This window comes from Lithobates pipiens, unplaced genomic scaffold (genome assembly GCF_037356315.1).
Source record: "Lithobates pipiens isolate NorthernLeopardFrog02 unplaced genomic scaffold, aLitPip1_a1.2 Scaffold_30, whole genome shotgun sequence".
NCBI classification, from domain to species: domain Eukaryota; kingdom Metazoa; phylum Chordata; class Amphibia; order Anura; family Ranidae; genus Lithobates; species Lithobates pipiens.
Genome location: NW_027507791.1, coordinates 40,466,208 through 40,597,939, shown reverse-complemented (window position 1 = coordinate 40,597,939; position 131,732 = coordinate 40,466,208). Strand labels below are relative to the sequence as shown.

At 42.7% G+C, this 131,732-nt stretch overlaps 3 protein-coding genes across 3 annotated transcripts; all 3 read right to left on the bottom strand.

Moving 5' to 3' along the window:
- Positions 1 to 10,191: 10,191 nt before the first annotated feature.
- LOC143942687 (Fc receptor-like protein 3) lies at positions 10,192 to 51,668 on the bottom strand. The gene is made up of 15 exons (XM_077464063.1): positions 51,527 to 51,668; positions 48,290 to 48,571; positions 45,104 to 45,352; positions 42,919 to 43,173; positions 39,815 to 40,075; positions 31,779 to 32,060; positions 27,607 to 27,888; positions 25,768 to 26,043; positions 25,183 to 25,494; positions 23,716 to 23,856; positions 21,343 to 21,370; positions 17,275 to 17,351; positions 16,370 to 16,429; positions 13,204 to 13,220; positions 10,192 to 11,458 (listed from the first exon to the last, which is right to left on the bottom strand). Exons 2-15 carry the CDS (start codon positions 48,510 to 48,512, stop codon positions 11,336 to 11,338), a joined length of 2,586 nt encoding a protein of 861 aa, XP_077320189.1. The 5' UTR covers positions 48,513 to 48,571; positions 51,527 to 51,668; the 3' UTR covers positions 10,192 to 11,335.
- Positions 51,669 to 52,762: 1,094 nt separating this feature from the next.
- On the bottom strand, positions 52,763 to 76,855 carry LOC143942688 (low affinity immunoglobulin gamma Fc region receptor III-A-like). The gene is made up of 5 exons (XM_077464064.1): positions 76,735 to 76,855; positions 64,960 to 64,980; positions 59,459 to 59,725; positions 57,389 to 57,655; positions 52,763 to 53,062 (listed from the first exon to the last, which is right to left on the bottom strand). The coding sequence occupies exons 1-5, from the start codon at positions 76,763 to 76,765 to the stop codon at positions 52,773 to 52,775; spliced, it is 876 nt and encodes a 291-aa protein (XP_077320190.1). The 5' UTR covers positions 76,766 to 76,855; the 3' UTR covers positions 52,763 to 52,772.
- A 7,261-nt stretch (positions 76,856 to 84,116) lies between these two features.
- Positions 84,117 to 112,394, bottom strand: LOC143942187 (Fc receptor-like protein 2). The gene is made up of 11 exons (XM_077463442.1): positions 112,292 to 112,394; positions 104,353 to 104,634; positions 99,786 to 100,064; positions 96,753 to 97,019; positions 96,168 to 96,476; positions 91,599 to 91,727; positions 89,414 to 89,441; positions 87,982 to 88,058; positions 87,500 to 87,562; positions 86,197 to 86,213; positions 84,117 to 84,797 (listed from the first exon to the last, which is right to left on the bottom strand). Exons 1-11 carry the CDS (start codon positions 112,392 to 112,394, stop codon positions 84,660 to 84,662), a joined length of 1,692 nt encoding a protein of 563 aa, XP_077319568.1. The 3' UTR covers positions 84,117 to 84,659.
- Positions 112,395 to 131,732: the final 19,338 nt, after the last annotated feature.

Below are 131,732 nucleotides of genomic sequence, written 5' to 3'. Positions count from 1 at the left end.
AGGACTGGCAGACGGCACACAGGGGTGAACGAAGGCCGGCAAAATGCCGGCAGAATAGTTCCGTGTCCATCAGGCTCCAGTCTGTGAGAGACTGGAACTGTGCCAGTTTGGCGGCTGCTTTCGCTGAGAAGGAACGATGGTAGTCGTAGAATGCAAAGCCACCATATTTGTACCCCAGGTCCACCACCGTGTGGAGATACAAATCTAATTCAACCCTCCTGGCAGGAGAGGCTGAGCAAACGACATCTCTGAGCATGCCGAAGGCTAGGGTAAACTCGGGGATGGATAGCTTCCGGTTTAGCCTGGGGTCCTTAGCTTTGAGAACTACGGATACATCCCCCCAGGTGTAAGCCTTGTTCTCTGCCAGGTCATGCACCGAAATGAGCAAGGAGGCAAGGTTAACATCCTTGCCGTCCAAGATGTCCTTCCTAATGCTGGCCGGCACAAGATGTGCTGGACAGACCACGGGACATGTGCCTTCGGTACCTGTTGGTAGAAGAGACGGGACTGCATCCGGAACAGTGGTGGCTGTAGCTGGAGGTGTTTCTAAGAGGGTCACCCTGGTTTGAACATCCGTGACCGAGCTGGCCAGAGACGACACCATGGTATGTAGTTGACCTATGGCCGAAGAGATGGACTGCAGCGTAGCCTGAGGCGGGGTACTAGGCCCGGCGGTAGCTGGGGGGGCAGAGAGGAGCCTGAACAGCTCTGCCTTCCTAGCTGTGGCTGGGAAGGGAATGCCCCTGCGTCTGAGCTCCGCTGACAGCCTAGGGATAGTCCAGCCCCTGAAAGACTGAATGCTGTCGCCCACTGAAGGCGGGCGAGGTGACAGGGGGGCAGTAAGGTCTTCACTGCTGGTCTGGGACATGGTTCCTGATGGATCGAGCCCCGGGAGTGATGTCCTATCTCTTTTGGGGAAGATAGATGGACGACCGGAACCTATAGAGGATGACAAAGTCAAGACTGTTTCTCTATTTTCCAAGTGAGCCCACCTGTTGCTTGGGTACTAAGGCGGAAGCGAACGCGAATACACATATATACTGACGTTCCTTCGCCTACATACATATGTGTACCGGTCCGTCTTGCTGACGCCTTTTCCACTCCTAGCCCTTCTTTTTTTTTTCTTTTTTTTTTTTTACCTGGGAGACGATGTCCAAGCTGGTGCAGGGTGGACCTACTAAGCTTTGACTGACCTGGAGAGAGAAACAACAGATGACATTTGTTTGAAGGAGCCTAACAAGGAAAACTGGCATGTGACGTAAGTAGTTGGCTAACACAACTGAAGTGCACCGGTGAGTAGATATTTCTGCGCCATGATTCCTAAACCATCACGCCGTTATTCCCTCATTGTTTCTGTTATCCTTTTGAGATTCCGTTTTTTTTTTTTTTTTTTTTTTTTGGCCCAGCGCCAGACAACCTGTGGAAAAAATAAATGAAATGTGGCTGTTCCCTCTGGGGCACGCCGAACCGTATCGATGCATCATAGATGCTACTGGATTCGGATCGGAGCGCTATAAGTGACCATGAAATGAAGCACGATTTGCCGTGACAGAGGCACAAACTGGTCGTGTCGTTAGTACAACTGACAGCAGAACGGACTCTGGAGCACGTACTGAAATGAGGGCAACAACCTGGGGGCGAACCGGAACGAATCGGTGCATCCGATCGTGCGACTGGATTCGAACCGGAGCGCGGAATGTGACAGTGAAATGAATGAAGGACTACTGTCATGACAGAGGCCTGGAATGGCCGGCCCCAAACTGAGGCTGGAACCAACCCGGATTTCTGGAGCATGCACTGAAATGAGGCCGAAAAAGCTACAAAATGTGGGACCGTCCGGGCGAATCGATGCAACGAAATGCGACCGGATTCGACCCGGGCGAACTAGATGAGGATGAAATGTTTTCCCATGGTAGAGCTGCGACTCGGAGAGGGCGCGACTCGCAACCGTCAACGAACGGGCTCTAGCGCATGTACTGAAATGAGGCCAACGACAACTGGGACACGTCGACCAAACCTGTGCGTTTTTTTTTTTTTTTTTTTTAAACGACTGGTATTGGTTCGAACGTAGTGGTGACGTGAAATGAATCCCATGACAGGGCCCGGGTTGAAATGGTAACGCACGGGCTCTGGAGCATGTACCGAAATGAGGCCAAGCTATTTGGGACACGTTTAATCGAACCTGTGCGTTTTTTTTTTTTTTTTTGCAAACGACTGGTATCGATTCGAACGTAGTAGGTGACGTGAAATGAACCCATGACAGAGACCCGGACGGTTGGAACGAGCGGACTCTGGAGCATGTACCGAAATGAGGCCGAATACCTAGGGGCACCCCGGGACGAATCGGCGCATTTAGGTGATGCAACTGGATTCGAATCGGAGCGTAGTAAGTGACAGGTGAAATGAAGAAATGGCCTACGTGAGCCAGTTTGTGGCAGAGGCATGGGTCGTTGTGCCGCAAGATACGACTGACAACGATATGACTGCGGAACATGACGAACAAGATTATGCAACCGGTAGCTAACAAAGTATCACAGACAACCTACCGAACGACGCCCGTGAAATGAAGGGCGTGTGCGGGCAAGTGCGACATGAGTGATAACAACCCGGTATCAACCCGAACTATGTGACATTTTTTTAGGGTTTACGACACTCAAATAAAGTAGAAATGAATAGAAATGAAGGTCAATCGAGACCCCTACCTGCGGCAGTCGAGCCGGCGAGATTTGTACAAAACCGGACGGAACACGAAAACTACGAGACTTCCAAGAAGGGAGACGTTTGTCTGAATGGTAATCAAATGGTGATCAACACGAGCTGTCGGCCTAGTGACGTGGTATTGCGCACCGGAAACCGACAACCACCACAGGCGAACGGGCTGGTTAAATACCCCCCGGGCTCCTCCCATAAATTCAGGCCACCATACTGGCCTTCCTACATATATATATATATATATATATATATATATGTGTGTGTGTGTGTGTGTGTGTGTGTATAAAATATATACACACACACACACGCACAGACACACAGGAATACTTGTGAAACTCTAATCAAAATGTTCCCTAATTCAAACCATGTTTACATATATACTATATAGTATATTATTAATATATTATTATATATATTTATATTAATATATATATATATATATATATATATATATATATATATATATATATTATTATTTAATTATTAATATTATATATATATATATATATATATATATATATATATATATATATATAGTATATTATTAATTTATAGTTTTAAACTCCAACCTTTTTATATATGATCTAACTGTTTCCTAACACAATCCACACACACATACCTGAATCATATTTGCTTGTCAGATTCTATTTAAAAAAATTAACCTCTGTTTTAATGTTTTTTTTTTTTTTTTTACTTACTTGTTATATTTGCAGAAATTTTTAAATGAACCAAGAAAGCAAATTTAAAGGAAAAAAATACAAATATAAAGTTGTTAAAATCACTCTATGGTTTATTCAAACCTTGAAATTGTATAAAAATGAGGAATTTTAGATGTTAGATTCTAGATTTCTATCTACAAAAAAGATGTTGTGACAGAGAGAAGAAATTAATGGTAAATAATATTTTATATATATATATATATATATATATATATATATATATATATATATATATATATATATATATATATATTAAATCCCATGATTGATTTTCGATATTTGATGTATGATTGTAGTATAAACTATGGACCCCCTTTTTTTTTAATATGTTTCTGTCTGTAAAGAATTGTATTTTTTCATCAATAAAATGTTTGAAATAAGGGATTAGACTTAAAATAAGTTAAATACATGATCTTAAATATCTCAGTAATAATGCAATATCGAGTCTCTTTGACACTTGGAAGTGTGTGTGTGCGTGTGTGTATGTATATATATATATATATATATATATATATATATATATATATATATATATATATATAAATCAAAATGCTGGCTTTATTCTAATTAATTTATTATAATTTAATCTTTCATTTCCATTCTCAACTCATTTAAAATGCTCTACAAAAATATATTAAAAATACAGAAGTTTAATCTCTAAATAGGAAAAAAAAGAATTTATATATATATATATATATATATATATATATATATATATATATATATATATATATATATATATATATATATATATATATATATATATATATATATATACATATATACATATATATACATATATATATATATATATATATATATATATATATATATATATACACACATATATATATATATTTTATTTTTCTGTTTTTGTTTTTTTTATTTTTGTTTTTCTATATAGTATTAACAGCTATCTTGTTTGTAAGAACAGAAAAGGGAAATAATGGCACAAAGACTAACTATACATTATAGCACCAGTCAATTAAGATAAATTAAATGATAATATATAACATTCCCTGATGACCCCATCAGTGAACATGGACTCCTATACATGTATTACATGCTTGATTCTCGCTTCCAAGTTGTGAGCAGCCATGTTGGTCTACTTTTGGACTATGTTTTGATCATCACAGCAATTTTATATTATAATGAACTTTTTGTTTATTACCACCATTTTTTTTTTTTTTAGCACTGCACCTCTCACCCCCTATTTTGATTATTGTATCCAGCAATATTGTGTTAGCAGCTATTTTTTGTTTATATTTTCTTCTTCTTCATAAAGATCAATCATTGCCCGGTTTATATAGGCGGTGAGGAGGTGGAAAGGGTGGACACTATTACATTTTCAGGAGTGCATATTACAAGGGAGTTGTCGTGGTCTCAAAATACTTTTTTTCTAGTGAAAAAATTGCAACAGAGACTGTTTTTCCTGCGGAGACTGAAGCAGGCTGGATTGCCAATAAGTCTTTTGGTCAGTTTCCATCAGTATACCATTGAGAGTATTCTTCTCCTCCGGGGGGCGGTAGTGTGGTATGCCAGCTGCAGGGCGGAGGATAAGAAGTGCCAGTCTCGTGTGGTGAAAACAGCACAGCGGATCATAGAAGCAGAGCTACCGAATTTGGACACAGCATATGCCAGCCGGTTAAAAAAAAGCGGGCGAAAGCTATTGGTATTGATCCGACCCACCCAGGTTACAGTGTGTTTGTCCCATTGCCATCTGGGAAAAGATTAAAGGACCCCTTAAAACGCAAACTAATTGCTTAAAGCATAATTTTTTTTTCCCCCTAGGGCTGTATTGCCCATAATCCCATCAGGTACAGTGTTTTAGGAATTTTAAGTGGAATTCTAAAAAAAAAAATAACATTTTATATTTTGATATATTTAAATAGCAGACTTGTGCACAACGGAAATTTTGTTTAGTTTCGGTTCGTTGTCATTCGTAAAATACATCATTTCGTTCTGTTATATTCGTTATGTTATGTTAATACGTTTTAGAATAATTCGTTATTATTCATAGTGTCAAATTCATTTGTTCGTATTCGTTGAAATTCGCTATTTATGTATATATAGACATTCGTGATAATGATTCGTAGTTTGGAAAGTCGTTTGTTTATTGAATCTTTTAACACACACAATGACAATGTCTCTTCTCCTCGGCTCAAATACAATACAACACCCTTCTCACTCAGTTCTCAGGAATGCACTTTGCCAGTAATCCATCCTCCGGCACAAAATGAATTAGCTGATTGGACTATAAGATTTACTTTGAGCTGACCTTTTGTTTCATTAGATCTTTAAAGAATTACCAAATCATGTCGAATTCATTCGTTATATTTCTTTCGTATTCGTTGTTATTCGTTATTTTTTTATTCGGATATTCGGGTGCATCCGAATGTCCGAAAGATGCAAAATTCGGCCGAATTTCGATTCGTTACGAAACGAATTGCACAAACCTATTAAATATATAGGTGGACATGTCCTGGGAGTATGTATGTGTGGGTTTGTTGAGAATTGTTTTATTGCTGCTGTAAAGAGTACCCGGAAAAATTTTGTTGTATGTATACAATGACAATAAAGTATATCTAAAATATATAACAATTTATATTAATATAAATGTATTTAAAAAAAAACAAAAAAAAAAACAGAGATGTAATTTTTAAATAAGTAATAGTGGTGAGTATGTAGTGCTAAACCAAACATATAAACAGTGCAAACTTGTGAGTGAGATTAATCAAAGAAAAAATAAGTGAGAAAAAGTCCACATAGAGGGAAATGAAACACCAAATGTCCAACGAGTCAATCGAAATTAAATAGAATCCGGACAAAAAACAAAACAAAACAACAAATGTAAATGTGTATGTGGATTGAATTAGGAAACAGTTGGATTATATATATATATAAAACATTTGGAGTTTAATTAAACAATAAATAAATAATATATATAGTAAAAAACAGCTCTCTTGTTTGTAACAACTAGCACTGGGGTACCTGGTGGAGAACCTTACAAACTCTTTGCAGCTAATTTCCTAGGTTGCTTTTAAACTCAAGACCCAACCATTGCAAAATGTTAACCTTTTAGCTACCACGGTGCCGTAACAACCAACTCATGTACTTGAGTTCCATAGGTTAGGGTTAAAGAAGACACAAATCCATCTAGTTCAACCAATAGAAAAACATGATAGATAGAAAAGATAGATAGATAGATAGATAGATAGATAAGGTGGATAAGATAGATAGATAGATAGATAGATAGATAGATAGATAGATAGATAGATAGATAGATAGATAGATAGATAGATAGATAGATAGATAGAGTGGATAAGATAGATAGATAGATAGATAGATAGATAGATAGATAGATAGATAGATAGATAGATAGATAGATAGATAGATAGATAAGGTGGATAAGATAGATAGATAGATAGATAGATAGATAGATAGATAGATAGATAGATAGATAGATAGATAGATAGATAGATAAGGTGGATAAGGTGGATAAGATAGATAGATAGATAGATAGATAGATAGATAGATAGATAGATAGATAGATAGATAGATAGATAAGGTGGATAAGATAGATAGATAGATAGATAAGGTGGATAAGATAGATAGATAGATAGATACGTAGATAGATAAGGTGGATAAGATAGATAGATAGATAGATAAGGTGGATAAGATAGATAGATAGATAGATAGATAGATAGATAGATAGATAGATAGATAGATAGATAGATAAGGTGGATAAGATAGATGGATAGATAGATAGATAAGGTGGATAAGATAGATAGATAGATAGATAGATAGATAGATAGATAGATAGATAGATAGATAGATAGATAGATAGATAGATAGATAAGGTGGATAAGATAGATAGATAGATAGATAGATAGATAGATAGATAGATAGATAAGATAGATAAGATAGATAAGATAGATAGATAGATAGATAGATAGATAGATAGATAGATAGATAGATAGATAGATAAGGTGGATAAGATAGATAGATAGATAGATAGATAGATAGATAGATAGATAGATAGATAGATAGATAGATAGATAGATGGATAGATAGATAGATAGATAGATAGATAGATAGATAAGGTGGATAAGATAGATAGATAGATAGATAGATGGATAGATAGATAGATAGATAGATAGATAGATAGATAGATAGATAGATAGATAGATAGATAGATATATAGATAGATAGATAGATAGAATAAAGAGAAATAGAAAACCTCCATATTTGGAATTCTATACCCACAATTATTTAGGTTGATCCAGAAGAAGGCAAAAAAAAAAGAAAGCCTGGTCCTATTTGCCCCAGTCCCTACCACAGTGTGCAGTTTTCAGATAAAAAAAAAAAAAAAACATATTTCAAACAAACATATATCCTAACTCTGCTGCTTTAGAAAGCCATAATAATCATTTTTAAGAAACATTATTATTTATTGTTTCTCAGAAGAAAAAAGCTGAAAATCTTTACTTACAGAATAGGAAGGTGAATAGCAGAGGCGTCATGGTTTTACTCAAAAGGATTGCCTTAGCAGAATGACAAATTTCACTTCTTCGATGCAAAAAAAAAAAAAAACGATTCTCATTTCCCGTTTTGATAAATGACTGCACTAGTGAGCAAATCAGCAAGTCTGTTTATTGAATGGGCGTTGGCTTGGTGGTTATTTTTAAAAGAAAAAGAATCTTATAAAAAATATTTTAAGAAGATAACATTGTGGTCTAAAGCGAAGAGTTTTCTTTCCTGTGTTTTTGAGTTTATTTGTTCTGTTATATTTTTCTTTATTTTTAGACTTTAAAAAAATTCCCCATAGAAAACCTTTTCTCTTTCGGCTGGGAAATACTATTATACAGAGTAGGGATGCACCAATACCATTTTTTTTACAACAATACTTTTTTTTTAGTACTCGCCGAAACCCATTACCGATCCCTACCGCAACTGTTTTGTTTTCACTTTGGCTGTCAGCAACGGTACAAAGCATTGAAAAGTTATATACATATGAAATAAATTGATTTAATTTTTTTTAATTTTGCGCTTTTTCAATGTGAAATGTGTAAATATATGTTAATATACATGTGTAAAAATATTCACAAACAAAGCAAACAAAAAAAAAGTTTTAATTTGTTTATCGTTTATAAAATAGAGGTGAAAAAAAAAAAAGCAGGACAATAATTAAATGGAGAATAGGGAGTTAATTAAGGCTGATTAGAGTAAATTAACGGTTTATAAGGGGTTAAACAGAGGAACATTTTTTCATCCCTTTGATCTGCAGATGAAGAAACAGAAAGATTCAAAAAGAAACAATTTTTTTTATTTTAGTGTTTCAGCGGCTGAGCAATGTTGTTAATAAACATTGCCGGCTGCTTTTATTTTTACACCTCTAATTACCGGATTTCTTTAACACTTCAGCTGTCAACAGGGGAGACCCACCGACAGCTCAAAGAACTGGGCCTGAAAGTGTTGGTTTCAGGTATTGGTGCATTTGCACGAGTACAGATACTTGTGCAAATATTTGGTATTGGCACCGATGCCGATACTAGTATCGGTGCAACCCAATACAGAGTAAGCCCTTGTACACACGATCGGAGATTCCGACAACCAAATCCGTCGGATTTTGTCCGACGGATTTTGCCCGAAACTGTTGCATACACACGGTCGGGCGAAGTTGTCGGAAAATCCGATCGTTCACAACGTGATGACGTTATTTCGTTACGACGGGACTACATTCAGGCTAGTAGCCAAAAGCTTTGATGTAGGAATTTGATCTGAGCATGCGTGGCACTTTGTCCGATCGGAATTCTCTACACATGATTGGAGTATGTCCGATCGGAGCATTTTGTCTGACAATATTTCAGGCAAGTTGGAAAATTTGGTCCGACGGATATTCCGATGGAAACAGTCCGATGCAGACCACACACAGTCGGAATATCGGACAAAAAGCTCAGATCGGACACATTCTGTCGGAATCTCCGATCGTGTGTACAAGGGCTTACACTAACAGCTCAAAGAACCGAGCTTGAAATTATCGGTTTCAGGTATTGTGCATTTGCTCAAGTACCGATACTTGTGCAAATACTCGGTATCGGCACCGATGCCGATACTAGTATCGGTGCAACCCAATACAGAGTAACACTAACAGCTCAAAGAACCGAGCTTGAAAGTATCGGTTTTAGGTATCGGTGCATTTGCACAAGTACCGCTACTTGTGCAAATACTCAGTATCGACACCAATACCGATACTATTATCGGTGCAACCCAATACAGAGTAACTCTGACAGCTCAAAGAACCGAGCTTGAAAGTATCGGTTTCAGGTATCGGTGCATTTGCACAAGTACCGATACTTGTGCAAATACTCGGTATCGGCACCGATGCCGATACTAGTATCGGTGCAACCCAATACAGAGTAACGCTAACAGCTCAAAGAACCGAGCTTGAAAGTATCGGTTTCAGGTATCGGTGCATTTGCACAAGTACCGCTACTTGTGCAAATACTCGGTATCGGCACCGGTGCCGATACTAGTATCGGTGCAACCCAATACAGAGTAACACTAACAGCTCAAAGAACCGAGCTTGAAAGTAATGGTTTCAGGTATCAGTGCATTTGCACAAGTACCGATACTTGTGCAAATACTCGGTATCGACACCAATGCCGATACTAATATCGGTGCAACCCAATACAGAGTAACACAAAACAAGAGACCTCTCAAAGTAAAAAAAAAAACACAATTTACAACTGACGTCTCTTTATTGTGTACAGTAGCTAGTACATTCCAACATGCACTGATAGTAAAAATCCTATACAAAAAAAAAAACTATTAAAACCAAAAGTTATCCAAACAATTAAATATAAACTTAGCATTTATATGACTAAATATCTTCATTCTACTATATACAGTATACACCACTATAGGAACGGTCATTTGTAACTTACAATTTGTAAAACCCAAATGAACATTCAGTTTAGGTCAACTTAATACTCTACATTTCAAAGGCAGGAAAAAAGAAAGTGCTCAAAGTTTTTGTTTACTTTACAAATCAGTCACAGCACGAGTAATAAATACGACATTAAAGGCCCGTTCACACAGGGGAGACGCGACTTGCAGCGCGACTCACAGACGCGACCTGCACACGACTTCAGCAGCGACTTGCAAAATGACTACTGTATAGAAGTCAATGCAAGTCGCCTGAAGTCGCCCCAAAAATAGTACAGGAACCTTTTTCTAAGTCGGAGCGACTTGAGTCGCTCCTATTAGAACGGTTCCATAGTACAGAACGGAGCGCGACTTGTCAGGCGACTAAGTCGCCTGACAAGTCGCGGTAGTGTGAACGGGCACTAAAAACACACTCCTCGTTGGGATGTTTTGGTGTAGCATTAGTAGAAAAGCCTGTGCCCTGCCAGCATTCTGCAGAGAAGAATCTTAGTCATGTTGAAAAACAGGACCAAAAGCCCAAATGACCTCACATTAAATCAGCTATGCAACATTCCAGGTGGCATTAAAACAAAAAAAGGTTTCAGACTAGTTGGCTTTCATAGGAAAGTAGCCATAGCTTGAGTAGAGAAGTATTACCCCTTCCAGATGCTGCAAAGGAAGCAGTAAGAGGTTCAACCCGTCCCCTGCAGAGACTCAGCTATCTCCCTGCTCATTGGAAAGCTTTAGCTCTGAATCACAGAAGACATGTTGGATTCACACCAAAATGTTCTTGCACCACATGCTGTCAGTGGAGGTCAAGGATTTGGTTATTACAGGAAGTTTGAAGATTCTACACTAACTCCTGGCCCAGTGTCCATACATGTACCAATGGTAAAGGAATGACTCTCATTGATCTATGTAAAGAGGAACATTTTAGTCCATCCCACATCATCACACTCTTCTTAGAATTAGCCTTCCTAGTGTCTCTCAGCATTGAAATTCTGGTAGATGTTGGCAGAATCGTCTTTCTCTTGGGTGGCTTGAGACCCCGTTGAAGCTCCCGAATGTTGAATCACAGAATACACAACAGAGGGCTCATCCTGGACAGAATCCACAAAGGGGTTTGTTATAAAACAGATTTAAAAAATAAAAACATTTTCCTTTTTTTTTTTACTACAAATAAAGAACAAAATAGATCTATGATTTATAGACATCTAGGTAGACACTTGTAGTATTATAAGCATCATTCTATTTAAAAGAGCCTTGTATGATATATATATAACAAAACAAGACACAGTTACAAGACAGTAGATGTAAACTCGGTCATCAAAGTTCAATATAAGATTTAACATGCTAATGTCTTTGAAAAACGTTTTAATATTTTTAACCACTTGGGGACACCCCCCCTCCCGCCGACCTCCGGTGCTTGTACCGACTCACCACTTCCATCGGTGAGTCGGTCACAGGATCTGCCGGCCCCCGGATGATACCATAGAGATTTCCGGCGAACCAGATCATCCCCGGAGTCTCTATGATCGTTCTGAGGCCGGGCGCCTCTGCATTCAAATTAACAGCGCCGATTTGACTGGGAAACCAGGATCGTTTTTTTTATTCTTTTTATTTTAGGCTTCCCAGCCTAGAGGTGAGATGCGGTGGTCTTATTGACCCCATATATCACTGTAAATAGGTCCGATCGTGCCATATTCCTATTACAAGGGATGTTTACATTCCTTGTAATAGGAATAAAAGTAATCATATTTTTTTTTTAAAGTGTCAAACTAAAAAAATAAAAATAAAATTAACAACAATAAAAATTTTTTTTTTAAAAGCGCTCCTGTCCCCGTGGGCTCGTACGCAGAAGCGAACGCACACGTAAGTCCCGCCCACATATGAAAACGGTGTTCAAACCACACATGTGAGGTATCACCGCGAACGTTAGAGCGAGAGCAATAATTCTAGCCCTAGACCTCCTCTGTAACCCAAAACATGTAACCAGTAAAAAAATTTAAAGCGTCGCCTATGGGGATTTTTAAATGCCAACGTTTGGCGCCATTCCACGAGCGCTTACAATTTTGAAGCGTGACATGTTGGGTATCTATTTACTCGGCGTATCTTCCTCTTTCACATTATGCAAAAAAATTGGGCTAACTTTACTGTTTTTTTTTTTAAAAGCATGAAACTGTTTTTTTTCTGAAATCAAAGTGTTCGAAAAATTGCTGCGCAAATACCGTGCGAGATAAAAAGTTGCAACAACCGCCATTGTATTCTCTAGGGTCTCTGCTAAAAAAAACATATATAATGTTTGGGGGTTCTATGTAATTTTCTAGCAAAAAAAATATGAATTTTACATGTAGGAGAGAAATGTCAGAATTCGCCTGGATGCGAAGTGGTTAAATAATCATTTCATTCATTAATATAATCTCTGGCTATCATGTCATGGAGGTCCTTGGTCAGGCACTTCCTGTTATAGGGTAACAAGGTTTTGCCTCTGCCTACCAGCTGTAGTCCTGTGTCGTCCCCTGTTACATGTACCCCTGATGGAGACTACAAGTAATGTCGCACATTGCTCAGGCATGGTCCACCATTGTCAGGAAGAGGGTCCAGAGCAATGATGTGCAGCCAATATTAGAGCGAGTGAATGTAGACAGGAAAATAATAATAAAACAAAAAATAAAATGTCAGCTGTTGGATAACACATGCTTTGATGAAGTAGAAGTCACCTGGTTGGGGCTTAGATGGACTTTGGGTGTTGGGCTATGGGGGGTAGGAGAGTTCCTAGGGGTTCCATCACTAAAGTTGTTATACAAAGCCTATGCACTGTTATGTCTTATAAATAAACACTTACCTTTTTGTTGGTGGGGCCTGTAGAAGACGGATAAAGGAGGACATAAAATAAAATAAAAAAGTATCAGGTGTTATGTATGTAAGTGTAATTATAGAGCAACATATCACACCAAAGTATATTACATTAATTGGCCAAATAAATAGATTTCTGGGAAGATTTTGGAGGCATGCTGACCCCTTTTTCAGGCAGAAAAATCCAGCGTACCTCGAAGACTTCAACCTATATCAGTAGGGGCTAACTTTCTTGATATTGGAGGCCCCTGACATTTCAAAGGGACACACTTAATTTTCAATAAATGTAATATATCAAAAAACTGCCAGAGATGGTACAACTGGATATGGTCAGAGACTATGGGCATGCTACAAGAGAAGTTCAGGAGCTTTGGACATGCTGCAAGAGATGTACAGAGACTATGGGCATGCTACAAGAGATGATTAGAAACTATAGACAAGCTACAAGAGATGGATAGGGACTACAGGCATACTAGAAGAGCTGGTTAAGGACTATGAGCATGCTACAAGCACTGGTCAGAAACTACAGTCATGCTACAAGAGATGGTCAGAAGCTATGGACATGCTACAAGAGATGGCCAGAGACTACAGGCATGCTATAGGAGACAGTCAGACACTGTGAATTTGCAATAGGAGTCTGGGGAGACTGGGGATAGGATGTCAGAGATCACAAATATAAAACTTTAGATTGCTAGATGCTATAGGCATGCTACAAGAGGTGGTCAGAGATTATGGGCAAGCTACAGGAGATGGTCAGAGACTATGGGCATGCTACAAGAGATGGTCAGAAACTATGAGCATGCTACAAGAGATGGTCAGAGACTATGGACATGCTACAAGAGATGGTCAGAAACTATGAGCATGCTACAAGAGATGGTCAGAGACTATGGGCATACTACAAGAGATGGTCAGAGACTATGGGCATACTACAAGAGACGATCAGAGACTATGGGCATGCTACAAGAGATGGTCAGAGACTATGGACATGCTACAAGAGATGGTCAGAGACTATGGACATGCTACAAGAGATGGTCAGAAACTATGAGCATGCTACAAGAGATGGTCAGAGACTATGGGCATACTACAAGAGATGGTCAGAGACTATGGGCATACTACAAGAGATGGTCAGAGACTATGGACATGCTACAAGAGATGGTCAGAGACTATGGACATGCTACAAGAGATGGTCAGAGACTATGGACATGCTACAAGAGATGGTCAGAAACTATGAGCATGCTACAAGAGATGGTCAGAGACTATGGGCATACTATAAGAGATGGTCAGAGACTATGGGCATACTACAAGAGATGGTCAGAGACTATGGGCATACTACAAGAGATGGTCAGAGACTATGGGCATACTACAAGAGATGGTCAGAGACTATGGGCATACTACAAGAGATGGTCAGAGACTATGGGCGTGCTACAAGAGATGGTCAGAGACTATGGGCATACTACAAGAGATGGTCAGAGACTATGAGCATACTACAAGAGATGGTCAGAGACTATGGACATGCTACAAGAGATGGTCAGAGATTATGGGCAAGCTACAGGAGATGTCCAGAAACTATGAGCATGCTACAAGAGATGGTCAGAGACTATGGGCATACTACAAGAGATGGTCAGAGACTATGGGCATACTACAAGAGATGGTCAGAGACTATGGGCATACTACAAGAGATGATCAGAGACTATGGACATGCTACAAGAGATGGTCAGAGACTATGGACATGCTACAAGAGATGGTCAGAGACTATGGGCATGCTACAAGAGATGGTCAGAAACAATGTGCATGCTACAAGAGATGGTCAGAGACTATGGGCATACTACAAGAGATGGTCAGAGACTATGGGCATGCTGCAAGAGATGGTCAGAAACTATGAGCATGCTACAAGAGATGGTCAGAAACTATGAGCATGCTACAAGAGATGGTCAGAAACTATGAGCATACTACAAGAGATGGTCAGAGACTATGGGCATGCTACAAGAGATGGTCAGAGACAATCGGTATACTACGAGAGATGGTCAGAGACTATCCAGGTAATATTTGATTGCTTCTTGGGGGATCAGGAAGGAATTTGTTCCCCTGCTGAAACAAATTGGATTAGGCTTTGCTGGATTTTTTTGCCTTCCTCTGGATCAACTGTGGGTATAGGATTGTGTATATGGGATTGAATCATTTTTTTCCCCTTTTATTGGTTGAACTAGATGCTCTTTTTTTAAACCAGACTAACGATGTAACTATGGACATGCTATGAGAGATGGTCAGAGATTACAGACATGCAGCAAGAGATGGTCAGAGACTACAGGCATGCTCAGTGGCGTAACTAGAACCTTCAGGGCCCCGATGCAAGAAACCATGAAGGGCCCCCCTGAACCCCAGCCAGGGCCCTTCCCTCCTAGTCCGGTGGTGGAACTCCAGGGCGTGGTCACAGGTATGACCTTTGTGAGCCCTGTAGTTCCACCACTGGTATCAGTAGTTTTTATTTATTTATTTTTTTACATTTTTAGGTGCCCCATTGGAGGACTGTCCCTAGGCAGGATGGGGTCCCTGTCCCCAGAAAACATGAGGTCCTTTTCTCCAGGGCAGATGAAGTTACTGCCCCCAGGTGAGAAGGGGTCCCTGTCGCCAGGGGAGGTGGGGGTCCCTGTCCCCACGTGAGAAGGGGTCCCTGTCCCCAGGGGGATATGGAGGGGGTATGTAATAGTGTGTGCTAGCTGCCTATGCTTCTGCCGGCCATATGTAGAGGGGGCTGCATAGGTCCCCTGCATCACAGGGCCCAGTTGCGGTCGCAACTGCTGCACCCCCTATAGTTACGCCCCTGGGCATGCTACAAGAAATGATCAGAGACTATGGGCATGCTACGAGAGATGGTTAGAGACTATAGTCATGCTACAAGAGATAATCAGAAACAATGGGTATGCTACAAGAGATGATAAATATGCTGTAGGAGTTGTTGGAGACTGGGGACATGCTTCGGGACTCATAGACAGGAATCACTTTACATTCTATTACAGGCCAATGAGGAAACACAGACTACTGTTGGTGGGGGCCCCAATGGTTGCACAAAAAGCCCCAGAGGGCCACCCCCAAGTTGGGAACCACATTTATGAAGACACTGTAGCACAACACACAAGACATAAGCAGTTGCTGACCTTGTATCTTACTAATATCAATGTAAGTGTAGCAGATGTCATCTTCCTCTTGTGAAGACACTAAGGGGGACAAAACAAGCATGTACAAAAAGAGTCTTCCTATATAATTTTCAAAATCCTTTATTATTTTCAAGTACATAAAAAAAAACCACTATGGGGTCTATTTATAAAACATTTGTTGGAGGAATGTCACAGGCATTGGTCCAAACTGGATGAATTACAAATTATTACTATGATAGATTTTTCTGACGTGCCTCAGTCAGAGAATATATTGCCTATTGGTCACTAGAATGAGCACACATGATATCAAAGTATTAGAGCAAGTACAGGAAAAATGTGAGCAGCCTGGACGATTGCTTGTGATCTTTGCTCGAAGAATGTTTTAGCCCCTGTACACACGGTCGGAGATTTCCACAACCAAATCCGTCAGATTTTGCCTGTCGGATTTTGTCCGTTGGATCTTGTCCGAAACTGTTGCATACACACGGTCGGGCCAAGTTGGCGGAAAATCCGATCTTTCAGAACGTGATGACATAATTTCGTTACGATGGGACTACATTCAGGCTAGTAGCCAATAGCTTTGATGTAGGAATTTGATCTGAGCATGCGTGGCACTTGGTCCGATGAAAATGCTCTACACATGATCGGATTAGGTCCGTCCGGCCCAGTTGGTCGGGAAATATTTCCAACATGTTGGAAAATTGGGTCGGACGGAGATTCGGACAGAATCAGTCCGATGCATACCACACACAGTCGGATTATCCGACGACACGGTCCGATAGGACACATTCCGACGGATTCTCCGACCGTGTGTACAAGGGCTGAGAAAAAGAATATCATATAAGTATGATCATTGTAATCACTTTAACAGTGAAGGAGAAGAAGTAGCCGGTCATTCAACCCACCATTGCCATAGAGATGCTGATTCCTATCGGATTCATCTGGACCATTTTCACCCTCATTTGCTGATCTTCCATCATCCCTACATAAAGAAAAATGTCAGCCACCACACCACATTATAAAATACAAAATACATAAAAGTACATAAAGTTACTTAATGGTTTATGCAACAATGTAATAGAATCCTAAACCGTATCCACCCAAATGTTCTGAATTGCAAGATCACTCTGTTTTCATCTTCCAAATTGATAGTTATTATCAGCCAGAGACCTTCCATGGATCTCTTCCCCTCCACTGTGTAGGGATTCAAGTACAGTCTTACAAGGTCATATATTATAGAATTTACAAATATTATATATACAGTGGAACCTCAGATTGCGAGTAACGCGGTTAACGAGAGTTTTCGCAATACAAGCTATTATTTTTTTTTTAAATCCAGACTCAGTTTGCGATTGTCTCGCAAAACGAGCAGGATTCAAGAGTCTGTGGTATGTAGTATCGCATTCTGCCAGAGGTGCGGGGGCGCTGGTGACACTCAAGGCCCGTACACACTATCAGATTGTCTGCTGAGTTTTTCCTTCAGATTTACCAAAACCATGTAGTAGAAGGGCCTGCCTGATTGCATACACATTGAAACTCCTAAGGTTTGACCTCATATTATATGGTTTTGGTAAATCTGGAGGAAAAACTCAGCAGACAATCTGATAGTGTGTACGGGGCTTTAGAGCCATTCGGAGCCACTCGGTAATACTTAGAAACACTTGGAAATACTCCTTTCCCAAGTGTTTCCGAGCCTTTCCAAGGGTTTCTGAGTGCATTCGAGCTGTCTTCAAGTATTTCTGAGTCTCTCCTGCGCCCCCCCACCTCTGGCCACATGTGGTATTGCATGCAATAGAAGTCAATGTGGAATAAATGAACCTAGTTTCCTTCCCCTTACTTCTATGGGGAAACTTGCTTTCATATGCGAGTGCTTTGGATTACAAGCATTCTCCGGGAACGGATTATGCTCGTAATCCAAGGTTCCACTGTATCTTTAAAATAATTCTTGTGAAGCCTGTTCCTTTTTATCTGTTATTATTATTATTATTATTATTATTATTATTATTATTATTCAGGTTTTATATAGCACCAACAGTTTGCGCAGCACTTTACAACATGAGGGCAGACATTACAGTTACATTACAATTTGGTACAAGAGACCAAGTGAGTGTCTCAATAACAGATTTACTAAATTGTTTCAAAAAGCAGAACTCACAAATAAAAGCTCCAGATAACAATGAACATCCAATAAAAAGATAAAATAGTAAAACCGGCTTTTACTGCAATTTTTTTAGGGGGAATTTTTGAGCAGAAGGACCAGATCTTATGTGATTGCCCATTTATTCTTCTGTTGATGGAGATATGGCTTGTGTTCCTCCTTGTGTAGCTCCATAGTCCCCCATCATACCTGGTCTTTCCATTAGTGGTTTGATTGGCTGTTATATTATTTAGTATCCTAGGAATCCATATCTTGGTATCCATCTATCTGGACTTGGAGGCTCTACTATTTTTTTCTGAACCTCCCTGGTGTTGTGGGTCATGTTGTTCTTCATCCTCCAGGAAATATAATTATGATATAACCATTGGTCCTAACGCACCACTGATATAGGACATCCACCTGATGAAGATTCGTACCAAGAATTTAAACGTATTGGGTTATATTTGCATGACTATGCTTATGTTTGTATGCATTGTGGTTTGGTATATATGACTATGGAGCAAGTGTTGACTATGTTTTTTATATGTATGTTTTTCTTTTGCATTTTAAACTACTTATAATCAATGTTCTGGTTTTAATTTTGTCTGATTTCTTTTTTTCCTTTTTTTTTTTGGTGCCTTAAAAATCCCCTATTTTTTGCCATCTTCTATCTCAATATCTTTTTCAGCCACTAGGTGTCCTCAGTCTGATGATTATCCTAATTTGATTCATGAATGCATGTGGGATCTGTAGTCTGCCTTCCCTTTTATTTCCATCAATGCATAGTGGGATCTGTAGTTCACCATCTCTATCTCCCTCACCGCATGCTGGAATCTGTAGTCCGCCATCCCATTTTCTCCGTAATGTATTCTGGGATCGGAATTCCACCATCCTCTTTATCTTCCCTAATTCATTCTGGGATCTAGCCCATGGTGTATGTACCCCTGGAATGGCAGTCCAGGGGTGCCATAATTCTCACTGTGTGAGGGCACTTTGAGTTTTATTGGCACCTTGGTCACTGTTAGAAGGCAACATGGTTTAATATCATATTTCTGGTATTTCATTCCCTGGTAGATACAGGCAGATGGCCCCAAGTTTGAATGTAACCGACTGGCTGACTGTTATTATGATACACTGCAAGCAATCTTCAAAGAGAGCCTTGGCTGCCAGGATGATTGATGACGGTGGATGACAAAGATCAAAGGATCAACAGGCATTTAGAGATGATACATGGGCAATACTGCCCCTAGAGGCCAATACAGCAGGACGGACAGTAATATAATATATTAAAAAGACTACCTCTTGTCAATATCTCATTGGACAGGAGGCTAGTGGGGTGGTTTATGAATGGGTCTGAATGAATGTGTAAAAAGGGCACACAGGAGGGAATTCGTTCCTTATCGCTATTGGCTTGTGCCTGCGCCACATGGTTCTCTCTCTCCACCATTTTAAGCCCAGCCGAGGAGACATAGATAAGTATCTTCAATGTTCTTGTATTATATGTTCTGTTGGTATATGCTTTTTAATATCTTTCTTTAGTATTTTCATGTTAGCGTTTCCTATTTTCTTGGGTAATAAATAAGACTTTGTTTTATTAAGCAGTATGCTTGGTTTCATAGCTAACCTTGTATTATTGTGATATCAACAGTAACATGTGATCAGAGTTTTAACAGACTTGCTAACTAGAGGAATAGACAAGTTAAACCATAGGTGCAATAGATAGAGGGAATCCATAACCACCCTTGAATAATATTAATTGTGCCAATTACTTCAGTCACTACACCATACACACTTTTTTCGCACTTGCCTCTAGGGCCGAGCCTTTTGGCTGGGACCAGAGGAATTTTTGATTCTTGGCCGAAGGGCCGGCCATTGTATTGCGCAATGGCCACTTTCACTTGCTCTTCTCACTTCCTTCTCCCCACTTTCTTTTATTTATTTACCCCGTGTTTGTCATTTTTTTGTTTGATGTGTACACTGTTTGTGACTGGTAGGGTGTGGGTCCTCAGGCCTGCCCCGAAAGTCTTGGGGGGGTGGACATGGCCTTTTTGCTTGAATTGCCCTCTCTCATGGGGTCTCCCTTCGGGGAGCTCCACCTAGTACTTGGGTGGGTCTGTTTCAGCAGACCTCCCAGAGAACGGGTTCCGTCTGGTTTTGGCCAGATGGGCCATAGTGAGTAACTTACTCCCCATCTGGAGCCTAACCCCCCCAGGGGGGATCAGGGAAAGGTTCTTCTTTTGGAGGACCATAGTATACCCGTTGTACGTTTTGTGTTCACTCTTTATGTGTGTGGACTTTTTTGGGCACCGGGTGGAGTTTTTGGCTGCGTTTCACACGCCATTGGCTTTTCAATAAAAAAAAAAATGCATTCTGGGATCTGAAATCCACCATCCCCTTTATCTTCCCTAGTGCATACTTGGATCTGTAGTCCACCATCCCTGTTATCTTCATCAATACATGCTGGGATCTGTAGTCCACCCTTCTCTTAATCGCCCTCAATGCATGCTGGGATATGTAGTCCACCAACCCCTTTATCTCCCTCAATGCATTGTGGAATTTGTAGTTCATTAACGCTGTTAATTTCAGCAATGTTTGCTGGGATCTGTAGTCCACCATCCCTGCTATAGTCATCAATACATGTTGGGATCTGTAGCCAACCCTTCCCTTAATTTCCCTCAATGCATGCTGGGATCTGTAGTTTGCTTTCCCCTTTATCTCCCTCAGTGGTGGAGGTATTCCAGAAAAGGTGAATTAACTTTACATTTACCCATGAGGTAGATAGACTGTATAAACTGTTATCTAAGAATTCCAAGAAACAAACAGTATATCTACTCACCGAGGGCGATCTTTATCAGAGATGGATTCTAGAACAAAACACATTTCATCGTTAGGTAACATAAAAAAAAAAATGTGTATATATATATATATATATATCTTCGTATAATTATTTATAAACTTTTAAAACTTTTTTATTTTTTTAGCTTTGTTGTCAACCATTTATTTCTTAGAATACTGCAGCTTCTGTGCTTCTAGCGTTATCACTCCAATCTAAGCTTGCCAGCACTCCAATGTGATAAACACTCCCAAATTTATAAAAACAGTGCAGCGCCATATCTCCCAACTGTCCGTGACTTAGAGGGACTTTCCTCAAATGCCCCTCTTTCTAGTCTGAGATATAGACTTAAGAAAAAAACACTACATGGGTGTAGTTATGAAATATTTGCAGTGCTAATCATCCTTTGAAACTGCATGTAAATCCATTCTATGTGAATGGGAACAAAACTGATCTGATCCTGGGTCCTTTCCTCTAGTCCTATGCCCCTTCCTCTGATCCTGGCGCCTTTACCACTGGTTAAATGCTCCTTTCTCTGATCCTGGGGCGCTTTCCTCTGGTCCTAGGCCCTTTCTTCCTCCAGTCCTATGCCCCTTCCTCTGATCCTGGGACCTTCTCTCTGGTCCTCCGCCCCTTCCTCTAATCCTGAGCCCTTTCCCCTGGTCCTGGAGCCCTTTCCTTGGGTCCTGGGTCCTTTCCTCTGGTCTCGGGCCCCTTCCTCTGATCCTGGAGCCCTTTCCTCTAGTCCTATGCCCCTTCTTCTGATCCTGGGGCCCTCTCCTCTGGTCCTGGGCCCCTCCCTCTGGTCCTGGGGCCCTTTCCACTGGTCCTAGGCCCTTTCCTCTAGTCCTATGCCCCTTTCTCTGATCCTGGGGCCCTTTCCTCTAGTCCCAGGCCCCTTCCTCTGATCCTGGGACACGTTTCTCTGGTCCTATGCCCCTTCCTCTGATCCTGAGTCCTTTCCTCTGGTTCTGAAGCCCTTTCTTCTGGTCTTGGAGCCCTTTCCTCTGGTCCTGGAGCCCTTTCTCTGGTCCCAGGCCCCTTCCTCTGGTTCTTGGGCCCTTTTCTCTGGTCTTGGACCATTCCCTCTTGTACTAGGCCCCTTCCTCTGCTCCTGGGCACTTTCCTCTGGTCCCGGGCCCCTTCCTCTGATCCTGGGGCCCTTTCCTCTGGTCCTAGGCCCTTTCTCTTCCGGGCCCTTTCCTCTAGTCCTATGCCCCTTCCTCTGATCCTGGGGCCCTTTCCTCTGGTCCTATGCTCCTTCCTCTGATCCTCGGGCCCTTTCCTCTGGTCCTGGGTCCCTTCCTCTGATCCTGGGGTCCTTTTTTCTAGTCCTATGCCCCTTACTCTGATCCTGAGCCCTTACCCCTGGTCCTGTAGCCCTTTCCTCTGGTCTCGGGCCCCTTCCTCTGGTCCTGGGGCCCTTTCCTCTAGTCCTATGCCCCTTCCTCTGATCCTGTGGCCCTTTCCTCTGGTCCCGGGCCCCTTCTTCTGGTCTTGGGGCACTTTCCACTGGTCCTATGCCCCTTCTTCTGATCCTGGGACCTTTCCTCTGGTGCTACGCCCCTTCCTCTGATCCTGGGGCACTTTTCTCTGGTCCTACACCCCTTCTTTTGATCCTTTCCTCTGTTCCTGGGACACTTTCCTCTGATCCTATGCCCCTTCTTCTGATCCTGAGCCCTTTCCTCTGGTCCTGGAGCCCCTTCCCCTGGTTCTGGGGCCTTGTCCTCTGGTCTTGGACCATCCCTTCTTCTCCTAGGCCCCTTCCTCTGTTCCTGGGCCCTTTCCTCTGGTCCCAGACCCTTCCCTCTGGTCCCGGGCAGTTTCTTCTGGTCCCGTGCCCTTTCCTGTGGTCCTGGGGCCATTCCCTCTGGTCTTGGGCCATTCCCTCTGGTCCTAGGCTCCTTTCTCTCCCAGGCCCTTTGCTCTGGTCCCAGGCCCCTTTCTCTGGTCCTTTTCCCTTTCCTCTGGTTCTGGGGACCTTCTTGTGATCCCCGGCCTTTTTCTCTGGTCCTAGTACATTTTACTCTGGTTCTAGGCCCTTTCCTCTGGTTCTAGGCCCTTTCCTTTGGTCCTTCTTCTGATCCTGAGCCCTTTCCCCTGGTCCTGGGGCCCTTTCTTCTGGTCTTAGGCCATTTCCTCTAGTCCTAGGCCAATTAATTTACACCTATTTTTTTTTTTTACAAAAAATACATAGAAGAATATATATTGGCCTAAACTGATGAATAAATTTGTTTTTTTTAATATTTTTGGGGGGATATGTATTATAGCAAAAAGTAAAAAAGAAAATATCACATTGGAACTTTCCATTTTGAGTTTTATAATTATTTTTCCTATAAATATATTAAGATCAAATAAGCGAAAGGCTAAGACTACCTGAGTTTTGCTGATTTTGTTGGCGATGTAATGAAGGGAATAACAAAGAAAATTTTCTTCTCTTTACAAACATTAAGATGATGACAAACAACAGCATTAACAATAAAACTCCGAGTACCGGCCAAATGACATGCATGCTTCCTGGAAAAGAAGTTTGTTGAAACATAGTATCAATATTAGAAAGATAAATCACATAACATCAATGATCTCCGCAAAACCGTTATTTAAAATGTACCCACAGACAGACCTTTTTTTACTCCTCTGAATGAAATTTGACGAATCTGAACACTTTCTTACTACTCCACAACTGAACACATTCGGGTGTTATGAGATATAATTGTTACCATTGTTATCATTTGATAAAATAGTAGAAAATGATGTCCATACAAGGGATAAAAGGATTAAATGGCTAACGTGTTTCAAGGGGTTTCCTCTTCATCAGAGCCTTGGACAACCAAAACTGGTCTATATGTTGTAATATGTCTATATAGAGAGAGATGACTGGATGGGGTGGTATATCACTCGATAGACAGTACACTCTTACAGGTGGATTCTCCTTTACTGTAGTGGTAGTATTTCCTTCCACATCGCAGCGCTCTATATTAGATTTCTATATTTGTCTGATGTCTGTCTAATATAAAGCTCTGCAATGTGGAAGGAAATACTACTACTACATTAAAGGAGAATTACAACATACAGACCAGTTTTGGTTGTCCAAGGCTCTGATGAAGAGGAAACTCCTCGAAACGTGGTAGCTATTTATTAATTTTATCCCTTGGGCATCGTTTTCTACTATTTTATTAAATGATAACACTGTTATTTATTTACGAATACGTATGATTTTTCTCTGTATATACTAATTTGTATAAAATAAACTTCATCTCGATTCATGCATCAGGCCACGCGCTTCCCTCCTTCACCTTGGACTTCCCCTAGTCAGCCTAGGCAGCGGGTCATGCATGATCACCCTACATTTATATCACCGGGAAATACTACAATCTTTATTAAGGCCCCCCGCACTAGCGCAGGGAAATATTGTTTTTATTTAAACCTATATTTGCTACCAGTGTGGATTTTTTCGACCTAAATATCTGTTTTACAACATTGACATTTATCAAAAGACTTCTTCATTTGGAAATTTTTGCCAATTGCTTTCAAGGGGGGGGGGGGATTCCCTTAAAGCGTAAGCTCACCTTTCCAGAACATTTTTAAAGAATCCCCCTATGCCACGTGTGTCAAACACAAGGCCTGCAGGCCCAATCTGGCCCACCAGGCCATTTCAAATGGCCCTTGCACCTCTCTTGCAGTTGCGCCACCCCCTCCATCCTTGCTCCCACCATGTCTCTGCAGTCGGCAGCAGAGAGGAGGACAGAACTTCTCCACTAGATGGTGGTGAATGGCCAGCCTAACCTCCTATATTGCCTGGACTACACAACAACAACATGGACTTTTGGAATGTGGACTCACCAAGTGGTGGTTTTTCCGTAATCTGGCTGAAATGAAATGCCTCCACAACAAAGGAGGACTCACTGGCTGATAATTTGTTGCTGACTTGACACCTATAGGTCCCTGTGTGGTGACTTTGGGGGGATTGAATGTATAGAACCGTCCCATTGTCTTGTAGTTGGTAGAATTTAGAGTTCTGGTCTACCACCGTCTCATTGTGCAACCACAGGAATACCGGGGATGTTCCTTTCTCTATGGAGCAATTCAATCTCAAAGATTCTCCTTGTCCAAAATCGCCTTTATCCATGGTGATACTGACACCTGAAATTGGACCTGTAAAAACAGGAAAAAAATTGAAAAATTATACAAAAAAAAAAAAACAACCCCACAGAATTATTGTGTTGGTGGAAAGACAACTGCGATGTATTATTTTGCGATGTGTTATTTTGCGATGTGTTATTTTGCAGGAACGTTTAATATTTTTAGAACTGGTGCTAAATTTGGTTGTTTTTTGCATTGTTCCAAAATTATTTGCATTGGTGTTTTGGCTAAATTATTTTATACACAATGTTAAACAAGGAACGTAAGATAACAGCTTGCACTCACTTTGTACGAGTATGTCTACATGGGTGCTGTTTTTCCAGACTTTTCCATCCCAGGATTGCACAGAACACTGATAGCTTCCTGAGTTCTCTTCTCCGGCTTTACCAATCACATAATTGCTCTTCCTAGAAGTACTTCGGACACTTTGAGAGTCTTTATAAAATGTATATAAGAGGCTGGTACTTCTTTTACCATTGGTCACACACTCCAATGTCACCTGCTTTCCCTCTTCTACGAGGACTGATGGATCAACTCTGATTTCTGGTGATGTAAACAGCTCTAGAACACATTTCAACAATTAAAGAAGTTTAAAATAAACTTATATGACATTCTATAACTATGATTCATTCATTAATTTTAGCAACTAAGTGAAGGCCATTCCTATCCACTCTATGCTCCTAATTGGGAAAATAAAGAACCGATAAGCCAACCCAGAGATAGAAAAAAAACATTCTGTATGGGGAGAACCTCCTTCATTTTCCCGGTAATATGTGATTGAGAAGAGTCCTCAGTCCTGGGTTAACTTTGACTCAGAGAGTTCAAAGGTCTTCTTCTCACATCTGGTGACAAATGGACCAACAGAGGAGCAAAGGCAAGGCCAGGCCAATAAATAGGTAGATGTGGCAGCTACCTTGGGCATTTTAGCCTATAAGAGCCTATGCTTCTGAATAAGGATGAGGTTGGGTTTGAGCCAAAAAGGAAGTTACCAGTGCCAGGCCAATTAGCCTTGAACAGTGGATTCCCTGCCCCCAGAGCTACATGTTCACAAAGGGACAAGGGTGCTCATGACATCATTGACTTAGTATAACCACATGACCATATTAGGTCAATGTCATTGTATGTAGCAATACTAGGTCAATGACATTGGCTTAATATGGTCAGATGGCCATATTAGATCATGTGCTCCCAGTGAGTTTTACCACCATTCATGAGTAAGGGTCAACCACTTACCAAAAATTAGGACCCCAAATCATAGGAGGTCTACAGTGCATGTGGTACTTCATGGGTTAAAACTGCCACATTCAAGTCGCACCACTCAGAAAGGATCTGAGATGCAGATGAATAAATGGGAACCTCGGAGCTCACCAGCAGAAAATATGATTCAGCACCGGGAAGAAGAGCCCACAAGACCTTCATAGTGTAAACCACCAGAATAGTTTATTAATAAAAAGGTGTGTACTTGCATGTGCAATAAAACACTAGCAAACAGCACAGAACGCCGGCCAGTCAGCATAAACCCCACCGCGGACGCGTTTTGTCCACAGAGACGTTCTCATGGGGAATCGTGTTGCCTGACTGGCTGGAGGCATGGCTTCAAGCACATTGGATGTATTTGCTAATTATTTATGATGTATTGTGCACTTTATAATTCGTTTACACAGAGCAACATATGTGATTTATGTATTTTGATACACATTTTTTTTTTTAATGCAGTTGTGTAGGGTATCGATTTGTTACACTATTTGCACCAAGTTTTATAATAATTTTTGCAATGATCTCATGAGCATCCCCACCCCTTTGTACACATGCAGCTGCATAGGAAGGGAATTCCCTGCTCATGACAACTTACTTCCGAGTTGGGCAGAACATATAGTAGGTGTTCAGGCCAAACCCGAGCTCATCCATACTGCTGAATTAGCTCAAAGCTCATTGGAAGTTTGGCACTTTGGCCACTTTTCCTTGGGTGCTAAAGAATTTGTCCAGGCGTCGATCAACTGAGCCAAGGTGAGGATAAGATGGTGCGGGTTCTGGTTTCATGTAGACCTTCTCCTTTCACCTGCATGAGTGAAGCACAGGATCACGTTAATGAACAAACTTTCCAGGTCGGTTTCTCAGGCTCACCTTGGATCTGAACAGGAAATGTTTTGCTGTTCTTCCTTACAGTGTTGGACGCCGTCCTCACTTCACAGATATAATTCCCAGAATCCTCCAGTTGAGCTGATGGCACTCTGTATGTATTGGAAATACTGAATTTTTTCACAGTCTGTCCATCTCGGTAGAAAGCAAAGTGCAACTCTGTGCCGCCTCTGAGAGAGTTAAGCGCGGTGTGACATCTCAATGTCATCTCATCTCCTTCTTGTATGGAGGATGAAGAAGTTCGTATTTCAGGAGTAGGGAACAATTCTATAATGATAGGAAAAGATTACAATGTGTAAGATTTTTTTACTTGCATAGGATAAAATGTGACTCGACCTCTCTTATTTTCAACCATTTCCACCCAGCTGTAGAATAAAGTGTGAGCTTCTGTGGCCACCATATCATACATATCACTACAGGAAACCATCACAGCCATGATCATATTATTTGTACTTTGTTATTGGAAGAGGGTTTGATTCACTTCTGTTATATCCATACTAGGAAAACTGACAGACTTAATTTGACAAATCAAAGAAAAGGTTTTTTTTTATTATTATACTGGGGATACTGGAATGCATGGACTATTTTATAGCAAGGGTGAACTAACCCTTTAATTGTGATCCCTGCTTCCCCAATCAGTATTTGGAGCCATAGTAAATAAAAAATGGATATGGGACACCTACAGTATACCAGCCTCCACCCTATCACTGGCAACGCAGTGCTCAGCAATCCATTACCAGGCACGAGCTTTGTCACACTGGCATTTCTCTATGTAAGTATGGACAAGGTACGTGCTTTATACAGTCCCCAGTGGTGACTCTTAGGCATGACAACAGTCTTAGTCCCCAGGGTTCAATATTGAGTACGCCCACCCTTTGCAGCTACAACAGCTTCAACTCTTCTGGGAAAGGCCGTCCACAAGATTTAGGAGATGTGTCTGTGGGAATGTCTGACCAATCTTCCAGACACGCATCCAGATGCACACTGGAACTAAGGGGCCAAGCCCAACCCCTGAAAAGCAATCCCACACCATAATCCCCCCCCCCCACCAAATGGTTTGGGCCAGTGCCCCTTAGTTCTAGTGAAGGGATCTCTTAAGACATGAGGCATACCAAGACATTTTGGACAATTTCATGCTCCCAACTTTGTGGGAACAGTTTGGGGATGGCCCCTTCCTTTTCCAACATGACTGCCCACCAGTGCCCAAAGCAAGATCCATACAGACATAGATGAGTGAGTTTGGGGTGGAGGAACTTGACTCGCCTGCACAAAGTCCTGACCTCAACCCAATAGAACAAAAAAATGGATATGGGACACCTACAGTATACCAGCCTCCACCCTATCACTGGCAATGCAGTGCTCAGAAATCTATTACCAGGCATGAGCTCTGTCACACTGACATTTCTCTATGTAAGTATGGACAAGGTACGTGCTCTATACAGCCCCCAGTGGTGACTCTTAGGCATGACAACATTTACTTTTTTTAAAGGAGACTTTTCATAAGAAAATTTTAAAATTCCTTAGAAACCTCCACTTACCTTTCCCGCCACAGGGATTTCTGTGGTAAAACCAACAGATCCAATCTTCACCCCTTACGAGGGGGCTCCGGTACAAAACCTTCAGGAACCAGAACCCTTGGGGAACCCACACTCCTGGACCCGTAAAGCACCCCGCCAGTAAAAACATTATGGCTGAAAACACCAAAGATCTGGATCCCGGGGTTCAGCTCTCTAAAAAGAAAATCATTACGAGCTAAACCTTGTTTCTTCCACCACAAGGCCCGGGTACCATTCAATTCAGCCTGAAAAGACACTTTGAATGGATAGGATGGATGCATAGCTAGCCCTGGCAAGGATTGCTCCAGTGGAGCTCAGCACAGCACATCTTTACTCCGTGACCAACACCTAGACACTGGTAGAAAACTGAGCTACTCCCAGTGGTGGGAGGGGTTATATAGGGAGGCAATTTCCTGTTTAGGGTGTGCCAGTGTCCATCACCTGGAGGTGGCCTATAACCCACAAAGTAGTTACTATGGCTCTGTGTCCCGTGATGTAAGATTAAGAAAAATGGATATGGCACACCTACAGTATATACCAGCCTCCACCCTATCACTGACAATGCAGGGCTCAGCAACTTATTGGCAGGCATGAGCTCTGTCACACTGAAATTGTAAGTATGGACTTTGAGAAAACATGTATTTCCAGCGCTGCAGTATATGGAAAAAGGATCAGATTGTATTTCAGGAGTAGGGAATGTATGTCAGAGCTACATTATATTATAAAAGTATTGGGACGCCTGCCTTTACACGCACATGAACATTAATGGCATCCCAGTCTTAGTCTGCAGGGTTCAATTTTGAGTTGGCCCACCCTTTGCAGCTACAACAGCTTCAACTCTTCTGGGAAGACCGTCCACAAGGTTTAGGAGTGTGTCTATGGGAATGTTTGACCATTCTTCCAGATGCGCATCCAGATGCACACTGGAACTAAGGGGCCAAGCCCAATCCCTGAAAAACAATCCCACACCATAATCACCCCCCCTCCCCTACCAAATGGTTTGGGCCAGTTCTAGTGAAGGGATCTCTTAAGACATCAGCATACCAAGACATTTTGGACAATTTCATGCTCCCAACTTTGTGGGAACAGTTTGGGGACGGCCCCTTCCTTTTCCAACATGACTGCCCACCAGTGCCCAAAGCAAGATCCATACAGACATAGATGAGGGTGTTTGGGGTGGAGGAACTTGACTGGTCTGCACAAAGTCCTGACCTCAATCCAATAGAAAACCTTTGGGATGAATTAGAGTGGAGACTGCGAGCCAGGCCTTCTCTCCAACATCAGTGCCGGACCTCACAAATGCACTTCTGGAAGAATGATCAAACATTACTGTTAGGGTGCACCTGTGCCCTCCGGGGTGGGTCGTCCTCCTTTGGGCCTCTGGAAACCCTGCTTTCCTAATAGATGGACTACTGCTCCCAGTCAGCCCTCTTTAGGCCCTGCCAGCCCTCCTGGCTGCAGCTGCCCGACTTCACTGGCCGTGACATTGCAATCCTTACTGGCTCCACACCCACTTCTGACTGTTTCCTCCCAGTTCTCTCTGGCATCCCTCCCCAGTTCTCCCGATAGTACAAGTCACTCACCAGCCCTCCTGGCTGCAAACCGGTGATTCCCTCCTGAAGACTTGCCCATCAGTACTATCTTCTGATGTCCTCTCTGACTCCTCTCTGTGCCTCCTGTTCAGATCCTTCGTGTGTTCCTGAAAAGATCCGATCTGCACCCGAGTCCCAGGCCCAAGACCAGCCCCCCCCCCCCCCAGAATGTGGAGCTCCCTCAAAGTCCCCGACAGGCCACTCCATCTCCAGTTCTCCCACATGACAACTCCTTCCCAGCTGGGCTGACCCTGGGTATATCAAGGAGACCTGCTTCCTGCCAATTTTAGTTGGGGATTGGTCAGGGCTCCATGAGACACCTCATGCAGCTCCGTCTCTCTTCCTCTTCTTGAATGAAGAGGGAGGTGTCCCAGAAATGATGCAGCATGTGAGTCACTAGTCTACTCAGCCACTCCCAGCCCACACAGATCAACATAAACAGGCTTAGCTTCTAGCTAGGCCTGCTTAAATCTACCTGTAATCACCAAAAATATTACTTCTAGCACCTACCTAAGTAGAGGGTGCTACACCTTTAAAAATTAAAAGTCCTGGTTTGATTTGAACACCCCTCATACTAAAAAATTGCCATACCTAAACTTTCAGGCAATGCATAGCCCATTGATAATGTACTAACCACAACTGCCAATCAGGAATCATGTTTCATGGAGCAGCTTGGTCCATACTGAGCAAACACCCAGTTGTCTTTACACATTCCTTGTTAATCAAAGAAAGTCATTCTTTGAGGGTACTGTCTAGAAATATTAACCATACCAGTGTCTCCTATCTCCCGTCTATCTCCCACCGACCTCCATACCACTAATGGGTGTAGTGTGGATGTGGATATGGGAGAAGCCATTCTCGCTCTTAAGCATTGTTTTCCCAATAGACTTCAGGAGATAATTTCTCATCATTGGAGGTATTTATGTCTCTCGTTTGCAGGAAAATATTTTTGGAAAAGTAAATCTTTAGAACAGAGTCACAGTTTTCAAGGCCAGTCTTCCATGCTCACCTTGAATCAGAATGGATATCACATTGCTGTTCTTCCTCACAGTGTCAGATGCTGTCCTCACTTCACAAGTATAATTTCCAGAATCCTCCAGCTGAGCTTCCCAGGATCTGTATGTTTCATCTTTGCTGAAATCCTGAACAATCCGTCCATTTCTGTAGAAGGCAAACTTCAGATTTGTGTTCTCTCTTAGAGGGTTATGCCTGGTGCTACAGGTCAGGGTCATGTCACCACCTTCTTGTATTGGGTATGGAGGGTTATCTATTTTTGGAGTAGTGAAGTGATCTATAAAACATAATAAAATTACTGTGTGTGCTATTATTATACACATATTGCTATAGGTTAGGCTACAGATATGTGGGACACAGTGGCGTAGCTGGTGCTCAATATTATGGGGGGCGGTGGCAAATGAATGACACCCCCCTGCCCGCGAGAGATGGACGGGAAGGTGGCAATCAGAGTCCTGCTTACCTTAGGAGGCAGGGGGAAGAAAGATCTGGGCCAAACAGATCTGAAAGCAGTGCAGAGGAGGCAACGTTTGCCAGAGAAGAGTCCGGTCTCCAACTCACCTGCTTTATTCACCGCCATGGACAGAGGGGCCACCAATCACACTGGGATCACACCCACTTCCCTGTCCCAGTTCCTGGATGGAGAATTCTGGTGGATGAAAAAAGAGCTGCGGAGGCAGACCACGGAGAACCCCCTCTTCCAGGAAAGGGATGGAGAGGGCTAGGACTGCAATGCTTCTCCTCGCAGCTGAACAGGAAGTGGGTCCTGAGACTTCCTGGCCAATTGGATCTCAGGACCACCTTCCTGATTGGCCAGGAGCTGAATCAGCAAGACAATGGCAGATATTAATTCTCTATTGTCACACAACTGGGTGGGCTCAGGGCGCAGTCACCCCACCCTTATGAAGCCAATTAGAGCCTCTAGTTCTAATAATGGGCTTAAAAAAAAAAAAAAAAACATTGGAATCCATGCATCCGGTGCCCTGCATGTAGATAAGGGGGGGGGCGCCCCTGCGCCTTGCATGGATGGGATGCCACTGGCAAAACATCGCAAATATTGGGGCATGAATGAATATTGTCTCCAGTCTTCATCAACATTTAAAAGCCAATGTTGTAGTCTATTGAAGAATCCATTGCACATACCCATCCGTTTGGTGTTGCCGGCCCATAGGGGGCAGTGATTAAGTGGTGATATTCATGAGCAGCAATTAAATGGTCCCTTTTCGGAAGATGTATGGCCACTGAAATCTCTTCAACATCAGACACATTACTGGGGGTGCCAAACGCCCCCTCAACCACTGTGCTTCAATCCGCTAGCCCTTACATCAGTAGAGATCACAGTAATGGCATGGTGGCCAGCAGGGGAAACCACAGTCGCTGAAGAGTTTTTGGTGGCCCTAAATCTTCACACAGTGACCATCTGAGTCATTGTCCACTAAAAAGTAAAGTATGCATACTAATACTTTACAAGGGCCTGTTGTTTAATAAATCAGATAACCTCTCTTTAAAATGATCCACAAAACATTGCTACTATATAGGGATGGGCAAACGGTTCAGCCCGAGCATAAGTTCGGGCCGAACTTTGGTTGTTTGGATGTTCTGTGAACACACCGAACAATATGCGGTGTTCGGGGCAAATTTGAAAGCCACAAAACACTGTTAAAGTCTATGGGACAGTTATATAAGAACTGTTACAAGCACAGAAGCATCTGCAGGAGCCTCATATTGAGGCAGATCGTCCGGAGGACGAAACGGGGAAGAAGAAGCCGGAGGAGGATTGAGAAGACCGGAGAAAGAAGCAGAGGAGGATGGAGGAAGAAGCGGGGGAAGAAGAAGTAGGAGGAAGAAGGAGAAAACTGAAGGAAGACCAGAAGAAGATGGAGGAAGAAGTGGGGAAAAGAAGAAGACATTATTAATAAAGGAATTGTCAAAAATCGACTATTGTCTTTTTTACCATTTGACACTTTTTTTGTGAAAAGGTACGATTACCAGGATCTGGGGTTCCCCTTGTTAAAGGGGGCTTCCAGATTCCGATAAGCCCCCCACCTGCAAACCCCCACAACCACCGGGCAAGGGTTGTGGGGTTGAGGCCCTTGTCCCCATCCTTTTGGATCTATGAATTGAGGTGCTACTCCCCCTTTGGCATGAACACAGACTGGGACATTAACAGCTTCATTAATCAGGCATAATTTATTCAGCTTCAGATCTCCACAATCACACCCCAGTTTTGCTACGTTCCCCTATTCACATTTTTATTTTCATTTTTGATCCATTGTCCTGTTTACACATTAACTATGTATCCTTCTATGTTCACGGTACACACCTTATACCGTTCGGGTGCTGTCGTTTCTGCACGTCACTTATTTATTTCCAGTATTGTTCACTTTTACCTCCAATCCCTGTCCCATGTTCTAATTTAGACATGTGTGACTACATGGTTATTTTTCATAACTCTATGCGACCTGGGACAGATGTTTCTTGGTAAATGTACATACACATATTTTTTCAAGCCCCAGGAGTCCTAGGGTCTTTTCTGATAGCGGTGCGTAATTGGAACACACAGGATTTGATTATCTGATTCACCTTATTTTTTTATCTCTGACACCATTTCCCCATTAATAATTCCCAATGTGTCAGCTTTGAGGGGTGTCTAAGTCCCCCCCCTCCTTCGTTTTCTCCTTCTTCCCTTTGTAAGATTTGTTTTTTAACCTAAGGGGATGCGTTGTGGTTGCCATGGTCACATTGCTACTTGACGTTCGTTGCGGCGTGACGTGGCTATGTTTCCTCCTCTGCCTGTTCCGGGTGTAGCGAGGCTTCTATGGCGCATGACGCGACGTGACTACGTCTTGGGCTACGACGCATGCGCATTGCCGTCACGCCTCCGATCGTTCTGATTGGTTGTGATGCCGCTCGCCACGCTCTGTGGCGGGTGACGTACATCGTGCGGCAAATGGCGCCAAATTCTGACGCCCCTCCCCTCTTCCACATCCTACGTCCATGCGTGCACCTTCCTATCTCAAGGACGCACGTCCTTCTTAGCCCCTCCCATGTTTGGTCACGTGATGTACACGTTCGGTGATTGGTGGTGGTTTCTCAGTCGTATTGCACGTCACCACGTTTTCTAATCACCTGACCGGACTCTCGTACAATAGGACACCATGTAGTAATAGTTACCATGACTACACAGATACATCTTTTGGCTGTATACCGCCAGTAAATTAGTAACAAACATCCAACCTGCACAATGACCGATCGCCATTAGACATTACCACCTTTACCTGCTAAGATCCACTGTGATACAACACAAATGGGAACAAGTCTCTTCAGGTGATGTTTTTACAATACACTTTACACAGTAATAATATTACATGGTTGGTTATCCTACACGAGTGCTAGATGCAATCTTGCATAGGTTTTATCTGTTTACTGGCCCTCCCTGGAGGTCTGAGGAGGTCCAGATTAACATATGTGATCTATTTATGATTACGGCTGTTTATTCATTTTTTACTGTTATCAAACTCAATTTAACTGCTTTTATTAGTAGTAGGGTTATATTTTGGATGATATTTGCATTTGTTTACTATGTTTGAACATGTCTATCCTGATTTGATCAGACTGTTTATCTCATTTGTAAGGGGTTGTCCGAGACACGAGCCTCCGCCCCCTTGTAGGTGGAACTGTTTCAGACATCCTATATATTTGTTAGCAATGTGGTGGGCCCCAACATGCCCCTGTCGAAGACATATGTGTCGAAACGCGTCGGGCTAGCTGTTGGCACCCTACATTGCTTTTATCTTTACTTTTACCCTATTGCTTTGTGATCACTAAGTCATTAGTAATTTTTTTGACTTTTAATAAATTATCATTTTTTACCGTCTGACCCGCACCATGTGGAGCTCTTTCTTCCTTTTTTCTTTTTTGGTCTAAACCCCTAAAACACCTTCCCCTTCATCTTGGGGTATTTGGAGTATCGGTGTGCAATGGGCCATATCTGAGCTGGATTTCCAAACCATTCTGAAGTTCCATCGGTGAGATTCATCATTGGGCATACAGTCTTTTGGAGTTTCCCCACCAGGCTGACGGACCTCCCTCGATCCACTTCTTGGTCCCAGATTGTGACCCCAAGCTTTACTGACTCAACTGTCATACGACTGTGTGAGTCCAACAGATTTGGTAAGAAGTATCCATCTATTTTCCTTAATGTTTCCAGACAAGCTGATGTACATGGACATATTCGTTTAGTAGGATCTGCCTCTTACTTTGATACGGTCTGACCATCTTTGTGCCAGCTTTATCACGGAAGCTAGACATGTGCATTCGTTTTCGTCCGAATGCATTTTCGTCCGAATTTCAGCTATTTTCGTTTTCGTTTTGACAAACGATAACGAAAGCACAAAATCCGAAAAACGAAAGATCCGACATAAATAAATGCTTTATTTTCGTTTTCATTGTTACAACAGTTCGATATAGAATAGGAGATTCGACATGACTCTGACAACAATCTGTGTCTATAGAACCTGTGGTCGAATGTGCCTAACCTTACCTCTATTAGTCCAAGATTATATAGAGAAAATATTCGACAGAGAAAAAAGATTTGACAGAGAGAAAAGATTCTGCAAGTTACTGTCCTAAAAAGTGTTTGGGGACCCGGGTCCTGCCCCAGGGGACATGTATCAATGCAAAAAAAAGTTTTAAAAACGGCCGTTTTTTCGGGAGCAGTGATTTTAATAATGATTAAAGTGAAACAATAAAAGTGTAATATTCCTTTAAATTTCGTAGGGGGGGGTTGTCTATAGTATGCCTGTGAAGGGGCGCATGTTTCCCGTGCTTAGAATTGTCCCTGCACAAAGTGTCATTTATGCAGGAAAAAAAGTCCTTTAAAATCACTCGCAGCTATTATGAATTGTCGGCTCCCGTAATACAGAGAACACTCATTGAAAGTCATTGATAAAAAAATAAATAAATAAATAAAAAAAAAAGCGTGGGGGTCCCCCAAATTCAATTTCCAGGCCCTTCAGGTCTGGTATGGATATTAAGGGGAACCCTGCCTCAAATTTAAGAAAAAATTTGACGTGGGGTTCCCCCTAAATATCCATAACCAGACCCTTCAGGTCTGGTATGGATATTAAGGGGAACCCCGCATCAAATTTAAAAAAAATTTGACATGGGGTTCCCCCTAAAAATCCATACCAGACCCTTTATCCGAGCACGCAACCTGGCAGGCCGCAGGAAAAGAGGGGGGGACGAGAGAGCGGCCCCCCCTCCCTCCTGAACCGTACCAGGCCACATGCCCTCAACATTGGGAGGATGCTTTGGGGGTCCGTGACCCCTCAAAGCACCTTGTCCCCATGTTGATGAGGACAAGGGCCTCATCCCCACAACCCTGGCCGGTGGTTGTGGAGGTCTGCGGGCGGGGGGCTTATCAGAATCTGGAAGCCCCCTTTAACAAGGGGACCCCCAGATCCCGGCCCCCCCCCCTGTTTGAAATGGTAAGGGGGTACAAAAGTACCCCTACCATTTCACAAAGAAAGTGTAAAAAATGGTTAAATAAAACAAACACACTTTTGAAAAATTCCTTTATTAAAAATAAAAAAAAGATTCCAGCGGCGGTAATCCACTCTTGCTATCCAGCGACGGACGGTCAGCTCTCCATCGATGTCTAATGTCATCCAGCGCAGCGCAGCATCCTTCTTCTGTCTCCGTGGAGGAGACACTACAGACATTCCGGCGGCTTGACGTTTCTTATATAGGGTGGGCGGGGCCACCCGTCACCTGACCCCGCCCCCCTCTGACGCAAGGGGAAACCCGGGGTTCCCTGTGACGTAGGGGTGACCCGCACCCCTCTGATGTAACACAGGCAGGTTTCCGTTACATCAGAGGGGGGCGGGGTCACCCATACGTCACGGGGAACCCCGGGTTTCCCCTTGCGTCAGAGGGGGGCGGGGTCAGGTGACGGGTGGCCCCGCCCTCCGTATATAAGAAACGTCAGCGCCGGAATGCCTCCAGTGTCTCCGTGGAGGAGACAGAAGAAGGATGCTGCGCTGCGCTGGATGACATTAGACATCGATGGAGAGCTGACCGTCCGTCGCTGGATAGCAAGAGTGAATTACCACCGCTGGAATCTTTTTTTTATTTTTAATAAAGGAATTTTTTAAAAGTGTGTTTGTTTTATTTAAACATTTTTTACACTTTCTTTGTGAAATGGTAGGGGTACTTTTGTACCCCCTTACCATTTCAAACAGGGGGGGGGGCCGGGATCTGGGGGTCCCCTTGTTAAAGGGGGCTTCCAGATTCTGATAAGCCCCCCGCCCGCAGACCTCCACAACCACCGGCCAGGGTTGTGGGGATGAGGCCCTTGTCCTCATCAACATGGGGACAAGGTGCTTTGAGGGGTCCCGGACCCCCAAAGCATCCTCCCAATGTTGAGGGCATGTGGCCTGGTACGGTTCAGGAGGGAGGGGGGCCGCTCTCTCGTCCCCCCCTCTTTTCCTGCGGCCTGCCAGGTTGCGTGCTCGGATAAAGGGTCTGGTGTGGATTTTTAGGGGGAACCCCACGTCAATTTTTTTTTTAATTTGACGCGGGGTTCCCCTTAATATCCATACCAGACCTGAAGGGTCTGGTTATGGATATTTAGGGGGAACCCCACGTCAAATTTTTTCTTAAATTTGAGGCAGGGTTCTCCTTAATATCCATACCAGACCTGAAGGGCCTGGTAATTGAATTTGGGGGACCCCCACGCTTTTTTTTTTATTTATTTATTTTTTTATCAATGACTTTCAATGAGTGTTCTCTGTATTACGGGAGCCGACAATTCATTATAGCTGCGAGTGATTTTAAAGGACTTTTTTTCCTGCATAAATGACACTTTGTGCAGGGACAATTCTAAGCACGGGAAACATGCGCCCCTTCACAGGCATACTATAGACAACCCCCCCCTACGAAATTTAAAGGAATATTACACTTTTATTGTTTCACTTTAATCATTATTAAAATCACTGCTCCCGAAAAAACGGCCGTTTTTAAAACTTTTTTTTGCATTGATACATGTCCCCTGGGGCAGGACCCGGGTCCCCAAACACTTTTTAGGACAGTAACTTGCAAATTAGCCTTTAAAATTAGCACTTTAGATTTTGAACGTTGGAGTCCCATAGACTTTAATAGGGTTCTAAAGTATGCTATATAGTTAGCTCCGTCGAATCTTCTTTATACATTCGACAGACACCATAAGCCTTCCAAGACAGATTCGACCGTAATTCATGTGGATTTTCGGACGAATGCAATTTTTGAACGAAAAACGAAATAAATAAAAACGAATTTCGGGAGTAACTAAATAAATTAAGTTTTCAGACGAAAACGAAATTCCGAAACGAAATATTTTACTCTGCACATGTCTAACGGAAGCTTATACCCATTCTTTGGACTTTATTTTGCTCATTTATAATATTTATATGATCTTTGTTAGATGATCATTCTTTTAACACATGTTGATTACATTTATCACTTAAGAAGCGCTACACTATTTTTTACTTTTTGCTTGTTGAACTTTGCTTGTTTAGGTGTTGGCTGCTGTGCTTTTTATGTACATTTGATTCTAGCGCAGTGTTTTCCCCCTATCCCATCAACATGGGGACAAGGTGCTTTGGGGGGCTACCCCACAGCACCCTCTCCATGTTGAGGGCATGTGGCCTGGTACGGTTCAGGAGGGGAGGTTCTCTCTTGTCCCACCCTCTTTTTCTGCGGCCTGCCAGGTTGCACTCTCAGATAAGGGCCTGGTATGGATTTTGAAGGGGACCCTATGCCATTTTAAAAAAAAATTTAGCACATGGTTCCCCTTAATTTCCATATCAGACCCAAAGGGCCTGGTATGGATTTTAAGGGGACCCCCACGCATTTTTTTTAAATATTTCTGACAAATTTTTTGCCTGTTCGGTATATTCTGGTACAAACTGAACCGGGGGTTGTTCGGCCCACCCCTGCTACTATATACATATAGGAGTTAAAGGATCTAAAAAGAAAAATGAATAAAATTACCTTGTACAGAAATATAGGTTTCAGCCCATATCCATCCATCATTCCGAGGGTCAAATTCAATATGTTTTTTACATTTGTACATGCCGCTCATCGCCGTGCTTACATTTTGAATATGTAAGATATCATTTGTGGATTCTAATTGTTCATTATCCTTGTAAAATAAAGTCACTGCTTCATCTCTATAGCCTTGCAATCTGTGACATCTTAGATGGAAGGAATCACCTTCAAAAACATCAGGAGGTGCCTGCAGGATAAGATGGGCTGGAAATAGAAGAGTCAATATCAAAGTTAAAATTTAGAACAGAGAATGTAGGGTACAATGATAGACAGGAGAGAATGGATTTGATGAGTACAGACCTGATAGTTGTGTCTGATTCAGGGTTGGATGAGGCACGTCAGGGAGGAGAGAAATTAGCTTGAACCCCCAGTATGAAGAATGGAGAGGAATACAGTACCTAATGTAGATGCCATGTTTTAATAAATGGGAGATGGGTCTCATGTGGGTATGGAGAGAGTGTTGACTTTTAGCTAATTAAATGTGGTGAAGTTGTCCTCACTACTTTTATTAACACAAGAGGGATATTGGGAAAATGGAGAAGGGCAACCAGACTGAGGCACCAGAGGCATGGTGGAGCTCAGCTATGAGGAAGGATTAGAGGAACTGAATTTATTCTCTCTTCAGAAGAGGAGATTAAGGGGGATATGATCAACATGTACTGTATAAATACATAACCATGTGAAGATACAAAAGTAGGATATGATCACCATGTATTAGTGGTCCATATAGTGAACTTGGTGTTGAGTTATTCACCTGAAGTTCATCACAGAGGACAAGGAGGCACTCTTTACATCTTAGGTCCACAAAGGTCCTATTAAGGAGTGATATAGGTGTACAGTATAATATACTTTCTTTCAAATATAGAAAGCATATTATACTTGACTGCTGTGCTGCTGAGCTGAGTGCTGACCGATTCTGCAGCTGTCTTTTATCAGTGTAGGGACTGAGGGACAGTTTGGTGTTTGGAGCAGGGACAGTCTGCAAATCACTAGCTACTAGGTCCACAAAGGTCCTTTTAAGGACTGGTATAGGTGTATAGTATATAGGGTTGTACAGGTATAATATACTTTCTTGCAAAGATACAAAGTATATTCTGTATACTCTCTATCACGGTGCTGGTGTGGTGTCAGTGCTCTCTATCTCGGTGGTGGTCTCAGTGCTCTCTATCACGGTGCTGGTGTCAGTGCTCTCTATCACGGTGCTGGTGTCAGTGCTCTCTATCTCGGTGCTGGTGGGGTGTCAGTGCTCTCTATCATGGTGCTGTTGTCAGTGCTCTCTATCATGGTGCTGGTGTCAGTGCTCTCTATCACGGTGCTGGTGTCAGTGCTCTCTATTACGGTGCTGGTGTAAGTGCTCTCTATCACGGTGCTGGTGTCAGTGCTCTCTATCTCAGTGCTGGTGTCAGTGCTCTCTCTCTATCTCAGTGCTGGTGTCAGTGCTCTCTCTCTATCTCAGTGCTGGTGTCAGTGCTCTCTATCATGGTGCTGGTGTCAGTGCTCTCTATCTCGGTGCTGGTGTCAGTGCTCAGTCTCTATCGCGCTGCTGGTGTCAGTGTTCTATCTCAGTGCTGGTGTCAGTGAGGGAGATAGCAGTGGAGAAGCCAATCAGCAGGCAGTGCCAGTACCATGGCTGAGGATCAGCACTGGACTGGCACCTTCGGACCACCGAAGTGGAGCCCTGCATAGGTGGGGGTAAGGGCCGGGCAGAGGGAGGGGCTCAAGCACAGGTTGGCACACTGCGACACTGGCACAGGACTGTGCTGCCCCGACTGTGGCACTGATCATCTCCTGCACCCCCTTCATAGCCTACCCTGACCTTGCCTCTCCTCCATGGCCTTCATGCGCTCCTGAATTGTCAAAATTTCACAGATAAAAAAAGAATGCTTGTCGTTGTCGATCCCAGATTCACTTAATACTTTTGTTATGTCAGTGTCCATGTTGTGGGACTATGTGTGACAGCTAGTAAGTATTTTGTGCCTGAAAATATGACTTGTAGGTTTTTAAGTTTCGCCTGCCATTAAAGCCAATGGGGCCCGCCGCCGTCGGTTCGCGAACTTTTGCCCGTGTTCGCGAAATGTCCCGTTGGAAGTTCGTCCATCACTAATTAGAAACCTAGAAGATTGGTGGCAGATTTTTTTTTATTTAATTTAAATATGATCTAAGGTGGAGGCAGACCTTTTTTTAAACCAGGACAGGATTGTATCAAGACACAGATTTGGGGAAGGGCACAGAAAAATGTCTACAGCATTGAAGGTCCCAATGAGCATAGTGGCCTCCATCATCCATAAATCTGAATCTCAGTGAAGGTTTATATTCCAACAGGACAAAGACCCTAAGCACACAGCCAAGATAACAAAGGAGTGGCTATGGGACAACTCTGTGAATGTCCTTAAGTGGCCCAGCCAGAGCCCAGACTTGAACCCAACTAGACTTTTTAAGCATGTGATTAGAGCCAGAGGTTCTAATAGGCTTCAAAAAAGCCTACACCCGTCTCCTGCGGGGGGTGGTGGGTGTTGGTGTTAGTTTGTGCCACCACCCCCAAAATAGTGAGCACCAGCCGTCATTGGCCACTTCAATTCACACAGCTGAGACACTGTGACACACTGTTGCCTAAAGTAATTGTATTAACCTCTCTCTGCTCACTCAACAGTCCTCGGGTTGCAGCCACAACACTCTTCTTCTCTTCATGGCCTCCTCTCGACCCGTGACATCATGCCAGGTCTAGGAAGCTCCTGTTGGGTGGAGATCACTCTGCCTGACATGGAAATGACTGTGGTTATTACACTACTTGTGCTGGATGGGTGCAGGAGCGCACTCGGCACACTTGCGGCAATTTGCTACAGCTCTACAAGTAGCAGTGACTGGACTACCCTGGTAGGTCTACCACTGCCCGGAAGCCTATAGTGAGGAGGAGGAATAACCTGGAGGGGGGGGGGGGGATTGCCCCCCCCTTGCCCTCCTCACGCCACTGTGAGGAACATTTTGTAGTTGAAATGGCTTGATAGTTAAAGCAATTTGTCACTACCTACAAAGATGGGAAGACTTACCTTTACTAATTACTTCCAATCTTACAAAGGAGCTGAGATAATTTCCAGCGATACACTGGTAATCCCCACTGTCCTGTATTTTTGAAGATCTGATTTGGAGCTCTTCATTGAAGTTTCCATACATTTGCACTCCATCTTTTTTCCAGTAATAATACATTGCATTTTTAGCGGTGTTACAAGTCATAGTTATCATCTCATTCTCAAACACCGTTCCCCACGGAGGAGAGAGGGTCACAACGGGCCTGTTTGGGATTCCTGAAACATACAATTTAAATACATATATAGAGATTGTATGGGCTATGGGGGTACCTCATCCATGGAAAAATTTTTAGAAAAAAAAAATGGACAAACTGAGCGGACTTTACCGGTACCAGTGAAGGACTGTCAAACGTAATAGTACTAAATATCTTTATTACAAAATTCTTAAAAAATGTTGTATATTTTTTGTATATTCAATTACATTTTTGAGAACATTGGTCATTGGGTTGCTTCTGGATGACACCTGGCACACCATTTTTCGAGGGCTCTTCTTTACATGATCTACTGTCTAGGGAATAAGGTCCTGAGGAAGCATGAATGTGAAACGCGTCAACCTTATGGCCCAATAATAACAGAGATCTATTGTATAACTAACCAAGTGGTAAAATTGTTTTAGAGCCACTTAATTTTGATTTTGTTCTGAATGTGTAAACATTTTTTTAGAATTTTGTAATAAAGATATTTAGTACTATTACGTTTGACAGTCCGCTCAGTTTGTCCATTTTTTTTCTAGGCAATTTAAATACGTTAACAACAAGTAACTGTAAGTTGCTTAAAGTAGATATAAACCCAATCACTTAAAAGGGTAACTCCACTTTCATGAAAAACATATAGCAAAAAAAACAAACAAAATCATATACAATTGTTACAGCAGCCTATATATATATATATATATATATATATATATATATATATATATATATATTTAAAAGTATTGGGACACCTGCCTTTACACGCACATGAACTTTAGTGACATCCCAGTCTTAGTCCGTAGGGTTCAATATTGAGTTGGCCCGCCCTTTGCAGCTACAACAGCGGACTTTGTTTTATATTTTGCCCCGTGTGCTGAAGAAAGCCTTATTTTTTGATTTGTTTATAAATAAAAGTCTTTTGGTTTCAAGTTTAAACGGTTTATGCACTTAGTCCCGCGGAGCTATTGACCCCAAAGTTTGTAACCTGATATTACTGAAAGTATTGGGACACCTGCCTTTACATACACATGAACTTTAATGACATCCCAGTCTTAGTCCATAGGGTTCAATATTGAGTTTGCCCGCCCTTTGCAGCTATAACAGCTTGAACTCTTCTGGAAAGGCTGTCCACAAGGTTTAGGAGGGTGTCTATGGGAATGTTTGACCATTCTTCCAGAAGCGCATTTGTGAGGTCAGGCACTGATGTTGGACAAGAAAGTCTGCTTCGCCGTCTCCACTCTAATTCATCCCAAAGGTGTTCTATCAGGTTGAGGTCAGGCCAGTCAAGTTCCTCCACCCGAAACTCGCTCATCTGTGTCTTTATGGACCTTGCTTTGTGCGCTGGTGTGCAGTCATGTTGGAACAGGGAGGTGCCATCACCAAACTGTTCCCACAAACTGTTCCCACTCCTATGGATCACAGGAGTGCAATTCGTTTTTCACTCCTGTGACCCATTTTCAGCAGACAGTGAGCTGAAGTCCACTCTCTGCTGATGTCACAGAAGTCAGACCAGGCACCATGCCTTTGGGACAATGGAGTTGGGATCCACCCGGTGCCTGGACCAACACCCGGCTCAGCCTCTCTGCTCTGGTATCTCTGAAGAGCCGACCGCCCGCTCTAACAAAACGGTACCGGGATGATGCCTGCAGCTTCCTGGTATAACCCCTTAAAGCAGAGGCCGCATATGTGCATACGCTCGGTGGGAAGGTGTTATATTGCAACAGACCCTCCCATTTGGAATCAGTCGGGAAAGGTCATGGTGAAACAAACATAAAAAGGTAGTTAAAATCCCTGAAATGTACATTGATCACTTTTTTTTTCTTAACAATAAAAACCTTAGAAGGTTTGGGCTGGAGTTCTACCTTAAAAAAAGTGCACCCTAACAATAAAGAAGTGCTGGATATCATTTTTTGGATGGATATCATTTTTTGATGGAAGCAGTGAAGATAACTCACCATTATCAATCACACCCAGTCTCACTGGAGGGCTGTAAACTTTGTCGTCAACCGAGCACTTATACATTTCAGTGGTTGTCACAGTGATTTCATATTGTTTGCTCTGAGTCCAATACATTCTCTGTTCTCCTTTATACCAATATATGTACACTTCCGGTGATCCCACACTGCATGACAGAGTCACGGAATCACCCCAATAAAATTGGTTCCAATTAGGGGACAGGGTTATAACAGGTTTAACTGCAGCTCCTATAAAAAAAGAACAATGGGAACGTTACTTAGGAAAAAACTACCTGGAGAGCCAACTACTTATAAAAAGCATGTTCATCTCAGATATGGGGATGCCAGATAGACACTTGGAGCACTATCCTTTGAAGAGCCTCTTAGTAGATGGGGTTCTCTGTTCTTCTTACTCACCTCGGAGAACAACCTCAGCCTCTCTGACAGACCAGGTTAAGCAAATGATACTCCACTGCTACCGGGAGCACAAATATGGATATCCTGCACACAAGATTCTGCATCAAAAAGCCAATGTAAGACTAGTTATTGGTAAATGAACCCAATATATTTTTACAGGTAAATTAATCGACTCCCATGGTTTGGCGTGTAAATTGCCATCATCCTTTACAAATTCAAGAAGAAGAATCTCACTTGCCATTCTTCTCTCCTCACGCTTTTGTGGGAACCATTTTTTGGAAGCCTAATCTCTTTCTGTGGGGGGGGGGGGGCAGCCTTGGTCTATCATTCGGGACAGAAGCCATTGCAGATCTATGTCCTGGTTTGGAAATAGTTTTTGCCCAAATCCAGCTGGTGTTCCCCATTTTTTGTTTGGGACTATCTTCTTAGGGGCCACAGCCATACAAATTCGGCCTTTGGGCCTGGGATATGTTAAACTTCATTGTGCTTCCCCGATTCATTGGGCGTGTCCCTTTGGGATTTCCTTATGGAACGCCCTGGTTGGGTTATTTACCCCATGGCCTCTATGTTAGCTATTATAGCTGTTATCTATCTTGGTGCTGAGGGAGAACTTTTTCCAATATAATCAACTTGACATAGGTGGTTACAGTCCCTGATGAAGATTATATTGTATGCACTTTTTGAAATGCGTTGGACTTTTCCACTACATACCATTTTTTGTCATCTGTTTTGATGGTTTCATGATTGTAGTAGGGTTTTGCCTCTTCTATCAATCATTGTATAATATTATTCAAATATATGTATATATGCTTTGCTTGTGTTTTTTCCATAAGAACTTTATGAATTTTTGTGTAATAATAAAATCGTATATTTTTTATTAACTTTTTTCATATAATTTTTTGTCAAATTGCCTTAAAAATCCCATTTTGAGGTTCTTCTTGAATATATTGTTACATGTTGCAGTAAATAGCAGTATGCACCCAAATGAGTAAGTAAAGGATCACAGTCCATTAGACAATATGTTCACATAGGCTATAGAGGCATGGAATTCAGTTCTATGAAGCTAAATGAAAGAAAATCTGGTAATCCAAAAAATTATCTATTTAGAAAATAGTAACAATAATAAATATTGCACTAACTCCTCTGTAAACAATAGGCTATATCTACATTATAGTGCACTCTATATGAATGACAGTCATGAAATGTAAAACTCCCTAAAGAGTCAAGTATCTAAGTAAACAGCCTTCAGATCGAATTCTTCAGTCCACTAGCGTTGAGGCCCAGTCTTTACAGCATTGCACATAATTACAGCCCCAGTAAAGTCTGCATGCAGTAAATAATGTTGCTATTTTGATGGCTTGTTCCTATGTGATCGGTCTCTGGTAGTAACAGCAGGTGAATGGTATCAGTGTCCTTTCACCAATCCTAATGATACAGCAACAGGGGTCCCATTGTTCAGATGTCAGTTCCCTTCTGGATCTGCCTGGAATGACTCCAGTCCTAAGTACATGGCTGCAGGCTCTCAGCAGGTTCATGCGCACACACCAGTCTCCTCACAGAAAAGAGAAAATCGGTCACAATCAAGAGCAGGCTCAGAGACCAGTTGCTATAGCAGTAGCGGGGCACCCACCGATAAGCAAGATAGGTATGCAAGCAGGTCACTCTGGCAGATGACACAGGCTCATCTGAGGTGCAGAGTCTAAGCACTAGCCAGTGTTCACCAGAGCATATCAGCACAAGGCTGCAGTCCTCAGGATTACTCCACCTGCAGGTAAGGAAGCTGAAGTCCAGTAGCAGATGTAGCATGTAGGGATCAAGCAGAAGTAAAGTCGAAAAACAAGCCAAAAATCAGTAACAAGTGGTAACAAAGATACAGATGGCAGCAGGAATGACAAGAGCAACATATTGGCTGGACAGAGAGCACAATAATCTGGTAAACAGGAAGTGCAGCGACATGGCTTCAATCAGGAAGTTTATGGGAGGAGCAAAGAGTAGAATAAAAGGCACAAGGCAGGATTGTCCAATGGATCAGAGAGGGTGCAGTCTAGCATCTCAAGTAGCTCAGTGAGAAGAGTTACTACCAGGCACAGCAGAGGTCCCAGGTCCAGGCCCTGACAAAATCACTTAGTATTCAGCCTGTGAAAATTCTCTCTCTCTCTCTACACCTGGCTTGCATTTGTAATCCAAGAGCCCATTAACTGCTATAGTAAAGTTTCTTCCCTGAACTTCACCTCCCATGAGTCAAAGCTGCCAACCATCCATTGCCTTGAGCTCCTTCTAATTGTCAGGTCTTCCTAGTAGATGGAGGCCAAGTAGTGTGAACCCATTTAGCTAAAGTCTGTTGGGAACACAGAGAGAACTGCAGCACAGTGCTTGAAATCGCTCCCAGACAATCACCTGGCTGCACACATACATACACTTGTTATTGATCAATGACTCACTAAGATGGCTCCAGTGGTGATCTCCAGGACACCAAATCTTTCAATATATTCCTTGGTAGCCACAAAGAATACAAATTACACTTTGTGGGCACCAAATGTCTTTACAAACCCCAGATACTGCCTTGTGAAAGTAGCAGTGACATCATCACTGTGCTCTAACTAGCCCATGCAAAGAGAAGAGCTGTGGGAGGGGCCCAGGAGGCCAACCCACTACAGAAAACTACAGGAGGGGTGGAGACAAGACCAGACTCCCTGCACAAGGAGAGAGAGCAGCCGTGAATTGTCTGGATTAAAATAAACATTTGCAAAGTCAGTCAATTTTTCTTACTTTGGATCTGAATTGATAACTTTTTACTCATCTTCCTCACAGTGTCGGACGCCGTCCTAACTTCACAGGTATAATTCCCAGAATCCTCCTGCTGAGATGACCACACTCTGTATGTATCAGATACATTGTATCCCCGCACAGTCCGTCCATCTCTGTAGAAGGCAAAGTGTAGCTCTGTGCCGCCTCTGAGCGGGTTAAGTTTGGTGTCACATCTCACCGTCATGTTGTCACCTTCTCGTAGCGGGTCAGGATAATTTTTTATTTTTGGAGATGTGAACAGATCTATGAAAACCAAAGAAAATCTAATGTGTGTTTTTTTATTACTTGCATTAATGACTACAATGCCACCAATTTTTACCCCCCCCCCCACCCCTTCTCCCTGCATGACACGCAAATATTCCTCTGATTCACCAGAGACTGCATAGTTACCAGGTTGATCTGTACTTTTGACAGTTCTGATACTGTAACGCCGCGTACACACGATAGGATTTTCCAACAACAAAATAAATGTTTTTTTTTCCGACGGAATTTGGCTCAAACTTGTCTTGCATACACACCGTCACACAAATCTTGTTGTAAATTCCGAACGTCAAGAACGCAGTGGAGTACAACACGTATGACGAGCCGAGAAAAATTAAGTTCAATAGCCTGTGCTGCTCTTCTGCTTGATTCCGAGCATGCGTGGCACTTTGTGCGTCAGAATTGTCTACGCACGACTACGAGAACGACTTTTGTTGTTGGAAAATTTGACATCCAGATTTCAAATTTTGTGTGTCGCAAATTCCAATGGAAAATGTCCGATGGAGCCTACACATAGTCGGAATTTCCGACAACAAGCTCCCATCGAACATTTTCCGTCGGAAAATCCGACCGTGTGTACGGGGCATAAGACTCACCAGATGTTCAAAAATGAAACCCAGGGATACTCTACTTTCCATACCCACTTTTAAACCACACTAAACCATACCCATATGCAAATTATGTTAACAGTAGGAGGTGCATAAAGGAGCATGCTCAAATAAAGCCTGAGCCCATGCTTCTATGGTTCAATAGTGCACCAACAATCCTGCTGCACTGGGAGGTCCTGACCTGGATGGCAGACCCGCTTGCTGGCATGGTCTGGGATGGCTGGCGTGCTGATGGAGGAGAACGGATGCCGTGGCTGCAGTGAAGGAACCAACCTTGCAGCGGCTGCATACGCAGCAGAGGGCCATCAATGAGTACCTGTGTGAGTATGCACCAGGACAGGGCCAGGGGGGCTTGGCTTCTTTTCACCATGCCAGTGATCAAGGATGCATGCACTGTTCCTGTCACCATTTGAGGAGGCTGGTGGATGGTGAGCAGCAACAATGCATGCATCAGTGATACTGTCCCTCTTGTCTTCTTGTTGGAGCACAGGGTTCCTGGAATAATGGACAGGGCACTTGAGGCAGAACAGCGGGAGGAAGAGGAGGACTTCCTTACCTATCGAGGACCCCTTTATCCAGATAGTATTCCTGCAGGCCCGCCAATCACACAGGAAGAAGAGTAGGAGGAGGATTGTGTTAGCATGGACGTGGAGGATAACATTCAGCAGCAGTCTTCAAGGGATGGTTTTCAGTCCCCAGAAACCAAAGGAGTTGTACGTGGCTGGGAGGAGGTTGTTACGGATCATGTGATCCTTAGTGTCCCAGAGGACTCAGAATCGAATGCCTCTGCAAACATACTCTGCATGGCCTCCCTGATACTGCAAAGCCTGCAAAAGGACCCTAGGATTTGTGGTATCAAAGAGAAGGGATCATTACTGGCTGGCAACCCTTCTTGATCCACGCTACAAGGGTAAGGTTGTAGAACTCATCATGCCTTCGCAAAGGGAGCAGAGGATGAAACATCTTCAGGAGGCCTTGAAGAAAGGTTTGTGCAATGCATTTCCAGACCATGAGAGGTTACATTTTCCTAGTGCTGGACAATGTGTTGCTGAGGCTTCATTCAGTCAGAGGAAAAGCAGTGGAGAAGGTGGCTGGCTGACCGATGCCTTTAGACAATTTTGCAGTTCTCAGTGCCAAGGTCTGATTGGTTCAAGCAACCATCGCCAGTGTCTGCATTACATGGTACAGGAATATCTAGGGGCAAGAGCAGACTTGGAGACCTTTCCAATAGAGCATTCACTGGGTTACTGGGTCTTGAGGATGGACAAGAACTAGCTCAACATGCAACTGAGCTACTGGTCTGTCCTGCATCCAGCGTTCTTTCTAAATGCACATTAAGTGCTGCTGGAGGGTTTGTAACAGATCATAGAGTGCGCCTGTCCACAGACTCCATTGATAGGCTCACATTCATAAAAATGAATCAGTCTTGGATCAGCAGCTATCAAGCACCTATCAAGCACCTGATGCTGATGTAACTGATTGATTTTTCTATGAATGTGGGATCCCTTGAAGACTGCCTATGCTGAGTGACTATCCTATTCCTCCTCAATCTTGATGATGCTAGCTTCCAACAATATTTTTGGTTTAGGGCACCACCACCGCTGCCTAAGGTCCAATTTTTCTGTCCCTGTTTAACAGGGGCATGTAACGACAATTTTTGATCTAATATTTCACAGCAGGACCCGTTCTTGCGCCCAACAAGAATATCTGTGAGGGGTTACAGTGTTGTGGCACCACCACCACCAAAGGCCCAATTTTTCTGCCCTTGCCCCAGCAGCAGAAAAAAAGGACAAGCGTGCCCCATGGCCACCTGCAGAGGATGCACCATATCCAGGACCAGCACTGTTGACTGTAGACACAGAGCCTGCTTGCCCTCTTTTAGTGGCCTGTGAGCGTCTGCCTCTCCTTGGTGGCCTTCCAGACACGATGGGGATTTTGTTTTGCAACACCACACTACACTGTATTGTGTACTGTGTACACCACCAGAAAAGTAGTATGAATTGAACTGTACTATGGCTGCAATGTATTGTGTACTGTGTGCACTGCCAGAAAAGTAGTAGCAGCTGCATTACGGCTGCACTGTATTAATATGTACTGTGTACACCACCAGAAATGTAGTAGACACAGTACACCATGGAATGCACTGTAGATATAAGCTACAATGGATGCTGCAGAGTGTATATATATATATATATATATATATATATATATATACTAGACTGTCTAGACTGTCTGTATATACGGTATATATCAAATACACTGCCTGAAGTATATTATAGAAAGTACACCACGGAATGCACTGTACAATGTAGATCTAGGCTATACTCACTGGATGCTGCAGAGTATATATACTATATGGACTCTGCCACCCCGGCACAAATTTTCAGCTGCTTTTATCACACATCCCGGAGAACTTGTCAGAAGTTATTATGCTGATACCACAGGAACGGAGCAGCAGAAAGACACAGGACTTATGGCTTTGGAGAGTGATAAGTAAACACAACAGATATTTTCATGAGGCAGGGTTTACATCCACTTTAAGTGCACGAGTATCTATATATATTTATGGACTCGTATGTATGCACAGTACCACTTCTCTTGTCCTGTATGTCAGGTGTAATTCTCGATATCTCTCCTCATTCTGTATGTATGGACGCTGCACAGTACTACTTCCTTTGTCCTGTATGCCAGGTGTAATTCTCAGTATCTCTTCTTATTCTGTATGTATGGACTCTGCACAGTACTACTTCTCTTGTCCTGTATGTAGGGTGCAATTCCTGATATCGCTTCTTATTCTGTATGTATGGACTCTGCACAGTACTACTTCTCTTGTCCTGTATGTCAAATGTAATTCTCTGTATCTCTTCTTATTCTGTATGTATGGACTCTGCACAGTACTACTTCTCTTGTCCTGTATGTCGGGTGTAATTCCTGGTATCTGTTCTTATTCTGTATGTATGAACTCTGCACAGTACTACTTCTCTTGTCCTGTATGTCGGGTGTAATTCCCGGTATCTGTTCTTATTCTGTATGTATGGACTCTGCACAGTACTACTTCTCTTGTCCTATATGTCGGGTGTAATTCTCAGTATCTCTTCTTATCCTGTATGTATGGACTCTGCACAGTACTACTTCTCTTGTCCTATATGTCGGGTGTAATTCTCAGTATCTCTTCTTATTCTGTATGTATGGACTCTGCACAGTACTACTTCTCTTGCCCTGTATGTCGGGTGTAATTCTCGGTATCTCTTCTTATCCTGTATGTATGGACTCTGCACAGTACTACTTATTTTGCAACCTGAAGGTACAGTAATGTAGTGCACTGCACAAATTTCTACGGCTACTCAGCTTCTTTTTTTTTTAATGTGCAGATTTATTTGCGCCTACTTGCTCATATTAAGCCACGCCCCTAATAAAATGAAGCTTCCATATCCTTATCACCTAGTGAACTTATAGGAACACACACATACTGTATATATACTTATCCATACATCATAATAAAATAAAATATATAATAGATTATTAATAAGCTTAAAAATAAAAATAAATCAATAAATAATGATATAACAAATACTTCAGCAATAATATAAATCATTTAAATAAAATAATATATAAAAGTAAAACTCGCCTTGTACATTAATATAAGTTTCAGCAGCTTTCCACCTGTCCTGAATATATTTTCCACATTTGTACATTCCGGTCTGTGCTGCGGTTATGTTGGGGATCTGTGAAGTGTCACCGATGTTTATCAATTTCCCATTCATGTAATAGTATATTTTATTATTATTTTTATTCTTGCTGTGACATCTCAGACTTGGGGAATCTCCTTCTATTATGTCCGGGGGGGTCTGCAGGATGAGGACAGCTGGAAATGAAAGAATAGAAAGATCGTGTCATGCAGTGAAATGTGGAAAAGGTTTTATAGAGACCCTCCACATCAGATAATACGTCAGTGGACATCCCAACACAGGAACGTTCTACTCAATCTATGACATATCTACAGGAAAGTGATGTGGGAAGTAACCAACCAACCAGGCAGTGAATTTCCAAAAGAGCAAAAGGCTTCATTAACATCAGCTGTAGCTGGGAGCAAATTCATTACTCGAAGAAAGAAGGCATGCAGGCCTTTTCCTAACAAATTTTCACCATAGAATTATTCCCACAATTCCTTTATGTTTATTAAAAATGATTTATTATATTATAATTATATATATATGTGTAGCACTGACCCCCTGAAGGACCTGATGGTTTTTGTTGGGCTTACCATTACCTCACCTGTTCCTTGTGTCCGTCTTAGGGGTTGTGTAAAAAGGGGTTGGTCAAAGAATAGTGCTCCGACACTTATGCCGCCTACACACGCTCGGAATTCTGGCCAGAAAAAGACAGATGAGAGCTTTTCATCGGAAAATGTGACCGTGTGTACGCTCCATCGGAATTTAGCTGTCTGAATTTCCACCAGCCAAAAATTGATAGCATGTTCTCAATTTTCCAGACGGAAAAACTTTCTATCGGTAATTCCGATCGTGTGTATGCAATTCCGACAAGCCAAAAATCATGCATGCTCAGATTCAACTACGACTATTGGCTACTGGCTATTGAACTTCCTTTTTTTAGTCCCGTCGTACATGTTGTACGTCACCCCGTTATAAACGGTTGGAATTTGGTGTGACCGTGTGTAGGCAAGACAGCTTGAGCGGAATTCCGTCAAAATTCCATCGGGGAAACCATCAGAGCTTTTTCTGACAAGAAACGCGTGTACGCGGCATTAGTCCTTTTTCTTGAGATTTATTTAACAAAGACACACACTTTTGCAATAGACTGGTAGAGGATAAGAGGAATTGTAGTTTGGCAGGTTAGAGGTATTTCCTTGATCCAGAGGGCAAACAATTTCCACAGTCTATATCCTACAACCACTGGATAGGCCCCTCTCCTGACCTAGCAGCCGATGAGATGTTCAGTCAAAGTCTCTGCCACAGACTTGATAAATTTAGCGATCTTGTTGTGCAATCCTCTGCCACAGGAAGGCACAATAAGCTTCTTGTTGTGAAGTTAAAGAGTTGCCCCACAGTACCTGATTCTTTCAGCCGACCCGGCGATACTGTGTGATAGATAACCCAGGATGCATCCTCCGAGTCTCCAGGCTTTTCCAAGAGGCACCAGCCTTGTTGCTCAGTCCTCTTCCGAAAAAAGTCCTCCCCTAAATCCTCCAGTTGCATGGCTTTTCCCCTCAGGCAAGACAGCACAGGACCATCCTTAGATCAGTAGGCCCCAGAGCCTCTGGGCCTACTTTTCAGTTGCAGAGCCTCAGGCCAGCTGGCCCCGAGACAATGAAAAGCAGCACACACCTTAGGCCAAGAGGGCCATGAGGTCGGGATAACGAACCCCAAAACATAGCATCTGTACCTTAAGTATCCTTACTCCTTTAGCCTGTTGCATTACCAACACTTATCGCTGGTGACAGTGACACCCATGGTCAAGTGGAAATTAGCACAACCCAGCCAAACTGGTACAGAAGCCAGAATTTTAGTATAATTATTCTGAGCCAAACTGCAGCTTCAGACAATTTAAATTTAGGAGCAGGGCACTACATATAAATATATATATATATATATATATATATATATATATATATATATATATATATATATATATGAGTGTATCCCCTCAAGGGGGGATACGAGCATTAACTGTGGGGTCTCGGGCACCTTCAGCCCGAGGCTATGGAGTTCCAGGTAGGCCCAGTACCTTTAACTGGGTCTACAAAGCCAGAAAGGAAACCCAGGGAGCCCAGGTGAAGGCGATCGCTCTGACTAAGAGGAAGCCAGGGGAGGATCATTGTCTCGGGAGAGGTCTGGTGACCTGTCAGAGGTTGTCGTGTTGGACTGATCTGGGTACTGTCGTCAGACTGCTGAGTGGCGGTTGTTGCTACCTCCTCTTCCTGATCCAATGCCAAGAATGGCTGCGTATCGGAAATGTCTTGTGATGGATCGGAAAATAATTCCTGTGACTCAAGCGGAGGGTTTATGGTGATGGTGGTGATGTTGGGGGTAGTGTCATTGGGGGTGCACACAGCAGAGAGGATGAGGAGGGTGCAGAAGAGTAAGGCTGAGTGAGCCACTCAACCAAATCTGGTGCATCCTTTGACCTAATCGAATGCACCTTCTGCAACTTCCCACTTTGGCTCAAGCCTTGTGCTCCTGCCCTACCCCTACCACCCCTTCGGAAGGGCCTGCCTCTTCCTCTGCCTGTCATTTTTTAAGTGACCCTGTGACAAAAGTCTCTAGAGAAGTGCAGTATATGTGGAAGACGGTATATAACACTCTGCTTCAATCTGCCGTTTTGGGGGTCCACTGGTCTATCACACCAGGTATAATACTTTTTTCTAATTGCGTTTGTCACTCTTTGTAGTATCGCTGCAGAACCGCTCAGCAGTCACAATGCTGCACATTAAAAATCCACTATAATATGCTTTCTATATTTGAAAGTATTTTATACGTGTATTACACCCCTATGTAATGCACACCTAATAGTACACCTATACCAGTCCTTAAAAGGACTTTTGTGGAGCTATATTCGTTAGCAATTTGTGTCGCTACAGTCTGTCCCTGCGACACACAGCAACCTCTACCTACACTCACAAAAGAGCTGCAGAACTGCTCAACAGTCACAATGCTGCACAGTAGAAATGCACTATAATATGCTTTCTATATTTAAAAGTATATTATAAGTGTATTACACCCCTATATACTGCACACCAAACAATAGTACACCTATACCAGTCCTTAAAAGGACATTGGTGGACCTAATAGCTAGTGATTACAGACTGTCCCTGCTCCACACAGCAACCTCTCCCTATACTGACAAAAGACAGAATGTAAAATGGCCTCCAGATCAGTTCTATTTATAAGACCGAATAGCGCCGCTTAAATGATGGACGTGTTCTATTCTGATTATATTGTCCACAGAATATCAGTTTAGTGTGAATCTAGTGAAAGTTCAGTCAGTGTGAGTGTAGTGACCATTCATTTTTACTTTAGTGTCAGTTTATTTTGTCAGGGCAGGTTTACTGCAGTATAGTTCAGTGCGTTATGTACTGTTTAACGCAGTATATTTCTGTGCGTTATATGCCATTTAACGTAGTATATTTCTGTGCATAATATGCCATTTAACGTAGTATATTTCTGTGCATTATATGCCATTTAACATAGTATATTCTGCGCGTTATATGCCATTTAACGTAGTATATTTCTGTGCGTTACATGCCATTTAATATAGTATATTTCTGTGCGTTACATGCCATTTAATATAGTATATTTCTGTACGTTACATGCCATTTAACATACTATATTTCTGTGCATTATATGCCATTTAACAAAGTATATTCTGTGCGTTACATGCCATTTAACAAAGTATATTTCTGTGCGTTACATGCCATTTAACGTATTATATTTCTGTGCGTTACATGCCATTTAACGTAGTATATTTCTGTGCGTTACATGCCATTTAATGTAGTATATTTCTGTGCGTTACATGCCATTTAACATACTATATTTCTGTGCATTATATGCCATTTAACGTAGTATATTTCTGTACGTTACATGCCATTTAACATACTATATTTCTGTGCGTTAGTGCATGTTTAACGCAACTTCTCTGGAAGCTGGTAGTAGACACTGCTACTTCAGTGAGCTCCTGTAGCTTCCGGGTCCCATGCTGGGCGTCAGCCCTGCTGCTTACAGAACATGGGAGGTCTTCCCCTTGGCATGGGCATCAGTCAGAGGGTGCTTTGCAGTTTTTCACTGAATGCAAAGCATTCTCTTATTGGGCAAGGTGGGGGGGGGGGGGGGCAGTGACATCGCACTCTCCACCTTTTCCAATCAGAGAATGTTCATTGATGAGATGCAAAGCATTCCCTGAATGGCTCCCGTGGCAAGCAATTGACCTCCTGTGTTCTGAATGGAGCAGGCAGCTGCTCAGCATGGTTAGTGGAGATCGCCAGCTTCTAGAGGGATCCCACAGGTATGGAATATAGATAGTTACGTTGGTCCAACCTGGAGCAATGCAAGTATGTAAAGACATCCATTCCTGGAATTCTTCTTATTTATTAATAATGGATTTATTACATTATTAACTACAAGCCAATTAATAGTGTTGGTAGTTAAAACTTAACTAAATTAATAAAGAAACTCACCATCAGAGATAACATTTAGTTGGACAGGGTTACTATAAACGCCAGATCCCACTGAGCACTTATAAACTCCATTGTGTTCTTTTTTGGCATTAAATGTTCTGCTCTTTTCAGTCATATAGACTTTGCTATCTTTATACCAGGTGTAGTAATAGTCTCCACGTTTATCCTCTTCTACCGATCCCACGCTGCATGACAGAGTCACCCAATCTCCGGAGTGTACATTGTTCCAGTTGGGGCTCAGGGTGACTACAGGGGTGACTGCACCTTCTACAAAACAGTACAATGCAAATGGTTAGTTAAAAGAACTCACACAGGATGGCAATTGAATCAGGAGAATGTGTCAGAAACCATGAAATCAGGCCGAGACAGAAGTACAGTTAAATCACACTTGTTTAATAATGAAAGTAAATAGAACAAACGTAATCAAAACATAGCCAAAGTTCAGGAACCGGAACAAATAGTCATACAAGCCAAACATCAGGCAGCCAGAGATAAGCTTAGTAAAACAGCAAGCAGGATGTGGAGAAAGAAGGAATGTCAGCCAAGCAAGTCTTTAACAGGAATGCAGGCGATAGTCTCTGTAATGTTGACCAAGGCGAAGGCAGAGATCCTCTGGACTGGACGGCTTAAGTAGGCAGGACTGACGAGCAGGATATCATCAACAGCTGAGTAATTGTGGAGAGATGGGAGATGGCAATTAGGTGACAGCTGAGCGGACAGCTCTGAGAAGGAAGGGCTGAGCCGAGACCTGACAGAATGGCACATTTTGTGACCCATCCAAATATTTGCATGTCATGATGACAGGCTTACAGTACAGTTATACTGTACAGCCAGAGAAATATAGAAATTAGATAAAGGAGTCTAGGATCATTTGAATTGTCATAAAAAATATGCATTGTGTCTTTGGGGGCAGCACCATGCCAAACAACTCACTAGATCTGGCTAGGAGGCACCCACAGAGCAAGCTTTCCATGGACGGGTACCCAACAGTATCTCAAACCATAGAAATTCAGAAAGTGCGCTTAATTATCAACACTTTGGGATGTTCTGAATAAAAGTACTAACAATAACTTACAAAGCCGTCCATAACTCTGCCCCCAGCTACATCACTAACCTAGTCCCAAAATACCAACCAAGCCACTCTCTTCATCATCCCAAAACCTCCTGCTCTGTAGCTCCCTTGTCACATCCTCCCCCATGCTTGCCTCCAGGATTTCTCCAGAGCTTCTCCCATCCTTTGGAACTCCCTACCCCCAATCTGTCCGACTGTCCCCTAATCTATCCATCTTTAGACGATCCCTGAAAACCCTTCTCTTCAAAGAAGCCTATCCTGCTTCTAACTAACGCTGTTTTTCTTCCTCCATCAGCTCATCTCCCCACAGCTATTACCTTTTGTATCAATTGACCCTTCCTTTTTAGATTGTAAGCTCTAACGAGCAGGGCCCTCTGATTCCTCTTGTACCAAATTGTAATGTAGCTGTAATGTCTGCCCTCATGTTGTAAAGCAATGCGCAAACTGTTGGCGCTATATAAAACCTGAATAATAATAAATAATAATAATAATGAAAGAATTTTGATCGCGTAGAGTGTGGCCATTTTGTCTTTTGATTATATTTACATAGTTACATTGCTCCAGCTTGGACCATTCTATGCACATACCATACCTGGAAGCTGGTAGTAGAAACTGCTTCTCCAGTGAGCTCCTGTAGCTTCCGGGTCCCATGCTGAGTGTCAGCCCTGCTGCTTACAGAACACAGGAGGTCCTCCACTTGGCATGGGCATCAGTGAGAGGATTGCTTTGCAGTTTCTCACTGAATGCAAAGCATTCTCTTATTGGGAAAGGTGGGGGGGGGGGGGGCACTGACCATTACGCTCTCCACCTTTTCCAATCTGAGAATGTTCATTGATGAAATGCAAAGCTTTCCCTGAATGGTAAGCAATTGACCTCCTGTGTTCTGAATGGAGCAGGATTATTAATATTAATTAATAATGGATTTATTACATCATTAACTACAAGTCAATTAATAGTGTTGGTAGTTAATACTTAAATAAATTAGTAAAGAAACTCACCATCAGAGATAACATGTAGTCGGACAGGGTCACTATAAATGCCAGATCTCCCTGAGCACTTATAAACTCCATTGTCTTCTACGTTAGCAGTAAATGTTCTGCTCTTTCCATTCATATAGAATTTGCCATCTTTATACCAGGTGTAGTAATCGTATCCACGTTTATCCTCTTCTACCGATCCCACACTGCATGACAGAGTCACCCGATCTCCGGAGTATACATTGTTCCAGTTGGGGCTCAGGGTGACTACAGGGGTGACTGCACCTTCTACAAAACAGTACAATGCCAATGGTTAGTTAAAAAAACTCACACAGGATAGTAATTGAATCCAGAGAATATGTCAGAAACCATGAAATCAAACCAAGATGGAAGTACAGTTAAATAACACTTGTTTAACCACTTTCAGACCGGACCATTTTGCTGGTAAATGACCAGAGGTCTTTTTACACTTTGGCACTGCGCTGCTTTAACTGGTAATTGCGCGGTCATGCAATGTTGTACCCAAACAAAATTTGCGTCCTTTTCTTCCCACAAATAGAGCTTTCTTTTGATGGTATTTGATTGCCTCTGCGATTTTTATTTTTTGCGATATAAACATAAAAAGACCGCAAATTTTGAAAAAAAATGATATTTTCTACTTTTTTTTATTAGAAAAATCCAATAAACTCAATTTTAGTCATACATTTAGGCCAAAATGTATTCAGCCACATGTCTTTGGTAAAAAAAAAGTCAATAATTGTATATTTATTGGTTTGCGCAAAAGTTGTCACATCTACAAACTAAGGTACGTTTTCTGGAATTTACGCAGCTTTTAGTTTACGACTGCCTATCTCATTTCTTGAGGTGCTAAAATGGCAGGGCAGTACAAAACCCCCCCAAATGACCCCATTTTGGAAAGTAGACCCCCTATGGAAATTGATAAGAGGCATGTTGAGCCCACTGAATATTTTATTTTTTTGCCTCAAGCGATTGAATAATGACAAAAAAAATTTTTTTATTTTTTTTTTACACAAAGTTGTCACTAAATGATATATTGCTCACACATGCTATGGGCATATGTAAAATGACACCCCAAAATAAATTCTGCTGCTTCTCCTGAGTACGGGGATACCACATATGTGGGACTTTTTGGGAGCCTAGCCGCGTACGGGGCCCCGAAAACCAAGCACCGCCTTCAGGCTTTCTAAGGGCATACATTTTTGAGTTCACTTCTCACTACCTATTACAGTTTTGAAGGCCATAAAATGCCAAGATGGCACAAAACCCCCACAAATGACCCCATTTTAGAAAGTAGACACCCCAAGCTATTTGCTGAGAGGCATGTTGAGTTCATGGAATATTTTATATTTTGCCACAAGTTGCGGGAAAATTACAAACTTTTTTTTTTTTTTTTTTTTCACAAAGTTGTCACTAAATGATATATTGCTCATGCATGCCATGGGCATATGTGAAATGACACCCCAAAATAAATTCTGCTGCTTCTCCTGAGTATGGGGATACCACATATGTGGGACTTTTTGGGAGTCTAGCCGCGTACGGGGCCCCGAAAACCAAGCACCGCCTTCAGGCTTTCTAAGGGCGTTACAGTTTTGAAGGCCATAAAATGCCAAGATGGCACAAACCCCCCCCCCCCCAAATGACCCCATTTTGGAAAGTAGACACCCCTAAATTTAGGGGTACACTAGTGAGACTAGGTAATAAATGGCGGGTGCCCTGAAACTATAAAAAAATAACTAACCAACCAGCGTCACCTGTAATAGTTATATGGTGATCACTGGTGAAAGGGTTAACTAGGGGGCAATCAGGGGGCTTTATGCGGTAGTATATGGGGGTCCCTGGCGCTATAAAAAGCTGCGGCGAACCTAAATACCTACCTGCCTAACTAGCGTCACCTGTGACACTAATACAGCGATCAGAAAAATGATCGCTTATTAGGCTGGGTTCACACTGGAGCGATGTGGGAACGCCACGAATGCGCGGCGGGTTCCCGCATCGCATGCCTCCCGGCGGCAGTTCACACTGCCCTATGCGAACTGCTGGGAGTGTCAGTGAAATGTTAATGACACCCCCAGATCAGTTCGCATATCGCAGTGCGATCTGCAAACTTGGATTGCATGGTGTGAACACCCATGCGATCCGATTCTGCTGCGGACCAAAAAAAGGGTCCCGTGCGAGTTTGCGGCGGGTGCGGCGGGTGCGACACGAATTGAGCCATACTATCTGTATAGCTGAACTCGAATCGCACAGAGATCGGATGTGATTTGCACTGCAGTGCGGTGCAAATCACATCCGTTCTCATAAACCGCTGCAATGTGAACCCAGCCTTAGTGACACTGGCGACGGGGGGTGATCACGGGGTTAAACCTTTATTGGGGGGGTTAGGGGGGTACCTTAGAACTAAAGGGGGCTAACCCTAACTGCCCTAACAGTTATTACAGTCACAAATGACACCCGCCGGGTGATCAGGGGGTTAAACCTTTATTGGGTAATAAATGGCGGGTGCCCTGAAACTATAAAAAAATAACTAACCAACCAGCGTCACCTGTAACAGTTATATGGTGATCACTGGTGAAAGGGTTAACTAGGGGGCAATCAGGGGGCTTTATGCGGTAGTATATGGGGGTCCCTGGCGCTATAAAAAGCTGCGGCGAACCTAAATACCTACCTGCCTAACTAGCGTCACCTGTGACACTAATACGACGATCAGAAAAATGATCGCTTATTAGGCTGGGTTCACACTGGAGCGATGCGGGAACGCCACGAATCCGCGGCGGGTTCCCGCATCGCATGCCTCCCGGCGGCAGTTCACACTGCCCTATGCGAACTGCTGGGAGTGTCAGTGAAATGTTAATGACACCCCCAGATCAGTTCGCATATCGCAGTGCGATCTGCAAACTCGGATCGCATGGTGTGAACACCCATGCGATCCGATTCTGCTGCGGGCCAAAAAAAGGGTCCCGTGCGAATTTGCGGCGGGTGCGGCGGGTGCGGTGGGTGCGGCGAATGGCTAAACTCGAATCGCACAGAGATCGGATGTGATTTGCACTGCAGTGCGGTGCGAATCACATTCGTTCTCATAAACCGCTGCAATGTGAACCCAGCCTTAGTGACACTGGCGACGGGGGGTGATCACGGGGTTAAACCTTTATTGGGGGGGTTAGGGGGGTACATTAGAACTAAAGGGGGCTAACCCTAACTGCCCTAACAGTTATTACAGTCACAAATGACACCAATGCAAAAAAAAAAACAAAAAATGACATTGGTGTCACTGTGACTGGGGGGCAGGGGTAATTGGGGGGGTGATCGGGGGGGTGTGAGTGTGCCTGGCATGTTCTACTGTATGTGTAGAGTGTTGGTGCAACTCACCGATCCGCTCTCCTCCGTGTCGGAACGAAAAATACCGACACGGAGGAGAGAATACATCACTTCCTCTCCTGTGTTTACATTACAGGAGAAGAAGTGATGTCACGGGGGATTTCTATTCATCGGGAGCGATCGCGAGGGGGTGGCCATGAACGAATGGCCGTCCCCTCGTCCGGGATCGCTCCCGCACGAATACCGACCGCCGCAGGCACCGGGCGGGGGCCCGATCGGGCCCCCGACCCGCGGGAAGGCAGGGACGTACATGTATGCCCATATGCCTGCCCGTGCCATGCTGTCGACGTACATCGTCGTGTGGCGGTCGGGAAGTGGTTAATAATAAAACGAAATAGAACAAACGTAGTCAAAACATAGCCAGAGTTCAGGAACCAGAACGGATAGGCAGACAAACCAAACTTCAGGGAGCTGCAGATAAGCGTAGTAAAACAGGATCTGGAGGATCTGGAGGATGTAAGCAGGATCTGGAGCCAGAAGGAATGTCAGCCAAGCAAGTTGTCACGGTACTACTTACAGTGAGCCCACAGGTGAGCAGGTGACACGGGATCCCCCAGGGCGTGGAATCTAAGAGCCAGCCAGTATTCTGCCAGGGACCCTCTCACGAAGGTTTGGACTTAGCTGCGTGCTGACCCCAGGTCATGACCCCCAGGTTCACCCTGCTCGCTAGGGAAGTACCAGAAGACACTGTTAGACAAGGATGGATGGATTAAGCGAAGGAGAGCCGGATAGAAAGCCAAGGTCAGAGCGGGCTGCAGACAACGTAATCAGAGCAAGCCGGGTTGATACACAGGGGATCAGTTGATTAGGGGTCAGGTAAAACAGGTTACACAAGGGAGCTCAGAAACAAATGTTGTTCAAGCAATAGTAGCTGGTTAGAAAGGGATTTAAATAGAGAAGTGCCGGGGGCAGCGACACCCATAGCTGCAGAGTGCACAGAGCTGAACACCAGCTAGTGGAACAACAGATGCCAGCCGACCTACTGCAGTAAAGGTGAGACACAGATCAGCTCCGCAGCTGATCTGTGACACAAGTCTTTAACAGGAATGCAGAAGACAGTCTCTGTGATGTTGACCAAGGCAAAGGCAGAGCTCCTCTGGGCTGGACGGCTTAAGAAGACAGGACTGAGGAGCAGGATATCATCAACAGCTGAGTAATTGTGGAGAGATGGGAGCTGGCAATTAGCTGACAGCAGAGCGGCCAGCTCTGAGAAGGAAGGGCTGAGCCCAGACCTGACAGAATGGCACATTTTGTGACCCATCCAAATATTTGCATGTCCTGATGACAGGCTTACAGTACAGTTATCCTGTACAGCCAGAGAAATATAGAAATTAGATAAAGGAGTCTAGGATCATTTGAATTGTCATAAAAAATATGCATTGTGTCTTTGGGGGCAGCACCATGCCAAACAACTCACTAGATCTGGCTAGGAGGCACCCACAGAGCAAGCTTTCCATGGATGATTACCCAACAGTATCTCAAACCATAGAAATACAGAAAGAGGCAGCAGACCAAAACTAGATGTAAGATCACTTTAGTTGTTATTAGTTGTTGGTAAAAAAAAAAGTTGTTGGTAAAAAAAGTCATATAAAAAAAATACAACAGGTTTTGGGGGCAACACCCGCTTTATTAGGGCTCAACACAGGATACAACTTGGATGGACTCAGAGAAGGTAGTGACTTCACAGACCTATATTACAACCAGTATTGAACTCTCCGCATGGAGTAACAATCCAGGCTAACAGCAGTTGCTAAGCAGAAATGGAGCTCCAAGTCACTGCTTTCTCTGAGTCCATCTAAGTTTTATCCTGTGTTGAGTCCTGATGAATGCGAAGTAGCCTCCCGAAACACTTTGGAAGTTTTTATATAACTTTCTGTTTTTGGTCTGGTGTCTCTTTCTGTATTCTTATGCTATGAGTTGCTGTTAAGTGGCCATTTAGGGAAGCTTTGCTCTATGGGAACTGCCTCATCAGAGCCATTGAGCTTGTCTGATGTTTTGCAACATCAAACAATGAAAAATTTGCAGTTTTATAAGACAACTTCCATTTATTCACGTAAATACAGACCGTCCTTTCAGGATTTAATACAATAAATAATCTGTTAGTAGATTTTTTTTCATTTACTGACCTGTGTTCCTCACTGCCAGTACTGGAAGAGAAAAGAAGAGAAATACCTATAAAAGAGTCACGTACATAATAAACTAATTTAAAACTTGAAATATTCTAATAATCATTTCCTGTTGTATTCTTGCATTAAAAGGACTGTTTAGGGGAATTTTACCGTAACTATGCTTGGCTATACTCAATGCTCTGCTAGTTCAGCCCTATAAAGGTTACTAGAGGGGTCCAGTTTATTTCTATTCAGTGGTAGGAATTAGGGAAGAGCTGAATCGCCCTGAGTTTGGTTCAAGTTGAGTTTGGGGAACTTTAAACATTTCCAGCAAATTACATTTCCCTTTTGGCTTCTATTTAACGAAGAAGTCAATGTAATTGCCCAAATATGGGCAGTAATCATATTTGGGCAGTGATGTCACCTGCCCTTTTCCCCATGTAGCTGAGGATTCTGGCCATGTAAAGCAATGTGCCTGTGATAGCGGCGGTTGCCAGGGATGCGGCGGTTGCCAGGCATGCAGCAGTTGCCAGCATCCGCTGCTTCCTTAGACATAATTGGCGGCAGGCGTTATCCCTCCCCCTTTTTCTGGTCCTAAGGATACAACACATGGGATTAGGAGCTAAAGAAAATCTACTCAATGGTGTCCCACAAAAGGAGAAAACCCAACAGTGGCTCAACAGTGGAATTAAGTGGAAATCATTTCTATTCCGCAGTAAACTTCTACATAACATATATGAGCTACAGTTAAAAAAAATAGACTATTTATATAAAACTATCTGCTGTGTCTGAGCTTAAGCACACCAACATTGCTACCCTGGGAAAAAAAACCTTGTTATGCATCAATGGACAGAACATGACAATTTATATTTTGCACGAGCTGATGATCTGTGACTGTGGACCTGAGCTGATTGGGAGTGGTCCTCAACTTAGTCTCCTCATCTCAAAAAATGTATATATAAAAAAATAAAATAAAATAAAGATATAATACAGCCAACAGTACCTGGTACTGATACTGTTATGGCGAGGCCCCAGATTCAAAGATTTGTGACAGAATATAATATTGAACACCAAGGTATGGTATATGAGGTCAATAGATAAGTAATTCCATCTTGCTGAGGGATTGACTCCCTGTGTTCTCTAAAGAGATGGCAGGAGCTCAAGCAGCACCCAGAAAAGACCAGCGCTTACTATGTGTAGCAAAGGCTACTACAGTAAGGTGAGCAGATTTTCAAAATGGAATCCATGGACACCCTACTGACCATGGACACGTCTATTAGGGGTTCCGGCAGGGTCGGTAAAACATGGTGCCACCCCCAGGCTCGGCATGACAATATGGCTCCACTTTTAAAGAAAGGGGGCAGGGTTATCCATTCCGTCAAATGATTGGCTCAGCCGACCAGAGGCAGTAGGAGCTCCACACTGTGTCACAGGTTGTTCCTTATTTCTTTTGTATAACCTGTGAAAGTTTGTGATTTGCAAACTCAGTGAATCCTGGGGATTCATAGCCAACATATGGTAGCGGCAAACCCAAACCATATCCCTATTCATTAGTCCTACAGAATTGGATGTCACCATTTTTAAAGCAAATTTCTTTGTCTTGGGAATTTGTTTTAAAGTAGGATTAGTCCAGCACTATTATGCCCTATACACACGATAGGATTTTCCGACAACAAAATCCATGTTTTTTTTTTTCTGACGGATGTTGGCTCAAACTTGTCTTGCATAGACACGGTCACACAAATCTTGCCAGAAATCCTGAACGTCAAGAACGCGGTGACATACAACGCTTATGACGAGCCGAGAAAAATTAAGCTCAATAGCCAGTGCGGCTCTTCTGTTTGATTCCGAGCATGTGTGGAACTTTGTGCATTGGATATTGTGTACACACGATCTGAATTTACGACAACGGATTTCGTTTTCGGAAAATTTGAGATCCAGAGCTCAAAATTTGTGTGACGGAAATTCCGATGGAAAATGTCCCATGGAGCCTACACACGGTCGGAATTTCCGACAACAAGCTCCGATCAAACGTTTTCCGTCTGAAAATCCTATTGTGTGTATGGGGCATAAGACTGAAATACATAATTACTTCTAGCATTATCCTCTCCCTCCCGTAGGAGTTGTCTTCCTGGCTACCAATCAGTTATCTTTCCAAAATTTTGGTGATATTATTCTCAATTTCCCACAGCCAGTTCCCCATATAGCTAGTCTGCCATCTTGTACTTTTTTGCTTTATAAATATATTGGCTCATGGTCAAGCAAGATCACGACAATCTTATCTCACGGATGAGAAATGATGGCTGTCCATCGTTTAGGAGTTTCTATGTCCTATTACCATTTTGATCAAGTTTGACTATTCTCGTTTACTACAGAACAAAAATTCATTGGTCATGCACTAAGCAACATGTTTTTAGCACAAAGCTGTACAGGGCCATGCACTGAGAACAGCTATCTGACCACATATGTGTCAAACTCATATTATAGGAAATGATAACTCATCTTACTGGAATAAAGCAGGAAGGAAGTGGTCCCTGCCCCCCCCCCCCCCAAAAAAAAAAAACTCACAAGATAAAAAATTAGAAGATAAGAACCAAATTGTTGTTCCTCAAAATGGACTGGCCAAAGTTGTTGTTTTTTTTTAAGCTAAGCATAAAAGTAAAACATGTCTGTTTATCCATTTTACAACCATCACCAAGCTTCTTCCATCTGAAAGTCCAAACGTTTCGGTAGAATGTTTTGGAGCTTATGCCTCTTCATAATCAAGGTGAATAAGTGCAAGGGGAAGGAGCATCAACATAAATCTTTTTCTTTTACCTTCATGGACAGGTCCAGGTTTAAGCTGTCTGTACCTTGATAGGTTTGTGTTATGAAAAAATCAAATGAACGCATTCAATAATGCCATTGGAGACTTGGTGAATGTAATTCGAAAGTACTTCAAAATTCCATTTGGCTTTACCTTTTTATTCTGGAATGAATTGAATTTCCTAAATGAAAACCATATTCACTACAGTGAATTAGTTCTTTCATTAAAAATGTTCCACCCTTTTTCTTTAAAGGTCCTCCAGTCAATAAAAATCCTTGATTTTACCCCATTAACAATTAGAAAATGAAACGGACATTCCAAAAATTTTAATTTTTGAAGAAAATTGTACAAGTGTAAGGCCAGGTTTACTTTGAGCTGAGTTTGGGTTAAAGCGGAGGTCCTCCCTAAAGTGGACCTTCCGCTCATTGGAATCCTCCCCCCCTCCGGCGCCACAATTGGCACCTTTCAGGGGGGAGGGGGTGCAGGTACCTGTACAGTACAGGTATCTGCACCCACTTCCGCATAGCTATCTACGGAAAGGGGCGTAGATGCAGAATCTACGCCCCTTTCCGAAAGTCCCCCCGCTGCCTGCTGGGAAACACATGGATCCCAGAGACAGCGGGGACCATCCTTATTGAGCAGCGCGACTTGTGCATGCGAGGTAGGGAACCGGGAAATGAACCCGAAAAGCTGCACTTCCTAATTCCTATACCCAAGATGGCGGCGGCAGCACCCAAGAGACGATCGAGAGATCGGCTTCGGGTGCCGACATCGCGGGCGCGCTGGACAGGTAAGTGTCACTATTTTAAAAGTCAGAAGCTGCAGTATTTGTAGCTGCTGGCTTTAAAAAAAAACAAAAAACGTGGACTCCCGGCGGACTCCTGCTTTAAGGTCAGGTTTAGGGTTCAGTCTGCAGTTCACGGTTGACCTACGACCTCTTAACAGGTCACTAGGTAGCAAAGTACACAGATACATGGAGTTCCCATTTTTAGTTATTCTTATGCCCCGTACACACGATCGGACTTAAAAACAATAAAACCATGGATTTTTGTTTGAAGGATGTTGGCTCCAACTTGTCTTTCATACACAAGGTCACTCAAATATTGGCCAACAATTACAAACATGGAAACATGGTGACGTAGAAGACGTACGCCAAGCCGAGAAAAAGGAAGTTCAATAGCCAGTGTGGCTTCTTCTGCTTGGCTCCGAGCATGCATGAACTTTTGTGCGTCGGTCTTTTGTACACACCTTCGGAAATTCCGACAACAAAGTTTTGTTGGCTGTAAATTTGAGAACCTGCTAGCCAACATTTGTTGGCGGAAAGTCCGACATCAAATGTTCAATGAAGCATACACAAGGTTGGACTTTCTGCCAACACGCTCACATCCAACATTTGTTGTCGGAAAATCCGTTTGTGTGTACGGGGCATTATTGTTGGTCATTATTGGCCAGACTGGATGTATTTTTAGCTTTTTGTTCCAAAAAGCTATCAAGAACCTCCAGCCAGTGGGACAATCATACTGTAGATTGTAGCATGTCACTATGTGAGAGGGATGATGGAAAAGTGGGTGGGTGACATCGCGATTTTTACCTTGACCAATCAGGGGAAGCCCTGATAAAAACACAAGGCTTCTCATGATTGGCTGACTCTCAATTCCAGCAGCATACAGGCAGTTGTTTGTACTGCTGCCAGACCACAGCGCAGCTTACTGTATGTAGCTAAAGAAGCGTCCACCCCATCATTATGTGACAAAAATAATTCATTTTGGCCAACTTGGCCTGACCAAACAATTTACAGTGCAAAGAAACTTGGAATTCTACTTTAATGTGGTTATGCACTTACCGTATTTATTTTTGCATATCCCCTTTGACTATTATCCCATCCCCCTTTTTCTGGTCCTAAGCATACTGCACATGTGATTGAGAGTTAAAGGAAATCTCCCCAATGGTGCCCACAAAGCAGAAAACCCAACAGTGGCTCCCTAGCCTTTTCTTATGCCTCGTACACACGATCGGACTTTCCGACAACAAAACCGTGGATTTTTGTTCGAAGGGCGTTGGCTCCAACTTGTCTTGCATACACAAATGTTGGCCAACAATTACGAACGTAGTGACAGACAAGACGTACTGTATGTGATGTCTCCATTATGAACGCTAGTTTTACAAGACCGACCGCTTCCAGCTCATACTTGATTTCCGAGCATGCGTGAACTTTTGTACGACGGACACACGATCGGAAAGTCCGACAAATAAGTTTTGTTGGCAGGAAAATTTGAGAACCTGCTAGCGCACACTTGTTGGTGGAAAGTCCGACAACAAATGTCCGATGGAGCATACACACAGTCGGACTTTCAGCCAACAAGCGCACATTTTCCGTCAGAAAATCCGATCGTGTGTAAGCGGCATTACACTACACTATAGTGGAATTAAGTGGAAATCATTTCTATTCCGCATTCAACTTCTATTTAACATACATGAGCTACATTAAGAAAATAAACTATTTATAGAAAACTATCTGCTGTTTCTGAGCTTAAGCACACCCACGTTGCTATCCTGTCAAAAACCTTGTTATGCATCAACAGACAGAACATGACAATTTATATTTTGCACGCGCTGATGATCTGTGAATGTGCACCCTAGCTGATTGGGAGTGGCCCTCAATTTAGTCTCCTCATCTCCAAAAAAATTAATAAATAAAATAAAGCAAAAGATATAATACAGCCAACTGTATCTGGTACTGATATGCCGCGTACACACGTAGCCGACTATCCGGCGGACTTAGTCTGACGAACTTCCCGCGGGACTGTCCGCCGGACTTTCCATACGGGCTACTTGCCCACACACGGCACATTTTCAACGGACTAATACGGTGTACTAAGTCCGCCGGACTATCCGCCGTACTTTTGAAATGAACAGACTCGCTCACACACGCGGAGGAAAGTCCGCTCATTTTGAGCGCGTCTCCAGGTAGCTGGGGCCAGCGAAGGAGGCATCGCTGGCCCCGTCACCTGGTATGGACTTAAAGGGGAACCCCAACGCCGAAAAAATCGGCGTGGGGGTCCCCCCAGGTCCACATCAGACCTTTGTCCGAGAACGCTACCCGGCCGGCCAGGAAAGGGGGGGACGAGCGAGCACCCCCCCTCCTGAGCCATACCAGGCCACGTGCCCTCAACATGGGGGGTGCCTTGGGGAAGGGGGGGCCGCGCGGCCCCCCCACCTCAAAACACCTTGTCCCCATGTTGATGAGGACAAGGGCCTCTTCCCGACAACCCTGGCCGTTGGTTGTCTGGGTCTGCGGGTGGGGGGCTTATCGGAATCCGGGAGCCCCCTTTAATAAGGGGGCCCCGGATACCGGCCCCCCACCCTATGTGAATGAGTATGGGGTACAATGTACCCTTACCCATTCACCTGTAAATAAAAGGGGGTCTTCTGTCCGTCTTCGGGGGTCTTCTCGCCGGACTCCTCCGCTATCTTCTAGCTCTTTTGCTAGCGGAGGAGCCCGGCATTCTTCTTCGAAGGAGGCGTCGCTGGCCCCGGCTACCTGGAGACGCGCTCAAAATGAGCGGACTTTTCTCCGGGCAGGAAAAGTCCTTTCATTTCAAAAGTACGGCGGACTGGCACACACATGGCCGGACTGTCCGCCAAAATGCGAGTCCGACGGAAATATTGGAGTGCAAAAATACTTTCTAAGTCCGCTGTACTTTTGGGTAAAAAAAGTCCGCCGGAGGCTACACACGGGGGGATTCGACTCGAGTCCGCCGGACTTTTCCACCAGATTGTTTGATCGTGTGTACACGGCAATACTGTTATTGCGAGTCCCCGGATGCAATAATTGGTGACGGAATATAATATTGAACACCCAGATATATGATTTAACAAGTAACAGGTGCAATGTTCAGATACCCCGGTATTGCTTGTATATGGTCCATACTCGTCCAAAGGGGCAGGTATCAGGGTAGCAAGAATAGGTCAGTCTGTCAGAGCTGCCACCAGAGGAGACCAGAAGCAAGTTCCAGTTGAACAAGGAAAAAACCAAGGAGAGGGGCGCCTCTTAGAATATATCAAAGCACTTTATTATAAAGAACAATATCCACTCACATGGAAGTAAATTACTTTCGGTGCATCACTGGGATGAACAGGAGGAACTACAGATAGCAGAAGGTCCTTTTTGCTGACAGGAAGTAGCACATCAAATCCCAGGGGCGTGGAGGGCAGTGAGTCATGAGATCCTTGCAGGTTATCACCGATGTAGCGGTTGGACCTCTTGTCTGGTCACCGCAAAAGATGGAGGACGGCCGTGCAGTATTGGAGCCAAAACGAGGCTTGGATCGCAAGCGGGGTGGCACAGGATGATGATGTCACTAGTGACGCTGCTTCCTGCCAGCAAAAAAGGACCTTCTGCTATCTGTAGTTCCTCCTGTTCATCCCAGTGATGCACCGAAAGGCATTTACTTCCATGTGAGTGGATATTGTTCTTTATAACAAAGCTTTTGGATATATTCTCAGAGGCGCACCTCTCCTTGTTTTTTACCCAGATATATGAGGTCAGTAGACAAGAAATTCCATCATGCTGAGAGATTGACTCTCTGTGTTCTGTAAAGAGATGTCAGGAGCTCAAGCAGCACCCAGAAGAGACCAGCACTGACTATATGTAGCAAGGGCTACTACAGTAAGGTAAGCAGATTTTCAAAATGAAATCCATGGACACCCTACTGACCATGGACACGTTTATTAGGGGTCCGGCAGGGTCAGAACAGGTGGTGGGCATAACACCAGCATGCAAAGTGCGCCACATTAAATGTTGTGAGATGGTCTTGAAGGGCCTACTTTGCTCTGGGCTAGGAGGGTAGGTCCAGGTGTGCACTGCAGGACACCGTCACAAGCAAGGACAAGGCGGTTGATAACCCATATCCTGACCTCCCACAATGAAGTCTGTACAAGTGGAGAGGGAGGGACTGTGAAAACTACATAATGTCAACATGTGACGTCATCAATAAACCCATACACAGCTGGAAGCAGCCACACCTCTCACACCTCTTGTGATTGAGATATATATATATATATATATATATATATATATATATATATATATATATATACACGAGGGGTCTTCAAAATGTTTCCTCACTTTTATATTTTCGCTGGAAACGGTGAAGGCGGAGGGGTTTTGTTAATGCTATTAAAAAGTCGGTAGGCTGCTTTCCAACAACCTATTCAACCCCCCCGTCTGAAGCCAATATTGTTAGTATCTATAGCCGGTTCATGTTTACACAGTAAAAGCTAGTTGCTAAGGAGTGGGGTTGGGAAGCTGGTCATGGAATCCCAAACTACCGACGAGTCCTCAGCTGTCAATGGGCTTCCCCGCTGACAGCTGAATAAAAAAACATTTGCCGGTAAAAAAATAGTAATAAAAAAAATGGTTTGGGCCCCCCCCCCAGTCCATACCAGACCCTTATCTGAGGATGAGCGCTTCCCTCCTGAACCATACCAGGCCACATCCCCCCAAGGGGGATGTAGGTGGTTTGGGTCAGGGGATCCCCTGTTACCCCCATACACGCCTTATATAAAATGTTGAGTGTAGGGCAAGCATGTATGTAAAGCATGTATGTAAACATCAAGTGGAGTGAGAGTAATAATTCTAGGGCCAAAACACAATGAACTCTAAACTGTTAACTTGAAACTGATAACCTTTAAAGGCTTTTGAAGTGTCACCTATAGAGAATTTTTGGCACCATAGTTTTTTTTTGCAATTCCATGGGCGTGTGCAAATTTAAGACCTAACATGTTTAGTAACTATTTTTTACCAAAAAAATGGGAATAATATTGTGTTTGCGGTAAACTTTGTTTTAGTGTATTGTCTCCTGAAAATATGTGTTTGATAAATAACTGTGCAAATTGCATGGAAGAAAAAAAAATTGCAACTACCACCATTTTATTGTCCAGGATCTTTGCTTTCAGAAAATGTATATATTTTTTAACGGGGATATGATCATCATCTAAAAATACATAAGGGGGGATATGATCTCCATGTACAGTGGTGTGAAAAAGTGTTTGCCCCCTTCCTCATTTCCTGTTCCTTTGCATGTTTGTCACACTTAAGTGTTTCGGAACATCAAACCAATTTAAACAATAGTCAAGGACAACACAAGTAAACACAAAATGCAATTTGTAAATGAAGGTGTTTATTATTAAAGGTGAAAAACAATCCAAACCATCATGGCCCTGTGTGAAAAAGTGATTGCCCCCCTTGTTAAAACATACTATAACTGTGGTTGTCCACACCTGAGTTCAATTTCTCTAGCCACACCCAGGCCTGATTATTGCCACACCTGTTCACAATCAAGGCATCACTTAAATAGGAGCTGCTTGACACAGTAAGGTCCACCAGAAGATCCTTAAAAGCTACACATCATGCCGAGACCCAAAGAAATTCAGGAACAATTGAGAAAGAAAGTAATTGAGATCTATCAGTCTGGAAAGGGTTATAAAGCCATTTCCAAAGCTTTGGGAATCCAGCGAACCACAGTGAGAGCCATTATCCACAAATGGCGAAGACATGGAACAGTGGTGAACCTTCCCAGGAGTGGCCGGCCGCCCAAAATTACCCCAAGAGCGCAGCGACGACTCATCCAAGAGGTCACAAAAGACCCCACAACAACGTCCAAGGAACTGCAGGCCTCACTTGCCTCAGTTAAGGTCAGCGTTCATGCCTCCACCATCAGGAAAAGACTGGGCAAAAATGGCCTGCATGGCAGAGTTCCAAGGAGAAAACCACTGCTGAGCAAAAAGAACATCAAAGCTCGTCTCAATTTCTCCACAACACATCTTGATGATCCCCAAGACTTTTGGGACAACATTCTGTAGACCGATGAGACAAAAGTGGAACTCTTTGGAAGGTGTGTGTCCAAGTATATCTGGCGTAGAAGGAACACTGCATTTCATAAAAAGAACATTATACCAACAGTAAAATATGGTGGTGGTAGTGTGATGGTCTGGGGCTGTTTTGCTGCTTCAGGACCTGGAAGACTTGCCGTGATAAAAGGAACTATGAATTCTGCTGTCTACCAAGAGATCCTGAAGGAGAATGTCCGACCATCTGTTCGTGTACTCAAGCTGAAACGAACTTGGGTTCTGCAGCAGGACAATGATCCTAAACACACCAGCAAGTCCACCACCGAATGGCTGAAGAAAAACAAAATGAAGACTTTGGAGTGGCCTAGCCAAAGTCCTGACCTGAATCCTATTGAGATGTTGTGGTATGACCTTAAAAAGGCCGTTCATGCTCGAAAACCCTCTAATGTAACTGAATTAGGACAATTCTGCAAAGATGAGTGGGCCAAAATTCCTCCAGGACGCTGTAAAAGCCTCATTGCACGTTATCGCAAACGCTTGGTTGCAGTTGTTGCTGCTAAGGGTGGCCCAACCAGTTATTAGGTTTAGGGGGCAATCACTTTTTTACACAGGGCCATGATGGTTTGGATTTTTTTTCACCTTTAATAATAAACACCTTAATTTACAAATTGCATTTTGTGTTTACTTGTGTTGTCCTTGACTATTGTTTAAATTGGTTTGATGTTCCGAAACACTTAAGTGTGACAAACATGCAAAGGAACAGGAAATGAGGAAGGGGGCAAACACTTTTTCACACCACTGTATAAATACAAAAGGGGGATATGATCTCCATGTATAAATACATAAAGGGGGTATGATCACCATGTATAAATACATAAGGGGAGATATGATCTCCATGTATAAATACATACGGGGGGGATATGATCTCCAGGTATAATTACATAGGGGGGGATATGATCTCAAGGTATAAATACATAAGGGGGGGATATGATCTCCATGTATAAATACATAAGGGGGGTATGATCTCCATGTATAAATACATACGGGGGATATGATCTCCATGTATAAATACATAAGGGGGATATGATCTCCAGGTATAAATACATAAGGGGGGGGGATATGATCTCCATGTATAAATACATAAGGGGGGGTATGATCTCCATGTATAAATACAAAAGGGGGATATGATCTCCATGTATAAATACAAAAGGGGGATATGATCTCCATGTATAAATACAAAAGGGGGATATGATCTCCATGTATAAATACATAAAGGGAGTATGATCACCATGTATAAATACAAAAGGGGGGATATGATCTCCATGTATAAATACATAGGTGGTCCATACAGACTTGACTGGTGTAAAGTTCTTCACTTTAGGATCAACCCAATGGACTAGGGGGCGCTCTTTACATATATGATGACACACAGATGCCCCTCAGGAATTAGTTCTGGCCAACTCAGTAGATTTCTTCAACTACGAACTGGTCGCCTTCCTCAACACACAAAATATAACTGGATACTGGCATTTTATAGGTAAAGGAAGGAATTTATTTTCCCCAGCTGCAGCCAATTGGATCATGCTTTACATAGGTTATTTTGCCTTTCTCTGGAATAGCTGTGAGTTTAGGATGCTGTATAAAGAGGTCTTCTATTTATTTATTCAGTTTTTTTTTCCCTATTGGTTGAACTGGGTCTACTTGTGTCTTTTTCTCTTTCAATAATTTTTATTGAATTTAACTCTTTGGTAAATACATCATGTATAATCAGAAAATAGAAATAAAGCAAAAACATAACATAAAAAAACAGAAAAAGTACTTGTGTCTTTTTATAAGCTATGTAACAATATAACTATCTAACTAGGGGAGAGAGAGAGAGAGAGAGAGAGAGAGAGAAGTTTAATTATTTTTCCCCCGGTGTTAAAATTTCAGGACTACCATCCACAGCACTGACCTATTGGTGGTAAACAGCAACAACCCTTCTTTTGCTATTCCCACTAAGCCCCCCCCCCCCCCTTCTGTCCTGTCTGCATCCTGCCTTATTATTGAAGAGAACGTCACCGGGTAAAGTGAAAATGAAATTTTCCCCATCACATCCAACCACCAGGAAAATAAAATGAAAGTCGTCCACTTACAGATGAAGATGATCGGAGTCAGATGAGACATGGCGACCGCTCCGTGGGAACATAGTCCTATTCTCGCCTCTGTGCTGAGATAATGAACAATCACAACTTCCCCTTTTTGGTCAAACTCTGAGTTTGGTCTTACAATAGAAAAATGTGTTGGCAGGAGGTGGAAATTCTACACTTTGTAAGACGAAAGAGGAAATTGGTGTGCACTCACACCAGTACTAGTACATTCAGAGATGCTCAATCACAGTTTAAATATATGGTGGCTGTATTTATTTCAGATAATCTTTACAGAGAAATATATGAGAGCTTCTATCACTGCCCCCCTTCTGAACACCCATTGGCCGCCATGTTGGTTCCTGGCTTCAATACTTCCACTGATACAGGACAAGTATGCTAAACAGGGAATGCAAAGGAAAGTCAGAAGTCCTTAACTGCATCCTTGTTATGAATTGGGCTGGCCATAGATTTTGCACTCTTCTTTCCTTCAACCTTGGTTTGAAGGAAAGAAAATAGCTTGAATTCCCCCATCACCCAAGACCTGTTATAAATTAAAAGGTGAACGAAGGTTCGCAGTCCAAGGACCACGGTTATGGAACGCTCTACCCGCGGACATCCACTCGGAAGAAAACCATCTGGCCTTCAGGAAGAAGCTCAAGGCCCATCTCTTCTGAAGACCCAGATGGGCACTGGCGGCAAAAGAGCCCCGAGGCGATTTAGTTTGCATATGTAGCGCTATACAAGTTATTCATTCATTCATCAACACAAGTCAGTGTGAGTCGGGTTGCCACCTTTTCTTCAAGCCAAACCTGAACACTTTAGGGGCTCACAGCAAAAACATTTTTTAAGGGGGGATGCTCTGGTGTAAAGAGGAACTCTGATGTAAGGGGAGTTTCTGCTTACCAAACCTCCCACTTACATCAGAGTTCCCAGCATTTACCCTTAAATCAGGGTTCCCAAATACCCCCTAAAATCAGAGTCCACAGTGCATCCCTTACATCTGAGTCCCCCTTACCTTAGTGTATTCACTTACTTAGAGGCAAGAGAGAGAGAAGGGAGGGTGAGGGGAGAGTTCAGTCACAGACATTGGATGGTTTGCTCACTCATCAAGGATGGAGGCTCAGGTATGGACACCTTTCATCCACGATGTATCTGCCGGTTGCTGAACTACAGATTTCCAGACCACACATCCCTTTCCAGAGGACCAGAACACCGGAGATTGGAGTGGGCAGACAGAGGTGTAGGGGTGGGAGGAGGAGGAGCAGATCAAGCCCTCTCTCCTCTCTTGTCTATGTATGGGAATGGGTCCTGTGCACACCCCTATGCACTCAGCGGTAGATGGTACTCGGTTACTTGGGGAGCCACAGTCCATTCTGAATATTGTGTCCGGGTTTGAGGAGGTCTGAAACCCGGACACACAGTTCAAAACCCGAACTGTCCGGGTGAATTCCGGACAGGTGGCAGCACTAAGTGTGAGGTTTTCCCACTATCAGAATACAATGATCACTGCTGGAGGCTATATCCTACTAAAGTGGCCAAATTTTGATCTGTATTTATGGCTGGCTTTAGTTATTTAAAGGATTAAAGCCAGAAAATCAGTGTAGCACACCCCACGTAGGACCTGCAGATGAAAGGGATCCCTCATTCCTGCCCAGCCAGGTACCCCGAATCTTCACAGTCACACAGAGTCAGAGAACTTGGATAGGGTTGAGAGATTATGGGATGCCTACTTGACTTCAGCAAAATCTTCAGGGACAACTTCCTATATACATTCTATATACAGTGTCCTTCACTTTCCTCCTGCACACTCTTTGTTCCTCTCTTCCTCTGTACAGCTCCTGCTGGTTCACTCTTGGTGGAACTGACAGTCCTCTTGTCAGCTCAGTAGCAGCCCATTACAGGCAGGAACTCAAAGTCCCTTAAAATAGCACAATTAGAGTGAAACAGCTTTCCTTGTGGCCACTGATCCCAGCACCACTTCTTAAGGCAATACCAGACCTCCTGGCAGCCTCTGCCCCTTTCACCAGCCCTCCTAGCTGCCTCTCTACACCAGTCTGCCCACCTAACTCTTCCTCAGCCCACCCAGCTGACTCTCAGGAGATCTCTCAGGGAAAGGGCTGAATACGTATGCACAACACTGTCTTCAAAGGAGACTGACTACATGTGGCAGTCTCTCCCCTTTGTTAGTCCCCAACAGTGCTGTGCTACTCACTCAGTCATCATTTGCTCCTCTGCCTCCAGGAAAGATTCCTACCTTGTGTCTTTGGCAGGATCCTTCCAGCACCCGAGCCCTGGCCCAAGGCAGGACACCCCCCCTCCCAGACTAGGGGCACCCCTCAGGGCTATCAACAGCCTCATCAACACTGTATCTCCACCTTCCACCTGACTGCCCTTGCTGGCATGGCCCTGTCATTCCACTACTGGAAATTGGTTGAGACCTCTTAAATATGCAAGGCAGCTCATCCTAACCCCCACCCTCTAGTTCTAGAACATTCTCCAACCTTCTAGACCGGAGGGGCACAAGAAAGCTGCCAGGATAAGTCACTCAGCCCTGAACTCTAATAAACCCTGACCCAATTACGACTCACCAGCTTAACTGTGAGTCAGTGTATGGTTTGGAACCAGCAAGTGAGCTTACCCCCCGCCACACAACCCCACCGCTCAGCCCAAAAAAAGGCCTGCACCACACACACACAAAACTGTCTTCAAAGGAGACTGACTACATGTGGCAGTCTCTCCCCTTTGTTAGTCCCCGACAGTGCTGTGCTTCTCACTCAGTCATCATTTGCTCCTCTGCTTCCAGGAAAGATTCCTTCCTTGTGTCTTTGGCAGGATCCCTCCAGTGCCCGAGCCCTGGCCCAAGGCAGGACAACCCCCTCCCAGACTAGGGGCATCCCTCAGGGCCATTAACAGCCTCCTCAACACTGTATCTCTATTTTCCACCCGACTGCCCTTGCTGTCATGGTCCTTGTCTGTTTATGAGGTAAGCTCTGCCCTCTGTCAGCCCACTACTGGAAATTGGTTGAGACCTCATAAATATGCAAGGCAGCTTATCCTAACCCCCACCCTCTAGTTTTATAAGATTCTCCAACCTTCTAGACTAGGGAGCAGGGCACAAGAAAGCTGCCAGGATAAGCCAATCAGCCCTGAACTCTAATAAACCCTGACCCAATTAAGACTCACCAGCTTAACTGTGAGTCAGTGGATGGTTTTCAACCAGCAAGTGAGCTTACCCACACAACCCCACCGCCCAGCCAAAAAAAAAAGGCCTGCACCACATACACACACCACCAATCCCCCACCCCTGTCGTTGCCAGCCTTGGACTTCGGGATGAAGCCCCTGGTCTTTTTGCCACCTAGCAATGCCCCTGCCATATTCTGTATATCAGTCCAAAGTCCAGTATACTCATCAGTCCGAAGCACCTGCTGCTATTTTTTTGCACCCCAATTCTCATGCTTTCATGCATAGGACATGGAAACAATTCTAAGAAACTTAACTATGCAGGAAAACATAGGAACTGGGGTGTAGAAAAATGGCTGCTGAGGGCTGGAGAGAGGTACAATAATGAGTGTCTGCAGGTAAATGGTTGAAATTTCTTTCAAGTTTGAGGCTGCATTTCTGCAAATGGAGTTGGAGATTTGGCCAAGATCAATGGTGTCCTCAATGCTGAGAAATACAGGCAGATACCTATCCATCATGCTATATCATCAGGGAGGCGTGTGATTGGCCATAAAAAAATTTCTGCAGTAGGGCAACCACCCTAAACATACATGTCAATAAGAACTATCTTCAGTGTGAAGAAGATCAACGAGTCCTGGAAGTGATGGTTTGACCTCCACAGAGCCCTGATATCACCATCATGAAGCCTGTCTAGAATGACATGAAGAGACAGAAGGATTTGACACAGCCGACATCCACAGAAGATGTGTGGTTAGTTCTCCAAGATGTTTGGAACAACCTACCTGCCGAGTTCTCTCAAAAACTGTGTGCAAGTGTACTTAGAAAAATGGATTCTATTTTGCAGGCAAAGGCTTTTCACAACAAATATTGATTTAATCTGTATTTCTCTTCTGTTCATTTACTTCCTATTTTGTTAACTGATTTTGTTAACTGATTAAAAAAATAAACCAATAACACTTCTATTTCTGAAAACATTCTTCATTACAGCATTTTTTATATCTGCCTAAAACTTACATACAACTGCACCACAGTTTCCAGCGTTTCTTCATCAGGAACGCTTGTACTTTTGGCCCAAATGCAATGTTCCCCATGCAGACATTCAAGAAAACTGACTGTTCAGTGATAATGGGTGCTGTAATGACCATGGACAGAAAACTGTAGAGTCAAAGTGAAGAAAATGTCATCAGCAAACCAAGGATTCCTCCAAAAGGTCCAAAGCTTTATTTTGTGGTCACATGATAGATATACAGTATCTCCTTGGAGCCATTCACGGCCCCTTCATCAGGCAAGTGACTGACAAAAGGGCTCTGCGTGGCTCCGAAACGTTGCTGTATATCTATCATGTGACCATGAAATAAAGCTTTGGACCCTTTGGAGGAATCCATGGTGTGCTGATTACAGAAGAGCAAGAGCAGAAAAAAGACCAAGTGGTCTATTTAGTCTGCCCTAACTTATTTATTTTCATTCTTTTTTTTTAGTAAAGATCTATGTTTGTCTAAATCTTTGAATCCTCTTATGCCGTGTACACGCGACCGGACTTTTCGTCGGGCTAGGTCCGACGGTCTTCCCGACAGACTTTTGGCGGAGGTCCGACGGACTTTCTGAACGAAATGGTCTTGGCCACACACGACCGGACTAAGTCTGTTCATAGTCCGTTAGTTTTGAATGTGATGACGTAAACGGGACTAAACAAGGAAGTTCAATAGCCAATAGCTGCCCTTGCGTCGTATTTTGTCCGTCGGACTAGAACACAGACGAACGGTTTTCCTGGTTTTTAGCCAGTTGGACTTGATAGATTTGAAACATGTTTTATTTCTAGGTCCGTTGGACTTTTGGGAAAAGAAAGTCAGCTGGAGCCCACACACGATTGAATTATCCGATGGATTCCAGTCCACCGAACCAAGTCTGCCGGAGAGTCCGATCGTGTGTACGTGGCATTATTCTTGACTGTTGTTACATGCACATGGATCAAGTCCATGACTTGGCAAATCAACCTGATTTCAGGGATCAATGGGAGCACTCTCCCTGTGTCACGTACCTAGTGATTTTGAGCCCAAATTGCAGTGGGAGGCCTCCCTTATGGCTCCCACTACCGATTCCCTGGTAAGGTAACAGGGGACACAGGAGTAAAGAGGGGCACGGGTGCCTGGCAGGATCAACAGACCGGAAGGGATGAACAGACTGGGTCCGCTCCACAGACAGGAACAGCTTGGCAGACAGGATCAACACAGCAGACTGGATAAGCTCAGCAACCTGGATCACCTTAGCAGATGGGATCAGCTCAGCAAACTGGATCAACTCAGCATATAGGATCAGCTCAACAAACTGGGTCAGCTTAGCAGATGGAATCAGCTCAACAAACTGGATCAGCTTAGCAGATGGGATCAGCTCAGCAAACTGGATCACTTCAGCAGATGGGATCAGCTAAGCAAACTGGATCAGCTTAGCAGGTAGGATCGTCAAACAGGCCGGGTCAGGTATTGGACTGGCAGCAAGGTACAAGGGAGCAGGCAGGAGAGTAGTCACAGACAGGCCGGGATCGGGTGCAGGCATATAACAGGTAGGTCACAAACAAGTCAGGTCTAAATCACAGGTAAGTACTTCAGATCAGGTTCTCAGGCACACAACACTGTAGAGCAGACAGCGGGGACCGTCTGTGACAGACAGGCTTAAATAGCCTGTCTGGCGCCAACAGGGGCGCGCGCACGAGCGCACAAGCCTTTTGCGGTAGCGGGCGTGAGCCAGAAGGCCTGGGGCGCAGATTTCTGGCAGGATCTCTATGACACCCTGGCTCTGAGCCAATGGCTCTGGCTGCTCCTGTCAGTCAGTGAGCCAATAAGAAAAGAAAAGGAAAAGGAAAGGAATGGGGCCGAACCATGGCTCTATGTCTGAATGGACACACAGAGCAGCGGCTTGGCTCGGGTCCCCCAATAGCAAGCTGTTGCCTGTGGGGGCATTCGGCAGGAGGGAGGGGCCAGAAGCACCAGCAGAGGACCTGAGAAGAGGAGGATCCAGGCTGCTCTGTGCAAAACTACAGAGCAGGTAATTATAACATGTTTATTATTTTTAAAGAAAAAAAACTGAGACTTTAGTATCACTTTAAAATGAATTAGTTGCTTAAGGTCTACCAACCAGGGTCACCAATTGGGGGGTACCACCGGTCCTCCGGTAGGGGGCCCAGGTACACAGGGCGGCCCGGACAGCAAGGGGATCAGTGCGGCGGGTGGTAGCAATTACAGAATGATCCCCTCTGCAGCAGCTGAAAGCCGGTTTCTCCCCCTCTCCCTTCCATCGGCTTTCGGCTGCTAGAGGGAGAGGCACAGACCAGTGTAACAACCAATAGTGCTGCTCATCTGAGTGGGAGGGAGTGACTGCGGATAAGTTGCTCCACCTCTTGCCACCTCCTTAGCCAGTTAGAATTCCTCTGTAACCCACCCCCTTCCTAGCCAGAAGAAGCTGGTGACCAGAGCAGGGCTGGATGGGCTAGGGATGAAGAGGATCCGACATACCTGAATATGAAGAAGGTATGATCACATTTACATCAAACATATCACACAGTGCCCACACAGGACTCTACACAAATAGCTCTTTAGAAACAGCTGATGATCATCACTATCAACATATCACACACTCACATGTAATGCCGGCTCCAGAATTCTAATCATCATCATCATCATCTGCACTGCACAATGCTCGAAGGACGGGTGAACACACTGATGATGATGATTACACTTCTGGAAGATGCTGAAGCCCGCATTACATGTGTGACATGTTGTTAGTGATGTTAGTGATGATCTTCAGCTGTTTCTATAGAACTATTTGTAAGAAAGAATAGACGGTGTGCCAGCCTAGGTGTAGTAGTTTTAAAAACAGTTTTATTATATAAAAAAAATATATTAGCTATTCACAAACGTGGTGCTATATAAAGCATGTATTGAACAAATATCAGGGTAGTTAGCATTGTCCCCGGCATCTGTGGCAGATGGTGAACACTGTGAAGCATGGTGTATGTGTCTGGACCATAGACTGTCAGCTGACAAGCTATTTCTATTTCCAGCCATGCCGGAGGTGCCTTCCGATAGGAGACCTCGGAATGGTCAGGTGACACCTTTCAAAGCTTCCGCTTCTTCTTCAGACCCCTGGTTGAACCATTGCACAGAGCAGGCAAGTATAACATGGTTGTTGTCTTACGTTAAAAAAAACACAAAGGTTTATAATTACTTTAATACTGTACATTCCAGAGGCATCAAAATAAAAAGTGCTCAAAGTTTTTGTTCTCTTTACAAATCAGTCACAACATTCTGCAGAGTAAGATCTTAGTTGTATTGAAAAACAGACCCAAAAGCCCAAATAAACTCACTTTAAATCAACTATGTAAATTCCAGGGACTTAGAGTTGGAATTCATAGGAAAGAACCCACAGCTTGAGTAGAAAAGTCTTCTACTGCTGCTGCAAAGGAAGCAGTGGTATCTCTGCAGAGGTTTATCCCCCTGCAGAGTCTGAGATATCACCCTGCTAATTGGAATTCTTTAGCTCTGAACCACTGAGGGACATATTGGGCTCACACCACAAGCTTCGTTGCACCACATGCTGTCAGTGGCGATTATGGCATGTTCAGGTATTTGGTAGATATGGGCAGGTTGAAGATTCTGCACTGACTCTTAGTCCTTGTACCAATGGTAAGGGAATGACTGTCATTGATCTATGTAAAGAGGAACATTTTAGTCCATCCCAAGACACCACACTCTTCTTAGAATGAACCTTCCTTGTGTTGCTCGGCATTGAAATTCTGGTAGATGTTGGCAGAGTCATCTTTCTCCTGGTTGGCTTGAGACCCCATTGAAGCTCCCGGAGGTTTAAGCACAGAATACACAACAGAGGGCTCATCCTGGACAGAAACCACAAATGACTTGTTATAAAAGAGATTTAAAAAGTAAAAACATTTACTTTTTATTTCTTACAAAAAAATTAAGGAAAAAAATAACTTTATGATCTATAGATATCTAGGTAGACACTTATAGCATTATTTGAGGAGCTTTGTATGGTCCATAGAACAGAACAGAAAACAGTTACATTACAGTAGATGTAAACTAAGTTTCTAAATTCCAATATAAGATTTAAAGTGGAGTTCCAGGCAAAAAGAGAACTCAGTCTCAAACAAAAGAACACCCCAGCCCCCCCTCGTTTTTTAATATTTTTTTTCTTTTTTGTACCATTTTGGTATGTTTTCTTCAGGACTTCCGCCCCATGTCACCACAGTGTGGTGTGTCCCTTCTATGGTTTTATTTGGCCCTCCTCCTTCCCCAGTTGCCTTCTGGGACCTATGTGTGTCCCAGAAGATGACGGGACCATTCAGAAAGTGCTGCACGACTCGCTCGTGCACAGTAGGAGACCAGCTGTATAGCCTGAAGTTTACCTTATTGCAGTTGCCGGAACCTGCACCTGGAGCCGATGGATGGATCGGCTTGGGGTGCTGACATTGCGGGTTCCCTGGACAGGTAAGTGTCCTTATATAAGAAGTCAGCAGCTACAGGATTTGTAGCTCCTGACTTTAATTTTTTTTCCCCCAAGCTGGAACTCTGCTTTAACATGTTAATCTCTGCAAAAATTGCTATGGGGGCACTGGTGAGTGCTCGCTCCCAAGCTATGCTCTATACCTCCATAAGACACACAGAGCTGTGGCTCAGCACCGCCCACCACACTCTTCTCATTGGCTCACTGGCTGTGATTGACAGCAGTGAGCCAGTGGTTTCCACTTCTACCTCAGCTAATGAGGAGCGGGAGTCCCAGAACAGCCAGGCCCGGGTGAGTATTAGGAAGGTTGTGGGGGAGCAGGACCTAGAAGGTTTTTTACCTTCATTCACAAAATACATGAAGGTAGTAAACCTTCAGCCTTTACAACCACTTGGAAATAATCACTGGTGATCCTGCCATGAAGGTCCTTGGTCAGGCACTTCCTGTTATGGTATGACAATGTTTTGCCTCTGCCTTCCAGCTTTAGTCCTGCGTTGTCCACCTGTAGCCCAGGTGGAGACTACACTTGCTGTCACACATTGCTCAGGCATGGTCCACTATTGCCTGGGTCTGGAGAGTCCAGAGCAATGAGGTGCAGCCAATAGTGGAGCGTGTGAATGTAGACAGGAAGTGACGCCTACAAATCACCTGGTTGGGGTTTAGATATACTTTGGGTGCTGGGCTAAGGAGGTAGGGGAGTTCCTTATGGTTCCATCACTAAAGTTGTTATGCAAAACCCTACACACTGTTATGTCTTATAAATAAACACTTACCTTTTTGTTGGTGGGGCCTGTAGGAGCCGCATAAAGGAGGACATGAAATAAAAAAAAAAGTATCAGGTTTTATGTATGTAAGTGTAATCACAGAGCGATATATATCACACCAAAGTATAAAAAGTACTCTTTATTGGCCAGCTAAATAGATTGCTGGGAAGATTTTGAAGTACACTGACCCACTTCCTTGGGCAGAAAAATCCAACGCGCCTCCAAAGCTTACACCTCAATCTATTTCAGTAGGACTCAACTTTCTTGATATAGGGGGTCTCACGTGTTGCCCCTGACATCACCCAAGGGCCACACATAATATTCAGTAAGGGCAATGCATCAAAAAGCTATCAGAGATGCAGACATACAACTGGAGATGGTCAGAGACTACAGACATGTTATAAGAGATGGTCAGAGAATACAGACATGCTACAAGAGATGGTCAGACACTACGGGCATGCTACAAGAGCTGGTCAAAGACTATGATCATGCTATAAGAGATGGGCAGAAGCTATGGACATGCTACAACAGATGGTCAGAGACTACAGGCATGCTACAAGAGCTGGTCAAAGACTATGATCATGCTACGAGTGCTGGTTGGAGAGTACAGTCAGAGCTGGGACAAGGGGTGGACAGGAGGGGCAGCTGCCCCTGGCGCAATGGTTTATTGCAGGGGTAGGGGGCACCCTGACCCTAACCCTAAGGGAAAGGGGGGCGCAGTTTGGCATCTTTGCCCTGGGCACTGGATAACCTTGTCCCGGCACTGAGTACAGTCATGCTACAAGAGATGGTCAGAAGGTATGGGCATGCTACAAGAAATGGTCAGAGACTAGAGATATGCTATAAGAGATGGTCAGAGATCACAACTATGCTGAATAAGTTGCTGGAGACTGAGGACAGGCAGTCAGAGAATACAGACATACAAATGGAAATGGTCACAGGCTATGGACATGCTACAAAAGCTGATCAGAAACCATGAGCATGCTACAAGAGATGGTTAGAGACAAAGGGCATGCTATAAGAGATGGTTGGACACTAGGGTCCAGCTACAAGAGATGGTCAGAGACTATGAATATGTTGTAGGAGTTGTTGGAGATTGGAGGCATATTTAAGGATACATGAACAGGAGTCACAGTACATGAGACTCTGCTAATACAGCACAATGAAGAAACACAGACTACTGGTGGTAGGTGCCCTGAGGACTGCATGGGAAGTCCCAAAGGGCAGTGTGTGACCCCTGAACTCCAGGTTGGGCACCACATTGAAGTTTATGAACAAACTATAGTATAAGACAAAAAAAGCAGTTGCTAACCTTTTATCTTACTAATATCAATGTAAGTGTAGGAGATGTCATCTTCCTCTTGTTGTGAAGACACTATGGGGGGGCAGAATGATAAAGTGATCTTCATAAGTATTTTCCAAATTCCCATATTACATTCAAATACATAAAAAAAAACGAAACACTATGGGATCTATTTAAAAAACATTTGTTGGACAAATGTCACATGCATTTGTATAAACTGCATGAATTACAAATTAATACTATGACTTCCTATGATCATCAGCTCCATCTAGTGGCCAAAAGGTGATATATTTTTCTGAAATGTATATCGCATTTTGGTCACCACTAGATAGTGCTGATGATCATAGGATGTATTAATATTAGAGAAAATATGGAGAAAATGTGTGAAGTCTGGACAATTACTTTAAACATTCACCCAATTAATATTTTATAAATGATCATTTAAATAATCAAATAGTGAAGGAGAAGGAGTAGCTCTTCGTTCAACCCACCATTGCCATAGAGATGCTGATTGTTATCGTTTTCATCTGGACCATTTGTACCCTCATTTGCTGATCTTCCATCATCCCTAGATAAAGAAAGATGTCACCCACCACACCGCATTATAAAATATAATTATAAATTGATGTACTTATTTAGTTTAAGCAAGAAAGTAATACAATAATATGTCTAGTCCACTCAGATGACTGAATGGCAAGAGACCATTCTGCTTTTATTCTATACATTGATCCTTGTTATCGGTCAGTGACCTTCCATTGATCCCTATCCCTCTGCTGTGTGGGGATTCTAGTACCGCCATACAGGACCATATATCACAGAATCTGTGTGCCCTTTTTATCTGTTATATCTTTATAACAAATTTACTAAAAAGTTTTTAAAAAGCAGAACAAGAATACAAGAACAAGAATAAGAATAATAGCTCCACATAACAATGAACAACTAATTAAAAGATAAAGGTGCCAATTCACTACGAGTTAATTTATAATAATAAAATGCGGTAAAATAACGCTTGCATTTAATCCGTTTTGAAAGTGCAGTTCACTAAGAATTTTTCTTTAAATAACGAATACGGTGTTTGTTCGATCGAGGAGTAATAACCGCATTTTTTTCATGCAATCATTTATCGCATTTTTTTCACGCGATAAGTTATCGCATTGAGCTGGTTGCTAAGGAGCGGTTTGGGAAGTCAGCTGCTACGTTCTTAACAACGGATGACTCATCAGCTTCCAGCGGGTTTTTTATTATTATTTTTTATTTTTATTTTATTTTTATTATTATTTTTTATTTTTTTTACACTGTTGCTTTAATATTATATATATATATATATATATATATATACATATATATATATATATATATATATAATTGTTCATTTATTTATTTATTTTTTACACTGTTGCGTAATTTTTTTTTATTATTATTTTTTTTTTACACTGTTGCGTAATTTTTTGTTTTGTTTTTTAATCACTGTTATTGCTGTCACAAGGAATGTAAACATCCTTACGACAGCAATAGTCATTTGACAGGTACTCTCTATGGAGAGATCTGGGGTCTATAAGATCCCAAATCCCTTCTCTGCACTTAAAACATCAAGATTTGTTATGTTATAGCTTCCGGTTTACTGTTACAAACAGCCAATCAAAGCCAATTTTGTCTATGGTTGGCCATCCAGGCAGCCGGCAAACGAGCCGGCTGGTTGCTCGGGTCTCCCGGTGGGATGGAAGAGCCTGAGAGAGCCGTGGAAGGTGCCGAGAGGGGTGGAAAGTCCTATCCCGATGCTCGTAATAGAAATCAAGTGGCTAGTAAGCATTCCCCCTCTACTTTCACCTCTACTTTGAGCCGCACCAAAAGCAATCAAACAGGTCGCAGACTGTATATACCCTTATATAAGAATTTAAAGAAAAAAATGGAGTGACTACTCACCGAGGGCGATCTTTATCAAAGGTGGATTCTGGAACAAAACACATTTCATCGTTAGGTAACAAAGAACGATATCTTTGTAGAGTTAAGCCTCATACACACGATAGGACTTTGTACAAACTTTCCCTTGGATTTTTGTACAAAGGGCGTTGGCCCTGAACTTGTATTGCATACACACAGCAGGACTTTTTCAGCCAACTTTCACCAAATCACGTGGTTTTTCTGCTCTTTACTGCCACCTTTGGTCAACTTCTGTATTGTTGTCTGATCTTTTGCATTGGTTCTGAGCATGCCTGTTTGTACTTTGTACAAAAGTCCTATGGTTTTCTGTGCACACGATCAAACTTTGCTCCATCGGACTTTTGTTGCCAGAAAGTTTGTCCGTTGACACAGCCAACAAAAGTCAGATGAAAACCAAAAAAGTTTGTCCAATGGAGCGTACACACGGTCGGATATTGCTCCAAAACAGCTAATTTGCATGTTTGTTGTCAAAAAGTCCGACCATGTGTACGGGCCTTTAGTTATAAACATTTAAATTAGTTTTAAAGGAAATGCAGTGCCTTGCAAAAGTATTCACCCCCTTGCCATTTTTCGTGTTTTGTTGCTTCACAACCTGAAATTGATATGGATTGTTTTAAGAATTTGTGTAATTTAATTTACAGAACAATTTAATTTATTGTGAAGCAAGGGAACTCTTAAGGTGCCACCATACCAAGACATTCTGGACAATTTCATGCTCCCAAGTTTGTGGGAACAGTTTGGGGACGGCCCCTTCCTGTTCCAACATGACTGCACACCAGTGCACAAAGCAAGGCCCATAAAGACATGGACGAGCAAGTTTGGGGTGGAGGAACTTGGCACAGAGTCCTGACCTCAACCCGACGGAACACCATTGGGGTGAATTAGAGCAGAGACTGCGAGCAAGGCCAGTCAAATTCCTCCACTCCAAACTCGCTCATACATGGATCTTGCTTTGTACACTGGTGCACAGTCACGTTGGAACAGGAAGGGTCCATCCCCAAAGTGTTCCCACAAAGTTGGGAGCATGAAATTGTCCAAAATTTCTTGGTATGCAGACGCCTTAAGAGTTCCCTTCACTGGAACCAAGGGGCCAAGCCCAACCCCTGAAAAACAACCCCCATCATAATCCCCACCCCCACCTAATGATTTGGACCAGTGCACAAAGCAATGTCCATAAAGACATAAGTGAGTGAGTTTGGGGTGGAGAAACTTGACTGGCCTGCACAGAGTCCTGACCTCAACCAAATAGACCACCTTTTGGGATGAATTAGAGCGGAGACTGCAAGCCAGGCCAGTCAAGTTCCTCCACCCAAAACTCACTCCTCCATGTCTTTATGGACCTTGCTTTGTGCACTGATGTGCAGTCATGTTGGAAAAGGAAGGGGCCATCCCCAAACTGTTCCCACACAGTTGGGTGCATGAAATTGTACAAAATGTCTTGGTATGCTGACACCTTAAGACTTCCCTTTACAGGAACTAAGGGGCCAAGCCCAAATGCTGAAAAACAACCCCACATCATAATCCCCCCTCCACCAAATGATTTGGACCAGTGCACAAAGCCAGGTCCATAAAGACATTGAGGAGTGAGTTTGGGGTGGAGGAACTTGACTGGCTTGTACCTCAACCCGATAGAACACCTTTGGGATGAATTAGAGCAGAGACTGCAAGCCAGGCCAGTCAAGTTCCTCCACCCCAAACTCTCTCCTCCATGTCTTTATGGGCCTTGCTTTGTGCACTGGTGGGCAGTCATGTTGAAAAAGGAAGGCGCCATCCCCAAACTGTTCCCACAAAGTTGGGTGCATGAAATTGTACAAAATGTCTTGGTATGCTGACACCTTAAGAGTTCCCTTTACAGGAACTAAGGGTCCAAACCCAACCCCCGAAAAACAACCCCACATCATAATCCCCCCTCCACCAAATGATTGGGACCAGTGCACAAAGCCAGGTCCATAAAGACATGGATGAGTGAGTTTGGGGTGGAGAAAATGTGTTGGCCTTCACAGAGTGATGCTGATGATCAATCTGATAGAACACCTTTGGGATGAATTAGAGCGTAGACTGCAAGCCAGGCCAGTCAAGTTCCTCTACCCCAAACGTGCTCATTCATGTCTTTATGGACCATTTCTATAAATCTTTCAATTTCAAATAAGCACAGGGTCACGATTACCTGAATTTTGTTGGTGACTTAACAAAGGGAATAATGAAGATAATTGTCTCCTCTTTGCAAACAGCAAGATGACAACAAGCAAGAGCAGTAAAGCTAAAACTCCGAGTACCGGCCATATGATATTGCTTCCTGAAAATGAAGTGTTATTTGTAACTTATTATCAATATCTGAATGAAAAATCACAAGAAATTAATAAACGTAAATTAAAATGTACCCACTGTCCCAAATAACTCTTTTTGATTTCTTTGGATTAAATTCTAAGAACCCTTAACATATTCTTCCTTTACCAGAATTTAATGCATATGGGTATTAGATTTAATTGTTATCAATGTGGCATTTATTTGATCTACTAAATAGACATGTACACTGCCTAAAAATTAATTTGTTTTTATTTCATTTGTTTTTTTGTTTTTTGTTTTTCATTTTTCGGGTCATTCATTATGATCGAAATTCGAAAATTTGTAAATTGGTAAATTAAAAAATGTGAAAATCCATAAATTCGTAAATTAAAACGTTTGAAAATTCAGAAATTCAACATTTTCAGAAATTCGAAAATTCAAGAATTCAAAAATCCGAAAATAAGAAAGGAAATTGAAAAGAAGGAAAATCTAACAATTCTAAATAATAACTAACTAACTAATAATAACTAACTATTCATTTATAAGTATTGGAATTTCCTTTCAAATGGAATGAGTTAATAATAATAGAAATAACATGTTTTTATTAGTATTATTATTGCCATTTAATATTATTAATTTGTTATGTTCCATTTATTTAGATACAGCGTTCGTTATTTTGGATAATTTGTCTCTAACAGCTAAATTCGAAAGGAAACTCCAATACCTATAATTTAATACTTAGTAACAGTAACTTATTATTAGTTAGTTATTATTTCTGATTTTTGGATTTTTGGGTTTTTAAATTTTCGCTCTTATTTTTGGATTTTCGTTCTTTAGAATTTTTGGGTTTTCAAATTTTCGTTCTGATTTTTGGATTATCGTTCTTTTGAATTTTCCTTCTTATTTTCGAATTTTGAATTTCCGAGTTTCCGAATGTTCAAATATTTGAATTTACAAAATTACGGAAATTAGACTTTACGAATTTTAGAATATGCAAATTTACGATTAGATTAGGAAGGATTCGGTAAACAGGTTTTCGATTATTCAGATATTTCCAAATTAACGACTTTGCTGAAATTCGTTAAAAAATGTATTCGGTACAAAATGAATTGCACATGTCTACTACTTAATATGTTTTATAGTACTAATACTTTTCAAAAGCCAAAACGTATTTTTCTCAGGTGAATAGAGTAGCAAGTAGTAGAGTAGTTACACCCCTGGAAAAGTTTTTGCCATCTATGTCTTATTGTGTGGGATTTCCCAAAGTGAGGGAAATCCCCTTAGACAGTTGTCCTCAATCATTTCCCCATTGGAAGATTTCCACTTTAATACTTTTCTAGTGACAGCTCAATTTAAAATAAATGTTTTCCTATTTTAAGTTCAGGTGCCAGTTAGACATGTGCACTGCCAAAAAATTAGTTTGTTTTCGTTTTCATTTCATTAGTTTTGTTTTTTTCCTTTTTTGGGTCATTCGTTATGATCACAATTAGTAAATTTGTAAATTGGCACATTTGTGAAGTCGTAAATTTGTACATTCGCACATTCGTGAATTTGTACATACGCAAATTCGTAAATTTGTAAATTCGTACATTCATCAATTAGAAAACTCGTATATTCGTAAAAATTCGTACATTCGTACTTTACTTTGGTAAATTAGAAAATTCGGAAATTTGGAAGTGCGAAATTCGAAAATCCGAAAAACCTGAAAATTTGAAAAATTTAAATAGTAACTATTAAATTATAGACATGTGCAATACTGAAATATATTGTTTCGGAATTTCGTTTTCGTCCAAAAAATGTATTAATTTAGTTACTCCCGAAATTCATTTTTATTTATTTAGTTTCGTTAAAAAATGCATTTGTCCACAAATCCGAAATAATTAAGGTCGAATCTGTCATTGAAGGCTTATGGTGTCTGTCGAATGTTCTAAGAAGATTCGATGGAATAGCTTGTAGGCGGAAGATTTCGACGGAGCAGCTAAACTGTATGACGCTGCAATCGTACATTTCCCGTCGAATGTTCCGCCTACAAGTTATAATAGATTTCTAATGCTGTATGACACTAGTAATAATTATATTTATTAATCAGTCAACCAACATTGGAATTCTTCTATAGCCTATGGGCGGAGCATTTGACCATAAATGTCCACTCGCAGCAACTGCTTCACTGAATCTTCATGTCAAATCTTTTCTCTCTATGCCGAATAATCTTGGAATAATAGAGTTAGGTTAGTCACATTCAAACTTTTTTGCAATTGTCTCTATAATGTCAAATCTTTTCTCTCTATGTGGAATCTTTTCTCTCTATGTGGAATCTTTTCTCTCTATGTGGAATCTTTTCTCTCTATGTAGAATAATCTTGGACTAATAGAGCAAAGGTCAGGCACATTCGACCACAGGTTCGATGGACATAGATTGCTATTGTCAGCATCATGTCAAATCTCCTATCTATATAGAACTTTTGTCACAACGAAAACGAAAATAAAGCATTTGTTTATGTCGGATCTTTCAGTTTTCAGATTCTGCGCATTCGTAAATACCCGAAATTCAGATGAAAATGCATTTGGACGAAAACGAATGCACGTCTATTAAATTATAGGTATTGTAATTTTCTTTCAAATTTGGCTATTAGTGAACGTAATGAATACGAATTTATCCGAAGTTACAAATTATCCGAAATAATGAATGCCGTATCTAAACAAATGGAACGGAACAAATTAATAATAAATAATAATAAAAAGTTTTTTATTATTATTATTGTTATATATATATATATATATATATATGTTATATATTGTTATATTATTATTAATTCATTACGATCCATTCGTTTGTATTTGTTACGTTCACTAACAGCCAAATTTGAAAGGAAATTCCAATACTTATAAGTTCATAGTTAGTAATGGTTAAGTTGCTGTTAGTTAATTATTATTTCAGATTTCCGAATTTCCGAATGTACGAATTTACAAATTTACGAATGTACGAATTTACGAATGTACAAATGTGCGAATTTACAAATTTACGAATGTACAAATGTACAAATGTGCGAATTTATGAATGTGCAAATGTAGGAATTTATAAATGTACGAATTTACTCATTTTCAAACTTTCGGAAAAATTTGTTAAACGGGTTTTCGTTAATTCTGATTTTTCTGAATTAATTAATTTGTCGAACTTTGTTAAAAAAATAATTCAGAACGAAGCGAATTGCACATGTGTAGTGCCAATGATCACCAGGACAAATAGAGTAGAAGTCCCTGATGGGGACAGTAATGTAAACCCAATAGTAGTTATAATTCTTTCTTTCTTCATCCATAACTACCTATCTTGGCTTTAGATGCACTTTAAGGCCATAGTGTGCTCTGTACACTATTCAACTCATTGAACAGTTTTTAAAACAAAATATCCATTAACATATATTAAATTGTTATATAGTACCCCATGGTCTCCTGAGGAAGTGACACACTGCGAAACACATTGGGACCTTTAGGACCTTCTTGTAAAGTTTGTCCTACCATTAAGGATTCTGGTGCCTTCTATGTGACTTAACAACTACTGTATGTGATAGTGACTTGATGCATTGACTTATGGAGGTCTGGTCTATTAGTAGGGAGATACAGAGGTTGTGGTTGTGGCTCGGCTTAGGAAATTGTGAATACATACTTAGTTGCTTGGCTTTATTTCATTTTAATCTTTTGTACACAATTAATGTAATCATTTTTAAGGCTTTTAAGTTGTGTCTTCATTCCTAAGCCCCTGTACACACGGCCGGACATTCTGCCAACCAAATCTGTTGGATTTTGTCCGTCGGATTTTGTCCGAAACTGTTGCATACACGCGGTCGGACTAAGTGATGACGTAATTTCGTTACGATGGGCCTACGTTCAGGCTAGTAGCCAATAGCTTTGATGTAGGAATTTGATCTGAGCATGCGTGCCACTTTGTCCAATCAAAATTCTCTACACATAATCGGAGTATCTCTGATCGAACCAGTTGGTCGGAAAATATTTCCAACAAGTTGGAAAATTGGGTCACACACAGTCGGATTATCCGACAGCACGGTCCGACAGGACACATTCCGACGGATTCTCCGACCGTGTGTACAAGGGCTAAGAATTATGGCACAGTAGATAATCCAATATTTTTTTGTCTATTTGATATTTAATATTTTTCCAAAACAAAAAACAGATTCACAGCTATAATTCCATTCATTTGAGAAAAGTTTTCCATCCTGCTCCTTCAAATTTTCTCATTCCTGTGATCAAAAATGAACCAATCAATGTGAATTGAATCAATGTGACTCAACTAAGAACTGGAAAATTGAGGAACGTGACAAAAATAAAAAATCTTTTAATGAAATTCTGCTGTTGTGTGGCCATCCTAATGATCTACTTTATGTTGGCTAGACTACTCAAACAGACTTTATCGATCTTCGTGAATGTGGACTCACCAAGTGGATGGCTTTCCAAGATTTGGCTGATCTGAAATGTTTCCACAATATAGAAAGGCTTGTTGTCTGCTAAGTTGTTGATGCTGACCTTACAACTATAAGTTCCTGCATGATGACTTTGGAGAGATTCAATGTATAGAACTTTGCCATTGTCTCCTAGTTGGTAGGATTCAGGGTTCTTTTCCACCGCTGTCTCATTGTGCAACCACAGGAATAAGGGGGACATTCCTTTCTTTATGGAGCAATTCAGTGTCAAAGATTCTCCATATACAAAATCCTTACTGTCTTTATCCACGGTGATAGTTATACCTGTAAAAAAAAAATCAAAAAAAAAAAAAAGATGAATTATTTTAATAAAAAAAGACACAAAATTGATATCTTGGTTGTGGAACGGCATCTGATATGTATTTTTTTTTTTTGCAGGACATTTTATACTTTTTAGAGCTGGTGTTAAATTTGGTTGTTTTTTCATCATTCCAACAGTGAGTGAATATATTTATATTGGCTTCAAGGCTAAATTACATCATACACAATGTGAAACAATGAGGCGAAGATAACACAACAGATAGCAGAGCTTGAACTCACTTTGTACGAAGATGCAGATGCTGGTGCTGTTTTTTCTAACATTGCCATCCTGGGATTGTACAGAACACTGGTAGCTTCCTGTGTTCTCTTCTTTGGCTTTATCGATCACATAAATATCAGCACTGTGGATAATTTGAGAGTCTTTATAAAACAAATATTTAAGGCTGGTGCTTCCTTTAGGATCGGTCACACACTCCAATGTCACCTGCTCGCCTTCTTTCACAAGGCGTGATGGACCGACTCTGATTTCTGGCGTTGTGAACAACTCTAGAACGCATTTCAATAAATACGATTACAAATTAAATCCATGTAGTGTTTACGCTTGATTAACGTCTAAACATCTACTGTTATATTGTATGTCCCTATGCTCATGGTTGGCAGGCATAACAGCGTGGTCACGGGGACATGGCATGTGCGCACGGGAACTACTTCCGCCAGTAGTTGGTGTGATCAGTATAAAGAGGGGAGTTGCCAGGCCGTACAGCCAATCCCATGAATGAAGTCGAGATGACGAAACATGTCGGGGCTTGGCTGTATGGCAACCATTTGTGACGCATGATGTTTTACCGGATGTGAGGTATCAATACTGACGAGTGAAGGTGAGGTTTAGAGGCTGCATTGTGGGTCCGCCGTGACCACAATACACCGATACAGTGTGCTAACAGGAGTTTGCCTTTGATGCCTTTTTGTGAGTTGAATGGTTGAAGATTTTATTTTACAATAAAAGAAAAGCCCGGCGCCGCAGGGGTTAACAAAACCCTGTAGGCAGAGGGCTGGGATGACTGTGTGAACAGTGCATGTCAGCCCTGCATGATAGGGGGCGGGGGATTGGCCGAGGGGAGTAGGGTGTGAGTTACTCACTGCAGAGAAGCTGATCTCGCCCCCTTCACGAGGCAGCATTCAAGAAAAAAGTTTCCCACACTCCCTCCCTAATCTTGGGTTGTATATGTCGAGGTGTGTTTTTTCTGTGTTGTGTGTTTGTGTTTTTCTCTTTCAGGACTAGAACATGGACTGTCGTGGCAGTGGCTGGTGTTTGGTTTTTGTGGGTGAGGAAGAGAGTTCTGAATGAAGAGTCAGGATCTGTCGGTGGTACGGGTCCTGTGGGTGGTACTCCAGTTAACGGAGGTTATCTGGTAATTGGTTATGGGGGCATTGCGGTAGGTGTGTGTCTCTGAGTCAGCCTGTCGGCTTGAGGCCCAAAAACCCACATCAGAGGGACCGCAGTGTCATAATTTTTGGATATAACCTGAGGGTTATTGGTGTACCTGCAAAGACCAACACTAGGGGGAGCTGATGTTTTCGTCATAACTGATGTTGTTTTTTTACTGTTTTTATTATGGTTTATGTTATTTAAAGAGTTATATATTTTTGGATATTTTATACAGTTTGTTTAATAAATTAATGGCTGCTACGGCCTATTTTACTCAAAAAGTGGTATGGTCTTATTTATTATATAATGGGGAGGTAAGTGGAGTATAGGTTGGTAGCAAAATGCATATATGTTATACAATAGTCATGGTTTTATGTTATTACACTATTGGAAGCACTTTGTTTTATTTACGTGTGGGGCAATCCTCTTTCTGTTGGGCACGGTTGGAAGTCGGAAGTACTGTTAACCCTGGTGGGTCCAAAAGTGTTGTTGCCGAGCATGAGAATGCAAGGCATTTACATTTGGTGAGTGAGTTTCTTAAGGGGAGCAAAATCAATGGCACAAACGGTGTGACGGAAGGAAGTTCACTTTTGAATAATAATCATAGAAGATCTGCCACCAAATTAATCACTTGGAGTTTATCATCTTTATGGGCTTTCTTTGAACACTTTTTTTTCCACTATATATAAAAAAAATTTGTATGATTTTTGTATTATATGTTATTTGGTTTATTTTATGATCAGTAGTCACTATCATATGGTGTTATTTGTATTGTTTTAGTAACCTTCACTTTGATATTGTGATATTAGCGCCACTATTTCTTCATTTAAATATGTTTTACATATATTATCACTTTAAGTGGTAGCTCTGGGTAGGTGGTAGAACTAAGGTGACGTGAGAAAAGTGTGTGGGCCGCTCAGGCTTAATAGGGAAGGGTAAATGTAGATAACTGCTGCTAGAGTGTTGACAGGGGATGGAGCCTGTCCTGGCTCCTGCAAATGTTCAAGAAAGGAAGGGTGACCCCTGGAAGTTGCACATTTATGGTGTTCTGCTGCAATGAATGGAGCGGCAAACATCAGCCTGGACTCTGACCAACCGACTATGCCGACCGGGCGGCAACAGTGGTGTAGTGTGTAGCACTCTCGCCTAGCAGTAAGAAGGGTTGCTGGCTCGAATCCCAACCATGACACTACCTGCCTGGAGCTTGCATGCCCCCACTGTGGCCACGTGGGCCTCCTCCGGGCACCCCAGCCTCCCCCCACAATCCAAAGACATGCAGGTAGGCCAATGTACAGGGATAGGAACAATTGTAGACACACACTCAGGTTGCACTGGATGGACTGGTGTCTTTATTCAACCTTACTAACTATGAAACTATGAAATCCCCTCTCCTAGCATCAATACCCCCCCAACACAAATCTCCCTTCCTAGCATAAACAGCCCCCTCCCTTCAAATCACCCCCTCCACCACAACCCCCCAAATCCCCACCATGCCCAGGGCTGCCCGCCCACCCCCCGGCCCTGATGCCAGCTGTTTTATTTCACATATGTCACACAACCCTAGGTAGGTGGTAGAATCAATGGATGGTGCTCTGAGATGGGTAGGTGGTAGAACCAAGGGATGGTGCTCTGAGGTGGGTAGGTGGTAGAACCAAGGGATGGTGCTCTGAGGTGGGTAGGTGGTAGAATCAATGGATGGTACTCTGAGGTGGGTAGGTGGTAGAACCAAGGGATGGTGCTCTGAGGTGGGTAGAGGGTGGAGAGAAGGGGTGACTTGGAAGGGGTGATAGCTGCACCTATTCTCTGAGAAAAAAAGCCCTTATGGCTCATATACAAACAATGAAGTGAAAATAACATAAAAGAGTATCAGAGCTTGCACTTACTTTGTATGAGGATGTGGACTTCAGTGCTGTTTTTTCTAACACTTCCATCCCGGGATTGTACGGAACACTGATATCTTCCTGAGTTCTCTTCTCCAGCTTTACCAATCACATAACTGGTCTTCCAATCAGCACTTAGGATAATTTGAGAATCTTTATAAAATGTATATAAGAGGGTGGTGCCCCTTTGAATAGGATCAGACACACACTCCATTGTCACCTGCTGGCCCTCATTCACGGAGAGTGATGGATCAACTGTTATTTCTGGTGACAGGAACAATTCTAGAACACAAATTAACAATTAATCAGGTTCAAAAAGACTAGAATGAACATCCGGCATTGTCTTCAATATTTTTTTAGTGACCCAATGTAAAAAATGATTAAAAACCCTAGCTTTGTAAAAAGTCTTTTGCCCTTAATATACTTTTGCCCTTATTATACTGAGAAGCCTAATTTCATACTTTTGTTCATCTTGCTTAACTACAAACTTATTGTATGATTCTTTTTTTTTGTATTGTTTTCAATAAAATATTTGAAAAGGTAAAAAGTCTTTAGCCTCGTACACGCGATCTGATTGTTGGCCAACATAACTTTGGAATTTTGTCCGAAGGCCGTTGGCTCAAACTTTTCTAGCATACACACGGCCACACAAATGTTGGTCAACAAACACGAACTCAGTGACGTTCTATGTGGTTTCTCAGCTCTTTAGCGCCACCCTTTGGGCTCCTTCTGCTAATTTTGCGTTAGCAGAAGTTGGGTGAGCGTTGATTCGCGTTTTTCTTTTCGCGTTTTTCATTTCGCGATTTTCAGTTCACGCTTTTCATTTCGTGCTTTTCAGTTCGTTCATCAACCAGCCATGTTGTGGAATCGGAGGAGATAACGTGTTATTTATGATTGGCCTTGGAGTTTTTGCTTTGACATTATTTTTTTGGTTGAATAATAATGATTTGATTTGTTATATTTTCTATATTTTTGGATGCGTAGAATGCAGTTTTTGATTAAGTTCTATTGGCAGATATCATGTCTAATTTTATTTGTTTTCTTTTTTTTTAATGCACAATAAAAAAAATTGTGTAGAATAATACTTGGCTCTGTGTTTTACTTCAAATTACATTTTGGGAGTCGGCAGTTACATTTTAAAGAATACAATGTAAGATTAACCCTTTTTAGCCCCGGACCATTTTGCTGGCTTAAGACCAGAACACTTTTTGCGATTCGGCACTGCTTCGCTTTAACTGACAATTGTGCAGTCGTGCGACGTGGCTCCCAAACAAAATTGACGTCCTTTTTTTCCCACAAATAGAGCTTTCTTTTGGTGGTATTTGATCACCTCTGCGGTTTTTATTTTTTGTGCCATAAACAAAAAAATAGCGACAATTTTGAAAAAAATTCATTATTTTTTATTTTTTGCTATAATAAATATCCCCCAAATATATATAAAAAATTTTTTTTTTTTCCTACGTTTAGGCCGATACATATTCTTCTAACTATCTTTGGTAAAAAAAAATCGCAATAAGCGATTATTGATTGGTTTGCGCAAAATTTATAGCGTTTACAAAATAGGGGATAGTTTTATGGCATTTTTATTAATATTTTTTTTTTTACTAGTGATAATTAATAAGTGTGTCCTGGGGCGTGTTACTAACTGTGTGGGGTGTGGCTGTGTGTTAGTGAACACTGATCTCTGCTCCAATCACAGGGAGCAGAGATCAGTGTCACTTGTTGCTAGGCAGAACGCAATGTTCATGAAGGGTCTGGTATGGATAATTAGGGGGAACCCCACGTAAATTTTTTTTTTATTTGACGCAGGGTTCCCCTTAAAATCCATACCAGACCTGAAGGGCCTGGTAATGGCCTGGTAATTGATTTTTGGGAACCCCACGCTTTTTTTTTTTTTTATCAATGACTTTCAATGAGTGTTCTCTGTATTACGGGAGCCGACAATTCATTATAGCAGCAAGGGATTTTAAATGACTTTTTTCCTGCAGAAATTACACTTTGTGCAGGGACAGTTCTAAGCACGGGAAACATGCGCCCCTTCACTGGCATACTATAGACACCCCCCAGGTATGAAATTTAAAGGAATATTACACTTTTATTGTTTCACTTTAATCATTATTAAAATCAGTGCTCCCGAAAAAAAACGTCAGTTTTAAAACTTTTTTTTGCATTGATCCATGTCCCCTGGGGCAGGACCCGGGTCCCCAAACACTTTTTAGGACAGCAACTTGCATATTAGCATTTAAAATTAGCACTTTAGAATCTTTTCTCTCTGTCAAATCTTTTGCCAGCAATGCACTGCGATGGCGTAGTGCATTGTGGACCGTTCATGCCACAGGAATTTGGTGCGAACAGTCCACAAAGTTCTGAATTCGCCCGAACAGACAAACGGCCGATGTTTAAGTCGAACACCGAGCTCATCCCTAGTACAGGGCATAAGAGTTCCCTTCACTGGAACTAAGGGGCAAAACCCAACCCCTGAAAGACAACCCCACACCATAATCTCCCCCTTCCACCAAATGATTTGGAGAGGTGGCCCAATACTTTTGGCAATATAGTGTGGATGAGCGAGTTTGGGGTGAAGGAATTTTACTGGCCTGCACAGAGCCCTGACCTCAACCCGATAGAACACCTTTGGAATGAATTAGTGCGAGCCAGGCCTTCTTACCCAACATCAGTGCCTGACCTCACAAATGCTCTTCTGTAAGAATGGTCAAACATTCCCATAGACACTCTCCTAAACCTTGTGGATGGCCTTCCCAGAAGAGTTGAAGCTGCTATAGCTGCAAGGAGTAGGCCAACTCAATATTTAACCCTATGGACTAGGACTGGGATGCCATTAAAGTTCATGTGTGCGTAAAGGCAGGCGTCCCAATACTTTTAGCAAGATAGTGTACATTCCTATATTACTCCAGCAGGACCAATGCAACTATCCAAATGTAGCACTGACATTTTTGCCATCTAATGCAATGTTAATGTGAATACAATGTAAACCTATGGACAATGTTATTCGTTATTTGGCGCCATCTAGTGACCAAAACTGGAAATGGACTTTAGTTATTTTCCTTTTCATGGTGTTGGAAAGATAACAGGAAGTGACTGTGTTTACCTTCGTTATTTGACCTTATCTACCCAGAATGCCAGGTGACCTACCCATAATCACCCTCTACTGAACTGCATGCTGGGTAGGCTATAAAAGGGCCCGCGCGGCCATTTTCTTTCTCTTCTGAACACATGGCCTGTCTGTGAGGCCTTATGAGGAGGTCTCCAGAGAACTGCAGCCTGCAGGGCAGAAATCTAAAGCCAGAGGAGGACTTCACACCACAGCCTGCTGTGACAGCAGTGTGGTTGGATCGGGAAGGATCCAGAGGCACCCTGACAGAGGTAACTGAGAGCTCCTGGTGACCTTGTGAAGCTGATCAGCAAATGGACTGAGACCAGCGGAGTGGAGCTGACTTATTCTTCAGACCCAGTTTGGTGAGGGGGCTGTTGCCCACAGTTTCTTACGCACTTGCATACACCTAGACTTTAACACAGTGTTGCTGGGACTTGTAGTCCCACAGAGGAGAATCTAATAGACAGACTGAGTTTAAGCAGGCCTCAAGCCTATTCATCACAATATTATTAGCACCGTGTTACACCAGAGGCAGTTACAAGTGTATCACGCTACAGGAACAGTTCTAATGTTCATCTCACATTAACCCTTGTTGTTCCACTGCCGGATTACTGTTGGATTACAGTTGTTACAACAACTATTGCTAGCAGAAGAAAAGAAGATCAAAGACTGCATCCTTTATTGCAAGGCCTTGCATTTTATTAAAGTAGGGGGAGCTCCCTAGGGATTGTGTTGTAATTCATTATTGATCCTTCATTTCTATAGCTACTAGTGTGTGCTGGAAGTGGGAAGGTGCCCAGAGTAAGGTGTAGTCCCTCTGAGCACTAGTCCCGATTGGAGCCGTACTCTAAGGGGTCATTCAAGACAACTGTATAGGTATAATCTGTTGTGTATACCTACTGTGCTGTTACATTATGTTTATGTGACAGTGCAAATATTGTACTTACCATTTTACTTTACTCAGTACAAGTTCCAGTAAATATAAGTTTCTTGTTAAGTACTTTGGTGTGGGGTGTTGTTCCTTTTTCTCCAGCAGGTGGAGCCATTGGATACCCAGGTGAAAACAGAGGTATACTGTTATTATATTGTATATTGTGGGGTTGTCTTTCACCATTAGCTCCACACCAACATTGCGCCACAGCTGTGTCAAGGGGACTGAGCCAAGTCAGTGGGGGTTCACTAGCAGAGTACAGGCCCAAACAAATTCAGCAGCTCCTTCAGGGGTCAGGGCTACACAAACATTTCCATACCTTGAATTCTTATTTAAGAACACAGTAGGGGCATAGAGGTTTAAGAAACCCCCTAAAGTGTTGGTTGCCCAACAGACTTTGGACATTTGGCGGGGAATGCACTGGGAGGTAAACATTTGTGCTTTTTATTTGTAGGCTAATCTTTTGACCACTTTAATTTTAACAACAGGGTCATTTTTTTTCAGAGCCATTCTTCCATGCTCACCTTGGATCTGAATAAATATCACATTGCTGTTCTTCCTCACAGTGTCAGATGCCGTCCTCACTTCACAGATATAATTCCCAGAATCCTCCAGCTGAGCTGACTCCACTCTGTATGTATTGGATAAACTGAATTCCCGCACAGTCCGTCCATCTCTGTAGAAGGCATAGTGCACCTCTGTGCCGTCTCTGAGACGGTTAAGTCTGGTGTTACAGGTAAAGGTTGTCTGAACTCCTTCTAGTACAGAATTAAGATCATTTTGTATTTCTGGAGTACTGAACAGATCTATAAAAGATAATGAAAATTCTGTGAGCGGATTTTTTTTATTTATTTACACATACAGTATAGATATAGCCTCATAGGGCCAAATCAATTGATTATAGCAAATAATTGAGAGGGGGGGTAACATAGGGTGCTGAATGGGTGTCCCCACTATATCTAGGGGGACCTGGCAGCCCCGGGCCTGAAGACTTGCTTTAAAATCTATATAAAGCCAAACCATTTATTTTTTGTGGTATTGGCTATAGTAGGATTTCCGCGACATTTGAATTGACATACATTCTTAAACCCAATCTTTCTGGACAGTATGTTTTTTTTTTCCACCGGATGTTGGCTCAAACTTGTCTTGCATACACACGGTCACACAAAGTTGGTCGGAAATTCCGAACGTCAAGAACGCGGTGACATACAACACGTACGACGCCACTAGAAAGAGGAAGTCCAATACCAAGTGTGCCACCCTTTGGGCTCCTTCCGCTAATCTCGTGTTAGTAGAAGTTTGGTGACAGACGGTTCACGCTTTTCAGCCTCCTGCTTTTCCGATCGTTACTGCTCTTCGGTTTGTGCTTGTGGGTTCCTATTTCTATTGCGTATTTGTTTTTCAGTGCGTTCTTGTCTGCTTGTTTCTGATTTTCAGCTCTTCAGTGCTTTCTGTTAGTTCCTTCTGACCAGCCAACCGTTTTAAAACCATGAGGACCCTCACCCTGGACCAGAGGGTTTATAACGACCGTCTGGCCAGAGTCAGGAAGACTGGTGGAGAACGTTTTCGGGATAATCGCCAGCTGGTTCCACCTATTCCTTATGCCAATCAACATGGCGGAATATAAACTTAACCAGATAATCCTTGCATGCTGCGTTCTACACAACTATTTAAGAAGAAATTCAATGAACTATGTTGCTTCAGTTGGGCCTGAGGCCAGACTTCACTAAGAAGCCCTAAAGGTGCTTGAAACTGGCCCTCCTGGCTTGCCCCCCCAAAGCGCCCGCGAAGTAAGACAGAAGTATGTTGAGTACTTTGCTGGTAGGGGGGCCACTGAAATGCCAGAAAATCTTTAAGAAACATTTTATCCTAAAATTTTGAACTTAAACTGAAGGAAGATTTCCTTTGGTTTACTACCTGGGTTTCTTTTAGCTGTCTCCTAGGTTCTCCAATGGGCTTTTTTTTTTTGTGGACATTTTCTTCAATAGTGCAAATGTAATTTTTTTGATACATCAGGTGACAATCTCTTCTTCAGCAAACTATTATTATGTTGTGGGTCTGCTACACACACCTTGTTTTTGTTGTTAATATATTACTGACAAAAATATTCATCATTTTCAGCACCATGAATGAATTTTGTGGAGTCATAAAAATGGCGTGATTGTAGCAAATAAGAAAGCACTGTGGGAGTTATTTACTAAAGGCAAATATACTTTGTACTCCAACACTTAAAAGTGCACATGAAACTGAAAGAAGAAGCCACACATTGTTGAGTAGAAAACATTTTACTCAAAACACATTCACATGTGCGTTAGAAAAGGGTTTTTGAACAAACCAACATCTTTGGTGTATATATATATATATATATGTAATTTCACATTTTAAAGATCCTTTTTTTGGTTGAATAGGCATGTTTCAAAGCATAACATACACAACTCAAGAACTTACAAAGTTCAACTTTGATAAAGTGAAGGCAATATCAGACATTAGTATGTCCAAAGGGTCTTAAACTTACCTTCATCAGATGGGGTGATGTCACTCCTGTAAAAGCCAAATTTTGAAGATGCACACAAATTGAGAGTAAAAATGGGGATTTCCCTCCTGATCCCATGCCTAATGTGCTAGCTTGCATCATGGGGGATCAATGGACGTGTTTTGCGGGTGCAACCCCTTCCTCTCATTTAATTGAGTTGGGAGGAAGGGGTTGCACTCACAAAACACATACATTGAAATCCCCTGATGGCATATAGCACATGTTGACACACTGTATGCATCTTCAAAGTTTGGCTTTTATAATATCTTAAATCGTTTTTGTTTTTTTTAATCAAGAACACACAATAAAACGGTACAATTTTGTTATTTTTTTATATTCTGCCTAAAACATCAATGATGTTCTTAATTTTTTGTTGAACATCATTGATGTTTTACTTTATATTTTCTAAATCCCTATTGCACCCCATTCTCTCCCCGATGAGGATCTGGGCACTTTCACTTGTGAAATGAGATTCTTCTTACACAACATCCACATCACCTAAAAGAAAAAAAACACACCATGTATTATAAATGTGCAGGCAAAGATCTCTTACCTGAAGCTGTGGTCTCAGACACTTAGCTGTTGTGGTGACAATCTCGCCAAATTCATAAACCTCTCCCGCCTCATCCTCTGCTTGTGTTTTAGTGACTTCCTCTTCTTTATGAGGTGGGGGGTCCCTGATGTCCTCAGATGTCCCGAGACTTTTCTCCCCTATGTGAATAAAATTAGATATACTTAGCACACAGATATTTGATGGCAGGAATAGGAATATGAAACATTGCTTGGAAGTGTCATACAATTGTCTGTTTTGGCAGAGTTCCAAGCTGAAGAATATTTTATTTCCTTTCTCAAGCTGGAATACTTCCCTTTTTTGTTAAAGTATCACACACAGAGTCACCCCAAGTATCCACTGAAGCACCTGTGTGGGATACCCAAAAAAGTTTGTTCTGGTGTCCCACACTAGTGCTACTGTGTCCAGATGTGTAAACAGGTGCTGAGTGTCCTCTCCTTTACACCGAATCAAGTTTACATTTCACTGTAGTTACAAACCCATCTAGACAACAAACTTATTTTAATACTAATAGGCATGAACAAATGTAGTTAACCTGTATATGCCAAAATCATATTGTGGGTGTTTCCTACGAGCGATTACTGTGCCCATGAACATCAAAGTAGCCATTTTAAAATGTACAACAGTATAGAAAAGCACATGGAGCAGCAGGAACGTAAAGAAGAAGAGGAACACACGAAAAAAATAATACTTTTTTGCAGCGCTCTCTTAATTCTTCTGTACTGATCCTGCTCCCTCAATTTGAGGTCTGACCAACGTTTCCTAAGTTGATCCTTGGATCGCCGTGCCCCAAAATTCCTGTGCAGACTCTTCACATCTTTAGGAATGATCTTGGCCGTTCTCACATTTGGGTTTGGGTAAGGTTCATGCTTCCCGTCATAGTCGGCCCTCTTTAAGATGTCCACCATCTCTACAAAGGACATATTTGAGGCCTTCAATCTCCTCCAGGATCGTGAGGTTCGGGGCTCCGGCCTTTCGTCGTTGCTGCTCTCCTCTGCACATGTTGTCTCTCCACCATGTTCTCTCCCGCTGCACCGAAAGAGAAGGGGCAGGGAATATACTACAAAGAATGTCAGGGACGGGCAGAGTTTTGCACACGTGCAGTGTATATAAAGCGTAACATGCGTGCGTCGCACGTAGGATCTGTGAGCAGAGGACGAAGTAACGGAAGCGACGATCGTTATAACGAAGGTACAATTTTAAGTTTGTGCATCAGTGGCCTATATTGCTTATAAATTGAGGCCTATATTGGGTCAAGATTAGGAGAATTTCGCCAGACATTAGGGTTTGTCTTGTGTCTTGCATAGAAAATTGATCTATTCAATTATGAGGACTTTATCCCCATATTCATTGATATGTACAGGGAGCTGCCTGTCTGTGGCAGGTAAACCACCTATTTTATAACAATAAACCAAAGAGGAAAGCAGAGCTGGATCAATTGCTGGAGTTTGTGAAGCCGGTGATCCCCACAGTAGACATCCCCTATTTGAAGGCCCTAATTGGTGGCATGAGGAGCACCTATAATAGGGAGTGCAAGAAGGTCCAGGATTCCCAGAGATCAGGAGCTGTAGCAGATGACATTTATGTACCCAGGCTACTATGACAGACTGCATTTTCTGGCAGGCCATACCGAACCCAGGCCAGCACTCTCCAGTCTTCCTTCAAGGCTTCCTTCCCCCCCAGCTGAGGCTTTCCGATGACCAACCTGGGCCTTCCAGGCAGCAACATGTGGGTATAGCATAGTGAGTCAGGTATAGCATTCTTCAAAATATTTCAGGTTGTCAAATTATTGATGTTAAATAGATGTTAGTTTTGATAACTAATTTCTGATTTCACAAAGTGTTTTACATATCAATAGACAGTAGTGGCTACAAATGATTGGGACAAGAATGAAAAATACTTGGGTCAGAGTGATAGTCTTTTCTATTTATTAACATTCAATTTGCAACAGTCATGAGCTGAAAATTGTGTGTGATTGATGAACCAAAAACTAAAACTAAGTCTCAGCTAGGAGGAGGCTGTGGAAAGTGGCAACCAGAAGGTGGTGGGGTAAGTGGCAGCCAGTAGGTGGCCAGGCCTAGTAGCCTGCCAGAATGCCAGGTCCCTCCCCTAGGCCTTCCACAAAAAAGTGCCAGGAAGAGGAGTAACCTGAAGGAGGCAGAAATTGGCCTATTTCTGAAGGCTACTGCAGCCCCCAGAAACCCCCCAGAGTGTTCAAGAGTACTATGCCTACGTGACAGCCTGCAAAATGCTGGAAATGGAGGAGGGCTAACACCTCTTATGTGAGGAAGCGATGTTACAAGCCCTAAATAAGGGGTTGAGGGGTGAACTCACAAGCTAAAGCCATGTTTGTGAGTTCAACCATGGTCCTCCTCCTCCTCCGGGTCCTCCTCCAGGTCCTCCTCCGCCTCCACCTCCTGCCACAACTCCAACACCAGAGCCACAGCCTGGAAGGAAGTGTCTAAGGAAGACAAGAGTGTGATGGACTGGGTTCATTCTGGTCTGACAAAAAATGCAGGCTGTGTGTGACCACAGCCTGGGGACATAGATGTCATCTGCTGCTGTTCCTGATCTCTTGTAGTCCTGGACCGTACCGTGCTCCCTATTATAAGGACTCCTCAGGCCACCAATTTTGACTGTAAAATTATTGATGTGTGCCTTGGGGTACAAAGGCTTCGCAAATTTCAGCAGTTTCTCCAGCGTTGCCTTCCTCTTTCATTTGTTATGACGCAGAATAAATGGCTATTTATTTTTCGCAAATACTTGCCTATGTGTTTTACTTCAAAAAGGACAGTTTGTTTGTGAGTAGGCAGGTACATTTCAAAAATACAAGGTCAAATTAACAAGGGACACCTACCAAACTCCTTGAGGTAAAAAAATATAAGATAATAATGGTGTTGTAAATTGACACACAAATAGAGAAATAATATTATGGAGAGCACTAGAAAAAATTTAAAAAATAAAAATAAATAAAAAAAATACATTATTATGGAGATTTGATGAAAAACAAAATTAATATTATTCATGAGATCACGAGAAATAATAAAGAACCCAGTTAGTGAGAACTCTGTGTGAATACGAGCAGCAAAACAACTTCATTCTTCCAGCATTCTAAAGAAGAAGAGAATGCGCTGCATTAAACTATTTAAAAAATTGCATTGTGATGAATGTGCCATCTCCAATACAAATGGCCGTTTTACCAGACTGAGCGCTTCTGCCTCGTAATTTATTTCGAGCATGCATGGCACATTGTGTGTTGAAATTGTGTACACATGATCGGAATTTACGTGAACGCATTTTGTTGTCTGAAAATGTGAGAACCAGATCTCAAATTTTGTGCAACGGAAATTCAGATGGAAACTGTCTGATGGAGCCTACACACAGTTGGAATTTCCGACAAAAGGCTCCCTCGGAAAATCCAACCGTGTGTATGGGGCATTACTCTTCAATAAGACACAGAAGTTGAATCCAACATCATTTTACTTCAGCTAACTGAAGTACAGGGGATGTGTTTGTAGTCTTTTAAAGGGTAAGAAGACAATGACTTTCCTGAGCCCTGTCTCTATGAATAGCTAACACTGACTGAGGGAACATGGAAGGAGTGGGTCGGTGCTACCACTAGGCAAAATAGGCAGCCACCTAGGGCTCACTGCTGCCTAGGGTGCCCGGCCACTGTTGTTCCTACTCTCTTCTCTCTGCAGCAAGCAACTAAGTCTCAGCATCAGCAGGCAGCCGCCACTCCATTCGCTCAGAGGCACAGTGGCCACAGAGGACTGTGTCCCGACTCCCGAATAAATGGAAGCATGCACACATTCATTGATGGGCACTGGTGAGGCTGCACTGATGGGTGGTGGTAGGCTGCATTTGATGGGCACTGGTGAGGCTGAATTGATGGGCACTGATGAGGCTGCAATTGATGGGCGCAGCGGAGGCTACATTTGATGGGCGCTGGTGAGTCTGCATTGATGGGTGCTGGTAAAGCTGCATTTGATGGGGGCTGGTAGGCTGCATTGATGGGCACTGGTAGGCTGCATTGATGGGTGCTGGTGAGGCTGCAATTGATGGGCACTGGTAGGCTGAATTTGATGGACACTGGTAGACTGCATTGATGGGTGCTGGTGAGGCTGCATTTGATGGGCACTGGTGAGGCTGCAATTGATGGGCACTGGTGAGGCTGCATTTGATTGGCACTGGTAAGCTCCGTTGATGGGTGCTTGTGAGGCTGCATTTGCTGGGCGCTGGTGAGGCAATTGCAAACCCCACAGGGATTCTAACCAATCACCACACCATTCCAAATTAAACAGAACGTTTTGACTTTAGATACATTTTAACTTAAATTGTGCTATGTACTATATATATATATATATATATATATATATATATATATATATATATAAAGTACATACACTATACTGTCAAAAGTATTGGGACACCTGCCTTTACATGCAGATGAACTTTAACTACTTGCCGCCCCCGCCCAACGATGGGACAGTGTGGCTCTCGTTCTGGGACACTGTCATATGACGGCGTCCCAGAAGAGCCACTCTCATGGCCATGCCATGTTTCTAGGACACAGCGTGACCCCGATCTCTGGAAAGAGTTCCATCCGCAGCTCTTTAACCATGTGATTGGTTGTGTCCAATCATAGCTGGTCACATATAAACACAAAAATGCCAGTAATCGACGATCCTCGCCTCACTCTGACAGAGGGTGTGGCGAGGAGAGCCGATCAGCAACATCTCCTCGCAGGAGATAACAAAACATGTAATCAGGGCACTGATCATCAGTGCCCTGATTACAATATAGCGCCACCATGTCACCAAACAGTGCCAGCAATTAGTGCCGACCATTGACCACCAGTGCCAGCAATCAGTGCCCACCAGTGCCAACCATCAGCACCCACCAGCGCCCACAAGTGCCACCAACCAGTGCCCTTTAGTGATGCCACACAGTGCTGGCTATCAGTGCCCCATATCAATGCTGCCCATCAATGCCCATCATTGCTCTCCATCAATACCCATCAGTGTCTCCCATCAGTGCCACTCATCAATGACCATAAGTGCTGTCTATCCGTGGTGCCTATCAGTGCCCACCAGGGCCACCTATCAGTGCCACCCACCAGTGCCACCCATCAGTGGCTCCTTCCTGTTTCAACATAACTGTACACCAGTGCATAAAGCAAGGTCCATAAAGACACGGATGAGCGAGTTTGGGGTGGAGGAATTAGAGTGGAGACTATGAGCCAGGCCTTCTTTATCCAACATCAGTGCCTGACCTCACAAATGCGCTTCTGGAAGAATGGTCAAACATTCCCATAGACACACTGAACCACCTTTCTTCCTATCTCTGCCACCTTTACCATATCGGAGACATTGAGCTAATGCAGCACATTCCATTTTTTTGGGCTTATGATACACATTGGCGTATGACCAGACTGGTAATAGTTCTGGCTTATGATTCATATTGGCCTATGACCAGACTGGTACTAGTTCTTGCTTATGATCCATATTGGCCTATGACCAGACTGGTCTTAGTTCTGGCTTATGATCCATATTGGCCTATGACCAGACTGGTACTAGTTCTGGCTTATGATCCATATTGGCCTATGACCAGACTTGTCTTAGTTCTGGCTTATGATCCATATTGGCCTATGACCAGACTGGTACTAGTTCTGGCTTATGATCCATATTGGCTTATGTCCAGATTGGTACTAGTTTCAGCTTATGATCCATATGGGCTTATGACCAGACTGATACTAGTTCTGGCTTATGATCCATATTGGCTTATGTCCAGATTGGTACTAGTTTCAACTTATGATCCATATTGGCCTATGACCAGATTGGTACTAGTTCTGGCTTATAATCCATATTGGTCTATGACCAGACTGGTCTTAGTTCTGGCTTATGATCCATATTGGCCTATGACCAGACTGGTACTAGTTCTGGCTTATGATCCATATTGGCTTATGTCCAGATTGGTGCTAGTTTCAATTTATGATCCATATTGGCCTATGACCAGACTGGTCTTAGTTCTGGCTTATGATCCATATTGGCCTATGACCAGACTGGTACTAGTTCTGGCTTATGATCCATATTGACTTATGTCCAGATTGGTACTAGTTTCAGCTTATGATCCATATTGGCTTATGACCAGACTGGTACTAGTTTGGGCTTATGATCCACATTGGCTTATGACCAGACTGGTACTAGTTTCAGCTTATGATCCACATTGGCTTATGACCAGACTGGTATTAGTTTTGGCTTATGATTCATTTTGGCTTATGACCAGACTGGTACTAGTTTCAGCTTATGATCCATATTGGCTTATGACTAGACTGGTACTAGTTTGGGCTTATGGTCCACATTGGCTTATGACCAGACTGGTACTAGTTTGGGCTTATGATCCACATTCTCTTATGACCAGACTGGTACTAGTTTTGTCTTATGATCCATAGTGGCGTATGACCAGACTGATGCTAGTTTTGGCTTATGATTCATTTTGGCTTAGGACCAGACTGGTACTAGTTTCGGCTTATGATCCATATTGGCTTATGGCCAGACTGGTACTAGTTTCAGCTTATGATCCCCATTGGCTTATGGCCAGACTGGTACTAGTTTCAGCTTATGATCCATATTGGCTTATGACCAGACTGGTACTAGTTTCGGCTTATGATCCATATTGGCTTGTGTCCAGATTGGTACTAGTTCTGGCTTATGATCCATATTGGCTTATGTCCAGATTGGTACTAGTTTCAATTTATGATCCATATTGGCCTATGACCAGACTGGTCTTAGTTCTGGCTTATGATCCATATTGGCCTATGACCAGACTGGTACTAGTTCTGGCTTATGATCCATATTGACTTATGTCCAGATTGGTACTAGTTTCAGCTTATGATCCATATTGGCTTATGACCAGACTGGTACTAGTTTGGGCTTATGATCCACATTGGCTTATGACCAGACTAGTACTAGTTTCAGCTTATGATCCACATTGGCTTATGACCAGACTGGTATTAGTTTTGGCTTATGATTCATTTTGGCTTATGACCAGACTGGTACTAGTTTCAGCTTATGATCCATATTGGCTTATGACTAGACTGGTACTAGTTTGGGCTTATGGTCCACATTGGCTTATGACCAGACTGGTACTAGTTTGGGCTTATGATCCACATTCTCTTATGACCAGACTGGTACTAGTTTTGTCTTATGATCCATAGTGGCGTATGACCAGACTGATGCTAGTTTTGGCTTATGATTCATTTTGGCTTATGACCAGACTGGTACTAGTTTCGGCTTATGATCCATATTGGCTTATGGCCAGACTGGTACTAGTTTCCGCTTATGATCCCCATTGGCTTATGGCCAGACTGGTACTAGTTTTGGCTTATGATTCATATTGGCTTATGACCAGACTGGTACTAGTTTCGGCTTATGATCCATATTGGCTTGTGTCCAGATTGGTACTAGTTCTGGCTTATGATCCATATTGGCTTATGACCAGACTGGTACTAGTTTCAGCTTATGATCCATATTGGCTTATGACCAGACTGGTACTAGTTTCGGCTTATGATCCATATTGGCTTGTGTCCAGATTGGTACTAGTTCTGTCTTATGATCCATATTGGCTTATGTCCAGACTGGTACTAGTTTGTCTGCATGACTGTGATGGAAACAGTAAGCTCTTTTGGAGCAGAAACTGTTGTCAGTTTTATTTTGTCTGTAAAATGCTGAACAATAAACAGCTTACATAAAAATAAGTGAAGTAAAAATTGAAAACAGAATCTCTACTGTATGCAAAAATTATGTCACTAAAAGGCAACTAGAATTGTGAGCAAAAAACAGGTTAGATGTACTATGTTGCTCTGTCACGGCTTCTCTTTTTCTATAACTCACTATGTTTTCTGCAGTATAACTTTTGGGCTATATATAGGCATATTGACAATAAATCTATAGACTGGACATATGAATCTACAAGACATGCAACCTGCAGGTTAGTGTCCGAGTTCTAATCGAGATAGACAACCCTAAAGGACAAATGAAACAGTGTATATATGAGTGAATGGGAGATATTTAACTACATATGGAAGTATGCATACCTCTACTCACTCACATACTCAAAGGAGTTGTTAATGATTGTATGATTAGAGCTTTCGATTGTGGAAGTTGTTATAATGTCATAAGTCTATGAGCTTTGTATAAGTTTATTCCCTTGTATTGTACAATATGCTTCAATAAAAATTTACTGAACAAAAAAAAAAAAAAAAAAAAATTGAAAACAGAAATTCAAAATGGCCACAATTAAGGTAAGAGATAGAAAGTTACCTTGTACATAAATGTATTTTTCAGCCATTATCCATCGATCTTTAATAATATACTTGAAATATTTTTTACATTTGTAAGTCCCACTCATACTCATGTTTACTTTTGGAATGTGTAAAATATCATTCCTGGATCCTGATAGTTCATTATCTTTGTAAAAAAAATTTGCTATTGTGACTGTATAACTTGGCCAGCTGTGGCAATTCAGACTCAAGGAGTCCCCTTCAATAACAATGGATGGTGCTTGTAGGATGAGGTAGCCTATGAAAAGAAAGGTCAATATTAACACCCATTTTCAGGAAAACTTTTTTTTTTTTTAGAAAGGGGAAATAAGCCTCATGTGGGTATTTTTTTTTTTAAGCTGGAGGTTTATTTGGTCAATGAGACACAAACATTGGGGGTCGATTTACTAAAACTGCAGAGTGAAAAATCTGGTGCCGCTGTGCACGAGAGCCAATCAGCTTCTAACTTCAGCTTCTTTAATTAAGCTTTGGCATCAAAACCTGGAAGCTGATTGGTTTCTATGCACGGTTGCACCAGATTTTTCACTCTCCAGGTTTAGGAAATCAGTCCCAATGGGGTTGATTTACTAAAACTGCATGGTGCAAAATCTGGTGCAGCTCTGCTTAGAAACCAATCAGCTTGCAGGTTTTATTGTCAAAGTTTAATTGAACAAGCTGAAGTTAGAAGCTGATTGGCTGCCATGCACAGCTGAACCAGATTTTGAGTGCAAAAGTTTTTGTAAATCTCCCCAAATGTCTTTTTTTGCACTGAGCATGCTGTCAGTGAAGGCTAACATGCCGCCACTGATATACAAATAAATAAATAACCCTATGGGTGACTTAAGTAAAGCTAAGTGAGAAATGAAAAAAATATATATAAATAAAGAAAGAGTGAATGGGTTAGAGCTGCCTTTACCTAAAAACCTCCACCCCAGAGAATGGGGGGGGGGGTTTGGGTTTAAAAAGTGTGAATGACAGGTTATGGCGCTAAACCCCAAATATTATATACCTGGCGTATTATAGCCTGTCTGTGACATGCAATTTATATTAATTTGATTGGCACAGCTGTGTTAGCACGTGTTTAACACATCAGTTATTATCACATTTAATTACTTTCAGCACTGAATTACAGTTTTTGCATCATATGTTTTGCACATAGATCACCATACAAACCAGTTTATCCCCTTGTCACAGACAGGCTATAATACGCCAGGTATATAATATTTTGGGTTTAGCGCCATTCCCTATCATTCACACTTTTTAAACCCAATGCCGCCACTGATGGCTCCCGTGCACATGCACCGGAGTGATGTCATCGCTGCTCCGGCCACTCACAGCGCCGGAGCAGCGATATCCGGAAGGAAGATGGACGCTTCGCAGAACAGGGGACAGCGGTGACTTCGCTGGCTCCTGTGTCAGGTAAGTTACACATAATGAACTACTATGCGATGCGATGTGATGCGATGCATAGTAGTCCATTATGCTTTACCTTTACAGGGAAACAAAGAAGGAGTAAACCCATCAGGGTTTACTTCCTCTTTAATGTGCTTCTTCTTGAGCCACAACTTTGTTGCCTTGGCCATGTGTTTTGGGACATTGTCATGCTGGAATACCCATCCATGACCATTTACAATACCATGGCTGAGGGAAGAAGGTTCTCACCCAAGATTTGACTGTAAATGGCCCCGTCCATCGTCCCTTTGATGCGGTGAGGTTGTCCTGTCCCCTTAGCAGAAAAACACCCCCAAAGCATAATGTTTCCACCTCCATGTTTGATGGTGGGGATGGTGTTCTTGGGGTCATAGGCAACATTCCTCCTCCTCCAAACAAGGAGAGTTGAGTTGATGCCAAAGAGCTTGATTTTGGTCTCATGAGTGAATAGATTCACCCAACAAGGTATCATCCTTGATCAAATATGTGCACAATTTGGGTATTGGTGCAATTCATTGGAAAACCCTCTTTTGGTGACTGACAGAAGAAGATGCAGCCATCTGATGTAATTTACTATGGAGTTACATAGTAGGTTAGGTTGAAAAAAGACACAAGCCCATCAAGTCCAACCTATGTGTGTGATTATATGTCAGTATTACATTGTATATCCCTGTATGTTGTGGTCAATCAGGTGATTAACTAATCGTTTTTTGAAACTATCGATGCTCCCCGCTGAAACCAACGTCTGTGGAAGGGAATTCCACATCCTTGCCGCTCTTACAGTAAAGAACACTCTATGTAGTTTAAGGTTAAACTGTTTTTTGTCTAATTTTAGTGAATGGCCACATGTCTTTTTATGTTCCTTTGCTCTGAAAAGTTTTATCCCTATTGTGGGGTCACCAGTCCGGTATTTATAAATTGCAAACATATCCCCTCTCAAGCGTCTCTTCTTCAGAGAGAATAAGTTCAGAGCTCCCAACCTCTCCTCATAACTAATATCCTCCAGTCCCTTTATTAGCTTTTTTGCCCTTCTCTGGACTCTCTCCAATTCCAGTACATCCTTCCTGAGGACTGGTGCCCAGAACTGGACAGCATACTCCAGGTGCGGCCGGACCAGAGTCTTATAGAGCGGGAGAATTATGGTTAATTCTTGATTTACTAAAACTGGAGAGAGTAAAATCTGATGCATCTCTGCATTGAAGCCAATCAGCTTCTAACTTCAGCTTGTTTATTGAAGCTTGGACAATAAAATTTGGAAGCTGATTGTGATGCTGCACCACATTTTGCACGCTCCAGTTTCATTAAATCAACCTCCATAGTATCTTCTTACTAGGTCAATGACATCAGATGGCTGCATCTTTTTTCAGTCCCCATCTTCTTCTGCCAGTCACCAAAAGAGGGTTTCCCAATGAATTGCACCAACCTATCCAGTTTAAGTAAATCAACCCCTATATGACTATTTCAAAATGCTGCCCTAATACTGTACTTGCCAACAGTGGCGTAACTAGAACCTTCAGGGCCCCGATGCAGGAAACCTTGGAGGGCCCCCCCGCCCGACCTCCGGACAGGGCTCTTTTCTCCGAGCCCGATGGTGGAACACCAGGGCCCAGTCCCAAGTGGGTGGCTGCATATAAAGGAACCGATTTAAAAAACATCAATTACAGCCACTGTGCCCATCAAACGCCACCACTGTACCATCTAATGCCACCACTGTACCATCAAATGTCACTACTGTGCCCATCAAACTCTGCCGCTGTGCCCATCAAATGCCACCGCTGTGCCCATCAAATGCTGCCAGTGTACCCATCAAATGCTGCTACTGTGCCCATCAAATGATGCCACTGTGAATCCCCACCGCCCGCTCACTGTCTGCCCGCCACTTACCCTGTCTTGGTGGGGCAGTGGGTAATGGCCATGAGCGGGGTCCTCCATGCAGCTACTGCCATCCTCATCTCCCGTCCTCTCCTACTGATGGGCGTCCAATAGCTGCACCTATCGTTTCAGCCAATCTGGTGATGGGTAAAAGACCCGCACACCTGATTGGTGGAGAGGCGGTTCAGTGTTAGGAAGTGAATATTAATTCACTTTTCTAACACACCTGGGTAGACTGTGAGCGTCAAGCATGGCGCTCGCAGTTCACCTATTTAGAAGCCTATTAGAGCCCATGGCTCTAATCAGGTGCTGCAAAAACACCCCCCGCCACTGTAATTTAGGCACCTGGCACCCCAAAAGGGACCAGACACCTAAATATGGGGGTGGCAGCGGTGGCCATGGATAGATTCCTGCTATGCTATGCTATGCATGAATCTATCCATTGGTCATATAGGGGGTGGAACCTGTGCACTCCTTTTGGATGCATCGCCACTGATAAACACAAGCACACACACATGCATACATACACATACATATATGAACACACACACACATACATACAAGCATGCTCACACACACACATACAAGCATGCTCACACACACACACACATACATGCATGCTCACACACATACAAGCATGTTCACACACACACAAGCATGCTCACACACACACACACACATACATGCATGCTCACACACACACAAGCATGCTCACACACACACACATACATTAATGCTCACACACACACATACATGCATGCTCACACACAGGCACACACATACATGCATGCTCACACACACACATACAGGCATGCTCACACACACATACATGCATGCTCACACACACGCACACATGCATGCTCACACACACACGCATGCTCACACACACACACACACACATGCTCACACACACACACACACACACACACACACACACATAGTAGCATGCTCACACACACGCACATACAAGCATGCTCACACGCACACACAGGCATGCTCACACGCACATACAAGCATGCTCACACACACGCACATACAAGCATGCTCACACACACAAGCATGCTCACACACACATACATGCTCTCACACACATACAAGCATGCTCACACACACATACAAGCATGCTCACACACATGCACATACAAGCATGCTCACACACACGCACATACAAGTATGCTCACACACACAAGCATGCTCATACACACATACATGCTCACACACACATACAAACATGCTCACACACATGCACATACAAGCATGCTCACACACATGCACATACAAGCATGCTCACACACATGCACATACAAGCATGCACACACACACACACACATACACACATACATAAAAGCATGTTCACACACACATACAAGCATGTTCACACACACACACACACACACACACACACATACATACAAGCATGTTCACTCATACAAGCATGCTCACACACACACACACATACAAACACAAATACAGTAGATAGTCTTATTAAAAAAAAACAGCAGACATTTACCTTTTGCTCTTCCTGCCGGGTACTGCACTCTAGGGGGAGACAAAGAGCACACACTGTGCTTTCACTAAGCCTAATGTGAGGAGCTCCCGCACAGTGCCGATTTTAGTTCGGCTGATGATCGGGGAGCTCCTCTCAGCCTCCCCTCCTATCGAAGAGTACAGGGGGCCTTTGGGCCCCCTGCAGCAAGGGGCCCGGTCGCCATGGCGATCTTGGCGACCCCTATAATTCCGCCACTGCTTGCCAAAATATGATAGGGGTGCTCAATGATCTAAAACTAAAGAACAATACTCAATAGCTTATGCTTATTTCTGAACTGATTGAAGGATAGCAAGTCCACCCTTGTGAACTATGGAACGCTTCGATCTCTTACTAGTTCACTACAAGCAGGGCAGATTTTTCATTGATGGGCTTTTTACTGACGCTCTCTCATCATGAATTAATATTCTATGGTTTGTTAGATCTAAAAAGACATAACAATTCCAGGGACACGTCTTTAATATGATGAATAGTTGCTGTTTGCTTTCTGTGTCCCTCTCTTTAAAAGTAATAAGACTTACCAGGTTTTTCTACTTCTAAAATGACCGGGAAGCTAAGATAATTTCCTCCAAAACCGCACTGATAATTCCCGCTGTCTTCTACTGTAGACCTTTTGATGATGAACTCTTTCTTTGAATATCCTTTGATTTGTTTTCCATCTTTCTTCCAGACATAATGCTGTTGGGCTTTGGTGGTATTACAAGTCATAGTCATCATCTCATCTTTGAATATTATTCCCCAGTTAGGAGACATGGTCACAAAAGCTCTTTCAGATTTTTCTGTAACACACAAAATAAAAGATCAACAAAATCTGCTAACTTAGAGTAGAGCTCTCCAATCGGCAAGGAACATGAGCTTTCCCGATTGCAGAGCTCTAAATATGACGTGAAATTTCCCATGCTGAGTGTAATAAGAAAAGTAGAGAAAGTCAGGAGCTGACTTAGCCCTTGCACACACGGTTGGAGAATCCGTCAAAATGTGTCCTATCGGACTATTTTGTCGGATATTCCGACTGTGTGTGGTCTGCATCGGACTGTTTCCATCGGAATATCCGTCGGACCCAATTTTCCAACATGTTGGAAATATTTTCTGACCAACTGGTTCGATCGGACATACTCGGATCATGTGTAGAGAATTTTGATCGGACCAAGTGCCACGCATCCTCAGATCAAATTCCTACATCAAAGCTATTGGCTACTAGTCCCATCGTAACGAAATTACGTCATCACATTCTGAATGATCGCATTTTTCCACAATTTAGTCCGACCGTGTGTATGCAACAGTTTCGGACAATACCAACGGGCAAAATCTGACGGGCAAAATCCGACGGACAAAATCCGACTGATTTGGTTGGCAGAATGTCCGACCGTGTGTACAGGGGCTTATAGAGGACCATCCTGAAGGCATTGATGTTCTTTTGGTAAATGGAGGAGAGAGTCATTTCTACCTTATGGAGAGTAATGGTGCAGGGTGTGATATCATATTGGTGAATGGAGGCTAGAGTATTTTCTTCCATATGGAGGGCCATCTTTAAAGTGGATGTAAACCCTCACATATACCCATTGAAGTTTAACAAGTAAAAAGGCGCAGATCATGTAGATCATTTCAATTGCAATCCATATGGTTTATCTTTTATCCACGTTTGCTGATCCCACCAGTTTTGCTTTTTTGGATTTAGAACTATCCCTTGCAGCTGACACCTTTATCGCTAAAAACAATACCAAACCTACTGCTGGTAATTCCTTCCTACACGGCAAAAGTTGTCACTACCCAAAATGGATACAAAATATACCTAAGGGACAGTTCTGCCGATTACGACCGAATTGCACATTAGATACCGAGTTATTGTTCTAAGGGTCAAATTGATAAGAGGTGTTGGACCAAAGATCCGAGAAGGTGGATGAAACTTGATGACTTAACCTAGGCAGCTCCATCAAAGGGTATATTCCCCCTAGATAATGGGCAATGGTTTTCCCCTAGAATATGAGACCAAAAGAAATTGATCCAGTTGGTCATTTTAAATCCGCTAGCATTTTATTGTTGATAAAGTTCAGATCTCTGGAAAACAAAAGATTTTGGGGGCCAAAATATTCCTCTTCATCAGGACAGAAACAAGACACATTTGGGGTTGATTTACCAGAACTGGGGAGTGAAAACGATTCTGCATAGAAACCAATCAGCTTCCAGCTTCCATTGTCAAAGCTGAATTGAGCAAGATGATGTTAGAAGCTGATTGGCTACCCAGTAGGCGGCACCAGAGTGTGCACTCTCCAGTTTTCGTAAATCAACCCCATTGATAGTCGTAATAAAAAAAGGTAAGAAATAAACAAATAAAAAGGATAACTGAGCAGGGTAATTAAAACTAAAAAGTACGGGACAGCATTGGAGTTCATGCAGGATCAAAGATTCTGATAGAATATATATATATATATATATATATATATATATATATATATATATATATATATATAAACACTTTAAATAATAATTTTAAATAGACCAAAATGGAGTAAACAAGAGAAGTTCGTTGTCAGGTTTATTGAGTGTACACTTTAATAAATCAGTAAAGAGAACTCACCACCAGAGATAACATGTAGTCGGACGGGGTTACTATAGATGCCAGATTTCACTGAGCACTTATATACTCCAGTGTTTTCTACGTTGGCAGTAGTAATAAATGTTTTTCTCCTTTCATACTTTAAGATGTTGTCATCTTTATACCAGGTGTAGGAGTATATGCGGTCATTGTCCTCTACCGATCCCACACTGCATGACAGAGTCACCCGATCTCCGGAGTATACATTGTTCCAATTAGGGCTCAGGGTGACTACAGGGGTGACCGTAGCTTCTACAAAACAGTGCAATACAAATGGTTAATCCCTTTATTACAGCAATATACATATATGTGATGGCACTGTGGGTGGGCGTAAATGTCCAGCTGCTGGACATATACATCACTGCCTTGTTCTGGATTCTGCTTTGTTGGTGCCCCCAAAACTGTGACTGAGTTGCCAGCAACAGCTCATGGTCAACGACTGACGATCGGAAGCTGGTGGAGGTGGGATCCCAAGATGGTTGCACTGTGCAGGCCATCACAGTGCGACATGATTGGGAGCCCCTCATACCAGCCTTGGGCGTTATGGTCCTAGTGGCATAAAGGGGTAATGTAACAACTAGATATATGCTGGTATGGGTGGGAGAATAGCAGGGGGGCAGTGGCGGCCCATCCATATGGGGCACAGGGGCACCACCCCCGAATCCATGTGCACAGCCCCTAATCTACATGGTGGACATATGGATTCAAATTGTGTTTTTTTTTTTTTTTTAGAAGCACATGATCAGAGCCTGAGTATGGTAAACACGCCAACCACGCCAACCACTTGCCGATCGCCACATGTACATATACATCGGCAGAATGGCACGGCTGGGCAAATGGGCGTACAGGTAGGTCCCTTTGAATTTGCCGCCGTGTGGTCACATGCGCGCTGCCGGTGGCGAACACACGACCCTACCGGGAGCTCAGTGAGCAGGATCGCAGGTCCCGCAAACTCGATGTCCGCGGGGATTCCCGCAATCGTCTCACGGAGAGAAAGAACAGGGAGATGCCGATGTAAACAAGCATTGTCCCGTACTGCCTAGTGACAGTGTCACTGATCACAGCTCTCTGTGATCGGAAGCGGTGATCAGTGAAGTGTCACACGTAGCCATGCCCCCAAACAGTTAAAATCACTCTCTAGGACACACTTAAAGTGGATGTAAACCCACTCTCATCCTTTCTAAACTACTGCAATATTGTTTATCTAGAAGGATAAAAATGCCTCCTGCATGTATACTTATATGTCAAATGTCTCCCCTCTGTCTGCTATGAGACCCGAAAAACTGCAGATTTTGTGGGCGGGTCTGTTTTCCAGGGCTCAGTGAGTGGAGTCATGGTGTCAGTAGACTCCCCGCCCACCTCTACACTCCCCTTATCAACATGCATTTTCTCCTGTGTATTTCTTACCCTGAACTTCTGCTATGATCACTAACATCCAGTCAAAACATAGAAAAGTCCCCACATGACTTCAGCAGGCCCAATCATGCTGAGGTGTGGAACAGCCAATCCTTGCAGAGCTGCTGAAGAAAGGAGTGGGAGGGAGTTCAAAAATAATGCACGTCTTAGGCAAGTGCACGAGATATGTAAATCATCTGTCACTCACAGCAAGGGGGAGGATTTGACAAAGTTTTTTTTCTGTTTGTCAAGATTTATCTCACTGAACAATAAAAGAGGATTACTCAGAGATGGATTAACTCTTTGTGGCAAGACTGGGATCAAATTATATGAAATCTTATTCTCTACATTATGACATTAATAAAAAATAAATAAATACATTTTCGGGTTTACATCCACTTTATCCCCTCGCCCCCTAGTGGTTAACACCTTTACTGCCAGCATCATTGTTACAGTGATCAGTGCAATTTTATAGCTCTGATCACTGTATTAATGACAATGGTCCCAAAAATGTGTCAAAATTGTCCGATGTGTCCGCCATAACATCGCAGTGACAATAAAAATCACAGATCACTGCTATTACTAGTAAAAAAAAAAAATTATTAATAAAAATGCCATTAAACTATCCCCTATTTTGTAGACGCTATAACTTTTGTGCAAACCAATTAACCAATTAATAAACGCTTATTGCGTTTTTTTTTTTTTTTTTTTACCAAAAAATATGTAGAAGAACACGTAACTGAGGAAAAAAGTAGGTTTTTGTTATATATTTTTTGGGGATATTTATCATAGCAAAAAGTAAAAAAAATTGTGCGTTTTTTTTTTAAATTGTCGCTCTATTTTTGTTCATAGCGCAAAAAATAAAAACCGCAGAGGTGATCAAATGCTACCAAAAGAAAGCTCTATTTGTGGCAAAAAAAGGACGTCAGTTTTCTTTGGGAGCCACGTTCGACGACCGTGCAATTGTCAGTTAAAGCGACGGAGCGCCGAATCGCAAAAAGTTCTCTGTTTTTTCGGCCAGCCAAATGGGCCGGGGCTGAAGTGGTTAAAGGCTGTGCCTGACCTGTAACACGTTGGGTTTCTTTAGAAGTAGTATGTCCTATAAAGTTGCTTTTGAACTGCAGGCAAATCCGGTCAAACGCGGCCTTTCCTGTGATTTTTTTTTTTTTAAGCGTTTGACCCGAATGCCTATTGACCTGAACCCAATATTTTACTTGAGTCCGGTTTCAGTCAAACATTGACCAACAATTTTATTCTTAATATGACCAAACATATAACACACCTCCCAACATTTTGAGATGGGAATGAGGGACACCTACTAGCAAACGTATGTAGGTATAGGACACGCCCCCTGCCACACCCTCTTAAAGGAGACTTAAAGTCTAAGTAAACCCTCCTATCGTTTTCAGTCAAGGAAGCTGCCATCTTGGCCTCTAATAATTCTTCAACTGCCATAATGCTGCACATGTGATCAGTTATGACACCAGCCATTGGATGGTTTGAAAATTTGGTTGAGAGCACAACCAATGTGAAAGTTAGCATTTCCGGCATGCTGGGAATGTAATGCCGCGTACACACGTAGCAGACTATCCAGCGGACTTAGTCTGGCGGACTTTCCGCCGGACTTTCCGAACGAGCTACTTGCCCACACACGGTTGCAGCGGACTAATACGGTGTACTAAGTCCGCCGGACTATCCGCCGTACTTTTGAAATGAACGGACTCACCCACACACTCGGAGGAAAGTCCGCTCATTTTGAGCACGTCTCCAGGTCACCGGGGCCAGCGAAGGAGGCGTCGCTGGCCCCGTCACCTGGTATGAACTTAAAGGGGCATCCCTACGCCGAAAAATCGGCGTGGGGGTCCCCCCCAGGTCCATATCAAACCCTTATCCGAGCACGCTACCCGGCCGGCCAGGAAAGGGGATGGGGATGAGCGAGCACCCCCCCTGAGCGGTACCAGGCCGTGTGCCCTCAACATGGGGGGGTGCCTTGGGGAAGGGGGGGGCCGCACAGCTATTGGGTTTTAAAATTGACAAATTAAAAGATAAAAAGTGCATTTTATATACAACTATATGGATCAGACCAAAATGAGGGACAAATGAGGAGGAATGCAGGACAGAGGGACGTTGGTCCAAATCAGGGACAGTTGGGAGCTATTCTATAGTGCCTCAACATTTGCATAGATACATACCCAACCTTATAATACACAGGACCACCATCTAATACAGTCAACTAATCACGACCAGATTATTATTTTAAAGCCATTAAGGGTTACAATGAGGAACAAGTAGTTTAAAAAAAAAAAACTAAATTCTATTCATTCACACAAATACAGACTGTCCTTTCAGGTTTTAATTCAAGAAATAATCCATTGGTAGATCCTTCTCATTTACTGACCCATGGTCTTCAGTGCCAGCACTGGAAGAGAAAATAAGAGACATAACATACATGTAACAAAAGACAAAAACACTTACATAATTAATTTAATACTTAACCACTTGCTTACTGGGCACTTAAACCCCCCTCAGTCCCAGACCAATTTTCAGCTTTCAGCGCTGATGCACTTTGAGTGACAATTGCGCGGGCATACAACACTGTACCCAAATGAAATTTTTATCATTTTTTTCCCACAAATAGAGCTTTCTTTTGGTGGTATTTAGTTACAGCTCGGAGTTTTATTTTTTGCTAAACAAACAAAAAAAGATGCAAAAAAAAAAAAATCATGTTTTAATAGTTTGTTATAAAATTTTGCAAACGGGTCATTTTTCTCCTTCATTGAAGTGCGCTGATTAGGCGGTACTGATAGGCTGCATTGGTGGGCACTGATGGGCTGCATTGGTGGGCACTGATAGGCTGCACTGGTGGGCACTAATAGGCATAGTTAAGGCGGCACTAATAGGCACAGATAAGGCGGCACCGATGGGCACAGATAAGGTGGCACTGATGGGCAAAGATGGGCACAGATAAGATGGCACGGATGGGTGGCACGGATAAGTGGCATGGATGGGTGGCACGGATGGGCACTGATAGGTACCACAGATAGATGGGACTGATGGGCACTGATAGGTGGCACTGATAGGTGGCTCTGATAGGTGGCACTGCTGGGCACTGATGGGCGGCACTGCTGGGCACTGATGGGCGGCACTGCTGGGCACTGATGGGCGGCACTGGGGTGCAGCACCTTTGAGGCAGATTTTGGGTGGCACTGTGGGTGGCACTGCTGGGTGGCACTGTGGGTGGCACTGTGGGCACTGCTGGGTGGCACTGTGGGCACTGCTGGGTGGCACTGTGGGCACTATGGGCACTGCTGGGTGGCACTGACAGGGGGGCACTTACTTTATTTCAGGATGGCACTGCGGGTGGCAGGTGGGCACTGGCAGGGGGCAGGTGTCCGCTGGAATTGCTGGCCGTGATCGGGACTGATGTCCCGAACACGGCCGCCGGCGATCGGCTTTTTTTTTTTCTCCTCGCGCTGTCAGCGCGAGGAGGAATACTAGCCGATTACCGGCTCCGTTTTATCACATGATCAGCTGTCATTGGCTGACAGCTGATCACGTGATAAGGGGTCGGGATCGACCCCTTACACGGATCGGTGATCAGGCGAGTCTCACGGACTCGCCGATCACAGAGCGCGCCGCGCGCGCCCCTCAGGGGGCGCGCAGGCCGCTCGTAACCGGGACGACGTCAATAGACGTAGTCCCGGCAATCTAGGTCCGCGCTAATGCCGTCATTCGGCAATAGCGCGGTACCCAAGTGGTTAAAATGTTTTAACATTCGCTTCTTGTTGTCTTCCTGCATTCAATTTTTATTTTTTTAAAACCAAAGCTATCACTTTACTGCTTTCGCATATACACTATATTACCAAAAGTATCGGGACGCCTGCCTTTACAGGCACGTGAACTTTATTGGCATCCCAGTCTTAGTCCGTAGGGTTCAATATTGAGTTGGCTCTGCCCTTTGCAGCTATAACAGCTTCAACTCTTCTGGGAAGGCTGTCCACAAGGTTTAGGAGTGTGTCTATGGGAATGTTTGACCTTTCTTCCAGAAGCGCATTTGTGAGATCAGGCACTGGTGTTGGGCGAGAAGGCCTGGCTCACAGTCTCCACTCCAATTCACCCCAAAGGCGTTCTATTGAAATGAGGTCAGGACTCTGAACGTAACAAATACGAATTTATCCGAAGTTACGAATTATCCGAAATAACCAATGCCGCATCTAAATAAATGGAACTAATGAAATAATAATAAATAAAAATATTAAAACGTTTTATTAATATTATTATTGTTATTTATTATTAATTCATTACCTTCCATTCGTTAAGATGCGGCATTCGTTATTTCGTATAATTCGTCACTTCAGATAAATTCGTATTCGTTACTTTCACAAACAGCCAAATTTGAAACAAAGTTCCAATATCTATAATTTTTTAGTTAAGTTATTATTTCAGATTTTAGAATTTTGGGGTTTTTGGATTTTAGAATTTACAAATTTTCGAATTTACAAGTTTTCGAATTTACAAACTTTCGAATATTCAAATTTTTTCAAATACTCTGAAAAATGTGTTAATTCGGATTTGGAACGAAACAAATTGCACATGTCTATAGACCAACTCTGTGCGTGTAAAGGCAGGTGTCCCAATACTTTTGGTAATATAGTGTATTTTCTATAAAGTTTCAATATGGTCAGGTTTTAACTTCCTTTGCTAGTTCAGTCCTTAACCACTTATGCCCGCCGCAGTTTTACATCGGCTGTTTAAAGGAGGTTATCGTTGTTATGGCAGCAGCTAGCTACTATAACCCCGGTATCTTCTTCAGTGTGCAGTCCGCTACAAGATAAAAGTGGTCTCTGTGGTGGATTCACTGCGAGATCCCTTTTATCGTGGTGGGAGAGGTGCCCCCCCTCCCGCTGCGCTCCAGTGCCCTCTGCCACTTACCGGCGGCGAAGGCGATCGGATCTTCATCCTGGCTGGGTATGGAGACGAGTGAGAGGGAAGATGCCCCCCCCCACCCGTCTCCATACCATTGCTGGGCAGAAGCATCATCAAAACGTCACTAGCTCTTAAAGGGCCATTTTTATTTTTATTTTTAAATGACACATTTTTTATTTTATTTTTTTTATTGCATTTTAGTGAAAATATGAGATCTAAGGTCTTTTTGACCCCAAATCTCATATTTAAGAGGCCCTCTCATGCTTTTTTTTTCTATTACAAGGGATGTTTACATTCCTTGTAATAGGAATAAAAGTGACTTTTTTTTTTAAAACAGTGTAAAAATAAAAAATAAAAGGTAAAATAAATTTAAAAAAATGTTTAAACGCATCCCATCTCGACGAGCTCACGCGCAGAAGCGAACGCATACGTGAGTAGCGCCCGCATATGAAAGCGGTGTTCAAACCACACATGTGAGGTATCGCCGCGATCGGTAGAGTGAGAGCAATAATTCTAGCCCCAGACCTCCTCTGTAACTCAAAATATGCAAACGGTATAATTTTTGAAATGTCGCCTATGGAGATTATTAAGGGTAGAATTTTGTCGCCATTCCACGAGAGAGCGCAATTTTGAACCGTGACATGTTGGGTATCAATTTACTCAATGTAACATCATATTTAACAATATAAAAAAATTGGGCTAACTTTACTGTTGTCTTATTTTTTAATTCAAAAAAGTGTATTTTTTCCAAAAAAAGTACACTTGTAAGAATGCTGCGCAAATACGGTGTGACAGAAAGTATTGCAACGATCGCCATTTTATTCTCTAGGGTGTTAGGGAAAAAAATTATAATGTTTGGGGGTTCTAAGTAATTTTCTAGTAAAAAAAAACAGTTTTTAACTTGTAAACAACAAATGTCAGAAGAGGCTCGGTCCTTAAGTAGTTAAAAGGTTATTAAAGGGTCCACTTTATTTCAGTTCAGTAGTAGGAATTAGGGATGAGCTGAATTTCCTTGGGTCTGATTTAATCATGGTTGGGCAAAATTTGAATTTGTCAGCAAATTTAATTTCCTTGCTGACTTCCATTTGACAAACAAGTCAATGTCATTATCACTTTTATGCCCTTGTACACACGGTCAGGCATTCCGACAACAAAATCCGTCTGATTTTTTCCGACGGATTTTGTCCGAAACTGGTGTTGCATACACACGGTCAGACAAAGTTGTTGGAAAATCCGATCGTTCATTATGACATGATGGCATTCGTTCATTACGATGGGACGTAGAGGCTAATAGCCAATAGCTTTGGTCTCGTAATTTGATCTGAGCATGTGTGGCACTTTGTCCGATCGGAATTCTCTACAAATGTTCGGACAAAGTCCGATCGGATCATGTTGTCGGAAAATTTAATATCCAGCTCTTACACTTTGTTGGTCGGACATTCCGACGGAAAAAGTCAGATGTAGTCCACACGGTCGGATTATCCGACAACATGGTCCGACAACATGATCGGACCTTTTCCGTCGGAATTTCCGACCGTGTGTACAGGGGCTAACACTTTTGGGCAGTGATGCCACTTCTAGCCTTGCCCTGCAATGTGGAGATGATAACAGGAGTTACCAGGGATGCAGTGGAAGCCAGCACCCTCTGCTTCTTTAGGAACCATTGATGGCAGGAAGCTGTCATATATAGAAGCAGTAGAAATTTCACTTCTATGCATAAGGGCCGGTTCACACTGCGAGCCGCGGCGAGGCGTCTCCGACTTCCTCGCCGCGACTTGCAGGGGGGGTCAGCGGCGACTTGCAGAGGACTTCTGCATAGAAGTCAATGCAAGTCGCCCCCGAAGTCGCCCCGAAGTAGTACAGGAACCTTTTTTCTGAGTCGGAGCGACTCGAGTCGCTCCTCTCAGAACGGTTCCATTGTACTCAATGGGGACAACTTGCGGGAGCGAGGCGAGGCGAGCCGTGTCGCCTCGCCTCGCGCCGCAGTGTGAACCGGCCCTAATGCTTGGCTCCCACTGAACAGATGTTTGAACCGGCAACATATTAGGTGTTCTTCCAATCGCCTAAAGAGACAAAGTTTGCTCTGAACCTAGGTTTGGACAAAACTATTTGTTTATTCCTAGTAGGGATGAGCAAATCTGTCTGGGTTCAGTGCGCAAGCAATTTTGTGAATTTTCCTCAAAGTTTAAACTGCGTGAAACTTTGAGATAGACCCAATTAAAGTGTAGCTTTAAGTTGTAGCTGTAGATTGTGGCAAATCTTGTTATTCAATTTTGGACATTTGTAGAGTTTATATGCTTGCTATTGTCAAGCAAAACGACATGGAAAGCTGGGCACTGCCATGGGTATCATACCAAAGCCAAAATTAAACAATAAATCAATTGTTAAAAAGAAAACGCAAGTTCGGTGCTAATAGCTCAAACATAAATTGATGTGTCTGTGTTAACCCCTAAAGTCCATATTTTTCTATGAGTTAGCGTGACTCAAAATGTGCTCGGACATTCCAACAGGAAAAAAAGTCTGATGGGAGCAAATCTTGTTATTCAATTTTGGACATTTGTAGAGTTTATATGCTTGCTATTGTCAAGCAAAATGACATGGAAAGCTGGGCACTGCCATGGGTACCATACCAAAGCCAAAATTAAACAATAAAAGGCCGTTGCTAATAGCTCAAACATACATTGATAAAATGGCTGCTGTGAGCCCATCCT

Coding starts and splice junctions, on each gene's coding strand:
- LOC143942187 (XM_077463442.1), bottom strand. CDS start 112,394: ATGAATCATAAGCCAGAACTATTACCAGTCTGGTCATACGCCAATGTG. Junction 88,059..89,413: donor TTTGATAAAGATCGCCCTCG/GTGAGTAGTCAC, acceptor TTCTTTATCTAG/GGATGATGGAAGATCAGCAA. Junction 87,563..87,981: donor TCAGCATCTCTATGGCAATG/GTGGGTTGAACG, acceptor GCCCCCCCATAG/TGTCTTCACAACAAGAGGAA.
- LOC143942687 (XM_077464063.1), bottom strand. CDS start 48,512: ATGACGGTGAGATGTGACACCAAACTTAACCCGCTCAGAGGCGGCACA. Junction 23,857..25,182: donor TACGGAAAAACCACCACTTG/GTGAGTCCACAT, acceptor CTTCTTTTCCAG/GAAGCATGCATGTCATTTGG. Junction 16,430..17,274: donor TCAGCATCTCTATGGCAATG/GTGGGTTGAATG, acceptor TGTCCCCCTTAG/TGTCTTCACAAGAGGAAGAT.
- LOC143942688 (XM_077464064.1), bottom strand. CDS start 76,765: ATGTCTCATCTGACTCCGATCATCTTCATCT. Junction 57,656..59,458: donor ACTACATGTTATCTCTGATG/GTGAGTTTCTTT, acceptor ACTGTTTTGTAG/AAGGTGCAGTCACCCCTGTA. Junction 53,063..57,388: donor ACTAAATGTTATCTCTGATG/GTGAGTTTCTTT, acceptor TTTCATTTCCAG/CTGTCCTCATCCTGCAGACC.